This window comes from Adelges cooleyi, unplaced genomic scaffold (genome assembly GCF_023614345.1).
Source record: "Adelges cooleyi isolate 19-005CV unplaced genomic scaffold, UGA_ACOO_1.1 ACOO_flye_CR_arks_rails_tigmint_CR_PRNA_9, whole genome shotgun sequence".
Taxonomy (NCBI): domain Eukaryota; kingdom Metazoa; phylum Arthropoda; class Insecta; order Hemiptera; family Adelgidae; genus Adelges; species Adelges cooleyi.
In genome coordinates this window covers 13,974,342-14,118,520 of record NW_026096579.1, presented here as the reverse complement: position 1 = coordinate 14,118,520, position 144,179 = coordinate 13,974,342, and the positions used below count along the sequence as shown (strand labels likewise).

Sequence of the window (144,179 nt, the reverse complement as noted above, 5' to 3'; positions counted from 1 at the left end):
CTTAAAAAAAAAAACTCTTATAAATAATAGAATGTTTTGTAGGAGTTCCGTTCAGAACCTGTTTTCATCACTACCACCGGTTATAACTGATAAGACACCATTATTAATGATAATGGGGTGTAATCATTGATAAGGGAGTGTTATCAGTGTTATTGTGGCTTATCAGTGATAACAGGTGGTAATACGGCCAAAACACCTTACAATAGTGGTTACAATCAACTAAATAAAATAAAATAAGTCTAATAATAGTATTATTTTACCTAAAATTCTATCATATTTTCTTTCTAAATGACAAAAAGAACACATTTATAAATTGTTATGTAGATTAAAGTTTCTTATTAAATACATTATCACTATAATGTGTAGCTCTATGTGTGTATACAACTTTAACAGTTGAACCGAAGTGTAACAACTGGTGTAAGATTAATGTGAAATCTAATAATATTAAATAAAAAATACATTTTTTAGGCTATTATTGTCATATTTATACACTAGGAACGTTGGCGTTTGTTGCTGTTGTAAAATACATTATCTTTGGTAATAATATATTGGTAAACACTTGACTGCTTCCGGTTGGTCGATCTTGCGGTAAGATCGAATGATCTATGCGCCTGATGGCATCCCCGCTGTGAGAGGAAAGCAAGCATTGTACTTTTAATGAAAATATCCATGGGAGCGTTCTGTGTCGGAATGGAAAATTTATACTTCCCAAAAACCTTTTCGAATGAGGCGCTTTGCCCTTACCTAAAACTGGGATTATGTACAGTTTACACAATGAGTTCTGGCTAATAGCTAGTGTAGGACCATAAACATTTTTTTTTTCATTAGTTGCATTATTTTCAGGCAACAATTGGCCAAGACCTCGAAGATAAGGTATAACGTGCAAGTGCAATATATGTTAATGAAATTATTGTGGTAATAAATTATTAGTCACTCCGTTCAATAAGTAACAACGATTGAGATAAACGGATGGCATATTAATAACGTTTATTATTTCCAGAAAAAGCTAGGACTGACGCTTTTATTTTATTTTTAATAAAAGTATTTTATGCGTGGAAACAATATAAATGACTTTAAACAAACAAAAGTAAGCACCATTAAGTATTATCGGCTTTTGATATGGGTTGTTTTTTTTTTTAATACTCCCACAATGTGTGGGCGCATTCAGACGGGTTGGTGGTGGATTAATTAGAACGATTGGATATAAAAGCAGATTAACGGCCACCAACGTCATAATATCTTTACCGGCCCAAGTATAGAGTTATACAGGGTGATAATTGTATCGTGAACCACTCAATATCTCATAGGGTTTAATAAGAAATTATATTTTTGTTTCACATTTGTGTTTTTATACAATACAGCCGGTTTCACCAACATTTGTTAAGAATTTAACTTATTGTTCTTTATATTTAACAATTAGTTAGTGAAATCGGGTTTCATCGATATGTGTTAGCCTTAACAGATTGTTAAATAAATCACCCGAAATCGGCTTGTTAAAAAGTTATCAGTATGTTAAAATGTATTGTAGTACTTATATAATATTTAAATTATTATACTTTAGAAATTGTTTTTTAATTTTTGTTGACTGAAGAATAGAGAAGACAACTTCGATAACCCTTTTATTAGGTAAGCAGAAGTTATTTAATGTAGGTAAAATTGGTAAAAAGGAATGGCACAGACTTGCATTATAGGTTTAAATATCATAACTTGTTGTATTTTGTAATTTAGATACCATTATCACGTCTTGCCTGTCTTGAGTATAAGAATGGAAATAATTCTTATCAGTACCTATTTTTTTTTTAGGCCTTCAAAATAGAAAAAATATTTTAATGACATTGATGACAAACTATTTTTAGAAAGGTAAAGACTATGGTAACCCAATTAACGTTTTGTTAACTTAAAAGTAATAATGTTATGGTGAAACTTATTTCTTTTAACCAGATGTTAAATTTAAATGAATTGTAACTAACATTGTGTTAAGAGTGTTTTAACAATAGTTGGTGAAACCGGCTGATAATATAATACACAAAAAAACACTACGGTTCTCGCGTTGCCAAAATTCTGTTTAACTACCTGTTGATGTCGTTTAGAGAGACGTGCACATTATACATATATATGAAAATACAGGTATAATATCCAGCTGGCGAGTCTAACCTTGTGTAATACACTTATATGGCAGCGCCGTCTTACCTAAAGCGCCACCCCTCCTGGCATGTGTGTGTATGATGATGATGGTCTCATTCATTTTTGAGCTCAGCACAAAAGCTTTTGCTTTTTTCTTCGAATCTTTCAAACGAGACGTCACGTGACGTATCTTTTTTTCTTAAGTATATCTTTGAGGGTGCACGTTATAGTGTTGTATAACTAAGGACTCAGAGGTGCCCAGTTGCGTACAATAGAAAAAAACAAATCTAATGATCTTGCTAGATTCTATCGGTCAACTGTCTTCTTAAAAGGAAAACTAGTATTACTCACTCCAACATGACATTATTATTGAATTGACAATTATATTTATCAGGCAATTGTGGATATTTTACAAATACACAAACAAACATAATCAGCCGTTTACACCAACTATTGTTAAATACACTCTTAACACAGTGTTAGTTAACAAACATCTGGTTAAAAGAAATAAGTTTCACCATAACATTATTATTGTTAAGTTAACAAAATGTTAGTTGGGTTACCAATGAGGTTACCTCGATTCCAACGTTCTCATTGGTTATTAAGATATGTGATAACTGATAAGTAATTGTATTATTTAATTTGTCAGTTTGTTATTATTTGGCATTTTATTTTACTTTATTTTAACGTTTTGGTTTATATAAATGATTTATATATATATTATGTTTTAACTTTTAACCTATTGTTTAGATAGTCTATATCTTTTTAAAAGTAGTTTGTCATCAAGGTCATTAAAATATAAGGCCTAAAAAAAATAGGTAGTAATAATAATTATTTCCATTGTTATACTCAGGACAGGCAAGACATAATAATATTATCTAAATTACAAAATACAATAATTTATGATATTTGACCCTATATTGCAAGTCTGTGCCATTCCTTTTTATCTATTTTACCCACATGAAATAACTTCTGCTTACCTAATGAAGAGTTATCAAAGTTATTATTTCTATTGTTTTCTAAACACTCAATATATAGAAATTTTTCATCAAATGTGTAATTCATTATTACATATTACTAGTAAACTCGCAGTCAACAAAAATTAAAAAACAATTTCTGAACTATAATAATATAAATATTTAGCATGAGTGTTTTATTATTGTTTTGAGTTTTAATACAGTTTCTGTTACAAAATATAGTTATTAGTCATCATAATATAATGCTTATATAGTGTAAAATTATATTTGATAAAAACATTTTTTGTTTTGTTTACTACCAATAGGTCGGTTCAACAAATCTTGAGTTGTGTCTTTGGGTAGGGGATTTATGGTTTCTTCCTTTTACTTGTCATTACAGAAATGTTGATAGGAATAAATATTTTGATGGCGAAAGAAGAATGTTTTTTTAAATAATAATAACTATCAACAATTAGTCATTTAAAGATAAGACAATATTGTAGATTAGGTGCAACTAATTCGGTAGTGACAATATTTTGTACTATTTGTGGATTCGTTTTAGTATATATTAGAAAAGGAAGGGAAAATTAAAAAAGGAGTACGTTAGGTAATGGCTCAATAATTTTAATTTAGTAATAAAATTGCATAATAGTTGATTATAATATATTTTATTACTATGTAATAGTGCCAAGTTTTAAGCCTAAAATTTTAGAGTGAAAAAAAAGAGTTTTTGATTCTTCAGACATTAAAACTAATATATAAATCAAAGGCTTGCCACTTTCTTTGATGAAACAATTCTGTTGACAAATAACCAGACATTTTTTTGCATTTCTGGTTTTATATAAAAAATAAATTTCTTTAAAATTCAAAAATCTATTTTGGTGTAAGTATTTGATTGTTTAATGTTCTTTGCAAACTGACCTTGTAAACTAATCGTTTAACCATACTAGTTATATTGTAGCATATACTCTTTCCGTGTGAAATTTAAAACCATACAACATGTGTTAAAATAATTTCTCCATCGCCTAAATTTTACTAACTTATTAGTAAGATAATTACATAAATTTGGAAAATTTTCGTTCAGTCACATATGTTTGTAACTGTAAATTAATAGCAAAAAACCACTTGGTTCAAAGATGATATAGGCTATAAGTACTTGACTTGATTTTTTTATGAGTATAACATTTTTTAAATTTATTATTTTTGACCCCTAAAAATGGTCTTAAAAAATTTAAAAAAAACATTAAAATGTTTTCAATTCATGATTAAAGTACACTAAGGGGCTTCTACACTAACATTTATAAAGGCGCATTGTATAGGAACTTTTTTGCTTAAACTTAATATTAAGCTAACATTTTTAAACATACATATTACCATAGGAAAGAAGTAACAATTATAATATATAGGATTTATTTTTGTACAAAAACTTATGTTTCTACTTCAAACGTACTAATCCTAAAAATTCTTCGATTTAAGTTTTGAAAAAACTTTTATATTCTTCATAACATTTTCAACCTAATGATTGTGGCAAAATTAAAAAATTATTTTTAGTTCATTAATTGTTTCAGTGTAAGAAACTGCAATTTTTGCTGATACCTGTATTTAATCAGTTCCTTTTTCCAAACTAATTTTAAGGCATCTTATGTGTTGACTTCACCCAACGGTATCTAAATAAATCACTTAAGTGTTTTCACAACATTCGATGACTAACCGTTATACAACACTCTTGATAGCGCGTGTTTAACCAATTTTATCGCGGCTAATAAAACACTAATCCTTTCGAGGATTATAAACAACGGTTTTAATCGAAATGACGTGTTTTTGTTTTTGAAATTAAGCCATTTAGATGGTTTCATAACCGATCTTGGAGTACTTTTCGAATCCTATATATACAATACAGAAGACTGCGATTTGACTACATACGTTTCGAACAGCGTGCCTTCTCGTCCGTCTTTCGGTGTAACTACTTTGATTTGTACTCCAAGTGAATTAACATGAAGTTCATCATCTGTTTGAGCGTTTTAGTGAACATTTTGGTGTTGATTAACAACTCAGATTCACGACCTCCGCCACCACATCCACCAAATCCTCCACCACCACCTCCACCACATCCAAATCCTCCACCACCACCTCCACCACATCCACCACATCCTTCACCATCTCCACCTCCACCACCTCCACCGCCACCTACACCATCTACAACAACAACAACAGCATCTCCATCAAGCACTACCAACGCACCTACAACAGCATCTTCGCCATCTTCAACAGCATCTCCGCAAAATACTTCCATCACACCTACATCACCATCTCCTACACCGGGTGTACCATCTTCGCCATCATCAGAACCGTCGTCTTCATCGAGCACCATGATACCTCCAACAGATGTATCATCAACAGATGCGCCATCATCTCCATCAAGCCTGAAAAATAACCAATACCTACGCCTGGAGAACGAAATATGGTAAAAATATAGCAAGTCCACTATTTTCAACTTCTAATTGAGAAAACGCATTTTTTTAGTTAGAAACATTTATAATGTGTAAACATGACAAAACCATGATAAATTTGCTTTAATCAAAATATCTACTTAATAATATTACCACAATAACAATATGCGTTATTAAAGTTCTTATTTTGACCTCTACATTTTAATTTTACATCTATGATGATTTATAACAAATCACAAGACTTTATTATAATTGTGCATTCAAGAAATTACATATGTCAATGAAACTCAAAATTCATAAACATGATATTAATAAATAATAACTTAAAACGTTCATAATTATTTTTATTTTTAAGATAAACATATTGCTTCATATATTATATTTGATAAATAATATTAAATGACCAAATTCGATAATGTTAGCACTTTATGTCAAGTTGTTTGTTTTTTTTTTTAATTAGCGTGATAACTTATAAGATAGTTATTATGTTTATGCTATATTTAAGTCATTTTAACACGAAGTATAATAAATATAATACTACATTGTAGAAAAATAAAATACACGTTATTCTCTTGATAGATTAGTCTTTGATAACATATTTAGATTTATCAAGTAAATTTTATACAAATTTTATTAGATTTAACAAAATATTCATTAATATTTGTCCAATCATTTGTTGATTTATATAAATATTATATTGTTAATTTAACCAACGGATTAATAAATTCCATTTTTGATTTTTTCACCATGGTAGACAATTGACTTTTTTGAAATTATAGAATTTATTAGAATTTTATTTACCTAAACAATATAAATGTATTAACTTGAGGATAATGATGGTTTAGGTTGGCTGAACTGGTTATGTGAGAACTTCTCGGTTCTCCAACCCATAAACTGTAGATGTTATGACTGTTGTTGATGTTATCATTCGCATTTACCTTAAACCTTTTGACCTTGATAAGAGATTTTCTTTTTTAAAGAGATTTTTCGGTTGCCACGGAATAATACCGGTCACTATGACAACCTACGTTCTTTTAGTTTTCTCGTGATATTAGATTAAGTTAAGTTTGTTTTTGTGAAAGTTGTGTGCCAATATTTTGGCAGCGGGTTTTTTAAGTAGCTTGTGAATTACGACCGATTCACTTTCATTAAAAAAAAAGGTATCTACCGATATCTAATTTACTTTAGCGAGTCAGCATTCGTTAGTAAAACGGTGTTTTAAACTTAATTGGATTTCGCCTTCAAATAATTGCAGAGACCACTGTGTATATTTATAATTAGGAAACATTTTCCAGTAGAATGATTATTTGAGTTCTTGGAAAATATTTTTCTGTTAACTCTTCCGGCCGGATAATTATTTATTGTACTTGATAGGTTTACCAAAGTATAAATTAGCGATTTATAATTTTATTTAAGAACAAAAGTTTATATAAAAAATCGGCAAATCCGTCTTGTTAGTAATCCGAATTTATAATCAACAATATTCATTTTAATAAAACAACTCTTTATTCTGCTTTATCAAATGAGTAGAGTTAAAAATATTGCCACCTACCCCCAAAAGCGGCAAACCGAACTCATATAAATGTAGAAGATAGTTAAAGATAATAAGTAAGAACTCTAAGCTATTTAAGATTACAATCAGAGTATTTATTATGATGCTGTGTTATAACTTCAACTCATTTAATATGAGTGTATTAAAACATTAAACTGTGAAATAAATAAATACACACATTTGAGTATTTAATTTGATTCCTAGAATACTAATTGTTTACAAGTGGACTGAGACGTTATCGAAATGTTTAAGAAAAGTAATTTATACAGCGAGTTTTTTGTTTATTTATTTTAGTTTGACAAATACCAATTTCCTTTTGATCTTCTTTTTTACGCCTTTGCTTAAATCTCTCCAGGCAATTATATACACATATATAACTCGTCTTTAATTATGTTTTATAAGAACACCAACAATGGTGCAGCTGTATTGTTTTCCAATTTATATGTGTGGTAAGGGTAGGAACATGAAAATTTGTGAAAAATTGAGAATTGAGATCACATCATAAAAAAACACTATCAGCCGATTTCATCAACTTGTTAATTTTATTTAAGTGGTAACCAATGAGAACGTCGGAATCAAGGTAACCGCTTTGGTAAACCCAACTAACATTTTGGTAACTTAACAAATAGAATTTAATAACAATATTGTAATATTATAAAAAATATATATTAGAACCAATTATTATATTATAAAATGTAGACACATGATTAAGTCTTATGAGTTGAGAAAAAGTGATTCGATATCGACCTACATCAGCATTTTCGAAAAAATTCATCTTTTGAGGTCTGTCTACCTCCGTCAATATTTATTTCTCATCTAACCAAGTTTTTTCAATAAAAAGGAACCTCTACAAATTCTTTTAAAAACCTCAACAAATTAGGACAACTTTTTTTTATCCAGTACAACATTCCTTCAAATTAAGAACAAAAAACTTATAAATATATGTATATTTACACAACTCCAAATGACAAGTATTTCGTCGGGGCACCATTAAGAAACTTTTCATGTCAATATAGTTTGAGTGGACTAGTACCAGCCAATAACGTTTTATTATAGCTAACTCTTTATCTCTGACAGTCTCGAGGCAACGACTTTATTTTTCATCAATTTTCTGTGTATGCGACGCCAAATTAGATTGTCACGTCCATTGATTAAAATAGCACTGAACCATGAACGAATAGAGACATTAAATCCTACTGGGAATTATATTATAACGTTTGATCTAACTTCTACGCTTGCTTGGCCAGCTGTGTTTTCTTATAACCGTGCCCGGCCGTTGGGTTGATTCCAGCTACATAAATCCGTTGATCATTTGGAGATAACAGTGAAGACAATTGGACCACACTTGGAAGAGCTGTGCAAATCTAAACTAAGACAAATCTATAAAGTCACTAGTGTCGGTGCGCCTAATAAAATTCACCCCATACAAGGTTTATAGACCAGGACGATGGGAAAGAAGGGTTAAAGAGTGAAAAAACAGGAACTCGGAGACAGGAAGTATCATGTGTGTGTGTTTGTATAGGAGAAAGGAAATTTATCGTTTCTCTGAAAAAAACACCCCACAACTTTTATACTTCGAACCGTTTACTATAAAAAAAAAACCGATATATAATAATATTAACAATAATAATAAAATAACGACAGCCATATATTATTTAGTATTATAAATCCCACACGCGTCAAACGACGAGTATGGGTATATCAAGAAAAATATATCTCAAGACAAAACTGTCAAAGCAAAATGGGAAAATATTGTTGATTTTCTAAAAAAAAAAAAACAAGAGTATAATATGGACTTTAAAAATATAGTGTTTTTAGTAATAACGCTATAAAAAAAACCTAAGAAAATAATCAGCAACGTTATTGGTAACCTATGGTCATATTTTTTTAACTTGGAAGAGCTGAGGAGGAGGTATTATTTTTACAGTGATGTGTCTTTATTTTTTTTAGTGTCCTTTTAAACCGCTGACCTAATATATTTATGTAGTAAGTCTATAGTTCACAAAATTTTACCCTAAAAGTATTATATTGGCTCATCAAACATTTAATAAGTTCACAAGTATGCAAATATTTTCCAACAACTATGGCCAGCTATAACAAGATTAAAAATATTCGAACTATAAGACATTTATCTTAAATAAATTAAATTTGTTTAGTCTTTTTTTTCAAACCCATTTTTGTTTTTGTTATTTTACAGTATTAGTATTTTCTAGTGCTCTATCGGCCAGTCAAAGTTTTCAGAAAATTATTTTTAATTTAAATATGTAGTATGCCACCTTTTAAGTTTCAAAAGTTGATAAGTCTTTAGCAAATAATAAGTAAGAAAAAAATTTAAATATAATCGTATAATGTGAAATAACATAAGCCACATAGACAAACTAAAAAAAATCACAAACCCTTTTTCTGGATTGAAAGTGGATTGAAAGCTTTTTCTTTATTTCATTTCTTCGAGCATATTTTCACGACTTAAGCTTTAAAAAATTTAACTGAAAGTTGATCTATAGTTGGATTATAGTACTTACAATTATTTTTAAAAGCTACTATTCGCAAAAAACGTCCCTGAAGTCTTTCAATCTTATCTGCTAGCCTTGCTTGATGAGGTGATCAGTGTACAAGACAGACAGGGTCGTTAAACTCTCAACAATTGCGCTTAAAAAAAAACCCGAAGACCTGAAAGGTTTTGTTGGACATTTGAGTGATATGTTGGTAATGATAAATTATACTAAATAAAAAAAGATGTCATTGTTATTACAATGTACTTTTATAAGTGTACATGTTGTTAATTGATTATGCCTAAAGTTATTAATAAATGTAGTAATTTAATGTATGCATTTAAAATTAATGAACGTTTGGGTTGTGCAAAAATAGTATTATTTTGTCGCATTGGAATTGATAGACGACGGGTATATATTATTATGTTTTTCTTTTATGCGCCATGTCGATTTAAATAATTTATGAGTAAAAAAAATAAAAAGTCGAGATGGCTTGAAAGGTTGTAAAACTGCTTGGGGTGGTTTAGGGTTATGTGTTTCCGAGCATTTATAATCTCCAATAAAATATATAGGTACATTTTTACATGTGTCGTGTGCTGATAATAATGTTAATGTTTTTTTACTTTTTCTTAACCATCCTTTGGTCTTACCTCACCGCAAGACAAACGCCCAACTGCCTTATATAACTGCCATGTTTTTGTATACAATTTTTTTTTTACATTTTGATTGGCAGTTTTTTAACTAACCGATATTGTCCGTGTAACAACAATGTAATGGCATCACATACACGAGACATGACATTTAATTCATCTCTGGCTTTATATGAGTACATTGCTCTTAAAAATCTTACCTGGCCCAAACCTTGGCGATCAATATACCTCACTGCCGAATATGACGTCAGCAAAACGACCATAAACCGTGGCTCGTTGTTACCCCGAATATGAAAAATAAAAATTCCACACAATATAAATACAAACTTTTCATAACTATATAGCTAACCTAACAGTTTCATTGTGCAACAGTTAGGCGTGTCTTATAAAATTGATTTATTTGCCATCCGAAAATTGTGCATTCAACGACAGTTAAGCGCCAAGTCGCTTCAAATCAGGCGCGGATCCAGCTTGTGTTAACGGGAGGGGCGGTTTAGTAATGCATTTAGAAGTATATATATATATATGTATATATATACAAGGTATCCAATAAGACATTAGGACCTATTGAAGTATTGAACCCTGCGGTCAATATGAACGGCACGGGTTGTGCAGCTAGCGATAGGTACAAGATAATATTTGTAGACCAAACAATATAAAATCAGATTCTATTTTTGACAAAAAAATGAAGACACATGGCAGTCCTCGGCCGCCGGTGTGAATATTAGTCTGCGTTCACTCTGATAGAGATTTTATTTGTAATATTACATAAAATTGATTTATGAACAATAAAAAACAAAAGCTTTGCCCCAAAATTAAAATAGCAAATAATATGATATAGCCAACGGGGGGGGGGGGGGAGGGGCGGCCGCCCCTGAATCCGCGCCTGCTTTAAATAGCATCGTATGTACCACAGAAAATTAATACTTTACAACAGTTTGGTTGCCCAATAAACCCACCCTAAAAAAATTCAACAACTAAGTTTTTATCAAACCCTAGTTCCTGACTATTCATACATCTAATATATGAACAAAAGAAAATGGAAAAGTCAAATATGTTTTGTATTACCATTAGTGTTTATAAAGGGTGTTAAACAATTTTTGAAAATAAAACATTTTCAAGGATAACTAGTTTTTAACATTCCTTCTTGGATCGTAACTGTTAATTTGTGTTACAATGATTTATATGCCTAATCAATGGTGTAATTTCAGTTTTTGAAAGGAAGAGGAGATGACAAATAAACAATAACACTAGTAGCCCCTACTATTAACAAGGGGTAGGTGCTTAAAGGAAAAATATGGGTTTCGGTTAGCCTATAATTTATTCGGGTAAGTGTTGAGGTTAGTATAAACCATAACCTAACCAAACCGAGTATAAATCTACTTATTTTCCAAATAGTAATAATATTAAATATAATTATTCCTTGTAATTGAAATTCTAAAAAGTGGGGGTTGGTCGATCTGTCGCAATAAATATTAGAATAGAAAAAATTTCTCTTTCCACAGACATCTGAAAAATGTATGGTAGAATTTATACTGCACTTATTTTATAACCCTTTTTTATTTTACAAAGGGAAATTTAACATAGAAAAAAGAGGACACTCAGGTTTTTCTAAAGTCTAAATCATTTTCCTTGTATCTTAATGAACACAGTATCCTTAATAAAAAGCCAAATCATCTTTAATATATACAAATAATTAATATTGTCACTCAAAATGTTTTTTTTTAGAATAAGGGTTGGGGATTAGGGATATCTCAATATACAGATACAACTACAAATATATTAGAAACATCAAAATAGGATTCCCATATATATGTTATATTTAATTCTTTAGCAAATTGGCGTTTTTATCCATATATATTTTTTTTTGTAGATTCGTCCTAGAAATCTAAATGTCTTATAACTATTTTTACTATTTTTAACTATTCAGTGTGTGGGCGATATAAAATACATTTATTTATGTTATGATTGAAAAAAATGTGTAGGAAGCAAAACTTTTATTCGACTTACTTGTTACTTAATGTGAAACCAAAAAGTTATTTTTATAATACTCAAGGCGATTAAACTAAACAGACGATTAGCTGAGAATTTACATAAAAATAATATTATAACGACCTAAAAGTAGGAATCAGTATAAACTTTTAACATTACTATTGTAATGGTCATCAATTTATTTTTATTTTTTTTAACGGCCCTTAACTCTACTGTATTTTGTGTTTCTTGCTTAGCTTTTACACTATTTATGAGTTCACTTGATACTAATACCATCGACGTTTCTGTTATTGAACATCATACTTAAATCCAATTTTGAATTTTATTTCAATAATAATAATAATTTTAATTTATTTACTTAATCTCAGTTAAAATAAAAATGTCTATTGACGAGTATCAAAACTATCTTGCCACCGAAAAACTTCCAAACTTCAATGAAGTAAAACCAAATAAAGGTTCAAAAATGTATGTAGAAATTACATACAAATCGAAATAGATTACAAATAATTTTTTTTTTTTTGTATACTTAAGTAAGATAAAAAAAACTATAAAAAAATATATATTGTATGGGTTTTGTCTGTACACACGTTAGATCTTAAAAACGAATGAAAAGTGTTAAAATGGTTGGCCAGTTAATAATGAAATGACATTTATATTGATAATTGGGTCTTGGTAACGTGAATCCGGTACTGTTACTATATGATTATTTATTATACAATTATTTTGTTGTGTAATTTTGAACTTATTCTTCCGTATACCTATAATCGTTTTGTCTTCACTTTAACTTTGTATTTATACCAAACCAATTTTGTTTTGTCTTGTGTTTTTTGTTTACGAGTGTAATTGAATTAACTCTAACTTTGAACTATTAATCTTTTGTAAACCCATAATTTGTTTTGTTTTGTACTTTTTGTTTACGAGTGTAATTATTGAATTAACTCTAACTTTGAACTATTAATCTTTTGTACACCCATAATTGTTTTGTGTTAACTTTAACTTTGTATTTATACCAAACCAATTTTGTTTTGTTTTGTACTTTTGTTTCGCTACGAAAATGGCAGATGAAAATACTGTATTTTGTGCACCCGCCAGCATTTTGACCGAAATTGTCATCTACCAGATCTATAAGGCCGAGGACAACAGTTCGATCATCGCCTACGATGAAAATGATAACTTGTTTCATCTTGTAAAATGTGCCGAAGAGGAGAAGGCGGATCAAAGCCATGAAAATGCTGTATTTGATGCACCTTCCAGCACTTCGACCGCCGGACAAGGTTGGTAACTTATTCTAGGTTAAGTTTTCGTTAAACTGATACGTGTAGTCCTAACCTAACCTAGTCTGTAATTACAATTAGTAGACAATCGTTACACAGTGGACTCCGGTCGTGACGTGGTCGTGCCGTCTACTATAATACTATCGTCATCGTTGTCTTTGATGACAATGACTGAACTGGTATCTTCCTCGTCGTTGACAATTATATCTTCATATGGCGGCTGGCCACAGTACACACCGTTATTCAGTTGGTAGGTTCTGACAACCGAGCTGATGTCCGTCTCATCGTGGTTATTATCATCGTCATCGTTGTCTTCGATGACAATTATATCTTCATCGATGCTATCATGTGGCGGCAAGCCAGATGACGTGCCAGTATCAAGTTGGACATTTCTAAAAAGACGAAGATCATTATTAATTAATACAACCATTAGTCCAGCCAATGGGGGTCAAAACTAGGTGTTATCTGGAATAAAATCGGAAAGTTTTGAAACTTGTCAGAAATTTTCTTTATGATCTTCAGAATGTCCGAAAAAAATTCGCCACCCTTCCGAAGACCGGAAGTGTGCCATTTTGTTTTTTAAGTATGGTTTTACAGTTTTTTTCAATTATCGTCAAAAATAATGTTTATGTATTTCAGTTGTTAATTGTTTGCCCGCCAGTTTTATTAACTCTGAATTTATATTGTCCTCGCCAGGGTTTTTTTATTATGAACAATATCTTTTGTTAATTGTTACCTTATTGTTACTAATATAATTATTATTTTTTATTTTGTGTAATAACTGCGACGAAGGCAGCAGTTAAATTATTATACTTAATCCTTCTTGAAAAAGAAGGATTAAGCATAATATCCTTCTTTTTCTTTTTTTTGATATTATATACAATGTCTTTTGTTAATTGTTACCTTATTGTTACTAATATAATTATTATTCTTTATTTTGTGCAATCAATTTTTGTCAGAACCATTATCATTGTTTATAACTGTATTTATTAAAATTGTATTACAACTGTATCATAACTGTTATTTTTATTAAAAACAATGCACTATCATATATTGAATCTCCTCGATAATGACATCATACTTACACATACCATTCCAGATATAAACAATAGCCAAAAGGGTGAGCTCAATTAAAACAGTCCACTTTATTAACCTATCAAAATATATCATAATTGACCAGGAGGAGGGCCTCAGAGTAGGTTATAAAAATACTTTTCTTTCACATTAATTCTCTATTCTTAACATAAACATAATATGGCTTGGTAGAACGCTCCGGCTATTGTATTGTCTATATCTTACTCTCTTCTCTAGTAACTTAAATTTAACTTATACATTGAGTTTACCATACGGTCTAAATTTTATTTTACAATGATTTATAACTTAGTACATGCTGTGATAGCAATTTCACATATGAATAAATGATTAAAAATATTTAATACAGCATATTGTGGATTTTCACGACAAAATGTACATTACACCTACAGAGAAAATAATAATATAAAAAAAGAGACATAGATAACTGGATTATCTGACCAGTGTGGTTACCGCGGATAGTGAGGAAGTTGTAGGTGGTAGTCGTCGGCGATGTTGTAACTAACGAAGATGGATTTGAAAAAAATTTACAACAAAAGTTAGCAGTACATTTTTAACCATTAACGTCCAACTCTAATGTTCATGATGTCACAAACTTATAGCGTTTTTAAAATCTCCATTTCTTACTTAGCCTAACCTTATGCCAGTTGTATATCATCTTCAGACATGGCTTTAATACAATAATAATTGTCCACACAATATAGTCTGTTCACAGATTTATACGAGCAAAACAATAACCCGACCACCCTCCCTTTTTGGTAAACGTTATTTTTATTATTATTCGTATAAAGTAAAAGTTTATAAAATATACACAAAAATTTAATGTATGCCCAAGTACATACAAATCGACGTGATCACAGTAAATAACCGAGCATTATAAAGTATTATGTGTACTTATAAGTTATTTTGAGCAAAAGTTTCAGTTTATATGTTATATATATATATATATATATGAGAATTTAAGAAGTTTAATCTTGGAAAGTACTTAGGTTCGGTCTTATAGTATTACGCAGTATTTATGAAATTTAATCACGTATAATGTATATTATTGGGCTTTTTATACATTTCAAGTTCATCCCGACTTTTTCTTAAGCTATATTATTACCCAGTTATTAATTCATTATTATATATTACTAGTATACTTAGTCAGCAAAAATTATAAAACAATTTCTGAACTCTAATAATATAAATATTATATAAAAGTACTAAGACTTCTACTTTATTTCTTAACAAATGTTGGTGAAACCGGCTGTATATACCAGAGATGCACTACAACAGCTATTTACATATTATAGTAAAGTTTCTTTATATTTATGGACATAAACCATGAATGACACATTTTCAAAAAACAAGTAAAAACTTTTTGGTCGATCTACTGTTGTACACAGCTTTCAACTATATTTCTCAAACACTTAGGTCTTGGTGGAAGATGGTTTGTGACTTATGTCCGTTTACTTTTGGGTCTTCAGAGAATCGAAATCTACCGTAATCTCATTGTGTCAATCGTGACCTATGAAGTTTCTCAAATGACTGTTTGAAATGTTATTTAATTTAAATTTATTCAATTTGACTTTCAAAAACTTTTGAATAGTTTCAAACATTGTTGGGAATATTAACAAATGGCCGTATTTTCTTAGTGCCACTAAAGCTGTTATAGCTAATGGAAATAATGTTAAGGCTTAAATCATGAATAATGCAAACTAGAAAATTATTTTGATACCGTTTGTAACGGAAGTTGGTTTTCATCAAACTAATTTATATTATGTTACATATTTAACTATAAAGAACTGTGTTCAAATATTCTACAATAATGACATACTTATGCCCTCATATTCATGTGATGAATATGATTTCCCATTATATCACTTTCTTTTTTGTTTATATTTTAAGAAAAATATAATTAAAAGATGCTAAAAAATGTTTTAAAATATTTAAAAAATACTCAAAATCTATTAAAAATGATAAATTTTCGTTTTAATCGTGTTTAAAAATATAGAACAGATTCACCTTACGAATTATTCTATAAAAAGTCTATATCTATGTCATAAGTAAAATATGCTCATGTCTTTTATGATAAGTTATTAAGTTGTTTTGTTTGTTTTGATAATAAATGCAAAAATCACTTAATTAAAATAACCACAAGTGATTCATCTAGAAAAAGGTTTATGCTTATAGTGATAGACTTGTAATTAAAGAGTTTTTAGTAGTGTTGTACTTGTGTGTTAAAGATTTAAACCTTTAAATTTTTAATAACTTGAATGTCACGATTGACAAACATTAACTTAAATGGTAAGTTTTAAAACGCAGTCACGCATATGGATAAATGTGCCATAGCTCTACAAGCATATTTAAGTCATGAGTCTGTAATAATGTAGTGGGTGTTCTCATTATGCATACAAACAAAACGAAGCAGACCCATGTTCAAGGATTACTTGTCCACGACTGCAATTTATCTTGTGAGTCTACAATATAATGTCACAATGATATTATCCGGGGTAGTTAACATTAAAACTTAGCAATGTCCTAAAACCCGACGTGATGTTGAGAGTTAATTTTAATTTATTTATTATTAAATTTTAACCATTGTACAAAATTAATATACTTTAATACTATACGTTGTCCATGAATTTAAATATCACAACATTTATTATTAAATGTCTAAAAATATGAAACAGTAAGCTCTATAGATACCAAATAGTAAAGATAACATAATTATATCCAAATTGGGGACTTGAGAAATATAACCATAATATTGCCTAGCTAGTTTATGTTTTAATATAACTTAACAAAAAATATTTTTACTAAAATTGTTTTATTTGTATTTCAAGTACAATATTCATAATCTTAATATTATTTTGTTTTTTTAATTCAGTTGTTTAGAATTTTAATAAACGTGGAAGGACAACGGATAAAACATCAGGTGTAAATCAGGAGGTCATCTGGGTAGTGTGAACGCACATCACAGTGTTGTTACAACCAAAATTGAATTTAAAAGCAACGATGTGTACTAACTAAAGAATATATAATCGTATAAACTGTTTTAATACAGTAATGTAATAATTTTTTAAACAGAAAATGTGCTTATAATAGTAATATTTGATAGAAAACTGTAAATAAATGTTTTTTTTCAAATTGTAACGCATATATTTTAACTTTTTTTATGAGAATAATTTACTTGACTGTTGGCCTGGTCGGTTGGGAAACTGATAGACATATTAAAATAATTAATACATTAATAAAAGATTATAAACTACTAATAAAACACAGGTAAATGTTGAATAGCATAGAAAAAGCTCTCAACAGCCGTTTAAATTATGAAACCATTGACCCTTATACACACGTCAGTTGGTGAAATACTAAGCAAAAAGGAAGAACGGATCAATGTAGTAAACTGTTACAAATAAAGCTATCAACAGGAATTGACCGACAGCTTGGACAGATGGGAGCGCACAACAAAGACCTATCAGAATTCCAGTAAAAAAAAAAACATTTTCTTAAAGTCTTTAAGCGTAAAAAAAAGCGAATTCCTAAAAACCCATTTAAGGGTTTACATGCTATTTGGTTACCGAAAAATTCCACAAGAGCGCTTTGCTTTTACAAATTAGGCAAAAGTCTGACCTTTCAGTCGACACTAATAGATTGCATAATTTATTTTATATTGATCAAGATAAATATGCTATTTAAGACATTAGGGCACTTTAAATTTAAAAAATGCCTGTAACCAAAAAAAATTATTAAATAAAAAAAAATGGTTTTGATTGCAACTTTGAAATGTATTTGTTATTACCTTTAATAGTTTGGTCTGAGTACTAGTCATTTGGTTTGGCTTATTGAATACTAATCATGCTATAAATAATGGTTGGTGGTAATTGAAGTATAGTGAAATTTTGCAGAAATCTTAACAATAATGTATTGTACTACAGACTACTGAATTACCACACACTAGTACACAAAATAAATCCAACAAGATGTTGTGTTTTCTTAACAATATTTTTAAAAATGTCAGCAACGCCCTTAAGATAAACATTATTTTTATATATGTAAAAAAATACACAAGTTTTTAAAAAAAACACAAATGTTTGTAACTGTTAATTACATGTTCTACACGTGTGTTAGCAGATGCCATTCGAAGCGGAAGTTTATAATATATTTCCAGAATTCTTCTGGCGCATCTTTAAAACGCAATATATTTGATAAACATTTAAACGTTTTATTTTACACAGTCGATCGCCCTTTTTATTGTTAACAAATTCAAATATTTTCTTTCCACACAATGAACTACATTCACTACATTCGATTTAAAGGCATAAAGACTGGGATGCCATTTTAAATGTATTCCAGTCAATATATCAGTCGAATACTTTGCATTTAGTGTAAAAAATAGTACTGTTAGACAAAACTTTATTACTTTGATGGTTATTAACAAAATTACACGATTAATATTAATTATCTGTAATTGATTTATAATAATTACGTTTAATCGTTTTTACCTTCTTCAGTTTTCCATAGAAGGTTTAATTAGAAGTGGTGTGATCACCTTTAGTTATAACAACTCTGGGTTTTTGAATTTATGTACATTTTTTGTGGTCAAAGTACAGCAACAAAAAGCTCTTGTTGTCATTCAATGCACAGCGTTTACTAGTCAAATTACCAAAGAAGAGTATTTGAAATAAGTACAAGACGTTCTCGGACAGAAAATTATGACGATTGCATTCCATTTTGCTACAAGACTTGAAATATAAGCTCAACACTATTTATAAGGATTTGTTTCCACGTCTTGCGTTCCAGAAGTCCTTACTTATTTCTGAACAAGACTAAAACAGGCAGAGTATAAATATGATACACGAGTGCTGATTAGTCGCTTTTATCTCATTAGGAGGTCATGGTGTTAATACCCTTTTATTAAAGTATATACATATATATATTTATAAGCTATTAATATAATATTTGATATGATTACGCGGTAAGACTGTAAAATATTTACACATTGGCTGACAGTATTAAAGAAATTAACATTAAGGGCATTGCACGCGGTCTAGTTTTAAGGAGTTTTGTATAGGCAATAATTTAGAAAAAAGAGGGTTTTAATCAATTTCGACCGTGTCAATTAATTTACCAGTTAATTTTTGTATATGCTTCGAGGTATTGTTTTTAATTAAAATAATTTTTTCTTTATAGTTAAAGCCATTTCGAGTCCAATTTCAATTGTGTAAAGGGATTCGACTTTTCATTTAAAAATTTCAGTTTTAAAGTTCGTTCTCGTACTTTGTTGTAAGCACACAAAAATGAAAAACACTCAGACTTTATAAGTATTTTTCCCCATCGATCGGTTCTGTAGAAAAGCCTGACCGCAATAATTCACGTGCATGCACAGGGGCTTAAGCGGAAAAAGGCGAGATCGGCTTAAAGTCCTAATGATTTCCAAGACAACAACAACAACACAATATCGCAGACCGGACCGTGGGAGGGTGTACGTCGAATGAAATACTAATTAGAAAACCCGAGCTATCGATTAATATTTTATTTTGTTTCATAATTTCATTCTTATAAATGTATGGCGGTGAAAAATATACAGCTGTGTTTCAATGCAAAGCAATTATAATTACATAATACACTACACGGTCTTCAAGATTTCATACCAATCTGATTTTTTTGGATGATAATTTAGAAAAATTACAAGCAAAACACACCTAAAACCTTTTATACTTTACAGGGGGATCAGTTTTAAATTTTGACCGGGCGATAACCAGTTTTCAGTCATTGCTTTTAAAGTTTTAAGAATTTATATTTGAAGTCCTTTAACTTATCTGTAAGGTTTTTTTTCTTTATTATTTTTAAAAATGCATGTACACCGGGTAGTAAACTAACAAACACAATAGTTGAATGATTAAACACTTTGGTCTAAAGACAAGAGCACACAAGAACCGAGTGGGTTGTACCCTTACAGACCGAAGCCACACGAGGGAACAGTCATTAATTGTTTTCTTATTTTCTAACAGGCCAACTCCGTAGAGACCGATTGCTCATAGTTTTACAGTTTATAGATGATGTATTGTTCAATTGTTTAGCCTATTTAAATCCATTATCGTTTTGGTCGTATTTATCAAAATTTAATTTTTTGTGTGTAACATGAAAACTTCTGACTGGTTATGTCAGAAACAAGGTTTAGTATAATAGAATTGATATTACAAATAATTTGGACACGAATGGTTTTATTGTAATGAATGTGGGTTCCGTCCAAATCATTGGAGATTCTTTTAGTCCATCCATTAAGAAGCCACACACATGTAGAACAACAGAAGTGAGAACCCACGTTTTGTGTCGTTGTCCGTCACAGGAAATCCAAAATAACGTTGATGTTATGCATTTTTTAAAGTGATTACACCACAAATATAACAAAACTTGTCAGGGTCATTTTTACACTTACTTGCCATCACTCAAGAATCGTATTAAATATAATTGGTAGTAGCTGTAACAGAAAAAAAAAACTAGACCCGATCGAATCAAAAATAAATAGGTATATTATGGTTTTTTATAATGAGAGGTATTTCAAAATCACTATTGCCCAACGTCATCCCCTCCATTGTCATGCACGTTGCACGCCGGGCGGCAAAAACGGTATTTTTATGAATGGACCGGACGGCGGTGGTAATCGCGTGACGTAGTGCGCGGGGGCGGTTTTGCGTAAATGGGTGGCGGCAAATGGGGGTGGGTGGTAGAGGGTGCTCGGCGAGGGGGGGGGACAGCGCGTCGGCAATCCATACCGCAGGCAAACGGGGAGAGGGGCGGGAGAGCCGAATGAATGAAACCCGAGGGAGCAACCCGTGACGACCGTGGCGCGGCGATGCGCGCGCGCCCACGCCCACGCTGCGCGCCACACACACATACACACCGCGCGCGATACGGTGTTATTATTATTATTGGAACACTTAAACGTCCCCGAAGAAAGTTGTCGGGCGCCACAGCACCGTGAGAGAGGGTAGTCCCCCGAGGCTGTTACAACCATCCCGGTATTACCCCAGGAGCCGCGGTGCACAAATTCTGGGACCCTAGATCAAACCCTGGTTTAAATAGTTTGTATGAATCAAAGTGTTAGGATATAATACACGGTTTAACAAAATATTATCACGTGTAAAAAGTTCCAAGCATTCGAATATATTATTACATTGACTAAAACGTGGCCTCCTGAACTGTTTTGAAATTGTCAGTTAACACCCATCTTTATCCACTCACCCCTTCAATTACTTACAGCTACTACTACTACTACTACTACTACTACTACTACTACTGCTTTCTTTATAATAGAGAAGCATCTCCGATAAATGCAAAAATAAATTAAAAATAGATATAAAATTTTTTTAATTCCATTTTTGTAAATAATCCGTTTAACCTAACGGGAAATATTTATTTTTAATATAAAAAAACAACAGCATTATATTTTGCGTCCAGTCATGCATAAACTTTTATTTTTTAAACACCTCCCTATAAATAAGTGGTAAAATTTAAAGCTAACAACTATACAATGGCAAATTCAAACATTACAGTCAAAAATTAATATTTAGGAGTTATTCATTTTTTTTTTTTGAGTTTGATGTACCTACCATTGATTTCAAAATATAAGAAAGGAATAACTAACTATACAAGTAGTAACTATATAACTATAGGTATTATTTGTACATCACGGATGTGTAGACATAGTATTGTGCGCAACATTACAGCCACAAAAACAAAAAAAGGAAGTAATATCACTTTAAAGTTTTTTTATTAACTTGCCGTAGAACGACTTTGTCGGATATTGCCTATATTTTATCCCTTAAATATAACCGTACCATCGTGTCCCTTATGAGAGTACCTACGTCACAACCCCAATCTTTCAGCGTTAAAAACAAGCCTACGCAAAATACGTTTTACTCGTTGCTTAGTGTTGGTGTAGAAAAATTACTTATAAAAAAAACAAGAGATGACAATGACATATCCTTTTTCGATAAACCTATAATGTTAAGCTTAATATTTCTAATTCAAAACGTACATCTATGCACACAGTAGGCAGGTTTCATACCATGTTCTTAGTTTACCTTAGTGTTTTGTCATGCCTAATTAGTTTGGAAATATGCACAATAGCTAATAATTGTTGATTATGAATAATAAATATAATGTTTGTACTATAAAAAATAATTGATCTGATAAACTCATAATATACTTTCATTGACTAAAATTATTTCTTAAGCAACCCCATCAATCAGCCTGTCTCAATAACAGAAATCATAATGTGGTTTATAATGAATATCATAACACAATCTGTATTAATCCACTTTTAGTCTAATATAACCTAAGTAGTTTTATGTTATTCTGTTGTGTTTTGGCAAGATGAAATTATATTATTACTTCAGTGCATTGTGCTGTAGACAGATTCGATAATTAATTTAGACTAATTGTAAGCAAATGTTTGTGTATAAATAAACCATCTGAGAATTGTGTTAAGCTGAAAACGGTACCCAGAGGTTCTAGTGCCCGTTTGTGTGAATTTATCAAACTGAAACATTTACAACGATTTGTTGTCCTTAAAAATCTTCTAAAATTTGTCTTCTGCAAGGACCGTCGTCCCTAATAGTACAGACTTTTTACAAGCCAATTGATGAATACAGTTTTTAATTTATTCCTTGGACTTTAGCTGCCTATTTTATACATACAACTTTTACCCTCTGCAAAGTTACAGCACAACGACGAGGCGTATTGTCTGTTGTAAATAAATAATATTGAACTTACCGCCCACTTTGACGGATAGCTTGTACGTGGTTGCTTGCTATCCCGTGATAATCTTTAGGCTTAAATGAGATGAACAGTATAAGTTTTCAGCCAACCTCCACTGTAGGTATAATAATATAGTACCTATTCATGTTTTACACTTTTCGTTTTTAACCAAAAATCACACTTTATAATCTAATTTTATTTTCCTTTTCCCCTTTTTTATATTATACAAAATTTGAAAAAAATTGTTTATAAACACCAAAGCGGTTAATACTATTATTATTATTATTATTATAATTATTATGCGTATGGCGTATTGAACGAGAGTGGCTATGGCTAACTTTATGCCAGTTCGGTCGCCGGGTGCATGGCATTTCAGCCATGCATTCGGGGTTGTTAGTATGGGTCGCCGCTAAAAATCCCGGGTGGTCACTTATCCGCGGTTAATACTTAACGATTGTAATTGGAAACAACTTTAAACGCACAAATTTAACAACTTAGTCTTAGTACGGTTCTTATAATCGCATAATTTTTATAAAAATAAAATAATACAAAGTTTTTGTAGGCCGACTGTGCTTGTTTTCTAGAGAAGTTCAGCATGGCAGATCACTCATTTTTTCAACCGGATATTTCAATTTTTTTTTACACTGGCGGCATCGTTTCAGTGTTCTTACAAGTGGAAATGTCATGGGCTATAAACAAACATCACACGTAATATTTTAATATTTATTTTTATGTGTATGTGCATTTTACTGCTGTTTTATAACCCGGAAACGAAGTAAAACTTGAATACAACAATGGAGTATATATTTTATGGCAGATTTTAGAGTGTTTTGGTCATTCGCAATATCACTAGGATCTCCATTATAAAAAAAATATTCCATTACGATAACTGCAGCCAGAAAATAAATATATGATAACAACCATAATAGGGTTAAATAGTAATGGTTTTCTATAAAATATACAATTATAATAAGGATGCAGTGTTTACAAACTTTAGCTAAAAAAATGTCAATTTAAAATAGTTTTTTAGCGTTTAATATAATATGTATTTAATAAGGACTATTATTTTACAATTACCGATGAATCAAAATATAATACCTAATATACGGGTTTCCATTTGAATCTTTTAAGTTTTCATCTCCAACCTAATATCGCACACTTTATATTTAGATAAAATACAATTGACCTTAGAATTCTAAATTCTCCATAGCTTAGGTTCGCTGATGCCGTGTAATATAGTAAACAGGATAAAAAGGATTGGCAAATAGAAAATGAGGTGGGATGAAACTTTGAATTCACAAACTAGCAGGATAAGATAATCAATATTGCCTTTGATTCGATTTCCATGGAAGGCTGTACATATTAAAAGATAATCTCATTGTGTGGGTCCCTTTGTTGTTTGTCTTAAATTTAGGAGACCTACCAGAGAAGTGTATACTTACATGAGACCGGGGTATTTCGTCTTTACGGTGTTCCCTTTCTCCATTGTCTAACCATTTTTTCAAATCTTCTGACAAAATATGCTTTTTATTGAGTCTTTTGCGTAACATCTCTGCTTGCAGTTGTTCATTCCTTTTAACAACAAGATTTTCTCAATTTTTTATTTTTTTCACTACACACTAAAAGTATAGTCGCCAATAATTATTACTCGTCTTTCAGCCTGTTCAACCAACAAATCTTGTTGTTTACTTCTTGAGTCTTATGTGATTGATCGTTTTGATTTGCGACAGTTGGTATTCGGCTGTTTTCGCGTTGATACTATTTAAATAAAAAAGGTTTAAACAATGTTAACTTAACCTATTAAAAAATAGTTTAAAATATATTCCTGCATTCATTCGTTCACCTCTTTTTGTATTCTGGCATACTACTTGGTCGGATCTCGTTCGTGCCCAAGATGGTTTTCGACAAAGGCAATGCAATTATGTTTTTCTTCTGTTCTTCTTCCAGTCGCCGTTTTTCCATTAATTGCTCATTTAAAACTTTCAAGTAGCTTTCTTTCGAACGATTCTTCGCTTCTATATTTCTCATTCTTTCGTCGTGTAAGCTGAAGCAGGTGACATAGTAAAACTTAATCTTAAACATCATTCAGGAACACGTTTTTTGTTTATACCTTTTTATAAGCTCTTCTTGGACTCGTTTTTCATCTTCTAAGCATGCTCTTTTATTTTTATATTTTTTTTTGTTCTATCTGGTCAAGTAAAGTTTGCCTCAAAGCAATTTTCTCGCCGGAATTCTCTGTGACGCTTTTAGGTCTCTAAATAAACTGACTTTAAAATAACACTTAACTGAGATTTATAAGCGTAGCAAAGTTAAAACTTTATGTACTTTATAGAGTATGTAACTTTAAGCGTTTTTTTCACTTTGGGCTTTTTCGTTTTTAATTATTTCTGCAATGCTGGACCATGTCTGGGTCCAGGTCGTCATCGTGTGCCACCGATAGCAGATTCAAATAATGCTCGTGGATCTATGAACGTGGCGTGGATCAAAAGTATCAGTGATCGAGTATATAGCTAAACTGTTAGCACTCACTTTCCCTGTATTGTAAGGTCGCTTCCTTTTAAAATTGTAATCTTTTGCCAGTTTCTCGTCGATCACGTACACGGGTTTTCTGATTGTATACGGGTATACATCCTTTACCCACCGGTATATCCTATTGGGCCACAGTGAAGTAACCGATTCCTATCATCAGTATACCCTACAATGTGAATTAATAGTACAATTAGTAATCAGAGCCCACGACAGTATGACAATTACAAGCACTTATATACGAGGTAGTGAATAGAAATGTATAATTACGACAAAAATATGCTTTTGTAAATAAATTAAACGAGCAGCCATATTTATTTACAACGACTGAGTACATAATGTGTAAAACCACTTTTTTGTTTTAATCGATAAAAAATACAAAACGTTATGAACAAAGAAAAATGCGAACCTTGATTAATTATAAAAAGTAATTTATTATGTAAACAATGTAGACGTTTAATACAAGCCTACGTTAAAATGAAGATGTTCTAGTAAAGTGGGTTGGCGAGGTAATTTCCTGAAAACCATACTTAACCCTATAGCAATTTACAAACAAAACAGTTTTACTCGGAAACTGTTTTGAATCGAGTACCTAAAATACAATTATATGAAAACATTTATTTTCGTTTTTGAAATATAATACATTTTGGTGTATAGGTGCAGATACTAAATATGATTATACTCTCATACTTTGTCACGGTTTATGTTGTTTTCGATCCATCTGGAAATACAATCCCACACTATGATTACATCTAAGAAAAACAGCTGCGGTTATAAATCATTTGGTCACTGTCGTTGTAAAATCCACCAAATTACCTTTAGTCGTGTACTCAGTGCCAATTGTCGCTTTAAAGTTATGCTTAGCCGTTTCCAAAATTTTTTCATTGTAAAATTCTCCATCTGCTGTAGGAGACAACATTATTGTCAAGTTAAGTTCTGCTTATAATGCAGTTAGTTCAGGATGATTTTTTTTTTTTTTTATCTTTCTAATGACTTTTTTTATTATATTTACCAAAATACGGTTACCATGACAGTATGAAAGATATTTGTTTTTTTACATATATATATATACACATATAATGTGATTGATAATAATTTATGTGTGTGTTTTGCATTACATTACATTATTGATTATGTATATTGTTACAATATTTACATATTATTACAACACGATTTTGACGCGATATAAAGAAACAGATTAAAGTCTCAGAGTTTTCTTTTATAATTGCTTGCATAATTTATACTTTACATTAATTAAATAACCGTTCTTTTCTAACAAGTTCTTTCTTAAACATGCCTAAATTTAGTAACTCTCATTTCTCCAACTATTAAACGCAGCTTACAAACTTAACATACTTCTAATAATACTCCTTTTGTTTAGTGTTGTATATGTTTTTTAAGAGTAACTTTTCATTGTTTTGGCCAATAGGGTACAGTTTAAATAACAGGGCCTTTGTGCCTACACTCCATAAGCCCCCGCATCTTTTGGGAAATTCCAATTAACAGAAGCGTTAAAATTGCATTTTGTTGAGCTGTTTGTGTAACTGCCTTATAATTATATTGCAATTAGGTATTTAAAGGGCAAAATATGAGCAATATTTTATTTTAAGAAATAGGTTTAAATCGATTTTGGCCAGATTAATTTATGTTAGCTTTAAAATGAAACTTGTTCCTAATATGTACAATTTTTATAGTTATATTGGTTATAGGTGTTTGGAAAGGCTGGCAGTTAATTATTTTTGTTTTATAGGTAAAAAAATTGAAATGTTTGATATTCTACCGATTCAAAACAATGAAGTATAATTTCAAAACACATACTTATTTCATTAAGTGTAATTATTTTTTAAGTTAACGTTTTATCTACAAAATATTAGGAAAATACAATACAAAGCTTGCCTGAAATAAGAAAATTTTTAATAATGTAAACATATTTATAAGATTTTGGTGTCTACAATTATCAAATAACTATTTTAGAGTAAAAACGACTTCATTTTGGTATCAGATTAAAAACAGTAGTGTAAAACAACTTGTTTATTTCAATAGTAGTACTTATAGTTGAACAAAATAATATGTCAAATGAAATTTCAGTAACGACTTGAAAATTTACTCAGGAATTTTATTTGTCTTCTTTTTCTTAATGTGACAATTAAATTGATGAATGGGTAATCATTTTTTTTAGTTATTCATTTGTAATCCTAAAGAGTAAAAAAATTAATACAATAATGTATTTCACTATTATTTATTAAACTTGGTTCTAAGTTTTTCAATTTGTTTATTTTTATTTATATTATACTTGCATTTGATTATGTAAATAACTATTAAAAAAAACAAGTTTACTGAATAAATTTTTTTAATATTTCAAAATTTAACCGATTAGCAGTATACCACAGTTCCTAATACCTATAGATGGAGTTCTTCAGGCCTTAATCCTATTTGAATATCAAATCAAATTTTTGGTATTTTCATTTTTGGGATTTTTAAGCAAATGAAGAACAGTTGTTCAAAAATCGACTTCCACGTTGACCTGGGAAAGAGGCAATGTAATATACTGTAGGCGCGCTCTATCGGTTAAAAAAAAATACTAAATATATTGTTTTAACATACAGCTGTCCTAGGCCATTAGTTCCCCTTTAATAATATGTTTAAATATTATTGTATGTTTAGTGGCTTTGAAATTTAAAAAATTACGAAATTTTAACTGAATTAAGTACTTTATTACCGAAAAACTGTGATATTTTTTATACAAGTCGTTTATACAAAATACAAATTAAAATCAATTACTTAATATTCCTTCTTTAAAGCGTGTAGTATTTTTACAGTCAACATTTTCAAGCAGTTTTTTTACAATGAAATAATTAACTAAAAATAATTTTAAGATTGTGCCTCAGTCATTGGCTTGAAAATGTTATAAAGAATCTAAATGTTTTTTTCAAAATTTAAATCTAAGTATTCTTAGGTACCTAAGTTTGAAGTAGAAATATACGTTTTTGTACAAAACTAGATAATACATGCGTTATTAAAATACAAATTTTTTAATCAAACATCAAAATAGATCCATATTTTTTATGGTCATATATATTATGTTTAAAAATGTTTGCTTAATGTTAAGTTTTAGTGAAAAATTGACCATACAATGCTTAATAAATGCTATCGCAGAGGCTCCTCAATATGTATTACTTATACATAACAACTGGTTCCCTTTTCGACCTTGTTCAATTGAAACACTAAACTAATAATAAAATATTTGAGAGCCAATGATTAATTAAGTATAGGTATATATTAAGACCGTCTCAACGAATCCATATATTATTAATTATTTTCAAAATCGGATATTATATTGTCTCAGAATTGTTGTTATCCTTCGAAAGCCACTGTATGGATCGAGTAAAACCCATTTGTCTATGTTAAGATAAATATATTTACTACCAAAAGAGAGTACACCACAGTTTAACCTTTAAATTAATATTTTTAAAACTCCTTAATAAATCTTGGGTATAACCTCCCCTTGATATTGGTAAGTTGTAAATATTTTATACTTAAACAGATTGAAATGCGGTCTGTTTTTAAGGAGTTTTGTATGGGCAATATTTTAGAAAAAAAGAGTAGGTACTTTGTATATTAAGCTTCAAGGTATTATTTTTAATTTAAATAATTTTTTCTACGAATAAAAGCCATTTTCTGTTAATTTAAGACCAAAATTGGACGCCATATAAATTATTATGCTCGACCTTGCCGCACTGTACATTTAAAACACCTGTTATTTGATAACGCGCCTTATCTGCATATCCGCATTGAGACTGCGTTTGTATTGGTGGCTATTATAGATTACTATTCACTGTGTAATATTATTATGTACCTACATAAATAATACTTAATAGGTGATCGACAGAAAAATGTACGATACCTAGTTTATTAATTATCTAGTATTTTTTTATTTATTTGCATTTCCTCGAAGAGCACTTTACACTCTTTTCCTGTATATTGCACTGTAACTAACGTGTGAAACGCAAAATATGCCAACAAACGAGTTCGCCGTCGTTCACTCCACTCGCGAATATTATGTACCACCTTATGATTATTAATAGTTTGCTCGACTGCAGTCGTTAACAACAAACACGGTAAACCTTGGAAATTTGCTCCACATTTGCTGACTGTCTCTTCATTGTCGAGTAATGCCACTTGCCGGTCTCGGGGATACGGTCGATCCTTGGAAACGAGTATCGTTACAGTCGGAATCGGAGGTGAGTGTGCACTATTCTTGTCTTGTATACTTAACATATAGACCACAATAATATGGTATTGTATTCAAGTGTTAAAATGTGATTATCGCTTGGCATTACGGTTTTGTGATGCTCAGTTGAAATAAACACGTACAAGTTGCAACCCACTGATTTTGTGAAACCATTGGTGTCCGTAAAAATGTTTAGTATATTAAAGTTTAATCTGAATTATCAGTGTGCACTTGTGAAATTTTATTCAAGTACCTACCGATTTAATTAATGATATAATGACAGCCGCATTATCTAGAACCGAACCTACATCCGTTTGTAACATATAAGTACACAAGCTATCAAAACCTATAATACAAATTATACAATAAGTTGATAGCACCAAGCATAAGTTAGTAGGGCTGACTATTTAAATTTTTTTATTTTATATAAAATAATAATGCCAGTAGACACCGATGTCGTAACTAAACATTTATGTGAGTGTTATTAGTTATACCCAACAAATAAAAATGACAAGTAAAAGATGTTATTAGTCTTAAGAATAATTTTGTAGCAAATTTTTTTTTTACTTTTCTTACTGTCCAATTTTTAAAATTAAATATTGAAATATGATAAGGATTTACAGTTTTATAACTAGGCATCAGCTGATTCATAATCTGTTAGCAGTGATGACAAATTTTAATGATTTTAATAAAAATAATTTAAATCTGTTTCAACTATTTTATAAGTTATAGTTTTTATATAAATCACATACAGTTTAATTCTCCAGGCATATCTCGTATTTAGAATTATGGCCGTGCAAGCTCATTTTGGGAATGGAGTCCCAAACCAACCAATTCCAAGAGGAAGGTAGTTAGGTAGAACAGCTTATATAATTCAGATAAATTCATTTTTACAAGATACCCAATTGTAATTTCTTTTAAGTAAAAACCTGGGTTATTACTAACTCTACATACTTAGAATCTGTGAGTTGTACTGACACTAAGACGTGGGTGTCTCAAGTCATTGCTTATTATGTAACATGTCGCTAATGTTAAAAGCATGACCGAAATGGCTTCTCTGGTTCATACATTATTAGGTTTCTTTTAACTACTAAAAGAGACCATAAACTAGTATTAGTTGACATTAAAAAATTAATTTTTTCCAACACTTTCTGTTTGTATTATTTATTTAAGTTGTTTACCATACCGTTTCAGAATTCAGTGAATACTAACAATATGGTTGTTGGTACTTCAAAATCGAAACCGATACCATTCGGACATCCTAACTCCTCAGGAATTTGCAATAACTTATCGAGAGGAGCTAAAGATGATGAAATTGTAGATGAAGCCAATGAAGACCAAGACGATGACAACAATGTCGATTCCGATGACAATAATGGTCACGAAATTGAACTGAAAGAACTCATAAAAGAAGGTCATGATAGAGCGGATCGTTCTCAGTTTGAGTTGCTTAAAGTTCTAGGGCAGGGGTCATTCGGCAAAGTATAACCTATTTATTATTATTTTACAATATTTAATTTAAACATTAATTTTGGTTTGGATTTTAGGTGTTCTTAGTAAGGAAAATTGTTGGTCCGGACAATGGAACACTTTATGCAATGAAAGTATTAAAAAAAGCAACTCTTAAAGGTATTCTTGTACTTATATTTATTATTAATACTAGCTTATTTATTATATAGCAACTTTAATGTTAATTTTTAAATGGCAATGTCGTTGAATTAAGTTATTTGTTAGTTACAAGTTGTATTGTTTTCTAGTTAGAGACAGAATTAGAACAAAAATGGAACGTAACATTTTAGTTGATGTACGGCATCCGTTCATAGTGCGTTTACACTATGCATTTCAGACTGAAGGTAAACTATACCTCATATTGGACTTTTTACGTGGGGGAGATCTATTTACCAGGCTCTCCAAAGAGGTAAGTAATGTCAAACTTCTCTACTGTGATCTCTTTTTTCTCTCTTCAATTTTCGTTATTATTGTTAATTAATTTTCAGGTAATGTTTACCGAAGAAGACGTTAAATTCTACTTAGCCGAGCTAGCTTTAGCTCTTGATCACATTCACAGTCTTGGCATTATCTACAGAGATTTAAAACCAGAAAAGTAAATTTATTTCTTTAAATTTAATAAAACTTGATAATTTGTGGAAAAACAATGTTTTCTTTTTCTAGTATTTTGTTGGACGCGGACGGACACATATCCTTAACAGATTTTGGCCTTAGTAAATTGCCTTTGGATGATCAAAAAGCATACTCGTTTTGTGGAACTGTCGAATACATGGCTCCGGAAGTAGTTAATCGCAAAGGACATTCTTTTGTTGCGGATTGGTGGTCTTTTGGTGTTTTGATGGTATAATCTCTAAAATACATTTTGTTGTGATGTTTATTTGAAGTAACAATCTGTTGTTTGCGAAACAGTATGAAATGTTAACCGGGTCTTTGCCGTTCCAAGGATCTAATCGAAAGGAGACCATGGCTCAGATATTACGTGCCAAACTTGGGATGCCTCAATTTCTTTCCAATGATGCTCAGTCGTTGTTACGCGTTCTTTTCAAAAGAAACCCGAGCAACCGTTTAGGAGCATGTAAGTGGACATTTTTAATAACTTGTTTTAATCAATAACAATATACATATTTTAAATAAAAAATAATTTTATTACGTTTTAGCCGGCATACAAGAGCTAAAGGATCACTTGTTTTTTGCATCTATAAACTGGGAAAAACTCTATCGTAAAGAAATACATCCTCCGTTTAAACCAGCCGTCAGTAGAGCAGATGATGCGTTTTATTTCGATAGTGAATTTACATCCAAAACTCCAAAAGGTTTTTGTTATTAAAATGATGTATGTGTTATTATTGCAGAATAATAATGACGTTACATATTCATTTTTAGACTCTCCATGTGTTCCGCCAAGTGCCAACGCTCACGAGTTGTTTCGAGGTTTTAGTTTTGTCGCACCGTGTTTGATGGGAGAAGACGATGAAGAAAATGTTGGTGTTCAACAAGTAATGAACATACCTGCTAAATTGACTGAGCCTTATTCAAAGGTATTATTCCCAGCTATTTTAAGTACTATTTAAAACTATAAACTGGGAAAAACTCTATCGTAAAGAAATACATCCTCCGTTTAAACCAGCCATATACTCTGATTACTATTATTAAGTACATTTTATTTTGTGTTCATTACGAGTCTAGTTACCATATAATAAGAGAAACGCAGCCGACGAATATGAGATAAAACACGAAATTGGCCGTGGTAGTTACTCTTTGTGTAGAGTATGTGTTCATAAAACCAGTCGTATTGAGTATGCCGTCAAGGTAATAGAAATTAATTGGATTCAATTCATTCAGTAACAATAAATATTATGATATTTTAGATAATTGATAAATCGAAAAAAGACTGCCAAGAAGAAGTCGAAATTCTTCTCCGCTACGGACATCACAACAATATAGTTACTTTAAGAGACGTAAGTTTTCTTTTTTTAACCAATATTTGGTTTTGTACGGTTAACCTTATAACCGAATGTTTTTATTAGGTTTACGAAGATGAAAAGGCTGTTTACTTAGTGATGGAGTACATGAGAGGCGGCGAGCTTCTCGACAGACTTCATAAGCTGAAATACTTTTCCGAAAGAGAAGCTAGTGCCATAATGCAAGTTGTTACCTCTACGATATGTTACTTACATAAGAACGGAGTAAGTTTTTAACTTGATTACTATTCAAAAAATAAACAACAAATCTTTGTCAAATTAATAATATCTACTTGGCTTCAAAGTCTAAGCTAAATTTACAATCCGTTCGAGCTAATCTCATTGTATGCAAAATTGTTTAAAAACGTTTTAGGTTGTCCATAGAGATCTTAAACCATCGAATATACTATATGCGACTGACAGCGCTTCGCCAGACGCTTTGCGAATATGTGATTTCGGTTTCGCCAAGCAGTTGCGTGCAGAAAATGGCCTTCTAATGACTCCTTGCTACACTGCTAACTTTGTCGCACCAGAAGTCTTAAAACGTCAAGGTTACGACGCTGCTTGCGATATCTGGTCGTTGGGCGTGTTGCTGTACACACTTTTAGCAGGGTATGTCGAGTTTTCTCTTAACAGTAAGTTATTTTATTAAAATATATGTGTTTTTGCCCCTCAAGACAAACGCCATTCGCCAGCGGTCCTGACGATACTCCTACGGAAATATTGCATCGTATCGGCAATAGTAATTTAGATTTAAAATCGGGTAACTGGACGGTGATATCTTCTGAAGCGAAGGTAACACAATTTGTTCTAAATTTTTTCGACCAGTTTTAAACCAATATATGTTTATAATTTAACGCCGTGTATTATGTACCTGTGCTATTATAGGATTTGGTGAAAAAATTACTGCATATAGATCCTCGTCAAAGACCAACCGCTTGTCAGATACTGTCCAGTCCGTGGATCATGAATAGAGATAAGTTGCCTACGTATCAGATACAATTGCAAGAGTCTTACAAGATAAAAGGAGCAATGGAAGCAACATACAGAGCCGTCAGTCAGTCGCCGCCGACACCTAATTTAGGGCCAGTAGTTTTGAGTCAACTGGCACAAAGAAGGCATAAGTCGCGTCCTAAATAATTAACTAATAAAATACAATAATTGTAAAACATATAATTATATGATTATATTCCTTTTTATTCTCTTTCCATTACTATGTTTATCTTTTGTGTAGGTTTCAATTTCGTTTTTTTTAAATTAGAAAATTACTGTATTTAAAATTACAATACGTATAAAACGTTTTTTCTCTTTTTTCCAATTGTTCTATCGGTCCTTACTTTATTAAATTTAAATATAAATATACTTGTTTTTGTGCAGCGAAAAACTGCCCGCAAACATCATTGACAATATAACTATAATGGACTTAAAATATAATATTATAGAACTATACAAGCAGTATCGCACATTCCTTAAATAATTGTTACATTACATTTTATATTTGCATATATAAAATCATTGTATTTATATAACTTCATTTGTAATTATATAAAAATATAAAGTTGTGTTGAAGTGTTAATTGGCGTTTTTTTTTATTTTATAATATTTTTAGTCAATGATTTTAATAAAATGACAGTATTTCCATTTGTTCAACAATACCTACGTACTCCAATGACATTTATAATTGTGTATTTTATATTTTTATTGTTACCAATTGGGTATGTTATTGTAATGTTATGTTAGTTTGAGAAAAAGAAAATACCACAGTATAGTAAAAGAGTGTACTTTAATAGATTATTTGTTTTTGGTCAACGGGTGATGGTCTTGTGAAATTTTTTCGTGAACTTTCTAAAGCTTTCGGTAGTTTTTGATGCTTGACTGCGTAGTCTCTTCGGCCACAGCCGACTGCTACTACTACTAGATGTGGTAGCCGATTGTTGGACCTCATTTGTCAATCGTTCTTCGACTTGCATTTCTTGGATTCTAATGGTCTTCTCTTCGTAATCAACTTGTTTGGCCTCAGTCGGTTTCGGGGTTTCCGCGACTTCCCATGCGGTAGAACTGTTAGGACCGAAGAAGTACGTAGTGTCGTCGTTTTCTCCATCGAAATCGTCTTGTAACGCTTTTGTCATGTATTCCAAGTGTATTGAGATGAATGTATTAAGTAAAAATAATAGAGTTGATGATTTATGTACTTGTGATGATATTATTATGATGTTGATTTATTCAATAAAAGTTACTACAAACCCGGCAACCGAAAAACATAAGGTGTTTAGAATGTATAAAAATACAGTTTCCCAGAGACAATAAATTATATAATAATTATAACAATAAAAAAAAATTAAGACCGACACAGGTGATACTATAATTTAACGACAAAGTTTCATTTAATTTAAATACATTTTTATACTTTTAATTGTTATTTAAATAATTGCCAGGTTCAGAAAAGAAAAAAACACAATGTTTCACAAGTGATTACTTATTTATTTCATTTAAATACAAACACCTTACATAATAGTAATAAAAAAAAACCGTACAAAGGTTTGTTGATAATAATAATATGGTAATAGGGTAAGGCACTTATTATAAAAAAATATTGTTTTTGTAAAAAGCGATTACAATACAAAAAATATTACAATATTTATATTTAAATATATTTGATTACGTGATGCAACAGAAAGGGTAAGTTATATTATATATGTTCCTCAGTAAAACGGTGAAACTGTATATAAAAAAACAAAAAAAAAAATTATTTCTTTCTAGGAACTTAATTATGAGATTTTTCTGGTGCACAAAACAGACATCTCACGGGTGTTAAACTTCAACACATTATCACAATTAGGTAAGTTTTGATTTAGCGTGCATACACACACGCACACACGCTTGACAATCGTATAAAAAAAAATATATATATATATGTATAAGTTATTATATAACACAAACACATATACAACAAGTACACTTGTAAGAACTTAACATAATATTATACCTATGTGTATATTATAAAATAACTTAAATGTGACAGCGATTATATAATTTCCACCCCGATGCTCATGGGTGGGCCGTTATTAATTGTGTCGTCTCTTTAATTTTGTCAACCGAATCGGTACAGTCATGCGACGATGATTCTACCGTTTGTTTAACCTGTACCAGATGCACGTCGACGTAAGGATGTAAGTACACAAGAATATGAAGCATATGTAAAAGAACTCTGGGTAGACGTTGACTTCGGAGAATTCCATTTGGGCGAGAAACGTTTTGGGGTTCTTGAAGTGGCAGTACATCTCGTCTGTGCACGGCAACGTAGCCCTGTCGAAACCGTACACCGTGTAAACGAGGCTCTGGTACGACGCTCTGATGAAGCTGAAGTAATGTAGCCAAACGTATTGGGCGGGCACGTCGGTAAGTCGTATGCAAAAACCGAACACGGACAGCAAGACGACCGACACGGGACCCACGAAAACAGACACCTAGAACACAATTATTAAAATATTATAATTTAAACTATAGATAAAAATTCATAGTAGTGGGTGAAGAAGGTTCAGCACCGTTGCTGGCCATCTCGAAATAAAATTGTTTTTTTTCTATACCTTAACGGGAAGAGTAGCGCCGTATAAGAATCCGGTGCTTTGTGACGTTAGTGATGTAATAACGGCAAAAATGATAAAGTAACTGAACCTCATCAGTTCCATCGGCTGTCCGGTCATTATGTACGAAGGCACAATATAAGTGAGACAACAGAGCATCTGAAAACGTACACGGAGTTACGACATTTGTCTGGGCAAATCTAAGTAACGTGTCGAGTGTGAAGTAAACTTCAAGGACTCAAGAAGATGTGTAACAACTAATTAGTATTTTATGTGTCTCACTTGAAAAGGTATTTCCACCAGTAGTGTAGACATCATGTACGGAAACAGCGAGTACCAGCCGTTGAAGTGTTCCCGTTTCAGCACCTTGTACTCTAAAGGAACTATAAACAAAATAAACAAAGATTAGATAGGACTTGGCAGATCCTATGTGGCTGGATGATTTATTCAAGTTACTCACACGACACTATGACGGCCATTTGGCCTGTGTACACCAGAAATAGGTTGGTGCCGTAAACGAATACCATGTTGCTGAGCGTCTCCGAAGCGTTGTTGCCGACATTACGGTATAAGTAGCCGAAGATTAGAGCAATTATCAAATGTGCCATAAGTCGTAAGACGAGTTGAGTCTGAAAAATACAAATTGTGTTATCAACCATTAACGGATAGGTACATAATGTGAACGATGACAACAGCACTTTTTCAGGCAACGTCACGATAATAATATCATTGTTATAAAATATTATACTCCAAATAATACCGGAAGAATCCACAAAAAATAAAAATTGTATTTTATTGTATATTATATTATAATTTAGAGTGGCCCTGTCTGTAGCTGTACTTATTGTTCATTAGAAGCGTTACATAGATTTGAGCATATTATGTGTATATTGTATTTTGTTTATTTATTGAAGTTATATGCAGAAACTTGGTATACTTATTTAATTTATACAAAATGCAAACACTATTTGAAATAATCGTTTTTTTTTTATAGAACACATTATTATATACATATAAATGTTTTTACTTAGATACAACTTAAAATTTAATTGAGTCATTCAAATTCCATTATTTAAATGTTAAAAAACAAGTGTTTAAAAAAAACATTAAAAAACGCTAATTTTTACATAGTTATTTCTTATTTGATTTGAATAAACAAATTACAATTATTTCTTCTTTTTATTTTTTAGGGAGTTATTTATTATTCGTGTTCGAGTGATTTGAACACTTAATTTGACTTTATTGCATTTAAAAAAAAAATATGAAGTCAATGAAAGTAAGTTAGACCGCTAAAATATGACTTTTCCGTTGTTTTAGCTTAAAAATGTACATTTGAATACTGCAAACAATTTTTTTGAAAAATTCTACTTAACTGCATAAATTACATGCACGACCAAAATATGTATTTCACTCTTTTTTTCTAGTCTATTGAAAAGTAAGTGGCGTTAACATCAAAATATTAAGGCCTAAGATTTTCGGTAGCTCATTTTGTTTTTTTTTTGTGCATTTGGAACCGATCAAGATTCAACGAACCCAGTCTAAATTATTTTAATAGAAAAGAGTCTGTTTGCTACTTACTTTGTTGCGTTTATAGGCAATTATGTTTCGGACATACAAGTGATAGGCCTGCAAGTACGGTGGAGGCAAGGAAGCCGACTTTGTTTTAAGGGGCAACTTTTTTTTGTCGGCGACGTTGTGTTTTTTCAAACAGCCTATAGATAACACAGGTTTAAGTACAATACAATATGGTTATATGGTTGTAATGGGATTTTTAATTTTACATACATACCGTTTTCTAGCTGTGATTCTTGGTCGCCATTGACGAGATGGTGACCGTTGCTGATACGGTCACTTTTATAAACGTCTTTGGACATGGATTCGGCTAGTTTAACTAGAACATCTGCACCAAAATCACCGATGGCCACTTCTATTACTGAAAAATTGTTAAAAAAAAGTTATTAGTAATGTTAATATCACACAATCTAGCCCAAACGCAGGGCCACATAAATATTACAAAATAAGAAAAATATGGAGTTCTTCCTGAATGTGTGTGTTTACCTACTTAACGCAAGTGCTGTTTCTTTAAATACGGTTTATTATACCTAATAATTGCCTACAAACCAGAATAATTATCAAAAGGCGTTCATATATAATTATTGCCTATTAGCTGATTACTCAGTTAAATGTTGTTAAATTACCTTATTATCTCATATTACACAAAACCGTTTTAATATTACTCGCAATGTGACTTACATATCCTATGCAAATAGTTTCATAAAACCAAAAAATTCAAGAAAACAATTTTTAAAATTTTTTTTTTGTTCTTAGGCGATGCTATATTCCGGAAATTCTCAAATTTTGTATTGTAGAACTGTAATGAAAAATTTGAAACCTTACAGCTCCTAGTAAAAGAAAGTCTCCATTACAAAATTTTTACCAAATATTTTACATACAAATAAGTAGGTGCTATAAAAATTTCAGAATTTTTGGTTCATGTGATAAAGTTATAGGCTCTTAAGTATAGCACTTTTTAATAAAATGCCACACTACCTTAATTTTTTTTTTATGTATAGGTAATAAGGTTACCTATACATAAAAATTAAAAAAAAGTTATGGATCAAACAAGTATAGTATGATGTATCAAAATAAAAAAAAGTTTTGAAATTTTGACCTTAAGTCAGTAAAAATATTGAATGAAATTCATAAAATTTTTAATTTGTTTTTCAGTTTTTAAGTACTTAAATATTTGAAAAAAAAAATGTTCAAGTATATTATGAAAAAGAACACTTAAATTAAAAATTGTTTAGTGGAAGTTCTATTAAGATATCATAATTAGTCATTAAGTAACGAGATCGTGAACTAAGGTGTTTTCACAACAAATTTTCGGAATAATAGCATCGCCTAAGTGGAAAAAAAACTGTTGAAACATTTTTTTCTTCACTTTTTTGGTTTAATGGATTTGCATAGGATATGTAAGTTTGAGGCATTTCAAAAATCCACTCGCACGGATAAGATTAGTGTCGTTTAGTACCCCCGTTTGACTATTTTTTTTTTTTAATTTTCCTTTGATAAAAACACAACGAGTTTGATTACAGATTTTTGAGCAAATTTTCTATACCTTAGGGTCTATTTTTCAGACCTCGAGCCCTAAAAGTGCGAAATAAAGTTTCTACCTTTTCTGAGGTATATCATATTGTACTTACAGAAGTCTGCAGGGTTGTGGTAGGGCGGACACACGATGGCCCGTTCAGCAAAGTACGGTATGACGAAACTGGGAGGTCCTTGGTAAATGCATCGACCCGCAGACAGAGCGTATACTTGGTCGAATTTTTCGAAAAATAACGCACTTGGCTGATGCAAGGTGCACACCATTGTTCGTCCCTGGTTGTGCGCCAGGTCGACCATCAGAGACACAAACTGGCTACAAGACTGACTGTCCAATCCGCTGTGAAAAACACAAACACACCGTACGGTTATTACACAAAATACACAAGTCCTAACCTAACAAGACTTTGGCAGCGCAACGACATCAACTCATTGGCAAATTGTCCAGTCCCTAAACACCGACATACAGTCCCAAGGTGTCAGAAAAAGAAGCAAAAACCACATCCTCATTTTTTGTTACAAACAACATTTGTAACAAAAGCTTTGTAAAAAACATTGTAACCATAATGGCCTCATAAAAAGACTCTAATACAATATGCTTAGTGACTATCACACTAGTGTAATGACGAGACACTATTGTTTTAACTTTTATACCAATTTGATGAGAGTTTATATATAAGGATAATTATGACAAATGTTATAACCATCATAATATAGCAAATAATATGGTGGCAATGAGTTTTTATTTTTGCTGCGAGATGACGAATGACAAATTTTAAATTTGTTCAGTAATAAAAGCACTATTTTTGGATAAAAAAAATGTGTTGCTCAAGGTTAAGTACCGTATCAACCGTGAAACCGATAAGCGTCTTTTATCAATCTGGGCTTGGCTCGTCATTCTAAAATTCACATACAATTTCAATGAAACCAGGTTTATTATATTATCGTAGATAAAGCAAATAATTATTGTTTTCCACATGACGTATAGAATGACACGCGTGGGCCTATATTCATATCTCTTGACACACAGTTATCTCAGTATACAAATGTCAAATACAAGTATAATAATATAATATTATTATTATAATAATATATAATAACCCTGAAATAATAAACAGTTAAACTCATAAATCGGAATGAAATAAAGGATCCAATAAATATCACAATCTGTGATGGTTATTTTTCTTATTATTATTATTATGAATACATAAACACATATTATTTACTTAACGTGAAAGTCAATATTAAAAAATACTCGCAAGGTCCTCTCGAGGTCTTGCTTAAGAATTTCAATTGAAATATATTCAACAGTTATGTTATATCCAGTAATGATTTTATTTACCGCATAGCTTGAACTAATAACGCCAAAAATCATAATTTGGCACCGTTGATCATCGAAAAAGGATTTAATGACAATAGGTGATTCAAATTAAGAGTTCCCGCCAAAATAATTTACAAAAATTATTGCGGCTTAAAAAAGTTCTCCGTACGTTATTTATATACGTATTTCGGTCTTTAAAACTTAAAATCAAGAAGTATTTGATTGTTTATCCAATTTCATGAATATATTTTATAGTTTTTAAGTTTAAAAGACCGAAATACGCATATAAATAATATACGGAGTACTTTTTTGAGCCGCCATTTTGCAAATTATTTTGGCGGGAACTCTTAATTTGAATCGCCTATAACGAGTAAGTATGATGCTGTTATAAGTTCTGAAACAATTTCTATAGGGGCTGTTTTTTCAGCTTTTTGTAATTTTTTGTTTGTTTTACTAGCAACCATAAATTAATTAAACGTGTACTCTTATAATAATACATAAATCTTACGTGGTGGGTTCGTCTAGGAATAAGATGGACGGATTTGTGATAAGTTCCAAGGCAATGGATAGTCTTTTTTTTTGACCACCCGACAGACGTTTGGTGACAGTGTTGCCGTGTGCAGACAGGCCCATCACGTCAAGCAGGTTTTCCACGTGCTGGACTTTAGACAGCGTTGATTTCTTAGTGGATAGCTTAAGGTGTGCGGCTACGGTCATCGATTCTCTGACGGTCAACAGATCACGCACATAGTCGTCTTGTTGTATATAACAACTGATTTTGCTCATATGTTTGTCGTCCCTCAAAGTATTATTTAGATACACTGAACCCGAGCTGCCGGTCACCCTGTAATTAAACGGACAAAGTTGTTATTTATTACTTGTAATATATTATTTCCATGGGTTTGCACCTTGATTTTCCCGGTATCCCGGACATTATAAATTAAGTAGGTATAGTCAAAATCTTAACAGTGCAAAAACTATACTTGCAAATCATACTGGCGAGAAGGGCCATTATTTATTCAATTTTCTTTATATCACCATTAACTTATGACACTTTAGAAACAAGAACAATAATGTACATAATAAGAAATTAAGTACCCATTACGTTTAACAGCAATATATTATCTCACATATAGATGCATATGTTTCAGTAACACCTTAATGTGTTTTGACTAGTGTGAATTGAGCATTCACATTAGTTACATTAAATATGGATTGATCATAGTGCGAGCCTTTTCTTTTTAAATAAAAGTAATATAAATATTTGTTCGAGTACAAAGGAGAAGAAATTGTGGAGTCTTTGTGATAATATTATTTTAGTAAAACAAATCAAATGTCGAATAATACTAAGACTCCTAATAAAGATAACATAGGTATTATGCACATAATATAAATAACCGAAGACGTTATTAGTATCATCATAATAAACCAATTAGTATTACACTTTGAAATAAATGATAATAATCATCGTTGTACGAACTGATGTACTAAAATGATCTAATGCACCTATAATAGTATATTTTGTATTTTCTATTAATTAAGAAAGTTATGAATTACAGAACAACTCTTTTATACAATCAAACATTGATTCGTTTAGGAATGACACATTATTGTGAAAATAGGCAAATAAAATAATTTTTTTAAAATTAATTATTCACAAATATTTTATTCCAAATTGTGTTTAATTCAAATAAAGGAGGGGGGTTAAGGGGTTGTACCCCCTTCCCCCAAAAATGTTCAAATATTATTATAAATAAGTGCGAATAAAATACAATGATTTTTTTTACATTAATACATTTTTTGTAACCCACCCAAAAAAAAATTCTGGATACGATGCTGACCACACACACTTAAAAAGTCAATAGACACAAATTATTTTAAAATACTATGCACGTGGTAAATAGCACGTAGGCGTTTAATGTTTGAAACATTTATTATTATAAAACTCTATTATCTGTGTTATAGAATCACACAAGGTTTTTTTTAATATTTGTATGGTGTACATAATGTGTAGTATAAAACGCGATAGCACATTACCAGAATCGTCAATTCATACTTATATTTGTCTATAAAACCATATCAAAAAAGTATACATCATACAGTGATCGAAATCGTAGAATTTATTTTTAGATAGCTTATCCAATGAAATTATTGTTTTAGCCAAAAAAAGTAAGTTACAAGAAAAGCTCATTATTATATAAATTAATCAATGTCAAATTTAAAATGCACAATACAAGTCATGGTGTACTTATGAAATACCTATAAAGCAGAAAATGGACTTCCGCAAGGATCGGTGATCAGCGTTACAGTGTCTTTAAGTGGACGCGGTACTCCATTTATTAAAGAATTAGGCATAGGCAATTTTTTTGTAGAATAATTATTTGAAGGTTAAACTGTGATGTTGATGAAAATTATTAGTTCAGTAATTAGGACTTTTTGTTTGTAGTTGATTTATTTTTCGGACTATCACGACATCCTTGACGGTGATATAACAACTTTTTTTTCCCATCTAACTTAGGCACGCGGAAAGCGTTTTACTCGGTCCATATTGGTATTAGAGTAATAACACTTTTCATTAAATTAATAACATTTTGGAACAATGTCATATCCGATTTTGGATGTTAAATATTAAACTAACTCCATAAATATTAGATTTATCAAAAAAAATAATATGACATTGTCCTCTTAACAGCAATCCATGACCTTTTCAAAACTATACCCAACCACCTCCTCTTAGCAGACGACTGCCATATCTACTGCACTGAACAAAATATATATACCACAGTTGAAATCCTACAACAGGTGCTTAATTGATTAGAGAATTATTGCATAAACATTCACTAAACGTTTCATGAACCAATTTAAGCACGTTAATGGATGAATAAAAATGAATATATTGGTTCATTATAAGCCTACTTCACTTTTGTTGGTCCTTTAAACTAATAATAGCTAATATTATATTTAAACAACGGTTTATCACAATAATTACAAAACCATGTTCTTAAATAACACCTCAACGCCCACAACAAAGGAACCATTTCAAGAAGTATACCTAAAAATTAGTTTAAAAAATTAATTTCCACACTTCAGTTAAAAATAATATAGAACACCACCGTGGCTATGAAAACGCATGAACCATAATAATACAATAGTAATAATACAATGGGTATGGTATCTCACTTCCTTCCAAAATACCATACAAAATAATTTGATCACAACTACACCCAAATTTATTCAGACTAGGCCAAATCAAGCCGACATAGTGTTGGCTTCGCTAATATACAAGGCCGTAACACAACAATACATCAGCTTCCTCAAATTACAAGTACATAATACATTTATTCTGTGTTACTAGCATATTATACACAGACGAAAACTGCGTCATCTACGAAGCAATCAACTTAGCCAATACACTTGACACGAACAATATTATCCTAATCGCAAGTCATTCTCTCCAAGTCTTCACCTTTTAAAACCCATTTCCCTTAAACAAAATAACCTAACACATCCAAATAGAAATAACCGAATTAAAAAAAAAACATCCAATATAAATACCCATATCTAAACGAAATACTTTTCAAATAGCTATATAAAAGTAACTATTGTAATTAGGCTAATTAGCTTTGTCGTTAAAGCTTTACCAAAAAAAAAAAGACTTTTATTAAACTTTATATTTACTATATTACATATTATATATAAATATTAAATAAATAATTTAATAACCATTAAATATGTTTGATCTCACAGAATTGCCTAGATTTGTAATTGAACTGTGAATAACGCTGTAACAGAGGCACTGTTAATTGAAGAGAATACACACATTATAGTATATAGTATAAGAAACCGTCTTCATTCAGTTATGTTACCCAATCACATATTTTAATACCGAGTTTGCCCTTAAACGAAACCTTACGTGTATTAAAGTCACAGATCTTATAGTAGATGCTTGAATAATAAAATTTTCTCCAATATATAATTTACGCTTTGCGTTACGTTGGACTGAAGGAAACTGACTTTACACAGTACAAAGATTACCATAAATAATTATACTCATTATGGCTGATGTGAAATTAAAACGTGTGAGTATTTTATACGAACAATATAATATTTTTTACATTATTACAGTAATTATTAATAATATATGTACCATCGTAAGTAGGTTTCTGACATTTAACTAATACAATAAAGTTCCTAATTTAAAAACATTTATTAACATACGAATAAGGAAATAATACATTTTTCAATACTTAACGAGTTCTATTCTATTGTTTGTATGTAATAAAAAATACGTGCAGTGTTTTAAAATGTAAAAGAAAATAATTAAACACCCCATAATGGTAATATTTTTTTGCTAGTATTACATGAGAAATACATTTAAACAATAGATATTATATTCAAATTCTAGAATGAAAAAAAAAATGAGTTGTTAAATTTCCAAAAACACACATTAATTAGAAGTAATTAACATAATATCAGCGTCTTCGGTTTTATCGAAATAAGCAGCCGGACATACAAAAAATATAAATTATTTTTGTTAAAGAAATGCATCGCAAGGTTGTAATTAAATTTGTTTTTTTGTCAAGTGGAAATTTCAAAATTTTTCAACGCATAAAGTTTATTACAAACTGGTGTTTGACCGATTCATTATTGTAAAGTAACGTGGTTCCCATAAGAAAACAAAATTAACTATGCATTTTTATTTTTAGGTACAGAAACGATGGAACAACCATAATTTGCAGAGTAAATAATTAACAGGATTAAAAGTTATGACAGTTAAACAAAAATAAGCATATTTTCTATTATTATTATTATTATTGTCATGTTCACCGTCCATCGAATTGTCACTGATATTATAATTATTAAAGCAATGTGAATAAATTTATAAACTTTGTAAATAGTCAACATTGAAAATTAGTGTACACATAGGTTAGTGACACTGAGGCATACCAACGCATAGGATTTATGGATAATATCATACAAATCGTCAATTTTACAATTTACGTTGTTTTCATAATTTGTTAGTTTGAGAAATAAATCTAAGATAACAATATAATTGTATTTGAATTATGTTTAATTACACTGTTTTCGAATTTAATTTTTTTTATATCGTAGTTACATCCAAACACTTTACAACAGTTGTTAAAAACAAAATTTTAATTGTATTTTAATTAAATCGTGTAATAAATGTTAAGAGAAAAACAGAGTGGGCCGATTAATCGAAAATTGAAATACTCAAATTATATATATATTTTTTTTTTTGCTTTGATGTGGAGGAGAATATAGGTAGGACTCAAGGTCTGAAAATTAGATCAAAGTTGAAGTAGAGTGAATTATTATAAAATGAAAAGTATATACTTAACTAAGTTAAAGTCTTTATTTTAAATGTTGCCAAACTTAATAATACATTCATAACTCATAGATTCTACTTGATAGAAATACAAATATCGATGGATTAGTAAAAATATTTTTCGTTTTATAAAAAAATGTCCCTTCAGAGTTGCATATAGATTATAATGTCTAGGTTATAATATACAAAATTAATAACACATAAGCCAAATAAATAACGAATTTGATTATTATTGTAGACTGTCGTATTTCGATGTATACTGGTTAATCTCTGTAGACATTATACCTATCTAAAATACTAGAATCAAATAAAATGTATTATTATCAGCTTAAATGAACGGTCTATGTTGACCTACATGTTGTTATCTAGAATATTATTGACGTTGTAAGGTCATCGCCGTGCATATTGCAACTACACTACATAATATATATATATATTTTTTTAAAAATAATATGTATAATAAATTGTTGTTCGAGACAAAATTACATTTCCGATAATGAACATGTTATAACGTCTAACACGGCCAGTTGGCGGGGTTAACCCCGAGTAATAATATGCTAAAATATAGTTGTATACATGTGTACCGTTTGTTCTTATCTCTGAACTATGGTAATATAATTAGTAGCCGACGACTTCCCACTCATAAAAAATAACTACTAGCCAAGTAAAAACAATAATTATAATAATAATAATGATATGAAATGTTCACTCACGAGTATCCAGCCAGAACATTGAGCAATGTGCTTTTGCCGCCACCTGACGGCCCCATGATGGCCGTTAGTTCCCCTGAACGGAAGGTGCCGTTGATACCGTGTAAAATTTCTTTCTTCACTGTAAAAAAAAAAAACATAACTAAGTATTGTTTAAAATGAAAACTAAAATTATGGTTAATATACACAATACATTAATTATAGTTGGAACAAGCCAAATAAATAGTTCAGTCAACTAAATGTTCAGTTAAAACAACTATTTATTTAATTATTCCAGCTATACACTTATTAGCCACGATAGTGTTTTAGTTGATGCAACTATGCATTTTTTCCCGTGTAAGCTTTAATCCCAATGTTTAGCAATTTTATCATTTAAGATACAGTCCATAATCAAATAGAATAAATGACCGGCGCGGCCCAAGGGCATTCGCCCACCTGCCCCCTCAGCGATTTCGGCGACCTTTAGGTATTGAACACCTGGAAATCGTACAACAAAACGAAATGTCTCAAGCTGACAACTTTATGTAACAATTATTCAACAATAATAATATAACCTTCCAGATATGGATTCACTGACACATGCCCATAAATAATGTATTGTCGCTAGAAAAATCAATGCTCAACACAAAATAGCTAGTTATTAGTTATTTGCTACTAAAGAAAGCATTTAAAAAAAAAAATTATATAAAAAAATGTGTGTAAATAAACGTGAGATATTTTATAGGCATGACTAAAAACTAACGCATAGGAGGTTTATGGGTCATTTAATAACCGTGACACTAAACTTGACCGCGTGCAAAATCCAAGGCCGATGGCACGTGGATATAAGTGGGAAACCGGCAGTACAACATTGCCAACGCCGGAGCAAATAACATCAATGGAAATGAGCCCAGTGGATAATGATAAAAAATATTTTACAAAGGTTTTTTCAATTCTAAACGCCCACGGTTACTGAAGTTGGTACAGTGGTATTTTTTTTTGGAAAAACCATGAGCTACTGAAATGAAAAATAAAAAAAACAGTGCCAAGGTATGGGAAGATATTAGATAGGCGGAAATAACATAATATTTTATCGGATTAGCTCTGATAGTCTGATGTAAAGATGAGTATAAAATCAAATCAGTATTTTGAACACAATTATAATTAATATTATTATCAAACTATTTTTTATAAGCACCAGCTGAACCAGTTAGCGATGATTGTGTCGATTTCGAAATAAATATAACTCATCGTTAATCCTTATCCGTTACTGATCATTAGTATTATAAAAAACAAATATTTAAGTTTGAAGTGTGAAGCTGTGGAAATTTCTAAAACGATTAATGAGAATCACCTTACACCTTTATGATGATAATTAATGGTTTCCACTCCCCATTTTATGTGTACAAAAAAACGTTGGTGCACGTTTATTAGTTGTTTAATCGTATAAGAATATCAGTGTAGCTATTAAATGCACTAGTATTATTAATAAACGTCTAAATTTAAGGCAGTAGTATTCACTATTTACAAACATAATGAAATAATATATTATATAATATAATAATAATATATTAAAATATAAATAATACATACATTTATTTACATAAATACTTTCTATTACTTATCTTATTTCAAGAATTTAAAAATTAATTATTTAAAGCCGTTCAACTATTAGTTAATTACCTATTGTCGGTAATTTAATTTAGCAATATTATTATGTCGAACACCATACTTTAAAAATCTGTTATCTCCTGATTGATAACATTGTACATCGTACAGGTTATTTTAATTACATAAAGACATATTAGTTCAGGTACATACTACATAATATTATATTATACTTTGGAAAAAAATAGGACACGGATAAGAGTTCATTGCACTAAGCGAATATAATGATAATACATATATTGAATCATATTTATACTTATAACAATGCGGGGAAAACGATAGAATTTTAAAAATTGTACCACCAAATTGTAAACGCCTTGAGTATTCTCAAGTGATTTAATTTTTTAACAATTTATTCAATATTGTTGAACAAAGTTTATACTTTGTTCAGTCAACTGTGTTATCGTTAAAATTCGTCATTGAGTTATAGAATGGAAATTCCAACATAGTATACTATGTTATAGTATACTATTTTATTTGTAGAAGATTAACTTATTCACATGCGGTCATATATTTTTGTAATGTTACTGATTCATTATTAGTGTTTATTTGAAAATAACATTGTAAAAGGTACCTAATAAGTTTTAACTTCAATGCTGAAGCTTAAAAGGTATTGTTTACAATGGTTTTTGTTTGTTTATGAGACCAGGATAAATTTTTAACCTCTTGTTTCTTCTTATATATATGATTTAAAATAGAATATAATTTTACTTAAAATGTATCAGAAATCAAGCCAGTTGATATTCAGCTTACATCACAGTTGGAAATAGTTCTATTAAATGTGACACGAGGTTTAAATAACTCTTCAAAAGGTCAAATACACTTTTTTAGCATTACAATTTACGTTAAGTTGAAACAAAACCGATATGCCTATACACGGTATATTCTTTAACACCTAAAGATGAGTAATAAAAAAATATTTAAGTTGATAAGATTGCAATAAAACCATGAAAATGCCGATTAAGTGAAATTATTTGATTTTACAGCAAGTCTCTTTGGATTTTAATTTTCGTTTAACCTTACTGTTGAATTGTAAACATGTTATAATTATCACAATAAAAAATGCAAAATAATAAGAGTAAAATTATTTTAAAAACCATTTCTTCGCTTACTTATGATTGGTATAAACGTGACAGATTTTTTATTGAATTATTAATCATTTAATTATTATGGTCAATAAATATTTGTCGGAAAATGTTTTTTTTAATCAAGTCAAGCTAAGTAAATATTTTGTTTCCCATTGACAGTTACATCACGTTATTATAATATTATCTTTATCACTATCACTAAAGTTTGCGAAACATGTTTATAATCAAACGGGCTTTATCGTCGATCGTCACAATATAATAATAATATTCATATAGTAATGTCAATCACACGACTCGCGAGTCATTCGTTATATTATACTCTAATGATTGCTATTGTGATGTAATTGAAAGTTTACTGTTTATTTCGTTTTGCGTTTCAGAAAATGTTTGAACTTTGAACGCAGTTTTGCAAGGCGCGACGACGAAAGATATTATTGATGTGATGTGTTATTATTATGTGATGGATAGCCAATGATTAAGAAACGAATGAATACGATTTCTATATTAATATGAATCCATATTAAATTATTATTATTGTTATCATTTTTTGGAGAAAAAAAAATTGCTAGCTTTTAATTTATTGAAGAATAAGGTTCTTAGCTACAGTAATTTTGTTAGTCTTGTAGCGATTAATTAAATTATTGTAAGTCGGATGCTATGTATTTTTAAATGAAACTTGATCAGTTTCCGTCGCTCTCCAACTCAAACGGACGGGCTTTGTTCATATTATATCACATCCTGCCCTAGTATTAGATTTTAAAATTGAAAAAAAAGTTACCAGTTTTTGTTGTGCATCAGTTACGGCCTTCCTGAAATTATTGGAGTAATCTTGAGCATATCCGTTTTATGTTTATTTATTGTATTAGTTATTTTTTTATCACCAAAAAGTATTTTATCGTGCTTTACAACTTGGTGAGTCATAAAAACTGTGACAAATCAACATTAGCTGTTTTTACAGTAGTTACAGGTAATCTTAATCAATGATTATATATTTTCCGTGCCAATTTCTTTATTCGACGGTTCTTAAAGTTGCTCGAATACCCGATATCCGTAGTTTCATGGTTAGTACTTACATTATATATATAAATATGTATATACATGTAACGCAATTTTTTTTCAATAAAAAATGTCGATGCGTAGTATTGATAAGGATTAATTAGTGCGCTTGTAAAAAAATATAATCGTTAAATCAATCGATATTTCTATTTCAACATCAAGTTGTAGATAATTTTCAAGACTTATTGCATGGCGTGCCAACGTCTCTTGGAAAATGTCTCTCTAAAGTGTGTTTTAACTGGGTAGGTAGGTACATAATATGGTGAAAATACAGCGTTTTCCATAGAAAGAACAGAAAAATCTACGAGTACATTCTCGTTATTATTTTTTTTTTCACCGAGAGAGGACAAAAAAAAAAAAATAATAATAATAAAACATCCGGCGCTGTACACACAATAAGTAATAAGTAATAACCATGATGATACGATCGGTAATCGTTGCACGCGTCCGATCGGCGTTGACGATAATGCGAATATCAAGGTTACTTATATGTGGTGGAGAACAGGAACATAGGAAGTACATAGGAAATACGCTACGCCGTAAGCACTTGTCGTCGCATATCCTGTTGCCCGCGTTAGTACCTAGTGTATTCATTATATTTTACATTTTTTCACTTTTGTATATTATTATGATATTTTGTTTTCATGACTATACCTAATATAATATACAAGTGTGCGGTCATTGTTGTCGCCATGAGACGCTAACCTAATCTTTTATTTTAGGCAGCTGCGATTTTCAAACGCCGTCACGTACGACGGCGACCACGTTATATGATGTGCGTGCAACGTCTTAAGAATAATATGTATTAGGCGGCATACACCTAATGACAATAGAGAATATTGTTTTGCAATTTGTTTATCCCAATAATAGTAGTATCCTTCTTTGTTTTTTTCGGTCGGCGGAAGCGCACGTTGACATTGAACTCTTAACGGCGGACATGGTTTAGGTAACACAAAAACAGATTTCGAGCAACCGGTTGGTTAGGTCACTCACACCATTGGAGTCAGATGCACTATTATTGTGAATGCAGAATGTACCGAATTCGAATTTACAATGACAAATAAGAATGTTACACAATGTTTCTGTAGCGCTTACTTAATAAAAACATATATATTTCAATGTCTCAGAAGATTATTTAATTTTACTTACATGTGCCATAATAAAATTCTTCGTTGAACCGTTCCATAAATTCAAAACTGCTTCGGAATTAACATTTTTTTTTTAATATCAAGCAAATACTCTGTTATATATTTTCAATTAAGAATTACCTACTAAAGTAATTTGTCTTCATAAGTCAGCTATAATTCACGATAATATGTTATACATGTTTAACTTTTTGTATAACTTCTGACATACTGAATAACTTAAATTTCCAAATAATTTGTATGTAAATTCATCATCCCTGACTGACCATCTATTGATTTTTAAGTTCAATCATTTTGTTAATAGATATTTGAATGTTATTAAATTAATGTTATAATAAAAACAATAAGTGGATTTTTTTATTTAGGGTTTTATTGGTATCACCTTAGCATGTATATAAGTGTAGTAAAGAGTTTCAAAACTTTATCCGATATAGTTTAGTATAGAGCTTTAAAGTTGTATGTATATCATCAAAACACATTTCCCCCCTAAACTTTCATCATACTTTTTTAATTAATTTCTCAATAATAAAAGATATATCTTCAGCCTATTTAGCAAAGGACGTATATAGACTCTCATGGGACTCTGAAAATGTCTTATTGAATGTGGAACAAATTTTTAAAAAAAATGGCTAATACCTGGTAAATTTATTACACCACTAGTGTATAGATTTTGTATTATACAAATTTAAAACCGATGGAATCAAAGTTCTATTTAACTCGAATGAACTGCATTATTTTAATTGTTATTGTAACCGTAAGTAGCCTTAAACGTTGATAAAGTTCAATGTGCAAATTTTATTATTACGCTATAAAAAAATAAAATTATAATACTAGAAGCTGTGTAAATAAAATGGTTTGAAAATACAAAAACAATAGCAAATGAGTTATTGTTGTTTGTTAGTATTGTCTAATTTGTTATCAACTAATTGCAATTTGCAAACATCAATTAGAAAAATGCATTCTACTACTCTAAAACATTACAGAACCGCAAAGTAAGTAATTAAGGATGTAATATTATAATAGTCGAAAAAACAACATGACTAAAACGTAATCCATTTGACTCTAAATAATTATGTCATTAGACTGACATTAATCATAATTTGCACTGTTTCCATAAACGACTTTTACATGATTACTTTAAGGTGATAAAAAAAATATTAGACTACAATAAATTAACTTCCGAAAAACACCGTACACGGTGTAAGTGCAAGTTGTACTGGCGCAATTAGTGTTCTGGATTACCAGTTGTTTACAGAATTGAGAGATTTATTGTATACACACAATAAATAAACGCCCGGTAACTTTAGTATAACATTTAGTATTTAACCAAATTGATGGCCAGTCAATCCCATTAATTAATAACTGCAACAAAAAAATAGTACAAAGGAAGAAATGGAAATTGAGATGCTGTACCATTGGATTGATAATTAAAATCAATTTACTATTTGCAATCGAAATAATATTCGCATCAAATATTACCATGACCTCGTTTGATTGATCAAATCTATAACAAACTTAATATTTATTGTCTAGAACACAATAATAATTAATCATGTTTATTAATATATACACATAATACTATGAGAGAAAACAGCTGTTTCGCAATAAAATAAAGCACACACCGAAGCTAACAAATCGATATGAAATAACCTGTTATAAACTATAAAAGCTTCTAATTACAATTAAAATGATTACAATTAGACACATAAGTCGTAAGATGCACATAGGTATTATCTAGATGTGTTAATGATAATAGAAGTTTCCAACAACTACAGTACCTAATTAAATGTATAGACCAACTGTTTTTGTTTTGTGTCGAACAGCTTATAATTACACCACATGCATTCATTGGACATAGAGAATATATTACAAAATGAAAACGCAGTACAGTTATTTAGACTATAATTATGATAGCTAATTTATAAAAACAATAACACGATTTAAAAATAAAATATTATAAGCACCAATTATAAACAAATTCTCGCCAGAATTAAAATTATATTCTACATACAATAATACAAATAACTGGTTTTGCATAAAAAAAACAAATTTAAGTAGGTAAAAACCATAAATTTACATTTCATTTAATGCTAATTTATAAAAACAATAACATGATTTAAAAATAAAATGTTATAAGCTCCAATTATAAACAAATTCTCGTCAGAATTAAAATTATATTCTTATTACAATAATACAAATAGCTGGTTTTGCATAAAAAACAAATTTAAGTAGGTAAAACCCATATATTCACATTTCATTTAATGTTGTAAATTTAAGTGTATGTATGATCGATGGGCAATGTTCAAATAATTATTGACCTTGTACTACACTGAATATAAAACGATGAAATAAATTCTGGGAACTAGAAAAGTGTAATGTTTATATGTTATTATAATTAAGTAAACAAGCGCATTTTTAGGAATTTAATAAAAATATGTTGACTAACATTCTATGGAATTTGGATCTTAACAATTATACTTGTCGCTATATATTATGAAAAATTAGTGTTTATGGGTAACAATAGTTACATTTGACTTCCAAGTTCGTATCCAATATACATTCCAAATACAAACCACAAATCATTTTTATAAAATTCAATATAATACACTTTATGAGCTCGTTAATATCTTAAATGCCTATATTTAATACGTATATTGATAGAATTACAATGTAACTATCTAAAAAGCTTTTTAATTGATATTATTCCTAGCCAGAATAAACATTATTCGTCGGTTAATGGTGGATTTAGTTAACCTCAATGGTTGTACAGTACAACTTTGTAAATATTTATTTAAGATGTTATTTAGCTGGTAACTAATAAAAAGACAAATTATTAAAAAGAGGAACATTGTAGTAATACACAGTAATAGGATTTTAAGAATACATTTTGCAGCTAGTCTTAAATGAAAATTAATGAAGTAATTACATACTATAAAGACATAAAAAGTAACGCTTATAACATAAACTAAAATATGAAGAGGGTGAAATAATGTATTTTTCATTTCCCCTTGTTATTGATAAAAAAGACATGGGATTATAATCAGTCCCATCCAACCTTGAGTGCGGTCGTTTGACAGTTAAAAGCCAAATGATGAGTCAGACAAGGTATTTACTCCTCTTGGACGAAGAAATAGGAGAAAGGTGTGTTTATATTTAGTATCGTACTACTAGCCGAGTGAAGCTTATTTTAATCGAATGTCATTATCTAAAAAATAAAATCTAACAAGACCAGACGACAATAATAATTATAGCTACCTATCAATGAGCCATAAGGTGTGATAGGAATGTAAAGGTATTTAGGTATTTGTCCATAAAAACATAACTTAAAGAAACTTGGCAGTTTTAATGTACAATGCTTTGCACAAAAAAAACAGTGACATTAACTCAACATTAATATATGTGCAAACATATTATGACTGAACGTTTAAGTAATTTGCTTAGAAAACTTTAAAAAAAAACACATATTATTGTTCTAAAATAGCCCAGTTTTCTGGAACGTGTACTTCACAATACACAATTTTTGCATGGAAAAATAGTGCGTTATGCTTCCCTTATACATATTTTATAGTACTAAAACGATTAAGATAAATAGCTATTCGAATACATAAACAATGAAACAAACCATTTGTATATCAATAAAGCACAGAGAAAAAGTTTTACAAATACAACCGTATAGAATCATTATTACCAAAAAAAAAAATTAACATGACACTTTGACCATGTATGTCTTTCTTTGAATTTCCATACAAGTCAAACTAGAATCAATATTTTAACACTATAAATAACATGACTCAGTCGATGTACTATAATAAAACGCATAACTAAAGGTTACGACTTATAGTTTACGAAATATTATCTATTTAATTTTTATTCATAAACAATTGTAGACTAGTTATAAATTGGTAGTTCCGAGGATTTATCATAATCACCTATTGCCAGTTTTATTAAATAATCAATTTGATTTAATAACAAGATTAATCGAGATCTACGATCAATCGGTAAAGAGCTTTAAGTGGTAATTGCGCACTTGGTAAAATGCTAAAACTGTACTAATTTGTTAAAAAAAAATATATTTTTTTTAAAAGTTTACACAAAAGTTAATTCAATTTCGACTTGAGCTAATTAAGAAACTGAATCAATAGTTATGCCGTTAACATTATTGTTCGACTATTATTAAAATAAGTTATTATTATTATCTAGGTATAGGATTACCGTTTTTTTTTTATTCAATAGAACATCGTAAATTGTTAACCTCATACCTAAGGTATTTACTTAAACAATCAACTTAAAACCAAAATGTTGTTTAATTTACGATCATTGTGTCTATTCTAAAAGCACTTTTTATTGGGTTTGTTTTTATTGTTTTAATTCTAACTTCCATTCTGCAGGTATTATTTGCCAGTCTACATAATCATAAACCACTCGTTATCTAAGAAGTGTCTTTTTTTTTTACATTTATATTTTTTTTCATATTGTCATACGTATATTTTTCTTTTATTATTAATACTAGCTGTTTTACGTTTGTATTCAGTTAAATTATTGTATTTTCTCTTTTTATTTTATTAAGAACATCAATATTGTAATAATATCTATAATTGTCGAGTTGTAATACCTTTTATAGTGAAAGCTAATAAAAATTTAAAAAATGCTAAATCGTGGTTAAACTTTATTATTTATATTATAATGATGGCACAATTATGGTTTGAATTTAAACAATAGAATTAATATCGTGATTTAAACCCAGGCAATCCCACATTTATGGCATTTTTTCCTATAAAAAGTATGTGGTTTTTTTAGATTTCATAATGAGTAATAAAAAAATACTTTTTACACTTGGCCACTTGTTACACCATGTGCACGGGGCCGACGTAATATTAAACGGTATCCAATCGTGTTAATTTGATTGTTTATCTAAATTATTAATAAATTCGTAATATTGGCATTGTAAAATATGCAATTCAACATTTGCATAGATCTAGAAATTGCGAATGAGTGAGGCCAGCCAATCTGGGACAGACCATAGAATAACCTTGTTAATTTACGGATCCTATATATTTTTTATTCTTGCTATTCTGATTAATTAAAATTAATAATGAAAATTGTTATCCAACACTGAACCGCATTCCATAATTTGTATCTCAAGTGGGTAGGTTAAGTTTAATCATAAAATTTGTGTATCTTGTTACACATGCCTATCTTTATAATAAACAACCCAAGATCGGGCATTTAATTGTTTTCTGGTGTCAAACTTAAAAAAAATTTCTCCGCTTTCACACAAGTTGACATTAACGATGTTCAATTATCTTCATTAAAATATTTGGATGTTAAAAGTAACCTGATCTCATGTTGGCGTCCATGGTTTGTTAAGGTCTCATGTTTAAAGTAATTAGTTATTTTTGAACATATAACAACTTAATTCCTATGTCGAAACTCCAACCCTAAAAAATCGGAACCCAACTGTTGTTTTAAATTAGATTTTTTTTTTCAATAATATTGGTGATGAAATTCTACATTTTCCGATAAAGGTATGTTTAGCATAAATTAATTGTAATAATAACATTGTGTTTGATGATAAAACGAGCAAATCTCATTGGCAAAATCAAAGACCGCAGAAACGGCAAAATAATAATACTATCGAGATAGCCTTATCTCGGCAAAAGCGTTATCAGCTCTGCTGTTGTTGCAACGCCGTGGTGATATTATTGTTATATTTTGCTAAAGCCGTTGCCACAGTCGACAACACAGCTCTTTTAGCTATTATTGGTGTTAATTCATAGACACCTTAATCCTTATGCTATACATAATATTATTACATAAAATCTACGGGAGTGAGTACTATACTGATTTTAATTTTCTACAGGACACGCGTCAAAGTGGACTCACCTTTTTTGAACTTGCTGAAATACGAGACGCTGTAAGAAAGGTCCTCGAACGATAAATCCACTTCTGGCTTTTTCGAGAACATATAAGTCTTTTCCGTCACGTTGTTGTTGGACGCGTCGTCCGTCCGGTACTTGACGTCGGCCATGTCCGGACTAGCAGAGTTCAAAGTCATACCTAGTATTATTATTATTATTTTTTTTTTCAAACGATTCAAAAATTCAACTATTTATTGTCCGTCGACCTAGTAGTGTTCACTCGTCATTACGCACTATTTCGGACACGGTTAAATTATTCGAAATATTATAATAATTCGCGTAGGACTTTTTAATTCAAATAATAATATGCAACAAAATTAATATTAAAAAAAAAAAAAAATAGCACTGTATAAGACTACACGCGCTCGCGCACCTATACACACACACAGCACACTACGAGCGTACTCGACGCCTCGATCCCGAACCGAACCGAACCATATACGCAACACACACACGGAACGCAGACCGACCGCGGTTGCTATGACTGTGTTTGTGCGCCGTCGACGGACCGTTTTTATCGCAGCGCAGCGTACATACCTATTTTTCACTGCACGAGCAGCAGCAGCTGTGCCCTTAAGCCCCGCCATGCCACATCTATTATTATAATGAAAAAAAAAAAAAACACGGGACAGGGGCGCGCATGCGCGAAACCGGCGTGTAGGGTGCGGCCCGCAGGGACCGGCGGCGACCGCGGACGGGCACAGAAATATTGTAACCGGTGTCGCCGAGTCCTTAATTATTTTATTGAAGCACTTGGATAGCACTTGGACGTGGAAGAAACTTGGATAGTTAAAAAAAACACCGTCCCATCCACCAAAGAAAAAAAAAATCTCAGAGCAACTATTAATTACAAGTACAACCAATTTGTTGTAATTAACTATTACTAACAAACAATGTAATTTATTTTTATTGAATTTTCTATCGTCTATTTCAATAAAATACTGTAAAAATGTTGAATGGTAATCCACAATTATAGCTATTATCTACTTTTTATATAAAATATTATATATAACCTATAAGTAGAAACATTTGCATTTTTAATGAATGGCTTTTTATATTCATAACAAAACACAGTAAAACATGATTATTGAAATAGAAAAAAAAAAGATTTATTATTTTTATTGTTTCTCAATGTATATACAGTTGTTATTCTTAAACAAGTAACTTGGCTCATACAGAACAATAATTTGTAGCCGGTAAAAAAAATCATACTCTCGTCCTAAACTAGGTATTTTTAAATATTATATTTTATTATCAAATTATTATCATAAGGATATACATATGAATAGCCGTAGCTAAACCATATAAATTGATTTTGTAATAATATGCCTTTAGTAGAGCCACTTAGAGGTATCTATGTCCAATATTGGAGTTACTACTTATTTGCTTCTGATTAAAATAGACAATTATTGTACTTCCTTGTTTGTTCATGTTTTAAATGTAATTATAACGGGCTAAAATCAACACTGCAGATATGCAGGTAGAGGTAAAGATAGTCCCAAATGCGACCACTGACTATAACCAGGACATTAAAGTTTTCAAATTTTGGCTAAGACTATACTTAAAAATAATAATTTTTTTTTTTCAAACGAACATTTTTTTTTTCAGAATTACATTTGTTTCCATTCACATTCCGACATAAAACGAATGCATTCTCATTCCTCATTCTTTGGAAATAAAATATGTAATGCATTTATAATTGCATTTCTTTAAAAGGGAATTAAGTTCAATTAATGCATTCTTTCCAAACACTGCTTATTAGGGTGGCACATCACTTTATCCCCTTGTAAAACATATCTTTAGATGCACTCAAAGTCGTTAAAACTCTAAATATACAGTACTTTAATTTTGAAATGAGCGATTTTCGTATAAACCAGTTATTAGTTATGGAATATTTAACGTATTTAAATTATTAAACATTTAAAAATTACCATACTCATTATTCAATATCCATTATCGTTATTATTATATAGCTTAAACAAAATTGTAGGTATCTATAAAATATGTGTAGGTACAAGGAAAACAAAATTTATAGACACAATACCGAGAAAGTTGAAATGTATTTTTTAATAAGATCAGTTTTCTTCTCATAATGATGTAATATGTATGTTTAAAAAAAAAATGTTCAACTTACCCGATTTGAAGAATCTGTTTTAAACGTTAAAAAAACAAATAAAACAAAATCAATTAAATATGATCTTACCTACGTCATTTCAATTTAAATGTTTCCAAAATATTTTCAATAGTATTGTTTAACATTTTAAAAGTATTTTTTGCCATTGATAAAATGTTTATATTATAATGTTGTTAAAAAAAGCTGTTTCAATAAAATTAATATACTGTCATATAATTGGATATATTTCTATTATTTTTAATTCCGTTTTTAAAACATTTATTTAATGGGCAAAACTATTTTTAAAATGCTTAAAACAATATTTGTGCAATATTTAAATGTTTTGCTGTTGAGGAAATGTGTTTTTAAGTTAGGGTGCATTAGTCTTAACTTTTTTTTGTTAACCTAACCACATAGAAGGTAAACATCAGATTACTATTTAACTTTAAGGAAATGTTGCACGTTCTATACACAGTCTACCATTTTTATCTAAACATGTTTTGTAAAGTTCCTATAACATTTTTTTCCATCTATCCTCTTAGAAAGCTAAGAAAATGTCTTGGGTCGTATTAGGATGTTTTGTTTAGTTATAACTGCAATACTTTTCTTTAAAAATGGTGGATAATTCCAGTACGTTTTATTGCTTTTGTATTTACTATTTGTAATTACGTTATTTTTTAGATAGTTATTAAAATAGGTATATAGTTTTATTACTTCATTATTTGACAACTGGCTGTATCAACTAATTGCTGTTTTTGTGGTTTCCTATTTGAAATCTCCGATACCAATTAAATTAAAATACAACCACATTATTTTTATCATTTGTACATTATTGTAAGTTAGGAAGAAGTATTTTCCAGTGGAGCATTACAGAGGAAAGTAATAAATATCTGTGTCAGACAGCCACAGATGAGAGTGTCGCGCGCATTTTATGATGATCATGACAAAACAAAAGTTACGATATTCATTTTCTTTTTCTGGTTTGCGGTCGGTATGGGTACCGTTATCCTTTTCACGTTAACTAAGGAAATAATCTGAAGTTCCATATTAACACAAATGAAAAAAATCATATACCTTGACGGCTACAATTTACCTGCGTTACGGTGTAAGCGATGATCTTATTCTAGATCACAGAACAGATATTTTGTTTATTTTTGCTCGTTACAAAATTTGTGGTCATATACAATTTACAAGTTATTTAATGGTTACTTTCATCTGTACCTATAATAAGCCACTATTACTTACATTATTCCAAGGAAGTAAATTCATATAATCCCATAACAGTAATATGAAATGTATTTTGCGTTTACCTAACCACCGTCGCACAGTGGTTCAGAAGCCAAAAAAGCGAATTTATTTTTGAAGCTACTTCCATATTTTTTTTAGAAAAATTTGTATTATGTGTTTATATCTACATTGTACCAAGTTAACCTAAAGTTAAACTGGCAAACTTATTTTTAAAGTTAACTTATTTTTACCCTAACCTCTTAAACAAATTAGTTCTCTAAGACCATTTTGAAAATTCCATTTTCCGAATTCTAGACTACTGCGCTGCCCTAATCTATTAGACCATTCCGTCCTCACAATGAAATGCGCTAATTGTACAGCTGAGACGAACTTGTTCGGTTAGGTGTCTAAAGACTCTCTCGGCTGTCTTCGTAATTCGTTAATATAATATCAAACAACGAAATTCATGTGGAACAAACAAACCGTTAATGAGTTAAGAGTTTACTGTGTGTTTTCGTCCTACGATTAGATAATCTGTTATCTGGTACATAACTATTTGAACAAAACAATCGTATTTACCCACACACCGACGTCACGTAGATATATTATAATTTTTTGTCACAATGTAAATGACGTGTAATAGTAATAATAATAATAATAATATAATATGCATATCAACCCGCTTTGACGTAGGTACAATCGTATGTAACTCGTTTAAATAATACTTTCAATAATTATTGTTCTAGAATTCAAAACAATGAAAGTTCATACAGTTTGTACCTATTTGAAATTGCACGTCTCTCTTTCCCACGTGTTCAAATACCTACCCACAAACATCACAGTGATTTACCGTTCTCACGGTGCTGCTTGGACCGGTGAGCTTTACCTATCTCCTTAATCAAAACGATAAGACGTCGTTATACCTTATATAATTTTCATTCTAAAGTGTAGGTATATTTAAACAATATTTTTTTAAGTATTTATACATGCGGCGGTGTAGTCACCGGTAATATTATTTTAGTTATAAGCGACGGGGACGGAGCATATTAGGGTAGGGGAGGTCCCAGGTCTATGTGCAACTGAAAGTAATAAAAATCACCAAAATCAATGAAATAAACGCTTCGATGTGAATCCGCTATGGAAGAATTACAAAAATATCAATAAAAGCATTGTAATGGCTTAAATAATGTACATAAAAATTGATTTTTAGTATAAAGGTGGATACGATTAGGGTTGATCGTCTGTGTATAATAATTGCTAATATAGTTATCTATAAATACAAATTTGTATGTTTCAATGAATAGTTATGAATATTTTGAAGTAAGGATAACTTGTAAAGTTGAAAATTCAACAACAATGTAATTGATAGATGGGAGGTTTAATTATTCTAATTATATCTCACAGAGAATAATGGAGGCTGTTTGTAAATACAATTTATATTTATCTTGGAAGTGATTGATAAGCTTTATGTAAAAAAAAAAAAAAGATTACCGTAGAACTATGACGTTGCACAACTATATTTATATAAATGTCACGTACACGCTTTTCGGTCACACACATAATTTTCTTTTCTTTGTGTACTTTGTTCGATTGTTTTTTTAATTAGTTAATTTTCATTCTATAATTTATTTTTATTTTTTATTGTATTATTGATCGTTCATACTCGTTAAACAACAACTTTTACACTTACTGAAGTTAAAGCTATTAGCATGTACAAACCATTACTTAATATCTAAATGTGTAAAGCTATGGTTTGGGCAATGAATAGTTTTTTTTTAAGACAGTGGATATAATCTCTAATTATTATCATATTGGCTTATAGGTACAACTGCATAATTAAAGAAGTGCATCTACAATTTTTTTCAAAGATTGTAAACGTAGTTGGTGTATGTTTTTAATGTTTGGTGTTTCCAGGAACTAAAAATTGTATTTCGTTTCTGTTGCATAATAATATGGAGGATATCAACGTATTTATCAAAATGTGTTTTATAACGTTTTGTCTCTTGGAGAAACTGAGCAAATAGATTTATTTTGTTTTTGTTGCGGAACTGAGAGGTAGACTGGCTCCACCAGACCAGCAATGTGCATAGACCCATGGTGCTTCATTATTTCATTAAGGGCCCTAGTAAATATACACATTTTAAATATATTATTTTTTTGGCGAGGTGTGATACCATCTTATTCTATTCCAGGCCATCAATAAAAGATAACAGCTTGCTAAAAAACTCTTTGCTAAAAAAAATAATAATTTGGGTTTTCCATAAGATTTTTATTGATAAAATAATAGCTAGATTAGGTTTTTACAAAAGTTTCTCGTTTCTCATCCTCCATAAGTTTGCGTGAGTATATTTTAAGTTGTTCCCAAGTACTATCGATTATCAAAGGACAATTCTTTCAGAATTACATCAGCTGTCACTAACTTAGTATAAATTAGGATGGCCTACTTAAATCTTTTAATCTAAGGTTAGCAGATTTGGTGTTTATTTATGTAACCACCTGTCCGTCATAATTTCATTCTATAAATAAATCCATTTTCTACCAAAATATACAAAAATAATATAATATTTGGCACAATAACCACAAAACTATTATTTTTTTATAGAATAATATGTTATAATACAAAAATAAAAATATACTTAAATGAAAAAGCTTAAGTTTTTAGCCGAATGTTTTACTTGTTTATCTTATGTACCTAATCTAAGGAAACGAAAATAATTAGGTACATAGTACCCTCAGACGAAATCTACCATTAAATCATCATTAGTCATTACTCATAATATATTGCTAAAGCAGTAATTCGTCTGGCTGGTTAACAATCATCGTGTTGCTCTCGACAATAATAAAACAAAATTTGATGAGCCCGAAGAGAACTAGGTCATTTATTCAGATTGCACATTCTGTAATCAGAAATAGACATTAAATTATATAATTGATTGCTGTATTTTTTTTTTTTTATATACGAGAAGCCAGTGTCGTTGCATAGGTACTCTTTCTAATGGAAACTTCTGTTGACGGCCGGGAGAGTGTGACGGCCTCCGGTAGTCTGTGAAAGGTTACTTCTATTAACTGTCTGCGTTAAATTATTAATTATGTATAATGTATTATTCGCCCAATACTTGTATGATTGTTGTTGTGTACCCGCGGAAGTGAAGAATTGACCTATCGCACCTACCTAAGGATCGAATTTAAACCACTTGTGAAAACCCATTCAAATCTCATCAGCTATAAAATATATTATAATATTTTTTACTTGCACTGTTGTCTGTTGAGTATTTCGTAATGGGTTTTTCAAGTATAGTAAATGAATACTAAATAGTCAAGTATGGGTAATTAAACATCGAGATTTCCATGACCTAGATTATTTAAAAAATAAAGATAACACAATCGTAAAACGAACAATAGGTGTGGGAGTTTTTAGATTAATTCTATTTTTTTTTTGCGAAATAACAATAATTACAAAAATAATAAGCTGTGACGGAGGAGATCAAGCTTATATTACAAATGCCATCAGCACTTTTCATCAACTTTCATTCATCAAATGCCAATAATTTAGTGAACTTGGCTTACTGAATTGTTAGGAACGCTTATTATAAAGTATTGCTAATAATTTTTAATGTAGTATTTTGAGTACCAATAATCAATAATAGTAATAATAATATGTAAATATAATAATAACTATCGCATCTCACAATTAATGCCTACATGTGACATTATAAATGCATTTATTGTTTAAGGTTGAACAAGAAACATTAAAAAAAAAAATCTAGGGTATACTAATTTTTTAAAGATGGCAGTTATTATTTAATTGGAAAAACCTACAATAATGGGCTTTATGATATCATTATTACAAATGATAAAAATTCTGTTAGGTTTCTTAGAAAAATATGTTGTAATCCAAATAATTTTCTCTAGTTTCAAATATGTAGTTAAGTACCATAACTTTTGTAGAGCATGAGGACTTTCCCCCTTTAACAATACTCGACTAATTACTATCTAAGGTTGAATAAACGTCTCTTATACCTAAAATGTAACAAGAAAATGAATGTGGAAAAAACAGAACTTCCAACAGCCATTGACATATATTAAATATTATTAAAACTGAATAATATCATAATATGTATTCTGGTTTTAGTATCATTCAAATGCATAACGTACCAAGAATTTATTACCGACTAATTAATTCAATAATTGTAATTATTATAATTTTGCACAACGTGTTTCCAAATGTTACGAAACAAAACTATAGAACATCTCTTAATAGTTTTTAATTCATTTAGTCGTTGACATACAATTGTGACACTAATTATTACAACTAATCAAGCGTGCACACAACTATTAATATTGCAACATTATACAGAAGTTTTCTTTCGTGTCCGCGTAGTCGTCATTGTTTGAGACTAACGGGTAAGCAATATTCATTTTAGTTAGAATTTGACATTTGTAACACAATAGAATTCATTATCATTGACCCAGTCGATGTTTTTGAATCATTTTTACAGAAGAATAAACAACTTTGAACATCTTTAGTTACCATAATATAACCTAATAAATAATTAAATATGAGTTCAACTAAAATATATGAGGTGTTGTATACCTAGGTATATCAGTATTGCTTACAAGTTACAAGGTGCCTGTATTTTGTTTTAATTGTTTCAATTGAATTTCCCCTAAAAAAAAAACCATTTTACTTACCATTTAATACTGATTACGGTTTTAAATTTTTAATAATATAGGTATTGCATTGATATGTTTTTATGTATTTTCGTTTGAACGTTGGAATAAAATATAAGAGATACTCGATAGGTATATATTTTCAACTATTTGATTAATTCCTTTGAACTTGCCCTTGTGTATAATAATATAGCTATAGTGACGACCCTAAACTAATAAATATATTGTGTGGTGATCGATCTGCGTTTGTATTAAGAATTATTCATAAGGAATCGTTATTATTATTATTATTATTATATAATTTATTCATTGAATATCTCATAAAGAAGAATGTGTAGTTTAGCAGCACGTTTTTATTTACTATTAATTTCCGATTTAAGATTCGATGGTGCATCCTATCTTAATTGACCTTCATAATACATACATTTACTATTTTGATCGAAGCGCATTTCTTTGTATGCAATTGAAACAAACATCTTGACATTCATTTTTTTTATGTGGCTAGCCACTATTTGGCAGAATTTTCGGTGCACCATATAGGTTTCTGTCATGCTATGAAGGAAGGTAGAAGTCTCTCTAGACATTCGCTGGATAGTTATTAAAAATTAACCGTTAACCCTCGACTAATAAAGGGTAAAATTACACCTTGGCCTCATTAAATTTCCAGGTTTCAATGTGTGAATGAATCAACAGTCAACATGTTAAAGGAATCAGAAAGTCATTTTTTAATATATTATTAATATACCGGTGTGTAACATCATTTGAAAGTTTTATTTTTAAATAGAAATATCGAGTTTTTGGTTTCTATCCGGTGCAATAACCAGTCATAAAAATACAGTATTTTTTATTTATTTAGTTTAAAATTAGTTTATTATAATATATATAATATTTTTTTATATTGAAGTCCCACTATAATAGTTAGATTATTGTTTAACATACATACTGTAAAATAAATTTAAAAATGAAAAATCATATAATATATGGGAAATAAGTTTTTATTTTTTAAATTTTTGTTATGTAAAAAAATGTTCCTTACTTATATAATTCACTCTTCTTATCTATTTTTTTTTTTTATTAAGTATAAAATGTAAAGTAAAATAAACAAAATAAAATACATGCTTACAGCTCGGTTGATTTTAATTATAATAAATAAATTACGTTCATATTATTATTATCGAACGGTGTACTTTGCCCTAACACGAAAATCCATTACTTACCATTACCCGTTTGATTTGAACATTACAAAAACTGCACCTACTTAATTATTCTAGGCTACCGATATGTTACTTACATATTATTTAATCTAACGCATACAAATTGCGTATAATGTGTTCATTGGTAAATTTTGCAATGAACAAATTGGTAAACGCATTTAATAAATAGTATTTGTACAAAACCTTTGGAACCATAACAATATATATATATATATATATATATATACATATATAGTTAAAGGCGCAACTGAGCTTCATTTCTGTGTGAGCACCACATATGATTTTCCCAAAACGATATGTATTATTTTCTAGTACTTTATCGCATATATTGTTCAATAAGAATACCGAGGTACTACAAAAAAAAAAAATGAATTAAAAAATATTTTTCGGTACAGAACTATCATGGTGGGTGGGTGATACCGGGATATTTATTTTCAACTCTTTTTATGCAAGTACAATATAAATCTTATGGACAACAGAATATTTTTATATCACCTCCTCTCTGGTTTTAAAGTCTGACGTAGGATATCTTAGACCCGGCTTTTTATTACCTATGACTTTCTGTGTTTGTTTTAAGAAAAAAATCACACAAAACTGTAAATATAGTTTCGTGTTACCTATATATATGTATGTGTTACCTATACCTATGTAAATATATATTTTAAAATAATATATATATTATTTTAAAATACATTTTTATCAAAGTAATTTAGCTTAGGTCGTTAAGCTTTTTTTATTTTTACCAAAGTGCAGGGTTAAACCGATTAGGTGGATTTTAATTGTTTTTATTCAGTCGTTTACCAAAAATAAGTTTGATTTAGCGATTATGAAATTAAATATAATACTGCAATAGACTTGTAGAGTAAATAAAAATATGTTTTGAAACGATAAACTTGTTTGATTGTAATAGATGTAAAATAAGTTTTCTTGCTTACGTATACACAAAAACAAAATACATCTTTAATATTAAATTTACCAACAGCTAAGAGGTTATTTTGATATTTAAATATATATATATATATAAAAGAATTAATTTTTCTCATATGAAGAGTCGAGATCGTTGGCAGTAATTAGGAAACCTGAATGGCTCGCAAATCTTTTAACAATGGCTCCAATACTTTTTCTAGTCCCAAAATGTTGCCGGTATTAGCTTTTTCAGCTGCTACAAACGTTATCAAAACCGATGAACAATTTAACTGGAAACCTAAACACATCATCATTATTCTTAACAGTATAAAAAAAGGTCCAGTAACATAACAACAAACTTAAGTGATATATAATATATTGAATACAATTACAATAGGTTTCTTCTTTATTACTTACTTGATAATTTGTGTAAAAACAAATAACGGTTTTGTTTTTTCCAAGTTCGAGTTTTCCTGCTTGTTCCGATGCAGAATTAAAATCCGACAGAAACGAATGTTTAAAGTTAAAATTATTGTCCAGACTTTTATCGGCAGAAGCTAAAACACAAAAATATATTTAGTAATTTAATATAAATAGTTGTATTATGGTTAAATTAATTTAATGTTATTAACACCCGTTGTACCTTTAATAATGACGACGCCATCATGATCCGATATGATAATTGTGTAAAGTCCGTCAATTTAATTTAACGTTTGATGTAAAAATCGTCTGAGTTTCTGTAAATATAAAATAATAATTTTATTTTATTAAAAAAAAAAAAAACAAACCAAAAATTAATCTAAAAAGTCCGATGCAAGAAGACGACCGAGAGTTGGACTAGATGCAGACGGTATTATTACATTGGTATTGCTTAATATAGTTAAAATGGAACAGGGATGAGACGAATGCAAAACAGTTATTGATATCAAAGAGAGTGTGGGATTAATAATTGACAAGACTGAAAAGGAACTATTGTCGGTGTAATTAACAATTTTCGTAACCCCAAACAGAAAGGTTTTAAACAATGCTTTAATATATTAAACAGAGGATATTTTCCAGCAACAGAGATGTTTTCTTCTGAGCTGTTGTCAATACTAAAAAAGCAGGTAAACATCATAGTTTTGCTCCCACTAAGAACATATGCGTGCAAAATATGGTGCAGTACTCAGGGAATCATAGAAAAATTGTAAAGAAAAGATTTACACAAGCCGAAAGAATAACATTATCTAGTATAAAGGCTTGAAATGGGCAACAAATGTCATGTGGCAGACAAAAGAAGGCCTCATAAAAAATGTCACAATGATAAACAGCCATTACAAAAGGTTGTAAAAGTTGTCTTGGTGAAGAAAAACTCACCCCTAACAACCCATCCCGGACAGCAAATTTGTCTAGAAACCATCATCCATGATGGCAATGTGGGGCTTTAGGCCTGTTAAGCTTACATGATGATGATGATGAAGAGAAACTCAACAAGATTTTTGACCACGAAGAATATTGGCAGAGCATCAAACATTTCAAGCATCAAAAGCATTTTATAAGCCTTAGAAGTAGACAAATAGGTTAACATTAAGTTTTCACATATTACCTCCATGGTTATTTCGGTTTCTTCTTGACGTAAACAATAATCAAAAACAAATTAAAACTTTCAACTTTTTATTATATTAATACGATTTTCGAGTAAAAACAAGTTTTAAGCTGAAAACTAAGTTTAAATATTGAAATAAGACCTATAAAGTATGTTTATGTAGTTTTAATTGGTTAAGTTCAAATTACAAGTGATTTATTGTATCAATATTTATAAGTATTTACAAAAACTATACTCATTAAAGTTTTTGGTTTCAAATACAAATTATAATATAATTTTCATTTCTTATCTATTTGATATTTCTTAGAACTATTTGTTATCAAAGCTTGGTGCTTATTAATCTACAGTTAGGGAATATTTCTTATCAAACTACCTATAAAAAATGACCGGGTAATTTAATATTTACCCAAATCTAAGGAAACGGTTTCACTGAAATAAAGAATGGGCCAATGAAACGAGCGATTTTCCCATATAAATACATTGGAAGAAAATCGCTCTTTCCATTGCTCAAACTTTTAGTGTTAGTAGAGTTAATTTTGAATAATTGTTTTATTTTACTTTTTATTGATTTTTTTGTTTAAATATATTTTTGTCAAGAAACTGTTTGTGCGTTTGAAGGAAAATAATAAATCAACAGTCTAATAAAACGTGATCCGCTGTAAACTGTTGTGGTATTAGAAAATTGATTTTAAAAGTTTCAATATCATTTCAAAATAGTCGTAAATAAAATATCTAATATTTTCTTGTGTGGCGGATCAATTAGTGTTTCTACTCTTTTTCACACATTTTTGGTACTTAACAAAATTATGTGTTAGCACTCGGCTGTGTAATTTTTAGCAATATATAAAAACATATACATTTTTTACCGATTCAAATAAGTGAATGGTTGATATAAAAAAATGAACAAACTCTTTCATGAATGAAAATCTTGAGAAAAGAATAACTACGGCTTATACAATGTAGAGTAACAGTGGAAGGACTATTAAACAAAAATGTAGTACTACCTAAGTACAGAGTTTAGTGTAAGTAAACTTTAAACAGATTGTTTATACCAATTATAGTATCCATAATAAATTATACGTACATGAAATTAAAAAAAAAGCTCCACAACGAAGCTAAAAAATCTTATTAACTACATATATATATATATATATATATATATATATAATTTTACAAAATAATATAAATGCTGTTAAATATAACTGCGTCAAATAACAAATTGTCATAATAAATGGAAAAATATTTTTAACATTTTAATCGGCCATACTAGGATTTTTTTGCAACTTATTTATATTAGACTTAATACTCCTTTCTACGCTGACCTGTGAAGCTGCGTGTGCAAGTTGTTTGGTGAAAAGTAAAAGTGGAGTATGTAATTATTAAAAAAAATACTAATTATTAGAAATAAATATTTTTTCATTTTACTTACATTAAAAACTCTTTACTATAAGGTTTTTGCTTTTCTTCTTCTTTTGCGTCCACTTTTCTGTAACGTTTTACACTACTAGATCGCTCCTTATCCCTAATTTTAGCATCATGCATCATTTCTTTTCTCAATTTCTCCATCTCTTCATCTGTCATTTTCCCCTTCTTTTTAAGTGACTCGCTGAGACGGGCAAGTTCAGCTTTTTGGCTATTTGCTACTTTGGACGGTACCAACGAATTATTTGAAGGTTTTTTTTTTAACTTTTGAGCAACAGGGACCTAAAAATATGTTATTGTTAATTGTTACGCTCAAAGTGTAAAATGGAGTGTACGTAAAAAATAAAATAAAATATAATAACTATTAAAAATACTTACAAACAGACCATAATTTTTGGGTTTGGTTTCATTCTTGTTATGCTCTGCGTCTGACAAACTACTTTCAGAACTACTATGGCACCGTTTCGGTTTTAGTTTTAAAACTTTTATGCTTTTATCACAGTCTGAATCACTTGACAATTTAGACTCATGTTTGTTGTTATCATAGTGCTTTTTCGGCTCAGTTTTTTTTCTCTGTTTGTCATGTGGTTTCGAGCTGCTCGATCTACTTTTTCTATTTCGATCATTCCTGTTATTACTACTTTTACAATCATAATTAGAGTTCTTTGAATTCCTTTTCTGGATTTCTTCATCAGAACTGCCCAATCTGTCTTTGACTTGGTTTTTATTTTTTACAGCCTCATACCGTTTAGGATTTGTTTGTTCGGACTTTTTTTCACAACTCGGCGACCTATGTCGCTTTCTATCATTGTTCTTACCACTTTGGTGATAACTATTCCTTTCCTTGTACCTAGATTTTGTTGTCTTTCGAATCATCATCATTGTATTTTCTTACGTAATTCCTAGGCTCGTGCCTATCGTTATTCCTATCCCGAGAGTTCTTGTTTTTTTGGTAAAATTTATCGTCCGGCGACCTCGATCTAGGCCTTCTATTGTATTTTATTTCTTTGTGTTCGTTCCTTTTATTACGATCACTTGGACTGCCATTCGATTCACTACTAACAGACCTCTTCCGGAGATTTCTATCATAATTACGCCGTTGCGAAGGAGAATCGTACCTTCACCTCTGGTTGTATTTTCTATTTACTTCTTGTCGTTGGTCTTTATACGGGCTGTGACCAGGAACTTCTCTGTCCAAACTGGCCGATTTGTTTCTTTGTTTTCTTTGCCTATCATTATTTATTTTATCAGTCAATTCTTTTTCAGTCTCTTTAATATCTTCCTTATGCTTCTTTTTATGTTTAGTGATTGACAATATTTGTGCAAGATCAAGTCCGGCCTTCTCATACGATTTCAAACGGCTTACAAGGATCATGTCCAATTGATGGTCGTCAATTCCGTTTTTTTGAAACAGTTTAGTATTTTGTTGTTTTTTCAAACGCATCGGATTCTGCAGAAGTTTTCGAGTGCATTCAATTTCTCTTTTCTTAATTTTCACCAATAGATCCTCAGAGATTTTCTTAGACATGTCCACTTGTGAGAATTTATACTCTGCCAAGCATATTGGAGTGGGTAAAAATGTTTCTGAAATAATAATATAAAAAATATTATTCGTGAAGATTATTGCTTTTTAACCCTCCCAAACTTAATAATACAAATTCTTCTCTTTTATCTTTCGTGTGATTCCTTTGTTACAGTTTTCAAGTGATCACTTAATCATGGTCTACCGTTTCTTTCGCTTAACCATTTGATTAACTCTAAACATTTATTTAAATCCATTTCCTTTAAATAAAAAATTCTACTTTTTCAAACTAAGCCTACTCTGTAGCATAATAATGTAATTGACATAAAATTTATTGACTGAATAACTAACGAAATATTACCTTTACCAGAATTGTCGCCGAAATTTTTGTCGACTTTTCGTCCCAAAAGATAATCTTCTTTCTCGACCTTGATACCATCGTACATCCAGTCCATCATGACTGCTTCTTGATTGTAAAATACCTGTAGAATATATACTAGTTTTAGTTTTAGTTAGTTAACGGGTGGGCCCAGAATGGGCCCATGCACTCAGACCTACAGGTCCATTGTGCACACCCTCTCACCGAAGTCCTGTTTCACATAGTTTGTCATGCCCATGTCCTGCTTAGTTAATAACCTTCTAAGTTGAATAGTCCTGATTTCTTTATAAATCTCAGTAACTCTTTAATCCCAGTATCCTTGATTTCATCCTGTCCAGGAAAATGTCTACCAAAGATACTTTGCCTTCGGGTAGCAAGGGAGTTACATTCACACATGATGTGGTATGACACTAGTTACTACGATTTACAGTAACTGTATATATTTTCTAACAATAATATTCTCTAATAATTATATTTCACAACTCGTCAACCGTGGCCTGCGCGCTGTTTTTATTATGCTTATCACATTATAGATAAAGTACTTGTTTATACCGCATCTGATAAGCGTTGGTAACCATGGCTTATACCAAAATATATTCAACCCTTATTGGCCGCCGACAAGTGGGGACCAAGGCGTTTAAATCATTTTTCCGAAACACCTACGTTTAGTAGTAAAAATCATAATAAAGTGTTTTTTTATTTTATTTTTAGGCGCAACTAAAGTTAAAGAACTAAAAATATAATTAAAGATTTTATCTGTACTTATAACATAAAAAAAAAAATTTGGAGTCGCTATTTGTTTTGTGAAAAATCACTAAAACGTAGATTTTGCAACAATTTTGGGTATTCAAGCTTAAAATTTGATACATTATAGTCAATTATATGGCTGTTACATACGAAACAATAGCATAGAAACAAAAGATATGTAAGTCCGTGTTATTATTTAAACGCTAAACAATATAATTAGTATGGCCAATGCTAAAAGTTAATGAAGACATGGCATTCTAAAATAACTTCTATAAGTCTGACTTTGGTATAACGTGAAGAAAATTAAGATTAAAGCCAGTCGTTTACCTTGGCCGTAGAATATACAGACAGCAATATTATTTATGTTTAGTTCGGTGCTACATAAGATATCAAAAGCATTCCTATATCCGTATTGATTCTAAATATTAACCCTCGTCGAACCTTAGTATTTTTTAGGCGAAAATTAAAAAAAAATACATCATCAATGTACATCAAACGCTATTATCTTATTTATAAATACAATAGTTAAGTACATAAACTTATTATAAAAAAAAATCTTTATTTAAAAAGTCAAATAAAAAAATTAAAATTTTAAAATACATTTCAAAAATGTTAAATTTTAAACTTGAGCTACCTAATTACATCAAAATGAACACAAAACAAATTAATTAATTTTTCTTTTAACATAAAAAAAAAATCGTTTAACTAACATTATCTAATCTTATATGTACGAAAATATAACAGCTTAAAAAATTTTTTTTAAAAAAAGTATACCCTATAATTTATACTGCATTTGGTAAACCGACAGAATTACAAAAAAAAAGAATACATACAACCTTAACCTTTTAAAGTATTTTATTATAATTACTAAATAAAACTAATAGAGCGTTAATACATTAGAAAAATCTTTTCTATCTTTTCTAGTTTTTCTAGAAAAGATAGAAAAACTAGAAAAACTAGAAAAACTAGAAAAACTAGAAGAACTAGAAAAACTAGAAAAACTAGAAAAGATAGAAAAGCCAGAAAAACTAGAAGAGATAGAAAAACTAGAAAAACTAGAAGAGATAGAAAAACTAGAAAAACTAGAAACGATAGAAAAACTAGAAAAGATAGAAAAACTAGAAAAACTAGAAAAAATAGAAAAACTAGAAATACTAGAAAAGATAGAAAAACTAGAAAAGTTTTTCTAGTTTTTCTATCTTTTCTATCTTTTCTAGTTTTTCTAGTTTTTCTGGTTTTTCTATCTTTTCTAGTTTTTCTATCTTTTCTAGTTTTTCTATCTTTTCTAGAAAAACTAGAAAAACTAGAAAAGTTTTTCTTGTTTTTCTAGTTTTTCTAGTTTTTCTAGTTTTCTAGTTTTTCTACAACGAGCGACAATCAACAACGAGCGTCAAAAATTAACATTGAGCGTCAAAAATCAACAACGAGCGTCAAAAATCAACATTGAGCGTCAAATATCAACAACGAGCGTCAAATATCAAACACGAGCGTCAAAAATCAACATTGAGCGTCAAAAATCAACAACGAGCGTCAAAAATTATAATGTCGGTTATTATCAAGAAAATTTTTTTGATATAAGCTTTATACTATACAATACTGTACCTTAGGGACAAAACACTTCAATAATAATTATAACTAATCGAAAATTCCTTGGTCGTTGATACGACAAAAATTGAACACATATCCTTATAGCATTATAATGCTGTGTTTACTGAACGATTAATGATCTATTTGTGACGTTTTTTGGATATTATTTTTATAGTAAATTATTCAACGGTTTTCAGCGATAAAGAGTACAAAGCTAAGGCGGAGAAATATCTTGGAGAAAAAGCTCCAAACTGGATATTTAACCTGGCTGATAGAATAGAAAGAGAACGCAAAGACCCGTTTCCCGCTTTAAAAGATATAACAGATTAGATTATGTAGATAACCCATAATATCAAATAGATATCAATACATAATATTTAAACAGCTTAAATAATAATAAACACTGTATAATACATGTATTCATATGTTAAATTATACAAATAAAACAAAATATATTGTTGTATTATTATTTAATAAATATATTGTTTTATATATACAAAACAATTAATTTAAACAAATTATACTATCAAAAACAAATCTTAAGCCCTACAGTTACACTTAAATAAGCTAAATAAAAAATATGTTTCTAATTTTTGTGATGCAAAGATTTTTGAAAAACTTACTGCGCACCGTAATTATATGTTAAAAAAAATGTATAAATTGGTTGACTTTTGAAGACATTTGTTTAGCGGTTTAAATGGTATAAAAAGAAAATTATGACTTCATTATGAATATTTATGTTACACACAAAATTATAAAATAATGTAAGCAACAAATTCGACAGAATAGCTCTTGTCTCTTAGACGTAAGAACTATTTGACTTACACATACTTATTTGTATTTAAGTATACAAATCAAAACAACGCTTTTCCACAGACTTTGGAACAAACAGTAAGACATATTACTGTCGTATATCATATTCAATGTACGTCATAGATTTCATGTTGAATTTTGAGTTTTACTTTTACCACGTTTAACACAAATGTGGATCGAAATAAAAAATGTTTATAAGATTCGTATTAAAATGTATAATAAAAAAAGCATGTACAGTTGGTTCGGGGAATTGTGGCACGGAGCATAGTGTTGTTCACCATTGTGTGAGGTACACAAAGGAATCCGTATTTAATTTTAACTGTTATATTTTCCAAACGAAACAATCAAGTATTAAATTTTAACCAGAAAAACACGTCGATCTAATGATATAATAATATATAAAACTTTCAATGTTTGAATTGCTCTTTTTTTTTCGTACACTTCTCGGTATTACTTTTTATATTAAAAATTCGAAGGTTTTTAACAAAGCATCAAAAGTTGACAACTTTTTCGAGTCGGGCATATTATTTACATAAGGTTTGCGCAAATAGATATTTTATTATTTTACAACTACTGCCTATAATAATCCGTAAAACAAATAGTAAATCCAATTTAAAAAAAAACCAATGTGATAAAACCACTTTAAATAAACGTTTCAATGCGATTCTGTAGAAATGCCACAGTGTGGTAATGACAATAATAATCAATGTACTTAATATTGCATTTTTACTATTATGGTGATTTAATTGACATTGCTCCCAAATGGTTAACTTTTAAAGCTTTTATTACACATTTATTTTTGATGCGTAAAACGTATTTTCTCACCTTGTGGTGAATTTATTTTTAAAGACTTGTAACCTTCACTAGAGAAGAACTTTGGATTTTTATTATATTTATTAAATCATTGAAACATTATTTTTTCTAATAGCTTATAACACATTTAAATGGCATAAATAAATACATTTTATTAAAATTTTAATACGGATACAATTTATATAAATAAAAAAACATTTGTAATTACTGAAAGACACAACAATGTACATCAGTATGCAATAACTATGTTTCTGCAGGGCTGATTGGAACTGCTTGTTGGCCACCTCGGTTAGGATCAAAGAGTACTTTTTGTGTGGGCACGTCATAATAAAAACCAAGTCGGATCAAATGACTGCTGATGTACCCGGTGCATGAATCTAACAGGTATGTGTAAAAGTCCAACATTCTATTTGGGTGAATTCTAGGATTATATTTACCGGTTAATGCCGTTTTACTGTATAACTGGTAGTCGGTAACCGGTACTTGAAAGTCTGGTGAACATTTAGAGATCAATAAGTTTCTTAAGTCGCCGGCAACTTTTTTGAACATATCGTTGATACATAAACCTCCCGGTATAAGTCCAGTATACACTACGGGGGTTTTTATCGTGAGGAAATCTTCAAGACCTGACAGAATGTTGTGAAATATATTGTCAGCGACATGTTTCTCGATTATAGTATCGATGTACTGCAATGTGCCCATCAAATGTACTATAACTGACCTACCTCTTTCGATACTGTCTTCGAGTTTGACAAACGATTTATCGGCGTGGCCGTTGTCCGGTCCTTTCGTGTTGCCATACTCATTGATTGCTTCAAGCGCCAATAAGAGAAACCAATTGAGTTTCACTCCATAAGCGCATCCCATCAACGGCGATACCATATCCAACCTGGTCACTGTGTTTTTATTTTCATCCCATATTCTACATATAGGTCCCCACATGACACGGCTCTCGAACGACATGAACCACATGCCTTGCCAATGTTGTTCTTGTTTGACATGGCTGAGCACGTCATCACTTGTCGGTTCTGCGCACACCTTCATCTCGTTGCTTAAGCAGGCCAAAACAAATGGAACTAATAACTTAATAAATGAATTTTTTTCCATTTTTTTTTTTTTTTTTTACACTCGAGCAATATGATTTCACGCGATCAAACAACACGACAAACGTAGTCACTATGAAAAATCAGCATTCCGATTTGCGCCGCCACGTTCTGGTGGAATCGTATTCCACGTTTCAAACCACCTGACAGCACGCATTGTTTGACTAGAGTATAAATCACTTCTCTAAATCAACGTACAATTTATCAGTGCTTGGAAAGTAATAAGTAAATTGTTCAAACATGATATTTTTGGGGTTTTTCCGGCCTTTAAGACCATCCCGTACAACAAATATTCCTCCACCTCTCTCTGTCTTCTGCCGAAAACATTAAATAAATAACAGTTAATTCTATAAACGATTACTCAAACCGGATTGAGTTATAATATTTATAAGTTTACTGTTTTGCTTCAAATTGAGGCCCGAGGTTTTCCGATATTTTGTTCTCTATTCGTTGTGTCTGGTATTTTCTACACTCTGCTTTGGATAAGATTACTATCCAAAGCAGGTAATATCTGCTTTTATAATATTTAGACAGCTATTTCGCGTTTCGATAATGTAAAAAACAATTTTTTTTTTAAGTTTTATAATAAATAATTTATAAATCATTATTTATAAAGGTTTTTCTTTGTGATATTTAACGATTGTATATAGTCTACGTATATTCAGGTGTTTTTTTGTTAAACAAATGGGATTGCATTTAAGACTACAGTCTTGTGCTATAGGATAATAATACTATGATTAAAAAAACAAGTTTACCTATTTATAAGTGTTGGGTTTTTTCGACAAAATAAAGCGCAATACTCGAGAACTAGCCGCCTGTGTCTAAATATACAAATTTAACAAAAAAAGTATAGTTAAGTATAGTTACTATACTGCTCAAAAACAACTAAACTAGTTTGGTATTTCTAAATAAAATAATACCATATTATAGTAGATCCAACTAGAATATTTCCAACCATTTACTATGACCAAATTATTTTTGATTTTTTGTAAACAACGTAAAAATACAACCACAAATATTTTTTTGGTTTTAACTGGGGTCGATTATGAGGAATTTCTGCAGTCCTTATAACTCCTCTAAAAAACCAAATTGGGTCGAGTAATTGCAATAATATTCTTAATATTTTAGGGATTTTTTTTTATCAAAATTTATGGAACAAATTATTACTGACTTATCAACTAGTGGTTTAAAAAAAAAATGTTTATGTTTTTAGTCTGTGTTTCATTGTACATTTTTTCTTTTAGATACACTATATGAAATTAACGAAACGATTGTGGCTTCAGCTCTCAATTACAGTTTGCAGATGACTAAACGTATACCAACAAGTGTTACTTATTTATGCAAACATTTTGTTTCATTAAAAGTTTTTTGGCAATCCCATTGATTGTTCGGCTATGGACAGACCACATTTTTACTGGGAAACAGGATTCGTAATGTTTTGCAATTTTTTATTTGTAAGCCTCATTCAAATTTTCCCAGTACGCAGGTTTTATCAAAATATGTTTCTAAACGAATTTAATCTTTTTTGTATTCAGATTTAAAAAACACTCCACGCTTATTTAACTTTTTCCCAGGCCTTAAATGCTAAGCTCGAAATTTTACGGGTTCGTCAATTATAAAACTCGAGTATGGTTTGATATTTTACATCCAAACCCATCTTACGAATCTATCGACTACTTTAAACGAAAAAAAAATATGACTGTATCAATAGTATATTAATCGCCGCTTGTTCAAATCGGCTATTATTTCCAAACAAAATGTATCATATTATAAGGTTCTTGTGCTTATGTTTGGTTTGTATATTTATATTTCGATGATGATTTATATATTTATAGATGATGTTTACAATATAGCAAAGGTATTCTAAAATAAAATACGGCTGAAAAAACATTTTTTATGATGGAATATTGTATTTTTGAGCATATAATTCTTAGAAAATTCACTATAAAACCTGCCTCTGTTGGTATAGCATACACGCTATTGACATTTTATTTTATTCAATGCATATTTTAAAGTTCTGAACTAGAATTGAAAAAATGAAGATGAGACATAAAATTGTCTTATGGTTTGTAATTATTCAATCTCACTTAGGAACATCTGTTCAAACGAGGAGTGATCCGAATTCACATGAAATAAAATGGGTAATTATTGTGATTTTTTCCATGATCCTTAACGAAAACGGTTAACAATAGTTAATTATAAATAATTGGTACAAAGATATTTGTTTCTATTTATTTTTTTATTTTTTCAATTCAATTTTATAGCTTTCAGACTAAAAATTGTCATTAATTTGTTTTTTCGACATTCTTTTGATTACTTTTAAACGGCTAGTTTTTATTTAAACAATTATTTTTTTCTAATCAAAATATATATTCGGATAAAAAATTATTTCAATGATTTAAATGACTTAATAGTGAGATTTGGTTATTTTAATCTGTTTTAATAATTACAATCTATTCGAATTTATCACGTTTATAGTATGACTAACCCTAATAAAATGATCAAACATAGTTAAAGTCATGTGCTGATTATTTGGAAATAATACATAATCATTCGAAAAATGATTAAATAATTTGAATGATAAAACAAAATATGAAATACCAAAAAGTAACAATATTAAAATTTTAAGAATTGTTGTATTTTTAATTGAAATTATAAGTGGATAAAGATGTTAAGTGACAATTTCAAAACCGTACAGGAGGCCACATTTTAGTCAATATATATTTATATGCTTGAAAATGTTTTAATTTTTAAACTTACCTACACACATTCAACTACTGTAATATTTTGAAAAATTGTGTAATATATCCTTACACTTTTATTTATTCAAACTAAAAACTATTTTACAAAAAAAAAATGGCAATTAACGCCTTAATCTACTCACTCCTTCATTGTGTTTTTATTTTGTACTTCCAAAATAAAATAAAAATTCTATACGTTTTAAAGCCACATCAGTTATACCTTAAGACTAATTTTTAAATCTTTAGTATCCAAACTACATCTAACAATGTAAAGTAAAATTTGAAAATATTAATATTTTTTATACCTTTATTTCAAAGTATAATACATTTTATAATGAACTATATAACGTTTTCTGTAGATTAACTAATGTGTTTAATGACATAAATTAACATTAGCGATTTTAAAAATTCCATTTTATCACTAAATTGTAACTCTTATACTACTTTTCTATCACCGACTATATGCCTTCATAAGCTTTCTTATAACTTAAGTCTGTTTCCGTTCGTTGTTTTGTGTTAAATTTATACACTTTGTTAAACGGTAGTTGTATGAAGTGTAATAAAATTAAAAAAAAACATTTTAGGTGATTGAAAGAATATGGGATTATATGGAAGTTAAAGTCGAGGAAGAAGGGCCGGTCAAAGGACAAGGTAAAGGTTTCACTACTAAAGCAACGGTACTACCAATTGTACCTTCATCAGAGCGTGCAAACATGTTGCAATGGCTAAAGGACAATCCAGAATCGAATACAAATGGTTTGTACTAAAAAAGTTAATTATTGGGCTTACAATTGTTTTTGTTGTACTTACATATCAGCTAGTTTCCTACTGGTAATTCTCAATTATCGCATAAGGAATTAAAACAGCTCAAACAAAATGTCATTTTAGCTATTCTACGTAGAAAGTAGCAGTTTTCGTATAGGTCTTTAGATTAACCTAATTTAAAAACTTCATAGTTGTGAATCAGACAGCCGTTCTAAACATATAGACACTCTATAATATTAAAAATGTATGGTCGTTTTATAACATTTTATACATAAATGAGAAGAAATAATTTTTTACTGTAACTATTTATTATTTAATTAAGAATATCTATTATGTATTGTAAAGTTGAAGAATACAAAATTTCAAGAAAGAGATTTTCAAGTTTGATGGCACACCTCATGGATGAACGAGAATTAAAAAGATTACGGTGGCGTCTAGTAAATTCATCCTAAGCAATTGTGGATAATACTTTTTCAGAATATGGCAGTCAGTGATAAGTCTTAATAACCGTATTTTCACACAATTTGTAACAAATTTTTAATATTTGTAAACAAAATAAATCAAAGATAGAAATAAATGTTGATATAATACTAAAAAAAAGAAGAATAAAATTATTTTTTAAATGTTTGTTATATCATATTTTCAGGCATTAAACAATGAAAGCAATTTCAGTTTTTTAAATATTACAATGAAAAAATCGTTGAACGCGACAATACTTGAAACTTAGTATAAGTACTAATATTTAAAGAAAAATAGATACATAGCATTGTTATAGGGCTAATATTATGAAATTGACACACATCACAGTGGTCGCTTAAATTGTAATATAAACTATGTTGTATGGCGAGAGCCCTCAGCCCAGCTTTAGTTAGACATATCTATATTGCATGCATAATAAACTAACCAGGTACAATAGTGTTGGGGCCCGTGTCACGATTGGGTTTCAATAAGCTTTAGAATATTATGTCAACAAATTATTTTTTAATAATATTATGTTTTATTTCATTTTTCGAGCTAAAAATTTGATTGATGATAGATCTAGAAAGGGCATCTACAATTTCATCTACATATTACATCTAAAATTTCCTCAAAAATTTGTTGTCAAACTTTTTTTTTTTTAAAGAATAGCCTATTAATGAGAGAATGTACACTTTATCAGTTTTAAATTTCCAGATTGCTAAATTATATGTGATTAAATCAACAATAATTTTCCTTATATTGTTGATTGCGATATTATATGGTTACACAAAGCAAGGCAACACATTTTATTAGAGACAGACGATCAACCTCAGTATAGGATAGTAGATTACACCATATTATTAAAAATAAAATTTTAGGCACGTTGTTTTATACATATATATTGTTTAACACCGTCGCGACTGGCGTCTACATTTTAAATTATGATAATAACATTTTTAATACTGCACGTGCCGAGCTTTGAGAATCCATCTTTAAGTATCGAGTATAGAATCTACGAACTCATATAAGTTACTAAATCAAGTTCAATAAGTATGCAAAAGGTCGTTTAATCTATTCTTTGGTAATCGAACCAAATAAAAATTATCATGATTATTTTAAATATACAGGGTAATCCATTTAACGTAATACACATTTATTATATAATTACTAAATATTTACCTTTTTTTAGTATAGTAGAAAGTTTCCATTTGGCTATCAACTTTTGAATCTTAAATTGGAACGTATATATTTAATTGATTTTTTGAAAATAGAATTATTCACTTCTTTATAGATAATTAATGACAAAACATTTTTTTTTAGACCTATGTATTCGATTTTTTAAAAAAATTGTCCAAAAACACTTCATGTTCCCGACTCTATAATTTAACTGCCGATAGTGGTATGGACTTGTAACCTGCACAGTTACACTTCTAATTAAGTGTACTTTGACCATATTTTTAAAATATATATATTTTTTTTTAACCCTGGGAAATTGTTATCTGTTTTTTGATTTTTCAAATACTTTTTTTGGGGTCAATAAATAAAAAAATAAATTGTTTTTATACAATTCAAGTTATGTTTGTATAACCATATCATTTTTAAACCAATTAAGTTTTTTTCCCTATTAATTTACGGTTTCAGACATAAGTGGTAAGCTGAAAACTGCCTACATTAATGACCCAAAACACAAATGTGACTGAACAATGGTAAGGGTTCAAATTTTCCGGTTTACACTTATGGGAAATATACACAATGACCCAACTTTAACAGTAATTATCTAAATCTGATTATTGACGAGTCAAATATTTCAGCAAATTATTCTCGATTCTTCTTTCAAAGTTAATTAAATATATCGTCCTCGTTTAAATTTTATAAATTGATAGCGCTTTGAAAATTACTAAAAAATGTAAAAAATTCATAATTTTATGTTATATACATTATATTTATAAATATATTTCTATTGTAATATATTTAAATATTTTCTAATATTGCACAATAACATAAACTAAAATATGTCCAAAAAGAAAAACTACAAAAATACAACTAATTCAAGAGAAAATTAGTGTCTTATCCTTAATACAACCACCCTATATACAAAAAATATACGGTGCGAGTATTATTGTGCGCACTTGTGTTGGCGTAGCATGCTATTTGCATGCCAGCGCTAGCGACAAAAGCCTATATTTTCTACTAATATTATTTAAAAAATGTGTTGTCGAACGTTCTTTTTATTAAAGTAAACCCGAAATAAAGCCGAAAATTGTACTTTGAACGAAATTAATTATTATTTTAACTGAAATTAACAATAAAATAATAATATTCTTCTCATTTGCTTATGTTATTTGGGTTATGTAACGACAAACAAAATATTATAAAAATAATACGAACCCCAATCGTATTAACTAAGTTGATCATAAAAGTTGATTCAACTTTTATTCTAAAATTATCATTTCAAGCACATTATTGCCTTTAGAATAATTTGTTTTCCATTTGTAATATTTGTACCACCACTACAGCTTTGTATCGAAGTGTAATGATTAAACAAGTGATTTCAGAACTACCCCTAACAATGAAGATGTTTTAACCACTTTGAAACACTCTGTATAGACACCGTGGATATAGACACACTGCGCTGCAGCGCAAGTATTGCATTATACCACAATGTTCATTAAATATGATTTAAGTATTTGACACTTATTGTGTAGTATTTTTTGTCCCCATTTGTGGTAAAATTTTTGAATACTTAAATCTAAACAGTTATTGATTTCCAGTCCAATCTTATAATTCATTTTGTGGAACTTTTTTTCATTTGTTATTTAAGTGTAAAAACTAAAGACTTCATGATGAAAATTATCATATTATTTACATTATTTTCCATCCTTGATGTATTGTATGTAGCCGGTGGTAACTCATGCAAAGGTAAGCCTTTAAAATGTTTCAAATAATTTTACCTTTGTATTTATAAGAAAAAGAGCGTATAATAATGTTCACTTAAATTTGGTTTTATATCAAAACAAAATAATAGTAAAGTAACCTATAAGAAATTGAATAAAGTATTTTCAATATTTTAAATATGATTTATTACCTCACATATAGGTACCATTCAAAATTAGAAACATTTTATAAAATGTATATTCCTAATCTATTAATACAGCTTGACAAATTGTTATTAGGTTTCAAAAATACAATTGAACACTTAGAGGAAGATGACAAAGTTAGTCCTAAATTAAAAAATAGTAAGTGTAATTTATTTATTTCAAATACTAAAAAATCATTAGTGAAAAATAGCTGAATTCCATTCTTAAAACTTAATTTCATTTTACAATTGGCACGTTTTAACGTTTTAGTAATACCACCGAGTACTGACCGAAATTCTTCAGAAGAGGTAAATATAATCGAATAATGTCTTTTAATTATTGTTTTTAGTAGATAGAAAATTTATATTAATATGTTTTTCGTAACCGCACATAATGTTTTGCGTTCTTAGGATAAAATATTAAAGTAATTTTTTCATACTACAAATGTTTTCTCGTCAATTTTTAAATATATTTACATTTTGGGTGTAAATCTACTTTGTTGGATACATTTTTTTCGATAGTACTCATTATGATTTTTGTGACTGCAAAAATGAATGACGGCGCATAATACTGATAGTAAACGTACGTGGCATTTTATATTGCGACGTCCCACATGCCCATCGTGGTAGAATTTTTTTTAGTACCCATATGATAAGTTTATGTTCATAAAAATTCAGTTAAGTAGATTTATTTCATTATTTCTAATGAAATAATACACATAATTCAAAATACTAAATTCTTAAAAACGTTTCTATTTCTAGAGTTCACGAGGTTCCAGCGAAAATCAACAGGTAATATATTTAAACAATCATTTAAACATATTCCGGTTAAGTTTTTTAATGAACTACTATACAAACTTAAAATTATTACAAAGTTCATAAAAAGCGTTTCTATTTTTAGAGTTCATGCTCCAACGAAAATCAACAGGTAAAGTAAACAATCGGTTTACAGTTATTAGAAATACACTATAAAATAATACTTTTGGCTTGAACGATAAAAAATAGATTTAAATATTTGACAACATTTTTATTAAAATTTCTTATTGGTTAAAATATAAAATAATGTTTTCAAAAAAAAATTGATAAACATTTTTATTAAATGTTGATATTAATAACAAAATTCATAGCCTTTTAAAATGATAATTTGAAATTGACTAATAACTTGTAAATAGACGAGTATTTATAAATAGATGAAAGCGGGTGAGCCACTATTTTGAAACTTTACGACGGGTAATATGGCGGAGCTTTGCATTATGCAACATGTTTATATGTCTAAATTTCTAAGAATTTCACGATTCTTTATCATCTTATCGATTAAAAAAATTATTGAAAAAATAAGTTTCCGGTTAAGTAGATTTATTTGACTATTTCCACATTTTTTTCAATGAAATAATATACATAATTTAAAACACTAAATTCATAAAAACCGTTTCTATTTTTAGAGTTCATGTTCCAACGAAAATCAACAGGTAAAGAAAAGTACACTTTAACATAGGTAGTATTTTTGGCATAACAGTAAAAAATATATTTAATCATTTTATAACATTTTCATTTAAATTTTGTATTAGTTGAATTCTAAAATATAATTTTAAAAACAACCAAAAGGCAATGTTTTATACTATTTACTGAAATGAACTGAAGAAAATGTATTTAGTAATATATATTTGTAAGTCATTGATTGATTTTAATGTTTCTTATACCAAAATGAAGATAACCATCCAAGTTTTGGTTAAAAATGATCAAAAAATATGTAGATAACATTTCCATGGAAAAGTTTTGAAAAAATAGTTTTAACTGGTTGCGTTCTTTAATTATCTTATAAAAAAAGTAATAATTATATAAATAAAAAATGCCCCAATAATTTATTGCAGAATTACCTCGATTAGTTAATTTTCAAACAATTAGAGTTTAAACTTATTATGTATTATCTCAATAATCATGAACTGTTTTTATAATATTTTTCAATAATTTTTTGTTTTATTTGTTAACGCCGAAATAACACAACTGAAACAGGAACGCTGGGAAGAATTGGAAGAATTGTATCATGTGGAAGTTTTACAATTGTTAAATTCTATGCCGACGTTAGACGAGAGGGATGTTGGCTTTGACAACGATGACATTAGACTTCTTACGAGAGAATGCAATCTTGACGAACACTGTTTGAACGAGAAAAAAACATCCGTTAAAAAGTATCAGCAAAAAATGCAAGCGATCCAGTGTATAAACGGATTGTTCGTTTTGAACGTTTTGGACGAACTGAAAACGATTAAGCCCGTTAGGAAACATCGGCGTTATCTCAAAAGCATGTTGTCCCTGTTAAACATGGCGAACTGGGTCGCTTATCCTTGGCAAATCGAAATGTTCACCTTTGCGGAGGGTCTCGCGGCCAAGGACGCCGTCTTGGGTTTATACGAAGAACATTTAAAAAATAACGAAAAACGCATACGGGACAACACGTTAGCGGTCGTTAGCCAATGTGTCAATGATAAATATTTATCGTATCGAGACAAAACGTCGTCGTCAGATACGTCAACGATGATATCCGGTCTGGTCGAAGGCGTTAATTCGCAGATGCAATTTTTGTACAAAAGCGGCGAGTTAGACGCGTACAGACGCCTAGAATTCTACACAGTACCGAATCTTACATTGCAGCATCTGTATTTACAACACGATTTCATTGTGGACTGGTCCATGTATGACTATGAACTTGAAACGATTAATGTCCAACGTCAATTGCTAAGATACGCCGCGTTGTACAATACCAAACAGTTGCGTCATGAATGGGAATTGGATCCGATCGGCGGCAATAAGTACAATGTGCTGATCTCCAAATGCATTTACTTAAGAATTTTGTACTCCGCGTGGGTTCATTTGTATACATTCCGCATCTTGCTGAGCCGATCGTCCGAAGTGAACGCGTCACTGTTGGAAATGTGGAAAACCCTCGTCGATCCTCTGAAACGTGCCTTGAGGTTGTTTCGGTTTAACGGAAACATCTACTGGTCTGCAATAAACATTATGATGGACGACTTAAGTAACATCGGCATAGAAAAATTAGCGGCACGGGAACGGTATACGAGAAATTATTTTTGTCGAGCAGCAGAAGAATTGGAACTCGCTAGTGCATCCGACATCGATCGTCAATTAAAACAATTAAGTATTTCAGAAGACCACGAAATAACGTGCATCATGATCGATACTAATGCCAAAATGTTAAACTTTTACACTTGTACTGTTCTCCATACGTTAAGGCCAGTTGACGGCGCGTTCATTCGTATGATAGTGTCCGCCGAAGGAAACGAAACCTTTGTTATGCATTAGATGGTTTGAAAATGAAAAATAATAATTTTCTAACAAATAACAGCAAACAATATAATATAGTTATAATAATACTTTCTAATAAATAACAATTTTATTCTTTTCTGTTTATATAATTAATGATAATATTTTTCATGCTGTAATATTTTTTCTTTATTAAAACAACCTAACCCTAACACAATCTAAGTATTATATTATAATTAAAGTATTAGACAAAATGTTTGCACAGTGATAAACGACCCTGTAATTGTATTTTAATGTTGAAGACCCAAAAAAATAATAAATCCCTTTACCTTAGAAGCGGTGGAAAGTTTTTCTTTATTCCACTTTTTTCAGGTGAATGTTAAAGGGTTTTAGATCTGAAAATTAGACTGAAGTCCTACAATAGTTACGATAGTTCTATAATAAAACTATAAAATTTACAATTTTTTTTTAAATATTTATGGGCAAATTTTTCTTTTTAAGAAAACGCCAAAAAAATGGGAAACTACACTTTGACCGTAATCAATTACCAGGTTTCTATGTGTGACTAAATCAACAGTCAACGGGAAATGAAAATATTTTCATTATATGGTGATTTACGATGTATGACAATATATTTTTATAGACAGACGATCAACTCTAATCATATATTAAATTAATTTTTAAGCACATAAATGTCATTAGGTACACAATGTTTTTATCGATATTTGTATTTTTATCTATGAACACTGGACCTCCCTTACTTATTTATGTACTACATACTTTCTTACTGAGCTGGTTTATACTGTGCTTAGTTTGGACTGCACTGGGTTAAACCTACTATCCAAAGATTCTCAAGCTTTGATCTAATTTTGGTTAGATTACCATCGAAAATACTATGTCTTGAAATTTTAAAATAATTCATTTATTTTTAAAGAATTTATAGCACGTCGTACATTTATGTTGAATAATATACAATATGAATGTGTTGAAACTTTCATGGATTGAAAACTCATCCGCATAATATACACAATATATTAAAAGAAAGGGATTATATTTTTGACCCAATAAACTACCTTTCTAGTGTGTTTTCTGACCTACATAGAGATTATGCAAAAATAAATATATTTTGTGGTTTAGATGATATCGTGTTTCTACACACAAATCAAAAAAAAAAAAACACGTTATTGTAAAAAAAATACCTTTTCAGTACCAAATCAAAGCTATACCTTAAGTGAATACTACAATATTAATTAAATATAATTTATTTGACAGTTATTGTGTTGTATTTTGTGTCCCCATATGTGCTGCGAATTTTGTTTACTTAACATAAATAGGTATTTATTTAAGTCGATGAGTTCAATCTTAAAATTCAATTTTTAAAAATTGTTTTCAGTTGTTGCTTACGTGTAAGTAAACTAAAGTCGTCATGATGAAAATTATCATATTATTCACGTTATTTTCAATTATTAATGTATCGTATGTAGCCGGCGGCAACTCATGCAAATGTAAGTAAGCCTTTAAAATATTTCTAATATTTTTATCATTATATTTACACGAGAAAGGGAGTATAAAATAATATTCGTTTCGAAGCTGAAATTGGCTTTTTTACATCAAAACAAAATAATAGCAAAGTAAGTTGTATGAAATTTAATTAGTATTTCGAATATTTTAAATTTCCTTTATTACCTGACATTCCGTTCAAAATTAGAAACATCTTTTTAAAATGAGAAAATAATTGGGATAGTATAGATGTATATTCTTAATTCCTGTTTTTTAGTACAACTTAATAAATTTATTTTAGCTCAAGGTACAAGCATTAAAAGTAAAAACTTGGGAAGGTATGACAAGCTTAGTGATAATTTAAATGATAGTAAGTATAATCAATTTATTTCAAATACTTAAAACTGATTAGTAGACAATGGCTTTATAGAGCTTTTGAATTTCATTCTTAAAATTAAATTGATATTTTATTTTACATTTTGTTAAATAACATTTATGTTGACGTATTTTAACGTTTTAGTACCAGAACCACCAAACACTGAACAAAATTATCCGGGAGAGGTAAAAACAATCGACTAATGTCTTTTACTTATAGCTTTTAGTTGGTACATAATTGATATTAATATGTTTTTCATAACCCCACAAAATGTTTTGCATTCTTAGGATAAAATATAAAGTAATTTTATAATACTATAAATGTTTTCCCATCAATTTTCAAATAAATTTACATTTTAAGTGTAAATCTACTTTGTTGGATACTGATTTTTTCGATAGTACTATTCATATTGATTTCGTGACTGGAAAAATTAATGATGACGATAATAAACGTACGTGGCATTTTATTTTGTGACGTCCCACATTCCCCCGCCCATCGTGGTAGACATTTTTTTTGCTACCTATTTGATAAGTTGAAACTAATAACTACAGCTAGGAATGTAATGCGTTATAAGATCCCTACATATGCCTTAAAAAAATGTTGATATTTATAACCAAATTCAAAGCCTTTTAAAATGATAACTTGAAATTGACTAATAACTTATAAGTAGACGAAAGTGGATGAGTCTCTATTTTGAAAGTTTACAGTGAGTAATATGGCGAAACTATGCATTAGGCATGATATTTACAAGTCTACGTTTATATTTCTAAGAATTTCCCGATTGTTTATCATCTTATCGATTAAAAAAATAATTGAAAAAATAAGATTCCGGCTAAGTAGATTTATTCTATGGAATAATATACATAATTTAAAACACTAAATTCATAAAAAGCGTTTCTACTTTTAGAGTTCATGTTCCAACGAAAATCAACAGGTAAAGTAAAGTGTACTTACTACATTACTAACTACTAGATAAAAAATATATTTAATCATTTGACAAAATTTCCATTTAAATTTTTTATTAGCGGAATTTTAAAATAATAATTTCTAAAAAATTGCTAAAAAATATGTAAATGAAAAATGGCTCAATTATTTGTTATAAAATTAACTTGAATAATCATTTTTTAAACAATTAACATTTTTTTTAAAACAAAGTATAACTGCTTCTATAATTTCAAAATGTAATTCAATATTTTTGTTTGTTTGATTTGGCAACATTGAAACAACACAATTTAAATAGGAAAAGTTGGTGGAAGAATTGGAAGAATTGTACCGCGTGGAAATTTTACAATTGTTAAATTCTATGCCGACGTTAGACAAGAAGGATGTTAAGTTTGACCAAAACGACATTAAACTACTTACGGAAGAATGCAAACTTGACAAAAACTGTTTAAAACAGAAAAAAGCATCGGTCAAAAAGTATCAGCAGAAAATGCAAGCGATCCAGTGCATAAACGGTTTGTTCGTTTTGAAAGTTTTGGACGACCTGAAAACAATGGAGCCAGTTTTTCAACATCAACATTATCTAAAAAGCATGTTGTCGCTGTTGAGCATAGCGAAATGGGTCGCTTATCCTTGGCAGATCGAAATGTTCACCTTTGCGGAGGGTCTCGCGGCCTCGGACGCCGACTTGGGTTTATACGAAGAACATTTGAAAAATAACGAAAAACGCATACGGGACAACACGTTAGCGGTCGTTTGCCAATGTGTCAATGATAAATATTTATTATCGTATCGAGACAAAACGTCGTCGTCGTCAGTGACGTCAACGATGATATCTGGTCTCGTCGAAGGCGTTTATTCGCAGATGCAGTTGTTGTACAAAAGCGACGAGTTCAGGCACTACGGTCACCTGGAACTGTACACTGCACGCAATCTTATGTTGTGGCATCTGCACACACGTCACGATGTCATTTTCGACTTGGCAATGTACGACTACCAACTGGACACGAGTAACGTGGAACGTCAATTGATGGGATACGTGGCGCAGTACAATCCCCAAGAGTCGTACCACGGATGGATATTGGACCCGATCGGCGGCAATAAGTACAATGTGCTGATCTCCAAATGCATTTACCTGAGACTCGTGTACGCCGCGTGGGTTCATTTGTATACATACCGCATCTTGCTGAGCCGATCGTCCGAAGTGAACGCGTCACTGTTGGAAGTCTGGAAAACCCTCGTCGATCCCCTGAAACGTGCCTTGAGGTTGTTTCGGTTTAACGGAAACATCTACTGGTCTGCATTAAACATTATGATGGACGACTTAAGTAACATCGGCATAGAACAACTAGCGGCACGGGAACGGTATACGAGAAATTATTTTTGTCGAGCAGCAGAAGAATTGGAACTCGCTAGTGCATCCGACATAGATCGACAGTTAAAACAATTAAACGTTTCAGAAGACCACGGTGTAACGTATGAGAGGATCGATGCAAATTCCAACGTTCTAAATATGTACATCACTAGAATAGTTCATGCATTAAAGCCGATCGATGGCAGGTTTGTTCGTATAATAGTGTCCGCCGAAGGGAATGAAACCTTTTTTAAGCATTCGAAAAAAAATTAAAAATATACAATGATATAATAATATTTTATAATAAATAATCATTTTTTCCCCCTTATATTTACATAATATTGTTAACCGTTATAATTTTCATGCTGTAATATTTTTTCTTTTATATAAGCACTTAAAAAAATATATATACATATAAATAATTTGGTTTAGCGATTAACGTGACGTGTATTTCGGACGGTTCTTCAAATCTTTTTTGGAAAGTATGACTGATTAAACTTCTGGATATGCATAATATCCATTAGATTATTATTACTGTTATTATTACCAAAAATTGTTTAAATAATATTATATTACCATTGTAGCCAAGGCTTTTTATTTCAATAATAAAAAAAAAAATATTTAAAACTATTATAGCAAAAACGTTTATGGTGTATTTGAAATATTTTATCCTGCGCTGTTTCGAAAATGTAAAAAATAAATTGTTTGTGATTACACTTATATTGTAGATCGGAATTGCCATAAAATATTTACATGTTAATACAACCACTATGAGAAATATGTTGGCCGCACTTCTTCACTTATACTACTTTGCTGACCCATGCAACTTTTAAACAACAACAGTCGCCAGGTGTCAAGATATTATAGACAATGACGTTAGATATTAAGGAGCACACAAAAAAAAATGTTTTTAGTTATTATTAAAATGTTAAATTACTGTAGTCAGAACTATTAAAAACGTTTTGGTCAAAATCCGATGCAAAAAAAATTGTTATTTAAGGAGATATTAGGATATCTAAAGTAGCTCGCTTTACACATTGATTTACTCACCGATACATATTTTTAACTTTGATATTTGATTTGCACATACTGCTCATATTGATTATTGATCATTATTTACACATTGAGCTCGGCCCAATGACGTCACGCTTTTTTTTTCAATGTTCCATAACATTGTGTTAACAGAATATTGTGAGTAGGAACGTCAAACCTAAATCATTTTTCTTAGAATTAAACGTTCTTTTAAATTAAAAAAACTTATTTTTTGTGTTTTGTGCTCCTTTAACGAGTAAATCATATTGAATTTCGTTAATACATATTATAACATTTATATTACGTTTTGTATAGCGTTCAATTTTATTTCAATAACAAAAAAACAGGTTAAGTAAAATCAATAAAGCGTAGCTACATTTTTTTTTTTTTTTACAGGCATGTCGAAAACTGAATATTTCTGTTGAACTAGATCAGTAAGGGTTTGAGTTAAAACATGAAGGTTAATTTATGTTTATTTTATATTACACTGTTTTTAATCGATGAAATCATGTGCAATAATATATATAAAAAACCAGTACAGTAAGGTCATAGTATAGTGGGGACGGAGAGGTCACAGGTTTACAGGACTTTTTAAATCTGAAAGTGATAAAATCACTTTCGAAAAAACGCTTCGATGCAAATCGGTAGTTAGTATTTTCAAGCCAGTACAGTCCAAACCAAGCACAGTATAAACCAGCAAAGTTAGAATGTTTTAAATTGAGGTTCTGTATTTACAAATAAGCATCAACAGATAATACAACTTGTTTATCTCAGTGGTACTTTTGGTTAAATAAATTATGTTGCAGCAAAACCTTATTGTAAAGGCAAGGTTAAACAGTTTAATTTTTATAACATGTTTAAAAAGGTGACTTATAATATCCATTTGGCTTTCATCACTTAAAATATATTTCGATTAAAATGTTTTGATTATTTTACCTTGGCGAACTTATGGCCCTAAAATAAAAAATAAAAACATATTAAATATAATATATTTCATTAATGTTTCATTCTATGTTGTATATTCGGTAGGAATTCATTACATTTAAACAATTTTTAAATTACTTTTAAATTAACAACATATTTTGTTTTAAAATCTAAACTTATTTTAAAATGAATGATGGGAAACATATTTTTTTCATTTTGAATATGCATTCATTATTTTTTTTATTATTATATTGGTATTAGTTATTACCAAATGTTTGGTAGCTAAATATGTTCCTTTGAAGTTTTCTAAGCAAAAACAAAAGTGTTTGTCTTTATTTTTATTTGTTAAATTTTAAATAATATCTTAGTTATACTATTTACATAGTTATTGTCCTATGATGAATTTAAAATAAATGACCATACATGGGGTATATGCTGTGTCTCTACAATAAGGCGGCTATCACAAAAGAGCAGTATAGGCAATGAGCAACTAGCAATCGGTAAGTAATAGTAAGTAATTAACTCGCAATATTATCACTTATTGCCGATTGCTAGTTGCTCATTGTCTACTGCTCTGGTGCGAGAGCCGTCGAAGAGACAATTGGGCAAATAGGACACTATTCTTGGAATTTGGTTCAGGCTTAAACCTGTGGTTGTTAGATTTTATTTATGTTCCTTTTGTATTAAGTATGTGATAAGGAGTACGACCATTCCACGGCCAGTGACTGTTCGATGGTCTGACTGAACAGGTTTCTGAATGAGGCATACGACAGAATTTGCCACAATTTAGATATTACTACTTTGATAGGCTCACTTTTAGGGATTGAACTTGGCCTTTTTTTCACGGTTAGCTTTTTGTTGGGCACTTGCTATTTTTTTTTTATACTCAGGTCGTGCCACAACAGTGGTGGTAGATTATTTATATTTTACTGGCGAAAATTAACACTAGTATAGAGTTTAGACTGAGTTAAATGATATTATTAGGATTGTTAAATTATTCTGTATTCGATGATCGATAAAATATGATGTATTATAACTACCCTCTCTCAAACGGCACTAATTTTGATAACATTGCAATTTTAAGATTTTTTCCTTTACTTACACTATAAGAACTACCTTTTTCCCAAATATCACATATCTATAGAAAAGTGCCTTATAATATTAACGATCAGTGAGCCAGTAACAAAAATGCAAACTTTAAAGTTCTACCTTTTTGAAATGGCATAATATTAAGAGGTTAATTTTGTACAGCGTTCTAAGTCCCCTAAGCTTAATCTATGTTTCAAATTTCAAACGCTCATCATAAGAGGAAGCAGAGATATGAGAGTTAGAAAAACCTCACTCGACAAGCCAACGCGCATAAATTATTATATTTTTGGCAATCGGTGGATAATATTTAACGCTTGTATTATTTCTTTGTTGCTTGCCTGCTGATGAGCATCAGATACAAAGATGTACATTGTACATACATCTTATGTTAAAGACCCGTGTGTACAAGATTTTTGACTAGGATGGACGTACAGTGTGATGTACTAATAAAATCGTGTGTGTTTAGGTTTGGCTTAAGCTGTGTAATTGAGCCTTTTCGTGATAGAAATGTAAATGGCGGCCGTATTGTTGCAAACGTGACTAAAATAATATCCAAGCAAAAATAAAAAAATGTTAAAAATTAAAACTGGGTTTAGAAATTAGGGAAAATGCCGCTTGAATCCACACTAAATATTACCTATCGTGTTCACCCTTAGCTAAGCATACAAAACCCACCTACTTTTCCCTTCTGTAACTGTCGCCGCCCCCTCTCTGCACTCTTTCCCACCCTTTCAGCCCCTCCCTCTCATCGAACAGATGATTTACTTGAAGTGTTTCTACAAGAACGACCATATTATATTATGTTCATTGACATTTTGCTAATTATAATTATGATTTTCCATTTGGATTGGATTCAATTTTAACGGAGCAATACATTTTTCAAATTTTTATGGGGACCTGTTGGTAACAGGATTACCCTTCCTAGTTAATTTTATGTATATTTTTTTTGTTACAGTATATATTATATATATATATATATATATTTTTTTTTTTTTACACACAAACCAATTAACTATTGATCTTGTAAATTATTTCTACAACGGATTGGTAAAATTCGAACACATGTGTTTGTTTTTATTTAGAAAACCCCCACAAAACAAGGGGGAAATTACCCTTGTAAATGTCTAGCTTGATCCACGTAAGTGCCAATCAACAGTCAATAGGTATTTGAAAATAGTTTTATTTGAGAAATTTGGGTAAAAACGCCAATAAATAATAATATAGACGGACGATCAACCCTAACCGTATCCACACTAATGCAAACAATTAAATTTTAGTTCCTTTTTGGCTTTTACAATGTCGTTATCGATTGGTTAAGTAGGATTTTTGGATTGTATGTACAAACAAAAAATAAAATTAAAACTTTTAACTTTACCGGGTAGACGGAGGGGGTATAACATTTTGGGGTTTGATACAGTATCATTATAAGGACATGTCCATAAATTGTTCCGGGGTAAACTCTATAGGAATAATTATAAGTAATTGAAAATGATAAAATCACTGGCTCTATAATATTTCACAAACCGGGACGGTCGCTAGTCAACGCTATACAACTAACACTTCATAGCACTTTCAGTATTTCTTATAAAAAGTGGAAATCTTTTTTTGTTTTCTTTAGTAAAAACTTTATTTTACACGCACAATGTTCAAGCCTGTTGGTAGCGGTACCCGTGCTGTGCGCGGTGGGGTATTGTATATACTTCGACCATACTAGAAGAAATCACCCAGATTTCAAAAAACACCTAAGAGAAAAACGTCGAGAGGCGAAGAGACAATCGATCCGGACGAGCTTTTTAGCTGAGCAAAGACAATTGTTGGATACGGCTTATTTACTAGCCCAACAACTTCATACAAAAGACATTGCGGTAAATATTAAATTCGCGGACGCTCTGTCCACGATATTTGCATACCCTAATAATGAGATACAAGATGAGGCCCTAAAAATATTTGGGCCTATACTGGAGGAGCACGCAGACAACATGAAAGTCTTCGAAGGTATAGTGAATAACAAAAGAATAAAGCTTATGAAGGATCATAAAGACCTTTACGCTAATAAAGACTTTTTCTGCCTTCTTGATTTAGCAGCAATACATTTATACAAGGTTGTCAGAGCCAATAATTAAGACTCCACCGTTGTTCAAAGAATATACATATTCAACCTAGCATTCGACCTAATGAAAGAAAATCTGATATATCGAGCCACAATTGAAAGCCTTCTTCGAGAAATCAAGGTACTTTTGGAAAAATACAAATTACCGGCCGAACCTATTTCTTTACCACAAAATCAAGCTTGCGTTTTGTGTGGTAAAAAAAAATAACAGAACGTCGACAACCTGCTGCCAATGTGGTAATTACGTTTGTAAAAAACACTCATCCAAAACTGCGGTGTAACTCGTGTGTGCAACCAAAAAGTGACCAAGATAGCTTTGAGGGCGTATAACTTATTTACTTTTTTCCCACTCGTATATAAGTCATTTACTTGTAACAAGAGTCTCTTATTTTAATTATTCACAAGAAAATGATACTTATATATTTCCTATAACTTAAGAATGCGCGCACGCTCGAAAGTTAAGTATTTCGTTTTTTGATCATTTACTTGTAGTCCAATCTCTTTCCCCTTACATATTAGCTTTTCGGCCGTCCGTATTACACCTTCTTCGGATTCTCCTATAATTATTATGTCATCTGCGTATGCTGCTCATGTTATTTGATGAACTTCTCCAATGGTTAGACAGTTGATCAAATACATACTATTTGATCAACTGTCGATTTCCCTGGCATGAATCCTGACTGATATTTTCCTACTTTTTCCTTTGAGTATGGTTTGATTCGGTTCAACATTATGTTTGATACTATTTTGTAAGATGTGTTTAGTAGGGATATAGGGTCTCCTTTTTTGTGAGTCGGGCATAACACGGACACGCGCAATTTGGTTGGTATTTCTTCTTATCTTCATATAATATCTACTAGCCGTTTTAGCTGTCATGATGGTGATGTTTGTTTGTGTATATCTGCAAAATTAACTAATCTTGTACCATTATCGTTTGAGACTTTATGTAGACTCTCTTTCCCAATTGTTGGTCTGTATATTAACTCTTGTCCTATTTTCGCATAAAAATCCCCCAGTAAGATTTTCACTTAAGAACCTAAGAAAAAATCATGTAACATATGAATTCAATACAAATTTTCTCCTGATTTCAAATCATTTGAAATTTTTTTTTCGTTAAATAAACAATTAATTAATTTGATACGAGTTCTATTTTAAAAAAATGTCAATTTAATGTACTTTAATTTTTTGTAAAATTTTAATGTACTGTAATTTGTATTAAATTGTAAATTTTAATGTACTGTAATTTTTTGTACTCTTAAAGTATCCTGAATGTCTTAAACACATAGTGTAATGTATTGTAATAGAAGAAAAGCACGGGGAAGCGGCGGTGAATGGATATTTTAAATAAGTATGAAAACGGCTCTTAATCGGGGTGTGCATGTGTGTATGTTTGCTACAAGGGCTCACTTCCTGCCTCTAGACTTACTATTACACAGTGTTATAATATTGTATACAGTACATACCTTGTCGTGGAGTCACTCGAAGCTCTATGACCTTGTCGATATTCCTTGAGTATGTGATCTTGATATGTCGAAATGAACGTTGTTTTAACACGAATGTTTTCATTCATAAAATATATTTCAGACACTGGTGTTTTAACGTTATCTTACGACCATCTATCTCTCGTTAAAGTGTAATTCAGTACACGGTCTACCAATGGTTTTATAATAATCAATGCGCTTGTCAGAAATAACAACGTCTACTGAGTTATTATAAGCCGACTACATTCCTTGCTGACCAAAAATAGTCACATGGGTGTAATAGGATTGTTCGACCGCTAGAATTAATGACCTTTAACGACACTTTTAAGAGGTATAGGTATAGGTATATGTATGAACGAAAGAACAACAGTGTTTTTATTGCTTAATAATGACACGTGTGTGATAAGAAACTCGTACGGTTTTAAGTAATTGAATTGTAATGAATATAGTATTTTTATATATATATCGCTACGGACTCGGCGTATGTATGTGTAAGGAAAATAAGGAAGGATTATGTTATTGGTGGCCGCGGCGGACTGATAACAGCTACCCGACTTTGGCGTCCACACAATAAGGAAAGGAAAGATATTGGTGGCCGCGGCGGACTGATAACAGCTACCCGACTTTGGCGTCCACACAATAAGGAAAGAAAGGATATTGGTGGCCGCGGCGGATTGATAACAGCTACCCGACTTTGGCGTCCACACAATAAGGAAAGAAAGGATATTGGTGGCCGCGGCGGACTGATAACAGCTACCCGACTTTGGCGTCCACACAATAAGGAAAGGAAGGACATTGGTGGCCGCGGCGGACTGATAACAGCTACCCGACTTTGGCGTCCACACAATAAGGAAAGAAAGGATATGAGAGATGTGAGAGAGCAACTACGCTTCGCTGCGCTGTGGGCTGGGTTAAATAGTGCGTTTCTGTGTTGGTTAAGTTCGTCTCGGATAAGTTCGTGTCGAGTCGTGTGTTTAACTCCTTCTTTAATGAACCTATTGTTATGTAAATGTTACGCCTAAAATGAGTATGTACGCTATCTATTAGAGTATTTTAAGTTTATTGAAATTATTCAAAGAGGTTCTATATCACACTACGCGCGTTGTATATTGAATAATAATAACATGATAGTTATATAAAAATGTCACATATAGTATAAATTTGAATATATAATATGTTATTACAAAATGATAGTTTAATAAATATAGTTAAAACTTAAACATATGCTTTATGTTACTACAGTATAGTAGAACTTTACATTTAGTACGTTACTACCTGAGCTTCGAGTATAGCGTAAAGGTCTTTATGATCCTTCATAAGCTTTATTCTTTTGTTATTCACTATACCTTCGAAGACTTTCATGTTGTCTGCGTGCTCCTCCAGTATAGGCCCAAATATTTTTAGGGCCTCATCTTGTATCTCATTATTAGGGTATGCAAATATCGTGGACAGAGCGTCCGCGAATTTAATATTTACCGCAATGTCTTTTGTATGAAGTTGTTGGGCTAGTAAATAAGCCGTATCCAACAATTGTCTTTGCTCAGCTAAAAAGCTCGTCCGGATCGATTGTTTCTTCGCCTCTCGACGTTTTTCTCTTAGGTGTTTTTTGAAATCTGGGTGATTTCTTCTAGTATGGTCGAAGTATATACAATACCCCACCGCGCACAGCACGGGTACCGCTACCAACAGGCTTGAACATTGTGCGTGTAAAATAAAGTTTTTACTAAAGAAAACAAAAAAAGATTTCCACTTTTTATAAGAAATACTGAAAGTGCTATGAAGTGTTAGTTGTATAGCGTTGACATTGAAATAAGTTTTCAGCTAGTGTATAACTACTAAACTAGTTGTCGGTTGTTACGTTTCCCTTTGTTTTTATAATAGGTTCAGTTAGTCTGGTAACTATATCGTAGGGCTTGTACGATGTCGCGAAAGGGCCCGTGTCTTGCTTTGCTTTCCACAATAAACGTCCAAGTTATACGTATAAAACGTTCGCGCGTCCCACAGTGCATAAATCTTTAGTCCATATTTCGCCGGTTTTTTGCCCATGTATTGAATGAACCCACAGCGGCTTCGGAAAGCCACCAACATTTCATCAACAGTGTTGAATTCACCGGGAAAATATGACTGTTGGGAGTTTATTACAAAACAATTTACCAGGTCTCGTATAGGGGCCAATTTATCAAGTTTTACCCTATCTTTCCTTGTACTTATATCATCAAAACGTATGCACCTCATAATAAATCTAAAACGCCTCTCACTGAAATTGGCACGTAAAATCATAAGTCCCGTTCCATTTGAAGTAAACAATTCACTGAGATTTATTCTATTACCCCTTTTTACAGATATCAAAAATAAGGCCCCGAAAAATGCTGGTATTTCTTTTTGATCTGTAAATCTAAATTCGCGGTCTCTACAATTAGGGTTCGTGTTTTTCGTCCATAGAATGTAAATATTTGTGTGCAAAACAATTTTATCGACTATATCCGGATAGCAGCACACGCAGATGACATAATAATTATAGGAGAATCCGAAGAAGGTGTAATACGGACGGCCGAAAAGCTAATATGTAAGGGGAAAGAGATTGGACTACAAGTAAATGATCAAAAAACGAAATACTTAATAGTATCTCGAAGAGAACACATACAATAGTCGCTAGTAGTTGGAGACTTAACCTTCGAAAGGGTATCAAGCTTTAAATATCTAGGAGTAGATATTAACCAACAAGCAAATAGCCACGAAGAAATTAACAGGAGAATAACGACAAGAAATAAGTGCTGTTTTGCGCTTGTATCATTATTTAAGTCAAGATTGCTGTCCAAAAACAGGAAACTAAGACTTTATAAAGTGCTTATTAGACCTATAGTCCTGTACGCTTGTGGAGCGTGAGCGTCAACGAAATCGTCATTCAAAATGCCAAACCGATTCAAGTGCGCTTGAAAGGCGCCCGTGTTCAGTCAGAAACTGGGTAGCAAAGTGTCGCGGGGGCTTCCACTCCGGAAACAGAGTGCGACCGACCTCCGGCATGTACGTGTAGGTAACACGGCCCTCCTGGCCGGCGTTCCATCGATCTTGCTATACCGTGTCGAGACTCAGTAAAATGTCACGGCGGCTTCGGTTTGGCTGGTTTTCAGCCCGTTTCCTGCGGTAGGAATATTCCTCAGACTTGTTGGTTAATATCATCTACTCATAGGTATTTAAATTTTGATACCTTTTCGAAGGTTAAATGTAACATATCAATTCAACAATTATTTATTTTTTTCGTTAAATAAACAATTTTTTAATGGGATACGAGTTCAATTTTAAAAAATTCTAAATTAAAAAAAAATTGAATAACTTTTTTTGTACTCTTAAAACATCCTGAATGTCTCATACACTCACTCTGTATATATTATACAAAATATTCCTTATAAAAATATTCGTATTTAGTTTTAGATGCGGCGGGGTTTTTTTTTGCGCTTAATTTAGACCATTCTGGTCCTTCGCCGCAACCACCACTTCCTTCCATCTGTCTCTATCCGTGGCTAGCTCTTCACCGTTCAGTAGGTCCGTTACAGAAGACTATCCAGGCACTTATGAGTCTCTGAAATGCTTTTATGAAATACCATGAAATATGACATTAATAGTTATGTTTAATCGATTTTGAAAGATTTTCAGTTTTTCTCAGGTTTTTCTTAGTAACACTCGGCGTAGAAGATCATTAGGTATTACTGTTAATAGCCGGACACGTTCGTTATCGCATATGGTAATTAAATTAGCTTGAAACCCTATCGAAGAATCGATGATATAATACGCTTTGATTACATTTGTTGTAGCTCACTTCTTTGCTCGGCGGTACCACTTGGCGACCGACAGCTTCAGGCGGATCTACTCCATCCTTGTGGCAATCTTCTCAAGGGCTGGATTGAGAGATGGTCTCCAAGGTTTCAGTGGTCTCTCCAAGTCCAAGAACTGTCACGTCGTCGATGTCAAGAAACCCACCGGTTATTTGTTTCCACGGCCTCATGAAGACCCCGCTTCTAAAACAGCAGAAGGACCATAGGCTTCTTCCGGACCACCGTAATTAGTTTTTTTTAATTTCTCAGGTTTTTTACTACCACCTCGAGCATTTCATTCATAATGAAATCAGGGCCAAGGACTTTACCGGAAGGCAGCCTCGTTCCTGCTACGGTGAGCTGACTTCATATCGGGCTCGAGTTGAAGGCAAGCATCGGCGTTGGATCTTCTCCTGGCCCTCTGGAATCGCCTACGAGCCGATAGAGAAGACTTCCTCAACTCGGCGACCAATGTCTTACTTTCTTCCTCCCTCGGTACGAAGAACCATTCACATGTGTTGTTTTGCTTCAAAAATTAATCAACACGGATTCATCGATTCGAATCACACGTGTAAACTTAATGATGATGAACTAACGTAGTAAAAGTTACGGGATAATTATTGTTCTGGCTAGTAATGTTTGTAATTGAAGACTTTCTTAATAAAAAAAAAGGAATACAAATTATTATTCGTTGTTTTTGGTGTGCATTTTTTTATTTCCGAGACTTTTCGATCGAGAAAGCCATACTCATATTTCCTGGAAAACAATACATTATATTGTATTGTACGATAATTGAGTCAAGTACGAACACGCTTATATATTATATACATATTATATTGATCATTTATCGGATTGTGATAAATTTGTATTATTTTACAATAATGTAATATTGTCTCCATAATTGGGGATATGAACCGCATCGCAACATCATTAAATACGATCCAACGTGGCCGTCATTGAGTGTAACTATGACTATATTATTGTGATTACATTTTTTTTCCTTCTGATTTTGTTATTCTGTCGGTGCACAAGTTTTCAGCCGTTCATAACGCGTGTATAATTCTCCATAACAGTACGCATATGATATGATTGTAAGAAATACAAGCGGCATCTGAACGCAACGTGTCTCCGGGGCAAACAGTAGATTATTTTGTTTTGTATAACAACAGAAAAATAAAAATAATACTCACCCTCCCCCCGAGTACAGTTCCATAATACAATTATTACCGTACCCGTGCACTGAATAGCTGTACAAACATAACATATTAAGTAAATGACATAATAAATCTACTTTATTTTTTTTTTATTTTGGGTAATTTTACCGCACTCCTCGATAATGTACACATGACCTCAGCACTTTTCACCGGACTGAGACGGTACACTCGTGTTACGAATAACATAAAAAAGTAATCATATAAAAAGAAGAATGACCAAAAACTCATCTTTCAACGCTTAAACATTTTATATAAAATAAAACGAACATTTTTCCGCGTGTCTTTGGGCTCTAAATCATTATAAATCATTATTCTGTTAATTGTCAAATGAAAAATTGCACTTTTCATTCAATCATACACGTGCACTTTGTTGTCATCGATGATGGAAGTTAATATTATTATTATTTTTTGTACTCTTTCTAATAGTATTTAGTACGCAAACTTCCAATCATCCAAGTAAACCGAGTATAACTCTGTGGTTGCGGGTAGTTCGAAATTTGTATTTTGATTCAACAACCAACAGCCCATCAACTCGATCCGACTCTTTTTTCGAAATTATAGCCAGTAAAAGTTCTAACTTAAAAATTCGAACGGTTTTTTTTTTTGTTTTTTCAACTTTTGTCTGTGAAGAATTAAACTTTTTCAACTTTTACCCCCCCCCCCCCCCAAAAAAAATGCAGCACAGTGGTGCTCATTTTGATTTTGTAAGCAATTGTTTTACATCTTATATCTTTAAATTATGGTGTGGTGTATTTTTTTTTTTTAAATAGACCTCGGGATATTTATGTATTTTAGCAAAACAAATACCAAACTCTATACCCCAGAAGAGTTGAAAATTTTTACTTCATTTCTCTTTTTCTCGTAGTTTACAGACTCAAGTCAAAGAAAATAAGAATAAAAGTTGATCTAGAGTGTGACAAATGGTTGATATTAAAAAAAAAAAATCGTCAAAGTTTTCATTATTTTACGATGATTTCGTTTTGCTGAATCGTTAAATCTCGACTTTAAAACTGAAACAACATTAAGCAAAAAGCTTTCAAATAGTTTGAGGCTTCATGGACGTTGTTTTTTTAGAATTTCCAAATAATTTTTGCTCGAAACAAACAGTTAGCTCGAAATGAAATTTACCGTTGGTGTTTCTAAAATTGTCAACGCAAATAACTACTCGACGAAAACCTTGGAACGAATACAACGTGAATCAAATTGTTTGATAGCAAAAACCAATGACTACCCTGAGAAGGAGGCAAAACAACTTAATGTGAGTAACTTAACAGTTTTATACTAGAGAAAGAAAAATTGCGCCAAAATTCCTAATTATAAAACGTTTAACCGTTTTTATTTTTCAGGATACTTTTGTATGTTCTCTCCACGCAAAATACTAGTCTCATCTTGACGTTATGATTTATTATTTTATTAAGTGTTATCGATAGTCTAAAACAGAAATGATTACTATTTTTATTTAAAAAATTATTTTTTATTAGAATAATAATTTATAACTAATTTTTTGTATACAATCTACTACTATATTATATTGTAATATAAGATTTCGCTTTCTATAAAGCAAAGGTGGTAAATTCTCATATCAGTACTGAATTAATTAGCTGTTTATTTAACGAAAGCATGTTTAGAATTAAATAAACTGCGTTTTTATATAGTCATCATAATACCTACCTTGAAAATTTACGATAAGCCGTGCTTTGAAATATTAGACCTGACGTAAAACAACGCGTAATAAACTAAAATGAAGCTAAAAAACAAAATATGTATGTATTGAACTGTGTTGGTGAAGTTTGAGTCATAATATTGGGAAAATAGTTTTTGTAAATATGAAATTATTTTAGCTTCGATGCAAAGCGAGAAGGTATTGGTTTTACTCTGATGTGGGCTTTTTTTTTAACTGTAAGCACTGTAACTTTTTTAATACTAGACCAATTACTTCAAATAGCAACTCTATAAATCACAAATTTTATCTAGTTGGTACTTACGGGGGGTAAAAGTTGAAAAAACAAAAAAAAAAACCGTTCGAATTTTTATGTTAGAACTTTTACTGGCTATAATTTCGAGAAAAAGAGTCGGATCGAGTTGAAATGTATAAGAAATAATTATTTGGTATGCCCGCATACGTCGGTTGTGTTAAACTTAAACTATACCCATTTCCCACCCCCCTAGGGGGGGTACAAGTTTTTTTGTTTTTCAGGGTTTTTAGTGGTAATTTTAAAACTTGTGGGTTGAAAATTTGCCAGTAGTTGGAACTCATATGTATCCATAACATATTAAAAGGGAAAAAAATTCGGCACTGCAGTTTTTTTTTAATTGCCGGGAAACTGTGTTTTCGCAGATTTCATATATTTTAACAAAAACACCTATAATCTTACTTAAAACAATTTTATGTATATCTATGCAGAATGATACTATTAAGTTTTGTGCTCAAGTGCCACTTTTGACTTTAAGTTTACATAAATTAATTTTTTTTTTTAACTAAAAACCCGGTGTACCAGATGTGAGAAACGAACAGACACTAAAAACTATCAGTTGGTAACGTCTATCCATGTTAGGTTAGATTAGGGCCCTTTGGTCGTTATCATAATATTGTGTTTATTACATGATATCACAGACGACTAAATAGTGTAACTGATTATAGTAGATACACGATTTATTTGGAAAAAAACCGATCCGTGTACTTATTAAGACACTTAATGATTCTGATACAACAAAACCACTGTCGTTATCTCGTTATTTTATCGCCTGCGTTATATTACCTTACCGAAGGTCAACTATGAGTATATAAGGTCCAACTACCTGCAAATTATGAAGAGGACTGTTGTTTTTTGGATTCAGATTAAGTGTTGGTTTTTATGCAGTATACCGCCTCAAAATGTATTTTTTATTACACAATTTTTTTAAAGGAAAACTAATGTTTTGCATATTGTTATACTGTTATTCATTTAAAGAGATTTACGCTTGATTGTTTAAATTGTCTAACATTAGATAATCTGCTTCGTGCTAATTTTAATTTTTTAGTTCATAACTTGTAGCTCTAATACTTTATTTTATGACTAGATCAAATCTCGTGAACATTTAACATCATGGTACTGCTCCTATGCTATTATTAAAAAAACACAATTTTTAAAATCTCCATAAAAAGTTATTGTTAAGTAACAGGTAACAGCCGACCGCTAGTGGCTATACACGTTAGTAATATTTAACTAATAAGTAATATATGTAGCTAAAATGTATTGTTTTCTCCATCACAGTACCAGTATACGATTTATTTCAATTTAAATGTAAGAAAATCGATTTTTCTTTAGAAAATAACAAGAAATTAATATACAGGATGAGGCAGTAAAACGGCGATTTTCTAATGTATTTAAATGGTAAAACCCGTTTCACTATCCCTCCCTTTACATTTTAAGGATCTATGAAAAGGTTTTTTAAGTTGCATTTTATTTTGTACATTGTCAATCCAGTAAAATAGAAGTATAATATAGCTTTGAAATAATATAATCTATGAAGTATAAATAGTTTGTGTGAGATTGCTTTAATGGAAGTATAAAATAAATAAATATTAATTTTATTGAGAATAAGCGATTATAATTTAAACTATGGAGTACAAACGATTGAAACATGAATCGTCGACCATTCCAACAAAATATAACAAGACATGTGTATGTGTTATTTGGTCCGCTAAGTTTTTGCAAAAAAAAAAAAAAACAGTACAGTGGGGTCGGTGCATAGTTAGGTCGGGGCATATTGGGGACGGGGAGGTCACAGGTTTACAGGAATTTTTAAATCTGAAAGTAATAAATTCACTTTCGAAAAAACGCTTCGATGCAAATCGGTAGTTAGTATTTTCAAGCCAGTACAGTCCAAACCAAGCACAGTATAAACCAGCAAAGTTAGAAAGTTTTAAATGAAGGTTCTGTATTTACAAATGAGCATCAAAGCGTTAATTTGAAAGTGATTTTATCCGAGAGAATTAGTACAGTAGAGTATTGGCATAATGTAATCAAAGCAATGAGGAAACGGAGAGGTCACAGGTCTACAGGAATTATTATAAATAAAAGTGATAAAATTGAATAAAATCGCTTTTAAATAAACGCTTTGATGCTCATTTGTAAATACAGAACCTTCATTTAAAACTTTCTAACTTTGCTGGTTTATACTGTGCTTGGTTTGGACTGTACTGGCTTGAAAATACTAACTACCGATTTGCATCGAAGCGTTTTTTCGAAAGTGAATTTATCACTTTCAGATTTAAAAATTCCTGTAAACCTGTGACCTCCCCGTCCCCAATATGCCCCCGACCCAACCATGCTCTGTCCCCACTATGCACCGACCCCACTTTACTGGTTTTTTTGGTTTACCAACACAGACAGTATAATGAATTCGAGAACAATTTCATCTTAATATAGTGTTCTTGTTTGAATTTCTTAAGTGAAATAATAAAGCGCAATCTATAAAACTTAAGGAAATTAAAATAATTCAAATTTTACATTTTTCTTTTCTACCAACCTAGAGGTCTTGATATCCCCGTCCCGCCATCGTTGACTCGGTCGTCTCAAGGATCTCTTTTCATCTGATTTTCACGAAGTAGTTTTACTTAACATTTTCTTTTCTGCACGCCAGGCATGTCCTATTATTGGAGGCCATGTCTTACAGGTATAATATAATGTATTGGTCTAATAAGAACTTTATACAATATACATTGTAATTATTTGATTTTTTTATAGCGTTTTTTATTTGAAAAGTGAAATCAACGCTTCGAAGCATCATTATTTGCTGCACTTAATCTTCTTTGCACTTTTTCACATCCACAACTGGTTAATCTCCAAGCTACTTAAAAGTTTTTACTCTTTCAAACCTAATAGGCTAATTTTTCCTACTGCTAATTACGTTTGGTTGTAGACTCTACTTGTCTAACGACAGACTGAGTCACTCTTTAATCTGAAAATTAGACTCAAGGTATTTCTAGCATAGGTAGCTTAAAAACATCAATACATTTTTTTTAAAGAAATGTTTTGTCAAATTTGTTTTTATTAAGGTAAAAACTAAAAACGAAGAATTCGCTTTTAAAGCAATATTGCTGCTTGTAATACCGTTCCATTTTTTGTTGATATAGGAGTAGTGTAACATACTTATAACCGAGTTCATAGTACAACACTCGGGAGATCAATTTAGCATAAAATATACTTTATACATACCGGAAAGTAATAATACCTAATTGTGCATTTTTCCTTTTTGAACATAATTAACGTGTTTGTTGTTTTACGATAAAATATCATTTTTCTAAAGACCTATGATCTCCACAACATAACTGTACCTCCTTTTTCTTAGCTGTTTTCCTTTAAGTTAATCGTGATTATACGCATCAAAGCTGAAAATTTACGACTTACAATACAATACATTAACGTCTTATCTTTGAGGTGACGTAAACCCAAAATGATACCTACTCAAATTTAACGGGATCCAAACGGTATAAATACCAGAGTGTTTATATCAAAATGTATTATTCAATCAAAAGTTGGCACATATCGAATGCTATTTGTTTTATTTTTAAAGCAAACCGTGAATCGAGAAAAAAAAATGAATACAGGTACGTAAAAATAATTTCGTTATTATTTAGTTTTATAAATACATATCAAAATACACTATAAAAAAAAAATTCATTATTTTAACAAAATATATTTTCAACTATTATACTTAGTCGTGGATTTTCCAAAAGATTTTTTGTTCGGCGCTTCGTCCAGTGCTTATCAAATTGAAGGCGCAGTGCTCGAAGACGGTAAGAATAATTCTATTTTATTTTTTTATTTTTCGTTAATTATATTTTTAGGAAAAAAATACATGTACAAGACGAACCAATTAACGTAAGACACTAATTTTCTCGGAAACCCATAACAATTTTATAGTTTTTCTTTACTCTAACTTTTGCACTTATGTTGTTTTACAATGTTCTAAAATAAACAAAATAATTAACTTTTTAATATTATCCATAGTGCCGAAATACAGTTAAAATATAGCACTTCGAAATAAAGGTTTATTCATTTTTTTTCTATCTAGTAGTAGATACAGCTTGAATGTATAGTCCAAGTAACAATTTCATTTTCTCGGAGGAATTAATTTTGGGGGTTTTAACGAATAACATAAGTTTAGTGGCGTTTTCCAAAATAAGCGGAGTAAGCAGCTTTCCTTGGTGTTTTATAGGAGTTATATTTTCAGTTATGGCCTAAGTCCCCCCCCCCCACACGTGTTCACTAATAATATTTTAGGAGTGGAATATTTATAGTGCCTTAACATTAAAAAAAGTTAAATCCACCCGTCGACATGACACTTCATTTTATTTATATAATATTCAATGTCTTATAGTGTTGATGAATCAAAAATAATATTTGTAATATGAAAGTATAAAATAATGAATTTGAAATTTTAATTTTATGCAAGTGTTTTTATTTATATAAATACATACTGTCCCGATCCGGCGTTGCTCGTGTATTAGAAAGACACACAATCAGCTGATCGGATCACTGTATCCATGTAGTATGAAAAACCATAGAGATGTATTGATAACTATTGATAATCATAATTAATTAAAAATTAAAAACATGTTCTATCGGATCAAATTGTGAATCTAAAACTTTCTCGAATCAACTTAATCGCGCACACAAAATTTCATAAATATCTGTCCAGCCGTTTAGGACAAGTTTGCATACTTACACACGGACAGAAGAAATTTATATATAAAGAAGATATATCCAATGTATTTGTATTGAACATTTCAAAATAATCAAAACCGTTAAAAATCACATTTTTTGTGAAAGTCATCGAATTTATAATCTCATTCCATTCAATCACAAAAAAAGAAAATATATGTGGATAAAAAGCTGAGAAGAAGTGATGTAAGATAACATGTTAAAATGAATAGAATGGTGAACGAATCCGTAAATGCAATTTAAATTAAAAAAAATAATAATTTTTTCAATTATTTAATCATAAAAATATCGATTTAAATATTTTATTACAGGAAAGGGTGTGAACATTTGGGACGTGCATTTGCATAAGAAACAAACTTCGAATCTCGTATGTGTCAAGCGCCCGAAAGATTTACCGGATAAACACAAGGGAAATGCCAAGTTTGTGGGTATTTCAAAAATGAATCACATTTTTATGATTTCGGGTGACAATTTGACAAACCCCACCTCCAATGCTGATGTTGCAAATGCCAATGTTGCCAATGCTGATGTTGCATGTGACTCTTATCATAAGACTGACGAGGACATCGCCCTTCTGAAAGAACTCAGCGTGAGTTTAAAACATTTTGTCAGTCTTCAGACAATACGTTTAATATTGATGTATGCAATTCTATACATTTTATATTGTAGGTTCAAGTATACCGATTTTCGGTAAGCTGGTCGAGAGTTTTGCCAACCGGATACGATCACGAACCAAATGATATCGCGATTAAACACTATCAAGATTTCATCGATAAATTACTCGCCAACAATATTCAACCAATGGTACGAAGGTTTTAATAGATAAAATATAAATAGTTAATGAAGTTAGCTTATTTAATTAAATAATTGTATCATAATATTATAATTAAGTAGTATTTTTAATGTTTGTAATAGCAAAATTATGTTAGTTATGTTCGTTAGTGAAGCTACTAAAAATACTTAGACCGACGTATGAAAAAAATAACTCTGTGGATGATTTTTGTGGACATTAGGGATAGTAAAATTATTTTGTTTACATCTAGTGTAAAAATTGTGGCATATTGATTTTGTTAAGTTATTCTTTATTATACACCCCCCAGGATAGTTATTAGTAAATTAATTATTGTACAGGTAACTATGTATCACTTCGATCTTCCTCAAAGATTACAGGATGTTGGTGGTTGGGCAAACAATTACATTTTGGGATGTTTTGCGAGCTACGCCCGGTTTTTGTATAAAACATTTGGAGATAAAGTGAGTTAACAGTTTTTATTTTGAATCGTCTTCAATTTAATTATTATAGTGTGTACCTATAATAATAATATGCTCTGATTACAGGTGAAACTGTGGACAACAATTAACGAACCAAGGATGGTGTCCGAAGGCTATGGAGGATTTTATGGGTGTGCTCCAAATTTGGGTGAAAAATTCGGCGGTATTGGAGACTACTTGGCTATTCGTAATATGATGCTTGCTCACGCTACGGCGTACAGAATATACGAAAATGAATTCAAGTCCACTCAAAATGGTAACAGCTTTAGAATTATTGCTTGATTGATCGAGTGATAGGTTTTCGTCTATGAACGTTTGATAAAAATATTCGTGTACAAAGTGGTTAACTATTATGACCCATTTAATATCACAGAGAACGTTAGACTTTTTTTAAATCATTTTTTTGTTTTATTTTTATGGCCAATATCTCACTCAATTTTGGTATATTTTTAAAAAATATTACCCCATCCGTTTAGGTGTTAAGCCTTATAAACCTTTCTTAAACGTTAACTTGGACTTTTGAAATATATTATAATATGGTGAAAACTTCGACTAGTCCATAACCAGTTTCGAATAATTACTTTTAAAGTTCTCAATTTAACCAAAAACCCTGTATAATATTGAAGTTTGAAATCACTGCGTTGTACGTTTGCCAAAAAATTCAATTATTAGTGTAATTATTTCTAATCATACGTCGATTGCGTTTATGTTTAGGGGAAGTTACCATATGCTTCGATGTGACTTGGGGATTCCCGCGTAATGAAAAGGACGAAAATGATTTAAAAGCCTCAGAGTTGGTGTTACAACATAATGTATGCATACAATTTATCTTAAAAAAAATATATATATATAATAATAATATATATTTGTATATACATACAGGGTGACCCTTGACATTTTAAAAAAGGCAAAATAATATTAATTAAAAAAAAAAAATGTTTTTAACTTATGTAATATGTTTACGGGTGTACGCTTTTTACGAACACCACCTTCCTGAACTCATTTTTACTAATTTAATGTAAATGTAAAAGGTTTTCGTGGCCACCCTGTATATAATGTTATATATGCATTTATAAATATATATTATGTAAAAATTCATCATTTAGCTGATTTGTTTATTTCACTGCTAATTTTAAATATTTTTACATGCGATTTTTTACTTAGGTCGGTATATTTATTGAACCGCTGGTAAGTGGAAACTTTCCAAAAATCGTTGTGGACTGTGTTGAAGACACAAATAAACGGAAAGGAATTAATACTCGGCGAATTATTCCGTTCACCGAAGAAGAAAAAAAAGTACTCATAGGTACTCAATATGTTTTGTTTTTAAAAATTGAAAATAATTTAAATTGTTTAAGTTTAAAATCAACTGTAGATTATGACAAAATATTAAAGTACATAATATTACACATTTATAAGTTACATTTATTTTTTATTTATGTACTAAGCGATTTGTTTTTGAAACCACCAAACCAGAGCTAAATATTGTTCATAATTAATATTAATAATAAAAAGCGTTAATTCATTTAAAACTGACTAATTGTGTTACATTTCTTTTTTTTAAGGTTCTTACGATTTCATGTCATTTAATTATTATACCGCTATGAGAGTGTCACTAATGTCTGAGGAAGAACTGGAAAAAGAAACGGATTTGAAAGTCATCGATAAAAAAGTTAACTCAGGGGACTGGAAAGCGCCTCACGAACCGGAAGACGTAAATAATCATAAAGTCTACTCGATAATGTCGTATAATATTACAAACAATTTTTTTTATTTTTTTTAGAATTATAACGGATTTACGAATATTTTAAAATGGTTAAGCGAAAAATGTAAGAAGGACACCAAATTCTTTATTTGTGAAAACGGAGTTGCCGACGAAAAAGAGAAATCACCCGAAGAAAACACTAAAAATAAAATTGAATATCATCGTGTAAGGATGCTTATATTTTTAAAGTTTTTAAAACAGAATGGGGGGGGATGCGGTAATGAATGCAGATAAAAATAACAATACACTCCACGCTTCCTCCCGTCCCAAATTTAAAAACCTTGATAACTTTAAAAGTAATTCAAAGTAATCCAAGTAATCCAAAACTGGTTGTCGACCAGTGAAAATTTTCAGCAAATCATTCTTAATCTAAATCTAAATGTAAATTAAATACATAAATTACCATTTAAGTTTCAAAAACTGATAGAGCTCATAATAACTTACATTAAGTGTAACGTTAAATGGATCACCCGGTATTGTTCTTTATGATTTTGGTTACTTGTTGAATCCTTCTCGTACCCAAAATCAGTAAGAGGTTAGTTCGGGAGGGTAAATGAGAAATTTAATTGAAAATTAGTAACATTGATAATAACACAGTACGTTATTTGATTTTGCAGGGTATTTTAGTGGAGTTGAGTAAAGCTTTAAAGAACGATATTAATGTTTTCGGGTATTGCGTCTGGTCGCTAATGGATTCCTTTGAATGGGGTAATGGATACAAGTAAGTTGAAAACATCTGTAAACGTACGACATATTTTTGTTATATATTTAAGTAGTTTCAATAATTTTATTTCGTGTAGGTATTAATACTTTAATAGTTATTACTAATAATTCAGTAAATATACTTAAATATTAATGATATTACAATAATATATATACCATTTAAATACACAACCTATAGAATTTCAAATAATTGTAGTTACAAAAACAAATTAAATTACCTTAGTAGTATAGTAGAAAAATAACAGATTATCAAACATCTACATTAAATACTAGCATTTCAATTTACATAACGGTTAACCCGAATAATTTATTGCGTATATTAGGTATAGGAATAATCGTTCTTTAAAAACGTGCAAATGTTAACTCTAAATTGATCTCATGTTTCATATTTTTCAGTGATAGATACGGTATTTATGAGGTGGACTTTGATAAGTCAGACAGACCTCGTTCAAAGAAAGGCTGTTTTGACTTTTTCAACAAGTTGTTCCAGGAAAAGAAGTTACTACCACTTACGTCAAGCTGAACTACAAATATTTTTTTTTAACATAATCTAAATAGAACCATAAACTAATTTTTCTTTTTAAAAATAGTTGTTAGTAAAAAAAAAATGTACTCGATTAATAGATTTTTAATAGATTTATTTTAACAATATATAATATTATTATAATTTTTGGGTTTGTATTTGGTTAATTCGTTGTTAAAGTGTATTATTATTATTTATATGTTAATATATCTAAAATTTGGTAAACTCGGAGAAAAATTAGAACGATTTTGTGAATGAACGGATACTAATAAACGCACTCTGTATAATTTGCTTTCTTGTTAAAATATAACATAACGTTGCATTTCTCGTGTCTTATGTGCAACAATAAAATATTCTACTACAATTCTTACGACCTTTTGCACATAGATAATACACCGCAATTGCCATTAAATGGAAAAATATTAATTACTAAACTTTTTTTCTTCTCAAAACTGACATTAAAACCCATACTAGTATATAATATTGAAAATTGTCTTTAACGATTTTGTTTCAGTATAATATATACTTTTCGGATTTCGAAAACTAAATAAATAATTATTCCAAATAACACCAGCTGTCATAATATTATTGGGGTGACGGGCTTCAACTATCCAACATCGTTACGAATGTGTGCAAATTGCAAAAAGTGAACGTTCAACTTCTATGGATCTATTTCCGCCGTGTTTTTAATTTTTTTTTTGTCATCGGTAATATTTTATCATTGATTTTAATCAGGTTTAACGATACTTTAGGTTGGTCTTTATTTCTGTGATGGAAGCAATCATTTCCATTTCTCTAAATCTAACCTGTAAGTCATATCGAACGTTTCGGTAAGCGTTTTGTACACCTCACACACATAATATCAAAAGGACACTGAATTTTTTATGGGTTTAGGCGTATTAGTTACATAAATAATAGACAATACAAGTTTAAAAACAGTACTGGTAGTACTGGTAGTACATTCGAGCATTTATACCAGATCGTACTAATATCTTAGTACATATAACTGTCTTAATACATACTGAGAGAGTGCTTGTGTGCCACTTGTTTTTTTTTCAAATTTTCTATGACTTCAATCGCATAATTATTATCAGTTAGAAAATACAGGATTGAAAATAATTATATTTCGTTTTTATTTCTGCGGTTGGTGATGGCGACTGGCACATAATAATAATTTTAAAAAATCGATGAGCAATATGTGATACTCTTGTGTTAGGCGTGCCATCGCACATGTTTGCATACATTGCATGTATGCAAACATGATGTTCTTCTCCTATCCGCTGTTTTCGGTTGTAATTTTTACATGCATTTGGCAAAGTAGTGAGTCGCCTAGGTGTTTCGGTATAAAAAATTATGACAATACTTCATCGGTTAAATACATAGAGAAACTGTTGAACATCGATACAGGATACGAAAGCCATACAACGAACAGGTCGTTGTCCGAGCTAAGAAAATGTCCGGCAGAAGAAAGGGCGGCCGTAAGAGACGAAATTTACCAAGAACTCGTTTGTAGCTTTGTATTCAATAGTTGCCATTTCATGAACCTAATGAGATATCTGTTGTCCGACGGAGGTATAGACATGTTGAAAAGCCTAATTAAGAATAATAACCCAATTCACACCGATGTGATTTCATTCCGAGACGAAGTCGTCGGCATGTTGCACGTTCTGTATCATTTCGGGTTGGCCAAAGCTATGGATCCGTTATGGCTAATGTACATGTACACAGACCGTTTAGCACGTATCAATAAAAACCTTACCGAGTCCGAACGAACCCTTTTTATGAACGATCACGAATACGTGTACCCAGAGATGGGCAGAATTATTAATCCCGGATTACTGGATTATTTTTTAATTAATCCAAGTGATCCGTTATTCAAAATTGCGGATTTATGGATTACAAATAATAATTAATTAGTATACTCTGCCCTAGTAGGTACTTTAACAAAGCTCACGTTTATCTAGCTTAAACACATTTTATGTAACAACACTTTTTTGTCAATTTGTTAAATAAATTATTTTGTTATTATTGTTTAATTTTATAATCTGAAAAATATGATATTATCCCATAATCAAGTTAACATTTTACATTTAAAATTTTGAAATCTTTAGACTTTCGTATGCAGAAATCGGCTTAGCGGTTTAGTTTTACTCCTAGTAAAAATAAAACACATTATTGTAAAAACAATACCTCCCAGCTTCGCATAAAAGAAAAAAATGATTTAAATACATTTTAATTTAAAAAAAAAATTATTTAAGTACAATGTTTTGGATTACTGGAATGAAAAAAAAACAGTAATCTTTAAGTTTGGGTTATTGGAATAAAACAAAAATCCTAAATTAATAATGTAATCCGTAATCCGTATACTAGGGATTACTGGATTAATAAAGTAATCCGTAATCCGAAACTCGGGATTACTAAAATAAAATAATCCAAACTTTTTTAATTCTAGATTAATAATGTAATCCGTAATCCGTTAACTAAGGATTACTGGATTAAATTTAATCCTTAATCCAAAAATGTAGGATTACTGAAATAAATGTAATCCAGTTTTTTTATTAATCGTGGATTACGATTAATCCGTAATCCGTCTGTAATCGATTACTGATTGTAATCCATTTTGCCCATCTCTGCGTGTACCGAACACTAACAGAGTTCACTAACAGCCAAAAATGCAACAGGAAAAATAAATATCAAAACGACCAGAACGACTTATCCGTGTACTTGTCTCAACAGTTAAAAAAACTGATCGATACTGCTTCGATAACGGAAAATTTGATACACGTCCAATTTATTAGTGTCTTTCGCAACACAATCCAAGAGGAAATCAGTTACATAAATAACTGTTGAATATCGAAAACCATGCTTTCCATCATTTCCCGTTGAAGAATTTGAGTTTGAAATCTATATTGGGCAACGTTAAAATTATGGAAAATTTACTTGTTCATTTTGCGGAGATCGGGTACGTTTGGAAAAACACCTATGTAAGAGTACTTACTGACTGTTGCAAACCCATTGAAGACACGGTGTCGGTTAAAGAATTAATGGAAAACTTACACAATTTTATCGATATTTTTAATGATATTATGCGTTACATATTAATGTACACTTCATGGAAATATGTAATGGAAATTAATTTTGTTCTTCCTTACTCTGATGAACAGGAACAAGCTCTTGAAATAGATGAACCGTGGACCGTGGAAAAATGTGAAAACAAAATTGACACATCCAACCAACTAATGTCGGATTGTTTAGATGAAATTATTAGTATTATAAAGTATAGACGAAGATGTAGAATTAAAACCCTTCGTATGGTTGTTTACAATGCCGCCGACTAAATTTTTAGTTGTACAAGAAAATAAACAAACGAAAGACAAAATTTTAGTTGAAAAATATCGATTCAAAATATATTGAATTCCAAGAAACAAAATTTAAAAACACCAACTTTAACAAAACTTATTTTGTGGAAAGATTAAAGTCATTGCACAATATGGATTATTATGACGATTTGCGTTCAGTTAAATCGGTATTGGCGAAACGCCCATTAAAGATTGCAGAAAGTTTTTTTATTTTTCGCATGTACATAAAATAATGGTTTCGTGACGTACATTTTAAATTGATTCGTATATTTCATAATTTCTTGAAGAATTATAAAGAGCTGTTAGAATGACTAAAATATAATTAAGTGCAAATGAAATACTGTAGTTCATTGCAATCAAATATAAAATAAGCTGTAAGCAGTTTTCATGCAACAATTATTTATATATATATATATATATATATATATATATATATATATACCCAACTCTTTAAACAGTATTTAAGTCAATTGTAACCATTTCATTAAACTTTTGTGTTATGTTGTACCAATTTATACAATATTATCAATTCGTTGTTTCATTCTCTGTTATTTTATTTTATATTGTACTGTACTTGAGCCTACGGGCGTTTATTCAATAAAATAAATAAATAAACAAATATAATATAATTATAACTATTTTACTTACCACTCTAAATCGTAAAACAAATTATTAAAAAAATAAAATTAGATCCGACTTGAAAACTTTCCTAACCTATCCCAATTATTGGCTATTAATTTATTTTACCTTTTACAAGTATTCGAAATTAAAACAAAAATCAAAATCCGTCTAACAGATACGCCAGAAAATGACCTATACGAAATTCATTTTTTTTATAAAATATTAACCATAACTAGGAGAAAAACACTAATAACTTAACTTCCTATCGAAGTCGTTCCTTAAAACAATTAAAACGCTATTACAGATATAAATTACATTTTTTTACAAAGCAGTCACATTTGGCGAATCAAATTATATTTTCGGATAATCGGTAAACAGTAGTGGCTACACTGTTTGTACATTTTTCTTGTTATGAGTGTCTATTAACACATTTTGACCATATAGAAATATTGTAGAGGAGCCGCTCAAGAGTTGCCGTTTTCAGTGCAGCCACTTTAAAAGAAATCCATATTTTTACGATAACTAGTATAATATAAATGTGGCAACGGTGCAACACTACTTCTGTTATCGTTTAATGTTACTTATCGCCACGATTTAAGATGATATTATCATAAAATTTACTTATCACAAAAAAAAATATGGAATCAGGTTCTCAAAACGAAATGTTTATACGTACAGTCAATTTTCTTTTATTACTATGGTGAAACTGAAAACATGGAAACATAGGTATGCTTGGACAGCGAACTATAATATAGTGTGTACATTATATTTTGAGTACAATGTTGAAGTTGAGTAAACAATGTTACATTGAAAATAAAATAAAATTTGAATCGTTATTTACTACAACGGTGTATATTACTAGGGTTGACTGTGGTCGGCACTGTAAGTTATAAGACGTTTGCGATTGCAATTTTCCTCGAATCTGATGTAACCTCGTACGTAAAACCCAATTCGAAAAACCACCTGTCTATTATCTCTTCAGTGCAGTTGTCGATTAAGTCTCCGATGTAATTTAACAACGATATACTCGTGTTTTTATTTTCGTGGTCGGTTGTAATTGTTCTGTGGGTTATGTGGATATATTTTGGTATGACACATCGACGTCTTACAAAATACTCCAAGTGCTTGTGCGATATGCGTGTAAAAGTCGAAGTGATTAGGTTCATCTTGGCTTTGAGCCCATCGATTTTCTCCGTATCCCGTGCGACTCGGATGGAATCGCTTAGCCGAGACGTTATGTCCGATATGAAATTGTCCAACTTGATCAGAGCCAACGATACTGTGTCCGGATCGTCGCTGTTCGACGGCGGATACAACGCCTGTATAAACTGTAATGCGGCGAAACACCACCCGAACTTTGCCAAGCTTAGCCAGAAGCATATCGTGGCATTCGGTAAAACGGCAGGGAGAATATAGAAAAAAAACAACGTCTTTTCGACATTGGCGTACTAAGGCAAACAACAAAGCTCTATATTTGGATATCATTTCGGCGTATTTGCATTTCAGTACTACAATGATCTGCTGGAAACCAGGTTTAATGTTTCTACAATTTACCACAGTTGAATTTGTCCGGAATATGGACGACGCTAGAATGTACTCATCACTGGCAACGTGCTTCGTATGGAGTCCTGTATAGACGGAAACGTCGTCAATGTTCATCCATCCCGGTCGATTGACTAACTTGTTCAATTTTTTTGCGAGTTCCTCCATATATCCCGGAGAGACGTCGTCAGAAACGTTTTGTGAAACGAAATACTCAAATGATATTAGCAATATTAACACAAGCGCTGTCGAATTATACATGATGACAATGGTTGTACGGTTTTTTATTATAATATGTATCACTCTACACTGTCTAAGCGGCGGCAACGCAAAACTGACAAAAGAAAGCCTAGTGTCTTAGGAATATGGTAAAAAAAAAATTTGTGTTTGTTCAAATAACTGCAACTTGTTTGCTTTCCGTACGCTCAAAGGTTCTCGAAAAAAATTACAACTTTGAACTCCCGAATGAATACTACTCAGTTTTGAAAACAAATGAAATTTAAACCCCAAATTTTCTTTTATTAAACTCGTCGTGCGGAATTTCAATACACACAGTTATATTTCTCACTTCCATCGCTTGCTGATGGTTTTATTTAGATTTCACAACTGTTGTGTTCGTACATTATTTGTATCTGAAATATGTATTCCAAAAAAATAGTTCTTTTAAATATTAAATACACTGTCAGAGTGTACCTATCTAATAATAACTGTTCCTAAAAAATGTTGGCATGACCTGACCATAATACTCTGAAACTTTCTTATAACTAATCAATTGGACAATATCCCCTGACCGTGCATGAATTTAGCTAACAATGATAAACAAAATCATCAAAAACTGTACGAATGAGCGCTGGTTTGTCAATTTGTATTCTTTCATTACTAGTATTATTACTATTATCGAACCGTAGTGCTCGTAATACTAAATGAAAATGTGTTTTAGGCATAACCGCTCTAAAGCAATCATCATTTGACCAATAAACAGATAAATTTAGGCGATTACTCTCATCATAACACTGAGGTAATCTATTGTTCGCATTTGTCTATAGTTGTATCTAAATCGTCACATTAAATTTGACACATTCCGTTTCATATTTTATCAAATAACAGTCGGTACATTTCTTAAATAACTTTGTCAGCAAAGAAAAGTGGTCAACATTCTAAATTTGATTTTGCTTTTTTCGTATTGGGTTTGAGGTTTCACTCCTGGTACTTTGGACTCGGACTAATATGAATTTGAAATATTTACATACATTTTTTTTGTAGCTTTCCATTAAATTTGCAAGGTTTTACTACAGTTACAGCATTTTGTTGCAACAGTTCACCATTAAGTTAACCAAGCTAAAAACATTTTAGTACAAGTTTTTAAAAATGTTTAATGTATTACATTGGTTTTTTAGTAGAGGTTTACATGATAAATTTATAGAACAAAGTATTTGATGTGCTTTAAATAACTATATATTTTTAAAACATGATTTTTCGTAAAATCATTTTAACAAAATTTTAACAATTATTTTTTAATTGTTGTACAGTAAATGTATTGTCATTCATGTTTACAAAAATAACATAAAATAAAGGACTTGTATATAATAACTAAATAAAATGTTTACTTATTGACAGCATATAGGTACATGCACATTATTCTACGTAGACACAATACAAATGTAACAATAATTTATGGGCTAGCCTTTATATAGATTAAGTTTAAATGTATACCTATGAAAATGATTAAATTTTGCGTACTTCACAGACGCTTTGTTGGTGTAGAGCATGTGCAATTAATATCATTTATTATTAATAATTATTTGTACATAATCCGGAACTATTTCTCCATAATACTTCTCAACATTGGCTTTGTAGTCATTACCGCTGAAACCATTAAATCATTTATTTAAAAAAAAAATCGTAAAAACGATACTAATTATCTAATGACATTTTACTTCTGATTCTTATTGACACCAAGTAACACATAGTCAATAATTTAGTCACATTATTATTATGTCCTTTACTATTTATTAGAAAAAGCTATAAGATAATAAAGTAACTATTTCGCTTAGCGTAAGAATTGTTTTAAAATGTAATATTTAAATAAAAACTAAAATACAATACTATTGCTTACACAGAGGAGTACACTTCAATAATTTCTGAAAAAAAATTGAAGAAGTTTATTGAAGTTTCTTTAATTTTATATGTTCCAAAATAGAACGAATATGCAATTACTTTTCTCTGGAAACGGAGATACAAATTCTGTAAGATAACGAAAGTAATATATTAGTATAAATTTATTCAAGAATTAAATATCATTGATACTCCTCACTTGTTTCAACGAATCCATATCTTATCGTGCCGGCTAAAATACAAAGAACCTTAAATTTATTTAAACACTTATTTTTCCTATACTTTTAGACTGTGTGGATGTAGGAAAATTTGTAAAAAAATAAACAATGCTTGTATGTATTGTTATTTAATATAAAATTCAGCAAGACAATGGCGACGACATTGTTGTCGGCATACAACATTAAATAAATGAACAGTGTAGCCATAAGTCACAGAAAAATTTAAAAAAAAAGGAAATACCTGAGTATTGTCCTCACTGGCTAAAAGTCATTATGTCTGACCGTTTTTTAGTAAGCTCTAAGATACCCTTCTGTTTATTTTGTGTTCCTACGCTACTCTTCATAGACATTCGTGGGATTTTAAGTAAAATCTATGTGACAGCATTAGAAGTATTGACAAAATTGATAAAATATCACTGATTAAACTAACATTTATGAGATCTATTATTTATAAAATGTTATAAATAAAATTTTGTTTATTTTTATGATCATCAATGATTTATTACATTTTATCATTTCCATGGATTATTTATGATTACTGTTATAAATATTTACAATATTTTTAAAGTATACATTCCCCCCTCCCCCCAAAAAGCTTTTCTTGTGGTGGCTAACACTTTTGGAGAGTAATTATGCTATAGTAAAAAAAAAAGGATTTAATTATGGGAAAATGTTTTATTTTAATTTTAGGATTAAACCTCATTAGTTGTACAGCCGTAAGCTATGATGTTTTACTTTTTTGTATTTGAAAATAATACTTACCGCAAAATACAACACCAATGAAGTCACCTTTGATTAAATTTCCAGCTTTACTATCTAAGAAAAAAATGATAAATGCAATGTAACATAATGATCTGTGAATGTTAGTCTAGGATATTAGGCAACTATACTGTTGTGTACCTATTGTATTTGTTATTAAAATCTAATCAAATTTGTCTATTAGTAAGAATAATGTAATCTGTATTAGATTTTTAAGTTAAACGATGAACTTTATTATGTAATATTATATTTATAAGTTGTAATTATGGTTACCTCTTTTCTTAACTTTTCAAAGTACTAAACAAATTATGCAATGATAAGAAACTAGTTAAGAAAAAATAAGACAACTAGATCAGTAAAAATTACCATAGTTTAAACATGAGCAGTATAAATCAACACAATCTAAATCTAGAACGTCGTATTTTTCTAAAACTTTTTTATTGTTTATTCGCTACTTTTTCTAATGATTATTCCATACGAATTTAAAAATTATGTTAAAAAAGAAATTTGAAAAGTTTAAATAAAAAAAAATGTGGTCATTTTTTGGATGTTTATCTCAATTTTGAAAAAATTGGTTTTTTTAAAAATTAATTGGCGTAGGTACAATATTTTCTGATTTACAGGCTTGCTTTAAATAAATACCTTCGATGTGATAAATGTAGCAAAAGTACATACGAAAATTTAGTCTGGTTAGAAATTTGCGAAGAGTAAAATAACAAAAACATATTCGTACTACAAGAATAAAGTACACAATTGAAATATCTATTTCTAATATTGTCTATATATTTTTTTGTTACATCTGCGTGGTGTATGCGGCCTTTCGTTAAGTCGACCCAGTGCATATAGCCAATTCGGAATTTTCCCTCCGTAAATACACTCAACATTGGCTCGGTAGTCGCTATCGCTGAAACCATTGGATATTCATTATATAAAAAAACATAGTAAAAACGATACTAATTATCATAAACTTCATAAACGATATTTGACTTGTGATTTGTGTTCAAAGTTCAAAAAAAAAAACCGTAGTCGATAATCTAGTCCATAACGTAGTATTATTTAATTTACTATTTACTAGAAAATCAGAAAAGTTAATTAAGTAGCTATTTCAACGAATCGTCATATTTTGTTAAAATTGTTTGAAAATGAAAATACAAAACTACATTACAATAATATCACTTACGCGAGCTTATACACTTTCAAAATTTCTGTAAAAAAAAAAGTTAATTAAAAATTTCGTTTTTAAATGTTCCAAAAAACATTATAACTAAATAACAAATTGAAACGAATTAACTTTCAAGCCAACAATTGGAAAACAACAATATGGTTTACTTTTCTTCGCCCAAATATATAGTAATTAAAATGGTTTATTTAACACTTTAAAAATAGTTGTAATTTAAGTTATGGACTTATTACATTGTGTACTATAATAAAATAAATATTATATAATTACTTAGGCCTGTAAACGGAGATACGCCATCTGTGCGATAATAAAAGTAATAGAACATTAGTACAAAAGTGTCTAGGAATTGAGTATCATTGATAATGCTCACCTGTTACAACCCAACCAAATTTTACCGTGGATGCTAAAATAAAAAGAGACAGAGACTGAAGATGAAACATTGTTGCCGAAATACGTGGCATACGCAAAGAGTGTATTATTTTAAGGGTGTTTTTAATATTATTCTATTAAAAAGAAACATTTATGTTGCCACATTTATTTTTTTTTATACTTTTATGTGTAAAAAATAAACAATGTTTTCAGTATTTTGTGACATCATAAATAATCGGCTGTGTGGCCACCACACGCACTAAAGATTCAGAAATATGAGGCTACACCGCGTTCATGTATATTGAAATAAAATCCTTTTGAAAATTGACAGCATTTGTAGTATCGGTAGAATAAAGATAAAGGTCTGCAGGTTGTAATATGTAAACTAACTGAGCAATAGCATAATTGAATACGTTCAAACTATTGATGCATTTATGTTTAGAAAATCATGTAATTTTTTATTAATTAATATTTATAGAATAGCGGATTATTCGAATACGGTTTTAATGGAAATTACTATATCAAAAGTTATATAAGCCAAATATTATTATAATTTGTATAATATGTGTATAACATTTAATATAAAAGAAACAATATAATATATAACATATTATGTTATCCGATTTGTTAACCGGATTTGTCCGATTCTGAATACAGATCATATTTTTTTAATTGCAAATAGGATGATTTTATTTTAAATTGCATAGCCTACATATTATTAGCTTCGATGCGGAGCTGAGAAGGTACTGGTTTTACAATGATGTGTTTTTTTTTTTTGTGTCTGGACCCACGATATCTCGTAAACTGCTGAACCGACTTCTTCGTGTAGCAATTCTATAGATCAGAAATCATACCTGGAAGGTACTTTAGTAGGCCAAAAATTAAAAAAAAAGTCACCCCTTCCCCATTAAAATCGAGAAAAACACTCAAAAAATGTACAACATTTTTCAACTTGAAATTACGATGCTCTAGAACTTTTTTAAAAATAGTCGAAAAAATTCCAAATTTATGTTAATTGTTCTTCAAACATAGTACTATCGATGAACATTAACAAATCAAAAAAATATCATAAACCCTTTCCCTTAGAAGGGATCAATTTTTTTTCTTTATTTCACTTTTTCAAGCAAAGTTTTAGAGATTTAGATTTGAAAATTAGACTGAAGGTAGATCTAAAACGGAACTATAACATATACAATTTTGTCAAAAATCTGTAGTCAAATTTTTTTTACACTATAGAAAAACATCAAAAATAGGGTAAATTTTCACTTTAGCCGTAGTCAGTTTCTAGGTTGCTGTGTGTGAGTGAATCAACAGTCAACAGGTAATGAAAATATTTTCATTGTATTGTTAATTACGATGTATGGGCAACTATGACAGTACATTTTTATAGACAGACGATCAACCCTTATCGTGTCCACCCTGCACAAGACTAAATATTACATTTTAAGTACATCATTGCTGGTCCCACGTTATCTTATAACCGCTACAACTGGTTTGACATACTATCCGCAGATTCGCACCGAATCGTTTATTTAAAAGTGATTTTATCACTTTCGGTTATACTAAAATCTGTAGACCTGTGACCTCTTCATGTCCCCACTATGCCCCGACCCACTGTACTGGCTTTTTTTTTTTTGTATTTGAAATCAATACTTACGGTATTCTTTGACACCAACATAGTCACCTTGTTTTAAGCTTTCAGCTTTTATGTCCTCACCAAGACCTGTAAAAAAATTGATTAAGTTCTATTGTGAGATGGAGATAAAGTTTAAAATGTTTATTCAATTGGTTACCCCTGATCGCGTTTCAGTGTACGGTTAATGTTAGAATGAGTAAAGAATTTCCCAGGATGTAGACTATAGTCTAGGAGGAGGTCACAGGTTTAATGTAAAGTCAAGGAAAAAGACCGGATAAGAAATTCTTCTAGGAACATTTGTCTGAAACTACATCCTAGTGATTACAGGGCGAATTCAATGAGACAATAAAAAAAAAATTGAAAAATATCAGAAAGACTAAGTTATAAAACCAAAGACTATATAATTAACTTTGCAATATAAACAAGTTACAGCAAATTTCTGATGATATGTTTTTATTGAAATTAATTTTTTTTTTGAAACGTTTTTCATATTAGGCAGTGTGTAAATAACACATAGTTGAAAGAATCTTTTTCTTTTCGAGCAAAGTTTTAGGACTTTGATGAAAGTTTGACTAAAGGTGGATCTTGCGTGGGACTAAATCATATACAATTTTCTCAAAAATCGATAGACAAACTTTTTTTTCCATAATAGAACCAAAAAAGGGGGGGTATCACCTTTTGACCGTAGTAAATATTTAGGTTGCTGAAACCATTACCTTAATCGTATCCATTGATATTAGCTCATAGTATACATTTTAAACCTACACGTGAATTAATTTTAGTTTAAACTTTTGCCATTGGAATATTGCTGAATGTTATGTTTTACATTTTTAACGTATTGAAGACATGTTTTAAATTGTGTTATTTATTAAAACAAGAAGAAAACATATTTTGATGTGATATTTTGTATGCTTGTTCAAACAGTTACTTGTTAGGTGAACACCAAATGCACTACATAAGAAATAATTTATCCAAAACGAAAACCACATCTTCATCAACATCGACCTAATTATATTTTTTTAAGTATCTAAAATTGTAAAAAACAGTAACAATTTCTTTACTTCACGATAGCTTTCCCCTCAGCCTATTTATCTCAAAATACTAATAACTCCTTAAATATTTAAAAAACATAGCATTAACACACAGCAGTATTTTTTTTTATTGCCTATTTGCCTTAAATTCGTATTGCTATGAAAAAACATGGTAACTTAATAACGGTCTATGTACTCAGATTTTCTGTACTGTTAATGTTAGTAAGCATAAAAAACACCTTGAAGTATTGCGTGTAAAAACACACAATTATTTGTCATTGTTTTTAGCGACTGATTTTTTTGGTTTCGCAACGATAACAATAACATATACGTATACGGTATAGCCTACACAAAGCACTTCTCTGAATCAATACACAACCACATAAACACATAAAATGTTTTCAAGACGTTTTTTTTGGAGATCTAGATTAGAATATCATAAGACCGAAGGTAGATCTAGAATAGAACTATAACATACGATCTTCTCGAAAATCTGTGGTCAAACTTTTTTTTTTTTGTTAAGGAAAAACCCCCAAAAAGGGGAAAATTACACTTTGACCTTAGTCGCATTCCAGGTTACTATGTGTGATCAGTGAATAAACACAATCAAAAGGTATTTGAAAATATTATCATTTGATTGTTTATAACGATATATAAGTAACAATAGCAGTATATTTTTATAGCATTTTCTAGTTTACACTAGAAAAAATTAAATCAACAGTGAAAGGGTTTAAAAACGTGCTTATACAGAGACACTTTAAGTAATATAGCATAAGTGAATATTATTTTATACTTACCTTTTTGTACATTCGAAGATAAAAATACAAAAATTATTACAAAGAAATTGATAAATTTCATTATGAAAACTTTTGATTTCAGAAGTAAAGCACAAAATCTTAAAAGTAGTACACGATAGCTACAACGTTTCAACACTGTGACTTATGTGCGCTCATTTTGATTTTAGTAAAAAAAAATGTCCACAGATGTGAAAAATAGTACAATATTATAACTGTCAAACATATCATATTCAATGTACAATACAGTATTTATTAAACATTTTTTTTTTGTTTATCACATTTAAAATATTGAGAAATTTAGATCCAAATAAAAAGTGTTTTTAAAATTAATACTATAATTTATAATTCTGACTGAATTGAAGTTTATATAAAACAAAACATTGTTTACTTTACATGATAAGGGTAGCGGGTTCATAGGCATTCTTTTAAAACAAATCAATAATTGGCTTTATCACATTAAATTATAATAATTGTTGGTCTTTAACCTTCCGGAATGCCAATATGATCCGTCCACACTATGCCCTGACCCAACTGTGAGGTCTTTTACTTTATTAGTTTTTATAATAAAGCAATACTGCCCTGATAAACAAAAGTACAGCTACAGAATATGAGTACAGTTGTTTTTTCATATGATTTATCGGTTTTGTACAACAATTTTTTTTCTAGTCACGGCACTTTTGGTTAGCAAGGCAGAAATAGTGTAAAAAAAAAATATATTTTTAAGTAACACCTGTGTGTTGTATCAATAAAAATCGTACCTGACGTCTACATTTTGCATTATATCTTATACGTGCCGAATCCAGAGTAGTGATTAAACGCAAAAAAAAAAAACAATCATTCTACGCTAAATAATAATAAATTATTATGTAAGGGTGATCCATCATTTAATGTAAGACGCTAATTTTTTTTTTTTTTAAATAATCGAATTTTCTAGTTTTTCTTTTTGAATATAATTGTGTATTAATGTTGCCTTACAGTATTATACATAATAAGGAAATATCTCTCTACTACACGTTGTCCACTTATAAAACATATTGATTGAAAATCGAAGTCGCCCGTAACCGTGTGTGCTTAGTTTTCGCCTGAAAAATACAAAAAAAATACACGCCTCGTCAAACCAAAAAAACGGACCGGGCAAAAAAACCTAACCACGAGTGTACGTTTAACACTGTTAGATTTAACTATATATATATATATATATATATATATATATATATATATATATATATATATATATATATATACCCTCCCCTTGTTAATAGAAAGAATAATATAATTCAAAAACTTTATAACTTCAAGTGTCTCAGCACAGAAAAAATCTAGAAATCACTAAGAAATCTGAAAAATATAATTATTCCTCCCTTTTGACCCCTTGGACATAATATATGGAAAAAATATATTGTCCTACATTACACGATTTGAAAGTTGGCAACTCACTTGGTGAGTAATCCACCTTTATATATTGTAATAAAGTTGTTTATACATTATAAAGGCCTTGTATGATAAAACATTATTTATTTTTATGAGAACACAAGCGGTCTGTTACTATGATATTTACTATTTCGTATTAAACAAATATATGTTTGCACGCCATATAAAATTTATCTTGTCAAACTTGTAATAAACCGGCTACATTCAGTTCGAAGCTCAGTCCTGCTCAAGTCTCGAGAAACAATCTAGAATGGACGAGAACAATCCGAAACCGACAGAAGATGAAAACATCACAAGGTTAGCGTGAAGCAGGGGCGTACCCCTATATAAAAAAAAAACAATTATGTTGAACAATAGATATACTCGTATTTAAAACAGTATTAGGTCAGAGTTAAATGTGTAAATAACCAGGTATACAAACAATAATGCGATGCTCTAGTTTGCGATCGAGGTATCTTAAAAATGTATAAATATATTATACATTGTTGTAAACAAATAAAAATTTGTCTACATATTTAAACAAGGCATGAAAAAAATATGTAAATTTAATTTATTTGGCCGGAAGTCTAAGTTTGTTTTCTAACTACCGACCTATATAATTATAACACTTGTTATAGTAGGAAAATATAGTGGGAAAATTATAGCAGTATTTTATAATATTAAAATCAAACTACAACAACAGAGGTGATCAATACTATATTAAAAAAAAAAAAAAAAAAAAAATGTATTTAATTGTTTGAAATTCATAATATTATCCAATCTATATAGTCGCTCTCCGTGTTTTTTTTTTTATTATTATAATATTATAAATTTATACTATAAATATATAAAAATAAATATACATGAATATAAAACTATATTATAATATAGCTGATAATGTCGTTGATTTCAAAATCGTAGGATACAGCCGTAGCCAACGAATAGAGTTGGGGGGGGGGGGTAGTAGTGGTAGAGAGATGGGTCGAAATAAAGTTAATTTTTAAGTTACTAATTTTTGTAACTCGTCTAGGATTTTGTCCAACTCGGTGTGCAATTTCTCCATGTCCTTATCATCCATAATGTCTTCTTGGGCGGCTCTGCTGTCCGGATCCTCAGCGCTGCCGTTGAGCCAAACCGACGATTGCTTGTTTACGGTAATGGCGATTTTGTTCGCACACGTCTGTTGTTTGTTGACGATGTCCGACAGCACGTCGGCTGCCGGTTCGGTGCACCTCGACAAGCTGCCGCTTCCGGTCCGCTGCTGCTCGTCCACGTTCTCTTTGTTGCCGGAAATGTGCGCACGGGTTTCCGGTAGTTTGGGCTGCTCCACGTATGTGCCGTTTAACATTTGGTCGTCGTACATGTTGACCGCCCTCTTCGGGCCCAGCCAATGTGAAAATTCGTTTACATCCGACTTGACAGTGAACTCACCGCCGAGTTTTTCGGCATACAAAGTGCTCAGAGCGCTAATGCAATTACTGGGAGCCAACGCCGAAGACGAACCACCTGTCGCATCTGAATAAATGGGAGACAGATTGGCCACCGCTATTGTCTCCTTGTGGTGGTCCACGCCCGCTGGTCTGGACAGCAAGAGAGGCGTGCTCTGCATGCGTTTCATTTTTCCACGGCTGAACGTACCGCTCAAATGATTCTACGAACAAGATTAGCACACAATTAACACACTGAGGTGGACTAACGCTTTACCGGCCAACCATCACACATAACTCAACCGAAGGGCCAAAAATCAGCCCTCGATCATTACTGCTGATCAATGAAACGATTGGACTATGGAAATTGGAAACTCTGAGCAGAAGAACGATACCACAAATTCAAACCACAAGAAAAAAAAAGTTAGCGGGAATTTGAGCATCAAAATAAACACTAAACCTCTAAAAGCATCCAATCACAGGTAAGGAGACAACAGCAGAAGCGAGATACCCAAAGTTCCTTGACGAGTCACAGCCAGGCACTAAGAGAAACCATTTAAGATGCCACAAACTCCAATGGCCACGGAGATCATAAAACCTGTTTTTCAATCTGTTAAATACGCATCAAAATTGCAAAAAAACTGGCAGTAATGATTCGTTGTTTATATCAAAATGTTCAAGGTTTACTAACTTTTAAATGTTTTAGTCGGGTAAGCTGTCGTTCGATTTTGCTTCTGTGTTGATTCAAAAATACTTCAAATTGAGAGTCGCCACGTTTTAGAGTGTTCACTTTGATTTCCAGCAATCTAAAACAACAATAATAAATTAGGTATAACACCGTATGTAAGTCTTGAGGTATATAATATAAATGTATTTTTGATTTTTGTACATTAAATATCTGGACAAGATAGTACACGGTAGTTTTATACTGCGATTATATTAAAGTCTCGGATGGTCTGTCGAAACAAAAAAAAAATGAGTCGCCAAATGCGATCAACTATAATAAAAAAGAAGAATAAATATCAACGACATTCCTAAGTGAGAGAAATATAAATTATTGTATAATGTATTAAAAAAATGTTCAGCCGATGCTGAATAAATTACTATAAAGATACATATCTTCATATCTTTATAGTCGATGTACTTGTTATAATCTAGTGTGGATTGTATTTTACATTTAGCTCGTAATTAATAAAAAAATATTGTAATTAACTTGTAAGTTATTTTCTTTCTATGAATTAATTCATCCAACAGAGAACTAAATCATATAGAATGTTTTCTACCAAAAAAATGTTTTTTTCCTACAAAATCTACCAATAATTTTAAATACACTATATGTATTATAATCACAAGAGACATTAATAGCATCATTAATACGTAATTAATTTGATATGAGATCCCAATTAAAAACTATTAGCTAATGATCAATGATGACCTAATCATAATATAATCACAATTTATACAATCGTAGTACACATAATTTAAGTACAAATGTTTAATATATAAACATTGATTTTACATTTAATAACTAAAGCTGGACGATAATATATTCTCAGGGACTCACGTGGAACGTGAATATTGGACGCGTTAATTAAAAAATAAGTCTAAAATAAAATGTTTACTATTATTTTGGTAAATCATGAACATCTAGCAAAATAATTTTAGCACCACTATAATATTCATAACAAGTAATTGCCCATATAAGAATAGTCATCACAGACATTAATATTAGAGCGTGGTGGAATGTAAACAATACTGATTAAAAGTATAGAAGAATCGATTGATAGTTTTACAATGAATTACGCATTGTTGTTATTATGGATTGTTATTCGACAGCAATTATAAATGTTTTTTTATGTCAATCAGAATTCAGCCTTTGACATCATTGTGTAGCCAAATTTCTGATAAAACAATAATGTCAAAGTTCACCAAAGCAGTGAAACGAGCAAAAACGTCCAGTTTAGTATTTATGCCGCCGACGTTTCAGTAAAGTAGTAATGTATATAATATTTCAATTAAAATTTTAACTAAGAACATACAAATGAACAAATTGGTTGATCGAATAGGAAATTGTATAATATTTTAATACGACCAACAAAACTATTTAAAAAAAAAAAAAAATGTTTGAACGTGGGTTACGTTAAATTGATAATTGACCAAAAAAATTAAATAACAAAAATACATAGACGGGTAACAATAATAAGAATATTAACTTTTATGAGATAAGAATTATAGAGTTCTTAAATATTTTTTCTGTTTTTCTTTAATGAAAAAAAAAACAGTTAAACTACAGATTTTGTAATATTTTTCTATATTTATAATACTGCCGTGTTATCTTTAGTATAATTTTTAGACCTTAAGTCCCAATAACTCCATCGAAGCTAAACTAATTCCAATTACATTAAGATACTATACTTTAATGCTACATCAAAGTAATATTATCTTTTTAAAAACTACTCGACCCATCAACTTAGATTTCGAAAAATATATTGTTTGACCTGACCTACTATATTTAAATTATAATATTTTTTTTAGGTGCATGATAAATAACTAAAACAGATAATACAGTTAATTTCTTGGCAATACGAATTAATTTCTTTTTTTGGCACAATATAGATTTCAGCCATGGTATAACTAAATATTAATTTTTAATAAAAAAATAAGCCAATGCATGTAGGATATCCCCCGCTTTCCCTTCCTGGCTACTGTATGGCCTACAAAAAAAAAGCTTTGTCAATATTATTTACTGTTTTTTTATCTATTGACTTATATGTATAGTTTTTTCTTCGAGTACCTAAGATAAGTTATCGATAAACCACAAGTCGTAGTATGCATTCGATGAAAAAATATGTAAAATATAATTTATCGTTTTATATTAGGTATTGTTATCCTTACAATGTGAAAGACGTTATAGAAAAATACTTTGAAACGTAATCCGAACACAATTGTTTTCTTAAGCTGTATAAATTATCTTCTTTAGGTTAATACCAAGAAAACAATTATACTATGAAATATTTTTTAAGAGTATGGCAAATAAATGCTTAAGTTAATACAAGTAGGAACTCAAGTACAAGAAACGATACGGTATTTATTACATGCTTTTCTAATCGCTAACACGCACGACGTTTGTACGGGTATTTTTCAAATCTTGCAAAATTAATTTAACACACTCCCAATATCGTAGAAGGCTGAAATTGAACTTAGACACTCATTTTATATGACAATACAATGTTCTGTCATAATATTGGGACCTGAACATCCAATGCCGGGGGGTCAAGCATTTGCGACCTATAATTGGGGTCATTTCACTAAAATTTCATGTTTGTTTTTTCAAATCTTCCAAAATGAATTTGATAATCTATTCACAATTATTAAGAACCTTTAATATGACTAAAAGGTAAAAAATAAACAATAATAATATACAAATAAGATGTTATTTTTCTTTTAAGGACAAGCTATAATAGTACCTATAACGGTATAATAAATGTTCAAAACAATAATTGTTGGTTTATTATTTAGACTGGTGTGTAAGTTTAAACGATTCTAAAGAGTTTAATAGTGTATTTGTTTATTAAAAATCAAATATTATACTTAAAAAAAAAAAGTTACACTACACATTCTGCATTAAACCCGGGAAAATGTTTAGTTTGTTATTTGCTCTAATGTAAATTTTTGTTTGATATAAGTGTATAGACCATGTATTTATTACTAAACCATAATGTGCACTTTTGTCCATCGAACTGGACAGTTTTTATTTTAATGATGAACAATAAATTATTATATATTCATAAAAATATTCCTTAATAAAATAATTTTCGTTTCCAAAGTATAAATTAACAAACATACCGGTTTTCTCTTTCGATTTGAGATATGACACTCTGCAGTTCTTGACGAGGCGACTTAACTGTAGCCGAATCTAATGACGAGCTCGATTCTCTAGCCCACACACCGCTAAAATAAAAATAAATTATTTAAAACATTTTTTTATTTTGACACTAAAATCTGTTAGAAAAATCATAGTTCAAGTGCGGTTTTTTTTTACTTTTCCGTTAAAAGCGAGAAGAGTAAACGAGTCTAGCTGAGTTACGATTTTTACTTAAGCAAACTATGTATTACTAATATTTGTTCCAAGTCCAAAATTGATAAACAAATGTTAATAATAGTATCGCGGATATTCTTATGGATATAATTTGAGTACAAGATGGGTAAACACCCTAATTCGTTTTTTTCAAACTTCTATCTGCCTAATTGTCCATCGCTATTTTTTTTTTTGGTACAGTTGTATCATAAATTGGTTGTACATATTTGTAATAAGTTTATGTTACTTTGACCTTTTAAACGGTAAAAATGGGAAATTATCTTTACAAATTATGTACAAATTTCTTTGAATACGGGTTGCTATTCAGTAAACACGATAAAAATATTATGTAAACATGTTGTACTCGTGCTCATATCTATTTCGCAATAAAATCACATATTATTAGTAATTTATAATTAATAAAATTGTTGTTAAATATCTTCGATTAAAAGCCGAGATTACTTAATAGGTATAACTTAATCGTATAGTATATATTATTAGTTATTTTATATTTTATTGTGTACATATATTATGTAATCGCAGTGCTACAATGATGGAGTGTTATAGAAAAAAAACTTTATTATACACTTAAGCAGTGTTGTTTTATTACTGTTCAAAATAATGACGGTAATTATCGGATAATTTACTGAAAGTTTAAATTTTAGAGGTGGACAATTTTTTTAAAATCCGTCCTATATAGTGTAAATAAATTTGAATTATACTTTTCAGATAAACTCTCTATAAAAAAATAGTATATATATATATATATATATTGATCACAGTCTTATGGTTTTTGAGTCAGTAATTTTTTTTTCGTTAATTGTAAAATATCCATAAACGTATGTCACAATAGGTTTGATCAATTAAAAATAAACAAAACATTGACAATAATTAAAAACATACCTACATTAAACCAAAACAAAACTTTACCTTGTGTCGCCTGACAAGTTTTATTTTAGCCACAATGGTAGCCGAAAACAAAATTTAGTTACATAATAATTTTAAAAAAATATAGCTTCATAGGCGCAAATACGGGGGGAGGGCTAGGGTGGGCTTAGCCCCTCCAAAAAAATTAGGTTATGCGTACAATTTTGAAATACAAAAATATATTTACTTATATATATATTTTAAAAAAATGTCCAGCCCCCCCAAATTAAAAATTGAAATTGCGCCTAAGTATAGCTTCTAATTTAAAAAATGACAATTGTTTTTCTATATGACCATTATTAAACGAGATACGATTTTGTAAAACAAAAAAATCCACATTTCGTACAAGAAAAACCTAACTGTTGACATCCTTACTTATACCCGTCAAGTATAAGCTAATAAATTCCTGTAAACAATTTTTTTTAAACGTTTGTAATGACTTAATTTTGATACCTAAATTTCCTTCTCGGACCACTGTGCCGTCACTTGTAGGTAATAGAATACCAATTTAATACTAAATACAAGTGAAATAATATTATCTTTTAAGAAATTAGCAACATCGAAATTGATTCGCGTTATTTTGTTGCTTATTATTATTACTATGGTTCAACTGCATTCGCGTGTACTGATTCTAATAACCGATTGCTCTAAGACCAATAAGAGATAACAACTAGTTCAAATAGAAGTGTTTCCCGGCATAACACTGCAGTCGCCAGTCAAACGGAGTTGGTATTTTTATTTACATTTCTCATATTATTATTGCAAACACATCACACGCAGTAGCAATTTAAAAGTTTAGCTCGCATTATAAAAACATACAATAAAATATGATTAGTCCATGACGAATTGGTGCTTACGGCTAGTCAACTTTCTTGTCAACGAAATTATTAAAAAAAAAAAATAATAATAACATTTTTGCACTCGTTTTCCAAATTACTACATTTGTAAAAAATGGTAAAAACGCATTTGCACACGAATTTAACCGCCAAAACTTTTACTATTATTATTACTATTGTATAGGACAGATGTCACGACTTCATAACCAGTCTTATGGTGCCAAACTATTTGAATTTCGAATCGGAATACGACGAAACGGCCAAGAAGATCAATGATCTAAACAATACCATTCAGACGGTAAATCAAATTGTTGTTTTGTAAAACGTTATACTCTTACTAGACTACTTAATTTTTTTTTTTTACTAATTTCATAAATGGCTAATATAAATTACGGTTTACATCATAGGCTACAGCTAAAAGTAACCGGATCGTCGCCAAAAATATGTTTTGTTTAAAAGTGAACAATGTTTTAAAAAAACTCATAACGAATAATTTTTTTTTTTGTAACCATCTAAAAAAAACTTTGCTCTATCCTAAAGCAAGATCATTGCGAATTTCAATATTTTGCGTTGAATTGAAGCTTTTAAATGTTGTTAAATATGTATTAATACAGTGAACTTGGTTGATTAATCAACACTAAAAATAATTTTAAAAAAAACTGAGTGGGTCACGGGACCCTCGGTAGGAACGAAGTTCAGATATCATATGGTTGCATTCGATTAATTTATAAAAAGTGATTGATATAAAATCTTTTTATCATATGTATATTATTATATATTACTAAATCTCGCATTCTATCATAGAAATTATTGATTTATGATGACTAAAATATGAGACGTATATTTTTGACTCAATTTTGTTCAAATATCTGGAAAAACAGCATCAATAGTTGTACCATGTTTTGTCGTAGATTGTGTAGGATCACTGTTCAGAGACAAATTAAACGTTTCAAAAAGAACATTTTATTCTTTATTAAAAATATAAATATATTATAATATTCTTTATGAAGTTCCGAACGTCCTGTAGTAAAACGGGTGAAAGAATTTTAATTAAGGAAAAAGAAATGTGTAAGCAGTAACACGTGAGAATGAATTTGAAGTGAGGAATAAGAAAAAATCATTAACGTGCCAAGCTCTCATTCTCTCTACCCACCCCTTTCTTTAATTTTGATTACTGATGCAATAAATAACTTTACTCATAAATTTATTTGTCAGAGAGTCACTGTTTCAAGCATCTCAGTAGATAGTGAGAAAAAGGAAGAGAGATAAAGAGACAGTGCAAGTTATCAGCCAGTTATCAAGTACTTTTAAGGGTAAAAATGTATTCTGTAGTAATAAAATATAAATATTTTATACGTTTTTAGACTTATTGCAGTATAAATTACCATAAAAGTTGAAAAAAAATGCAAAAAGTATTGAGAGGGTAGCCGGATTTGAACCCGGTACCACTCACTCCTGGGAACCGATCACGCTCGACCGCACTACATATAGTTTTCATGACGCTTTTTTATAACGCGTAACATTTTTTCTCGGCTAGGTCCCCTCGCCAACCCGCGATAACATAGGCGCAATTTCAATTTTTAACTTGGGGGGGCTGGAAATTTTTTTAAAATATATGTATATAAGTAAATATATTTTTGTATTTCAAAATTGTTTGCATAACCTAATTTTTTTGGGGGGACTAAGCCCACCCTAGCCCCCCCCCCGTATTTGCGCCTATGCGCGATAAGGAACTTCGTTCCAAAAGGCTGAAAAATTCGCGATGAAGAAGTCACCCTGTATGTATATCACACGTGGGGTTTAATATTACATCTAAAATAATGAGCAATTGTTGATTTCTTTTTTATGAAATTAAGCGTTTTATTTTATTTATAAGCCAATTTCTTTTTATAGTATTATACGGTCTTAGTTTAGGAATCGTTTATTGAAAACAAGTTCACTTTTCTTAAATCAAATTCGATAAAAAAAAGCCCACCATAGTAGTAGGAACACTCAGATTTTTGAGGATATTTTATATATAAATACATTTGTACAAACTCGTACACGAATATTTTATTTATGAAATGTGCCAAATATAAAATCTCAAACTTTTGAAGAAAAAAAAACAACTACAATATTTACACAATGTGGCGGATACTCCCACTTGAAAAGCTTTATTTTTTTACCTCTGATATAAGGACATAAGGTCATTAGGTCATCGTAAGGGTTTTGAAAAAAAAGAGTCTATTTTCATGACACTTAAAAAAGGTATGTGACTACAACTTTAGTTCACCCGGCTAACGAAGGGTTAAATAAAAAAAAAATTAGGCCAAAAATGTTACTTAACGCCTTCCACAAAATATACTATTCCTACATAGATACACGCCGCGTAAATTTCTTATTTCATTAAACAACTCGTTGAAGTATACATTCTTTAATTAGAAGTCTAAATAGATTAAATTAAAACTAAAATGATTAATTTGATGTGATACACTGAATGGACCCTCTACATTTAACATGAAACATATTAAATTTAATTACTGAACATTATAACTATAAAGATTTAAAGTATTAGTAATCATAATGTTTGCTCTTAGTATTCACACAAGATCAAAATCGACTGGTCGGCAGAAGATTATCGGTTGATGTGTATCACAACGCCTCAGCAGAAGTTCAAAAACATAAATGCCACATTGACAAAAACAAAACAGAGTGAGACTGTAGCAAAAATTGTTTAAAAATATTGTACATACTAATCACTAAGTATATTATACATAGTTAGTAATTAATGCAATAGTTTAATTATGCACTAGACATTCTGAGCAAACTAATTAAATTATTCATCTAACTAAATACATGTTTCGCCTATTGCACACAATAAGTACCATTAAAGTTGTACAAAAAGAATATATCCTTATTTTATTGACCGCGGGTACATCATATAGTTTCCTTTGAACTCATGCATTATATTAATTAGTATATATACCCAATTATTATTGATTAATTTATAATAAATGTTATATAATGGCAATGTTTTAGTTAATAATAATGACAAATTACTTTTGATTCGGTTCTCCAATTTCTTCACACGGTGTATCGACGGGAAGATATTTCATCTTGGAAGTTAAGCCAAAAAGCCTTCCTAAAAACGATTTTAAATACTGAGTGTACAACTGTTGAGGTGTTTCCTGTGCGTCAAAAAAAAAAAAACAATCATAAAAATGTCGTACAAACATAAGATGTGATAAAATATATCTTAAATTATATTTTTAAAAGTATAATTATAAATATACTGACCAACCAGCAATATTCTTGCATAGCGTGTTTCAATTTGTGTTTTTTATTTGTGGCGCCGACCAAAAAGCACTTTTGACATTGGTTGTAATTCACACACTTCAAACAAAAGTAACGGAGACCTATTACGGACGATTTGCAAACTTTGCAACTGACATTGTGATCGACTGAAAATTAGAAAAACCTTTTCCTTATTAACTAAAAAAATGCAGTGAATTTTCAATTAAAAATCGAAAAATATTTTTCGATATTTGTGTAATTGACGTAAGGGGTCAATTAATGTGCACACATTTATTTACCATTTTCTGCCATTTTTAATCGATAGAAAATTTGTAACCACTCTAATACAGGTGGTTCTGTCATGAACCATTGCATAAACTGACCTTCATCGATAGTGATTGGATTATGAAACTAAAAAAATTTTTTAAAAACAAAATGGTGGTTAAAATAACATCAAGACACAAAACGATAATAATAATAATAGCAAATAAGTGTATACAATTAATTACCTTACTAAAACATGCATCGACAACGCTATCGATCGATATTGATTCGAAAACATTGTTTTCACACAAGAAACTAAGTAACAAACTAAGATCTCTTAGTAAGTACTTTAAACAGTCTTTGGTAAATCCTAATTTAACACAATTGATTTGAAACAAATAACCTAGTCTCGATCGCAGCCGATCGCATAGTAAACACGTTATTACCGTTAAAGCAGATCTTAGATTTATTTTTTTGGTAGAATACCTAAAAATGAAAATTACTTTACAATTTATAATAATTGTTCCGGTTATAATGATACTATTGCAGTCGAACATTGTTGACAACCTACTTAGAAAATATTTGCCCTAAGATCTTGACTAAACTCAAAGTAGATGTTTCTTCATTCATTTTCAAATCGGGGTTGTCTCTTTTTACTGCAAAAAATACGTCGGATATAATATCTTCTAACGTACTTTTATCTATAAGGTTTTGCTCATTTCCTTTATGCTGTTCGTAGACTCCATTTAGTATATACAACGGTACTCGGTCCACTGCAACATAACACAATTAATATTGTTAAAAATTAACAAAAAAATTAGTGTTACTATTTTCAAAGACTATAGAGATAATTAAAAATTGAAAATGCATATGTATATATATGTATATACAGATCTTTCATAAAACGGCTCTAATGATTTCTTTAAAAAAAAAAAAATTAAAAACTAATAATTAGTATTTGTATTATAATTGATAAAGTGTTTTTTACAAATATACAAACAATTTAGGTAAACATTTTAACTGCTGTAATGCATATAATAATCATTTGTAAAAAAAGAAAAGGTCTACAAAAGCAAATTGATTGACAAAAAGATAATACGAATAATCAAATGTTGTTTCATAGTAAATAATAAATCAACAATCGGAAATAGTTATATTTTATTATTAAAATATAAAATATTATGTAGTTTAAATAAAACTAAAAATTTATAAAAAGATATTAATTTTGAATAGATATTTTTATTCAATTTATTAAGATTTATTTTTCATCACACAACAAGTTTTTGGCGGCAACACTGTGTGCGTTATCAGAACAACAATAATGGTTAAACCAATTAACCAACACATCAACAATGATAACGTGTCAAAACGAAAATGATAACACATTACCAAAACATTAAACGAGACATTTTCAACTTAAAACTGTAAAAAATATACTTTAATATTTTAATTTGTTTTAAACTAAAAATTCTATTTAACAAGACGACAAAATGACGAATAAGTCGCAAGTATTGACTACCACGAATTTACCAATGTACTCCATTCAGACGTTCCTCAGAAACTACATACTAGTGGCGGGAGGCGGCGGATCGAGCAAAACAGGAATAACTAATGGTTTCGAGGTGTACAAAATTTGCAAAGACGGAAAATCGTTAACGATGAGAAAAGTCATACGTCACGACAGCGGTCCGTGTGTAATCATGAACAACTGTTGTTATAAAAACGGTAGTAAAATATATATTATATGCAACGAAGACGACAAGTGTCGGCAGTATACAGCTGACATTATTTTAGAACCGTCATTCGGTAATGGAAAAACCACTAAAGAATTGAATTTCCAAATATCCACAGGACGCTCGTTAGTTACAGATTTCAACGAGGACGAACCACTCCAAAGAATCGTCAAGGTAAATAGCTCTGGTAACATAATGGTAACCGGTGGTACCGATGGTTGTATTCGTCTTTGGAACTTTCCCATCAAAGAAGACAATAATCCAGAACCTCTGAAGGTTTTCACGGGACACACAAAAGAAATTGATGATATCGACATTAGTTCTGATGGAGCGTCCATAGCGAGTGTCGCAAAAGACGGACAAGCGTTTCATTGGAACACAGTAACTAATACAAAATCTAATCTTTTACATCCGACAAACAAAAAGCAAATATTTAAACGATGTAGATTCGGTATTATCAATGATAAGCCGACCTATAATATCTATACAATAGCCAACGGTCCTAATCAAAAGTCATTCCTACAAAGATGGTCTTATGATAATAAAATTATTTACGAGTTTCAATTCGCTGAACCTACGTCAGCACTAGCGGTGCGTGAAGACGGCTTGTACATTGCTGTGGGTACAATGTTTTCTGGTAGTGTTAGTATTCATGAAGCATACGACTTAAAAATGATATACAGCGTCAAACAAGCGCACGCCATGTTTGTGACGGGGCTCGAATTTTTAAACAAAGATTTTGTGCCAGAAACTAAAGCAGCTGTTTTGTCAATATCTGTCGATAACCGAATTTGTTTCCACAATGTGCCATGTAAGACTTTGGTATCTTTTTGGAAATTGTTTATAATTATTCATTTTATATTACTTTTAT

At 30.3% G+C, this 144,179-nt stretch overlaps 11 protein-coding genes and 2 long non-coding RNA genes across 20 annotated transcripts in view; 7 read left to right on the top strand and 6 right to left on the bottom strand.

Annotated features, from left to right (window-relative positions):
• Nucleotides 1-4,990: 4,990 nt before the first annotated feature.
• Nucleotides 4,991-5,830, top strand: LOC126847170 (uncharacterized). Its single transcript, XM_050587276.1, has 2 exons — nt 4,991-5,180; nt 5,211-5,830. Exons 1-2 carry the CDS (start codon nt 5,075-5,077, stop codon nt 5,546-5,548), a joined length of 444 nt encoding a protein of 147 aa, XP_050443233.1. The 5' UTR covers nt 4,991-5,074; the 3' UTR covers nt 5,549-5,830.
• Nucleotides 5,831-29,675: 23,845 nt separating this feature from the next.
• LOC126847162 (ribosomal protein S6 kinase 2 beta) lies at nt 29,676-35,136 on the top strand. 4 transcript variants are annotated; one of them, XM_050587259.1, is made up of 15 exons: nt 29,676-30,100; nt 31,285-31,572; nt 31,638-31,719; nt 31,848-32,008; nt 32,088-32,194; nt 32,263-32,440; nt 32,509-32,674; nt 32,757-32,912; nt 32,983-33,137; nt 33,286-33,408; nt 33,468-33,557; nt 33,627-33,785; nt 33,934-34,172; nt 34,238-34,355; nt 34,449-35,136. In XM_050587259.1, the coding sequence occupies exons 1-15, from the start codon at nt 30,032-30,034 to the stop codon at nt 34,698-34,700; spliced, it is 2,343 nt and encodes a 780-aa protein (XP_050443216.1). In that variant the 5' UTR covers nt 29,676-30,031; the 3' UTR covers nt 34,701-35,136. The 4 variants fall into 4 exon arrangements, with proteins under 4 accessions (XP_050443216.1, XP_050443220.1, XP_050443218.1 ...); XM_050587263.1 differs by lacking the exon at nt 29,676-30,100 and adding an exon at nt 30,544-30,564; XM_050587261.1 differs by lacking the exon at nt 29,676-30,100 and adding an exon at nt 30,809-30,937.
• An 884-nt stretch (nt 35,137-36,020) lies between these two features.
• Nucleotides 36,021-58,999, bottom strand: LOC126847163 (ATP-binding cassette sub-family G member 1-like). The gene is made up of 10 exons (XM_050587264.1): nt 58,447-58,999; nt 47,631-47,748; nt 42,079-42,414; nt 40,348-40,589; nt 38,934-39,077; nt 38,723-38,856; nt 37,605-37,773; nt 37,427-37,527; nt 37,148-37,303; nt 36,021-37,027 (listed from the first exon to the last, which is right to left on the bottom strand). Exons 1-10 carry the CDS (start codon nt 58,616-58,618, stop codon nt 36,686-36,688), a joined length of 1,914 nt encoding a protein of 637 aa, XP_050443221.1. The 5' UTR covers nt 58,619-58,999; the 3' UTR covers nt 36,021-36,685.
• A 9,716-nt stretch (nt 59,000-68,715) lies between these two features.
• LOC126847176 (uncharacterized) lies at nt 68,716-70,499 on the bottom strand. Of its 3 annotated transcripts, none has more exons than XR_007686996.1 (4): nt 70,055-70,171; nt 69,256-69,349; nt 69,030-69,169; nt 68,716-68,910 (listed from the first exon to the last, which is right to left on the bottom strand). It is a non-coding gene; the product is annotated as an uncharacterized LOC126847176 (long non-coding RNA). The 3 variants fall into 3 exon arrangements; XR_007686995.1 differs by lacking the exon at nt 70,055-70,171 and adding an exon at nt 69,969-69,989; XR_007686994.1 differs by lacking the exon at nt 70,055-70,171 and adding an exon at nt 70,198-70,499 and having other exon boundaries at nt 68,719-68,910.
• Nucleotides 70,500-71,391: 892 nt separating this feature from the next.
• LOC126846294 (pre-mRNA-splicing factor CWC25 homolog) lies at nt 71,392-74,220 on the bottom strand. The gene is made up of 7 exons (XM_050585586.1): nt 73,725-74,220; nt 73,503-73,623; nt 72,741-73,203; nt 72,649-72,686; nt 71,998-72,509; nt 71,627-71,901; nt 71,392-71,547 (listed from the first exon to the last, which is right to left on the bottom strand). The coding sequence occupies exons 2-7, from the start codon at nt 73,597-73,599 to the stop codon at nt 71,451-71,453; spliced, it is 1,482 nt and encodes a 493-aa protein (XP_050441543.1). The 5' UTR covers nt 73,600-73,623; nt 73,725-74,220; the 3' UTR covers nt 71,392-71,450.
• A 3,380-nt stretch (nt 74,221-77,600) lies between these two features.
• Nucleotides 77,601-79,066, bottom strand: LOC126847168 (uncharacterized). Its single transcript, XM_050587274.1, has 2 exons — nt 78,981-79,066; nt 77,601-78,897 (listed from the first exon to the last, which is right to left on the bottom strand). Exon 2 carries the CDS (start codon nt 78,585-78,587, stop codon nt 77,724-77,726), a length of 864 nt encoding a protein of 287 aa, XP_050443231.1. The 5' UTR covers nt 78,588-78,897; nt 78,981-79,066; the 3' UTR covers nt 77,601-77,723.
• A 1,456-nt stretch (nt 79,067-80,522) lies between these two features.
• Nucleotides 80,523-82,682, top strand: LOC126847173 (uncharacterized). The gene is made up of 3 exons (XM_050587278.1): nt 80,523-80,724; nt 81,909-82,080; nt 82,435-82,682. The coding sequence occupies exons 1-3, from the start codon at nt 80,620-80,622 to the stop codon at nt 82,539-82,541; spliced, it is 384 nt and encodes a 127-aa protein (XP_050443235.1). The 5' UTR covers nt 80,523-80,619; the 3' UTR covers nt 82,542-82,682.
• Nucleotides 82,683-85,658: 2,976 nt separating this feature from the next.
• On the top strand, nt 85,659-93,661 carry LOC126847003 (uncharacterized). 2 transcript variants are annotated; one of them, XM_050586925.1, is made up of 6 exons: nt 85,659-85,784; nt 85,896-85,933; nt 86,387-86,416; nt 86,526-86,552; nt 87,067-87,093; nt 92,023-93,661. In XM_050586925.1, the coding sequence occupies exons 1-6, from the start codon at nt 85,676-85,678 to the stop codon at nt 93,349-93,351; spliced, it is 1,560 nt and encodes a 519-aa protein (XP_050442882.1). In that variant the 5' UTR covers nt 85,659-85,675; the 3' UTR covers nt 93,352-93,661. The 2 variants fall into 2 exon arrangements, with proteins under 2 accessions (XP_050442882.1, XP_050442883.1); XM_050586926.1 differs by lacking the exons at nt 85,659-85,784; nt 85,896-85,933; nt 86,387-86,416; nt 86,526-86,552; nt 87,067-87,093 and adding exons at nt 90,270-90,411; nt 90,708-90,776; nt 90,927-90,967; nt 91,690-91,716.
• Nucleotides 93,662-109,540: 15,879 nt separating this feature from the next.
• LOC126846355 (myrosinase 1-like) lies at nt 109,541-115,843 on the top strand. Its single transcript, XM_050585689.1, has 12 exons — nt 109,541-110,333; nt 110,445-110,522; nt 111,762-112,039; nt 112,120-112,254; nt 112,582-112,704; nt 112,789-112,978; nt 113,437-113,534; nt 113,887-114,028; nt 114,288-114,436; nt 114,506-114,652; nt 115,105-115,208; nt 115,607-115,843. The coding sequence occupies exons 1-12, from the start codon at nt 110,276-110,278 to the stop codon at nt 115,731-115,733; spliced, it is 1,629 nt and encodes a 542-aa protein (XP_050441646.1). The 5' UTR covers nt 109,541-110,275; the 3' UTR covers nt 115,734-115,843.
• A 6,941-nt stretch (nt 115,844-122,784) lies between these two features.
• On the bottom strand, nt 122,785-129,545 carry LOC126846356 (uncharacterized). Its single transcript, XM_050585690.1, has 11 exons — nt 129,361-129,545; nt 127,554-127,619; nt 125,898-125,930; nt 125,798-125,824; nt 125,528-125,552; nt 125,145-125,251; nt 124,351-124,404; nt 123,570-123,602; nt 123,473-123,499; nt 123,372-123,396; nt 122,785-123,121 (listed from the first exon to the last, which is right to left on the bottom strand). The coding sequence occupies exons 1-11, from the start codon at nt 129,419-129,421 to the stop codon at nt 123,037-123,039; spliced, it is 543 nt and encodes a 180-aa protein (XP_050441647.1). The 5' UTR covers nt 129,422-129,545; the 3' UTR covers nt 122,785-123,036.
• A 2,007-nt stretch (nt 129,546-131,552) lies between these two features.
• LOC126846477 (dystrotelin-like) overlaps nt 131,553-144,179 on the bottom strand; it is a 14,696-nt gene continuing 2,069 nt past the window's right edge. For both annotated transcript variants that reach the window (XM_050585897.1, XM_050585898.1), the window contains exons 4-11: nt 142,147-142,348; nt 141,821-142,061; nt 141,611-141,722; nt 141,315-141,478; nt 141,078-141,205; nt 136,044-136,148; nt 132,889-133,003; nt 131,553-132,421 (exon numbers count right to left, since the gene is read on the bottom strand). In XM_050585897.1, coding sequence (XP_050441854.1) covers nt 131,771-132,421; nt 132,889-133,003; nt 136,044-136,148; nt 141,078-141,205; nt 141,315-141,478; nt 141,611-141,722; nt 141,821-142,061; nt 142,147-142,348 — 1,718 coding nt within the window. In that variant the 3' untranslated portion in view covers nt 131,553-131,770. The remainder of the gene's footprint in view (nt 132,422-132,888; nt 133,004-136,043; nt 136,149-141,077; nt 141,206-141,314; nt 141,479-141,610; nt 141,723-141,820; nt 142,062-142,146; nt 142,349-144,179) is intronic.
• LOC126846479 (uncharacterized) lies at nt 137,897-141,048 on the top strand. Its single transcript, XR_007686888.1, has 3 exons — nt 137,897-138,156; nt 138,223-138,336; nt 140,615-141,048. It is a non-coding gene; the product is annotated as an uncharacterized LOC126846479 (long non-coding RNA).
• LOC126846478 (prolactin regulatory element-binding protein) overlaps nt 142,957-144,179 on the top strand; it is a 1,452-nt gene continuing 229 nt past the window's right edge. The window contains exon 1 of the mRNA XM_050585899.1: nt 142,957-144,179. This exon is cut by the window's right edge and continues 229 nt beyond it. Coding sequence (XP_050441856.1) covers nt 143,066-144,179 — 1,114 coding nt within the window. The 5' untranslated portion in view covers nt 142,957-143,065.

What these genes read in the sequence shown, in the direction of transcription:
- LOC126847170 (XM_050587276.1), top strand. Translation starts at nt 5,075, where the DNA reads ATGAAGTTCATCATCTGTTTGAGCGTTTTAGTGAACATTTTGGTGTTG. An exon ending in ACCAAATCCTCCACCACCAC is followed by an intron (nt 5,181 to 5,210) that starts CTCCACCACATC and finishes CTCCACCACCAC; the next exon opens with CTCCACCACATCCACCACAT.
- LOC126847162 (XM_050587259.1), top strand. Translation starts at nt 30,032, where the DNA reads ATGCCACTTGCCGGTCTCGGGGATACGGTCGATCCTTGGAAACGAGTA. An exon ending in GAGCAACCGTTTAGGAGCAT is followed by an intron (nt 32,675 to 32,756) that starts GTAAGTGGACAT and finishes ATTACGTTTTAG; the next exon opens with CCGGCATACAAGAGCTAAAG. An exon ending in CTGTACACACTTTTAGCAGG is followed by an intron (nt 34,173 to 34,237) that starts GTATGTCGAGTT and finishes TTGCCCCTCAAG; the next exon opens with ACAAACGCCATTCGCCAGCG.
- LOC126847163 (XM_050587264.1), bottom strand. Translation starts at nt 58,618, where the DNA reads ATGACTTTGAACTCTGCTAGTCCGGACATGGCCGACGTCAAGTACCGG. An exon ending in TTTCAGCAAGTTCAAAAAAG is followed by an intron (nt 47,749 to 58,446) that starts GTGAGTCCACTT and finishes TTTTTTTTACAG; the next exon opens with TGAAGAAAGAAATTTTACAC. An exon ending in GCGCTACTCTTCCCGTTAAG is followed by an intron (nt 37,028 to 37,147) that starts GTATAGAAAAAA and finishes ATTGTGTTCTAG; the next exon opens with GTGTCTGTTTTCGTGGGTCC.
- LOC126846294 (XM_050585586.1), bottom strand. Translation starts at nt 73,599, where the DNA reads ATGATGGACTGGATGTACGATGGTATCAAGGTCGAGAAAGAAGATTAT. An exon ending in CCAAAAATTATGGTCTGTTT is followed by an intron (nt 71,902 to 71,997) that starts GTAAGTATTTTT and finishes ACATATTTTTAG; the next exon opens with GTCCCTGTTGCTCAAAAGTT. An exon ending in TATAGTAAAGAGTTTTTAAT is followed by an intron (nt 71,548 to 71,626) that starts GTAAGTAAAATG and finishes TTTACTTTTCAC; the next exon opens with CAAACAACTTGCACACGCAG.
- LOC126847168 (XM_050587274.1), bottom strand. Translation starts at nt 78,587, where the DNA reads ATGGAAAAAAATTCATTTATTAAGTTATTAGTTCCATTTGTTTTGGCC.
- LOC126847173 (XM_050587278.1), top strand. Translation starts at nt 80,620, where the DNA reads ATGAAGATGAGACATAAAATTGTCTTATGGTTTGTAATTATTCAATCT. An exon ending in ATTCACATGAAATAAAATGG is followed by an intron (nt 80,725 to 81,908) that starts GTAATTATTGTG and finishes AAAACATTTTAG; the next exon opens with GTGATTGAAAGAATATGGGA. An exon ending in TCCAGAATCGAATACAAATG is followed by an intron (nt 82,081 to 82,434) that starts GTTTGTACTAAA and finishes TGTATTGTAAAG; the next exon opens with TTGAAGAATACAAAATTTCA.
- LOC126847003 (XM_050586925.1), top strand. Translation starts at nt 85,676, where the DNA reads ATGTATATTCCTAATCTATTAATACAGCTTGACAAATTGTTATTAGGT. An exon ending in GTTCCAGCGAAAATCAACAG is followed by an intron (nt 86,417 to 86,525) that starts GTAATATATTTA and finishes TTCTATTTTTAG; the next exon opens with AGTTCATGCTCCAACGAAAA. An exon ending in GTTCCAACGAAAATCAACAG is followed by an intron (nt 87,094 to 92,022) that starts GTAAAGAAAAGT and finishes CAATTTAAATAG; the next exon opens with GAAAAGTTGGTGGAAGAATT.
- LOC126846355 (XM_050585689.1), top strand. Translation starts at nt 110,276, where the DNA reads ATGCTATTTGTTTTATTTTTAAAGCAAACCGTGAATCGAGAAAAAAAA. An exon ending in CCAACAATATTCAACCAATG is followed by an intron (nt 112,255 to 112,581) that starts GTACGAAGGTTT and finishes ATTATTGTACAG; the next exon opens with GTAACTATGTATCACTTCGA. An exon ending in ATAAAACATTTGGAGATAAA is followed by an intron (nt 112,705 to 112,788) that starts GTGAGTTAACAG and finishes CTCTGATTACAG; the next exon opens with GTGAAACTGTGGACAACAAT.
- LOC126846356 (XM_050585690.1), bottom strand. Translation starts at nt 129,421, where the DNA reads ATGAAATTTATCAATTTCTTTGTAATAATTTTTGTATTTTTATCTTCG. An exon ending in ATTTGGTTGGGTTGTAACAG is followed by an intron (nt 125,825 to 125,897) that starts GTGAGCATTATC and finishes ATTATCGCACAG; the next exon opens with ATGGCGTATCTCCGTTTACA. An exon ending in ATTGAAGTGTACTCCTCTGT is followed by an intron (nt 123,122 to 123,371) that starts GTAAGCAATAGT and finishes TAATGGTTTCAG; the next exon opens with CGGTAATGACTACAAAGCCA.